Source organism: Tiliqua scincoides, chromosome 3 (assembly GCF_035046505.1).
Source record: "Tiliqua scincoides isolate rTilSci1 chromosome 3, rTilSci1.hap2, whole genome shotgun sequence".
Classification (NCBI taxonomy): domain Eukaryota; kingdom Metazoa; phylum Chordata; class Lepidosauria; order Squamata; family Scincidae; genus Tiliqua; species Tiliqua scincoides.
This window is the reverse complement of record NC_089823.1, coordinates 40,927,793-41,071,971: the sequence shown is the minus strand read 5'-3', so window position 1 is coordinate 41,071,971 and position 144,179 is coordinate 40,927,793. Positions and strand designations below refer to the sequence as shown.

The 144,179-nt window shown below is 44.6% G+C and overlaps 2 protein-coding genes and 1 pseudogene across 2 annotated transcripts; 1 reads left to right on the top strand and 2 right to left on the bottom strand.

Moving 5' to 3' along the window:
* Positions 1-53,270: 53,270 nt before the first annotated feature.
* On the bottom strand, positions 53,271-86,872 carry PLCXD2 (phosphatidylinositol specific phospholipase C X domain containing 2). Its single transcript, XM_066622090.1, has 4 exons — positions 86,785-86,872; positions 62,906-63,366; positions 59,851-60,092; positions 53,271-53,421 (listed from the first exon to the last, which is right to left on the bottom strand). The coding sequence occupies exons 1-4, from the start codon at positions 86,870-86,872 to the stop codon at positions 53,271-53,273; spliced, it is 942 nt and encodes a 313-aa protein (XP_066478187.1).
* A 22,543-nt stretch (positions 86,873-109,415) lies between these two features.
* Positions 109,416-143,246, bottom strand: CD96 (CD96 molecule). The gene is given in 14 exon segments (XM_066621272.1): positions 109,416-109,547; positions 110,622-110,742; positions 113,754-113,843; positions 116,632-116,697; positions 122,793-122,867; positions 123,242-123,316; positions 123,822-123,899; positions 125,620-125,802; positions 127,103-127,193; positions 130,674-130,714; positions 133,213-133,435; positions 137,521-137,630; positions 142,430-142,855; positions 143,150-143,246. Coding segments are annotated over 14 exon segments (1,785 nt in total). The 3' UTR covers positions 109,416-109,438.
* On the top strand, positions 128,670-128,788 carry LOC136646433 (5S ribosomal RNA; annotated as a pseudogene).
* Positions 143,247-144,179: the final 933 nt, after the last annotated feature.

Below are 144,179 nucleotides of genomic sequence, written 5' to 3'. Positions count from 1 at the left end.
AAGATTCAAACGGCAACCAGTAATAAAGATCTTCCATGTGACATATGACAAGGGGACTCTCTCAGGTTACCAGAACTGGGCTGCCTTCTGGCATGCTTGTTTACAGGAAATGGCGTTGGGGGGGGGGTAATGATACTGATATTATTCAGATACATGTTACTGGTTTTAGTGAGTCCCTCGATGGCAGAAAGCTTCTAGGTCAGATTCTGAGGAAGGAAGTCACTCATCACATTTCAGGAGCTGTGTGAATTCTGTGTCTTCAAATCCAAAGTTTCAGATTTCAAGGGGATGTGAAAAGCTTTCTGGGAAATAAGCATTCCAGCTTCACTCACAAAAAAGGCTTGGAAATATGACTAAAGGAAGGATGAAGACTCAAAGAAACAATGGAGTGTTGAGTGGGAACAATGAGGTGAGGCGACAAGGATTGAAATGTGAGAGGAGGGGGAAATAACACACACATCCCTACTCGTAAAATTGAAGTGTGGAAGGACCATCTCTTCTCAAGGGGGGAGAGACATGACCTGGCACCCAGCTCCTAGTACTTCCTCCTAGCCCTGATTCAGATATCCAATGATTTTATTTATTTATTTTATTTTGAGAAATTTGTATCCCGCTTTTCTTATGCTGGAGCAAATGCCCAAGGTGGCTTACAAAACTCCATAGTAGAGTACAAATGAGTTTTTACAATAATTGTTCTCTGGGCAGCTCCTAGAAGCCTTTTATCCAGATGGAATCCTTCATGGCATGGTCATCATATTCGGCATTTGGGTATGCCCTCCAAGCTTCCAGCAGGCACAGTTTCAGGTTGGCCAAGCTGCAAACAGCGACTCCTCCTGGCTCTGTTGTCTCATGACAGCTTATCAGCTTTCGGTCTCCCATCCAAAATTCAACCAGGACCATTCCTGTTTAGCATTCTTCAGGCAGCCTTCCACCACTGGACCACAGCTCCTGAAATAATTATAATTATAATTATAATAGATATTTGCAATAGTGTGTTTGCACTGTTTGGTTTACTGTTTTTTGCTGCTTACAATTATAAATTTTTATATTGCTATAGGTTAATGGGTGAGTTATGTATTTATGATGGACTGTGCTTCAGGTGTTTTTTTTTTATGAGCTACTATGGAATTTTATTGCTACTAGATATTAATTAATGTTTTAATAGTCTATTATTTGCTTATTTCTATTGTATTTATTGTGATATTACTGCCTTGGATGCCCTTTGGGGAGAAAGGCAGGGTAAAAATTGAATAAATAAATAAAATATTGTAATCCTGTGCACCACCTCTTCATAGGTAGATATTGTTGAAAGAAATAAAGCAGAAGTTACGACAGGATATAAACCAGAAAGAATCAATGAACACCAGTGGTAGAATATAAGTCATTGAGGACCCAATCTTATCCAACTTTCCACCTTTAATTGAGCTATAATGCAGCCCAATGCAGGATGCAGTTCAAGCCCCGTTGGCATGGCTTGGCATTGGAGCTGGAAAGTTGGATAGGCGTGATGAGCTGGGAGTTCTTGGGACATGGACAGTGGTCTTGCTAAGTCAAGGTCTCCTCAAGGGAAGGGGACTTTTGTTAACAGGAGACCACTGCACAACCAGAAGCTTCCTCTGTGAACAGAGGGAGCATTTTGCTTGTGGAAGGGGTCCTTGTGCCTGCACAGAAACCCTTTCTATGAGTGGAAAGCACTTTGAGACCATGAAGGAAGCCCTCATTTGTGCAATGAGCCCTCATTTGTGCAATAATTTGTGCAATTAGCGGAACTGCTAATCAGGAAGCCATCAATAATAATAATAATAATATTTATATGCTACATTTCAGCAGATGGAGGTTCAGAAAGGCAGCTTACTGCACATAGCAAAATATATAAATAAATAGAAAGGGCCCAAGGCACCTAATATTAATACAATATAATAAAGGAATAAATTGGGAATAATAGCCCAATCCTCGTGCTGGCATGAGGGGGCTGGCTGACCTGCCCCGTATCCAACGCAGGGTTGGAGCCAATTGGAGCTCAGCCCAGGGCAAGGTGAACCCCGTACCCTGAGTAATGCCACAATGCGGCTACTCAGATCAGCACCACTAAAGAGGTGGCACAGATTTGAGCAGCCCAGAGTTGCTCCGGGCTGCCTGGGACTGAGATTAGTGCCAGATTCTGGCCCCACCCCCTGCTCACCTGCAGCCCACCCATGGGCTCGCCTGCCCCCCACCCTCCTCCTGCTCCCAAACGCCACCTTCCTGCACTCTGCTCACCCTGGCAGACCCCTGTGCCAGCCAGATTTGGCCAGCGCAGCCTTACCAGCCCGCTGGCGCTTTGGCCATTGGGTCTGCCTCTTTTCTTGAGCAGTGGCATGAAAGCACTTTATGACACTTTTGTGTCACTGCTAGGTGGGCACAAGGGACTTGCGCCAGCCCAAAACAAGGTTGGGATTGTCCCCTAAGATTCAACAGATGAATTTAAATAAAATGAAATGATTGTTCCTTATTTGAAAGAGAAAAGATATTTCCTCATCCCAAACGGACTCACAGCCCAATCCTGAAAATGGCTGCTGCAGCATCCAAAGTATGCCAGGTAACTGCCGGCAGCTCCTCAAGGGAAGATAACTTTCATTCCTTTCCTCCGGGTAAGGGAAGTAGCCCTGCAATGGGGCTGGCTACTCAATTCTACAGCAGCTCTTTAGCCAGCGCAGAATCAAGGAGTCCTGTGTCAGGCCACATGGCCCAACGTGGAGTTCTGGATGTGGTGGAGCTGAGCTCCACTGGACCTGTGCCCTCTCACCCTGCTTCCTCCCTGCCACACCTTCCTCTGCCCTCTGCCCACCCCAGAATATCTCCTCCCCATTTCCCCCCACACATTCCCGGTCACCTCTCTGCTACCCAGAGGTCTGGGCAAGTGCCGGGCGGTAGAACATGGGCCCAGCGTGGGAGCTTGTCTAGCACAGGTTCACACTGGGCTAGCTCCAGCACTGTGTCCATGGTAAGGCTTGCAAACATGCCTTACAGCATGTTTGGGACAGTGCATGCCAGCAGTAAGCTGGTGCGCCGGGCTCAGGATTGGGTCCTCACAGTCTTAAAAAAAGAAAAAGACACAAGGGAAATATGAGCAAAGAGTCACTGAGAGGGATGCTATGATGAGATGAGAAGGAACAGTGCTTTTCCCGTGCTAAATGAGAGAATCATCACTTGTTGAAAGGTGCGTCTTAGCCCACCCTATAGCAAGCTGCTATTATTCACTTGTAAAAGACCTTCCTTGGAAGAGCTCCATGTGCATGTGGCCAGTACGCATGTGCGCAGGAGGAGGGATATATGGGAGAGAACATTCTATCATTTCATTTTCGTTCAATTGTCCTGATAGTTCAGGCGTACATAAATTCTGAGTTGCAAACTGCACAGCTGGTTGCGAGATCAGGGTCTGGTTTGATTTTTAGACAGCTCTTTATTTCAATAAGGTTCTCATTTCAGTAATAGCACTTATTCCTCTGGGAATGGGCTATTTGTAAAACAGATGAGAAAGGAAGGGGGGGGGGAAATCCGGTTCGTGCTGTAAAAGGAAACTTTATGTCTGACATCAGGACACAGGCTCCGTCTACAATTAAAGTTTTGAAAGTTTTAAGCACCTTCAGGAAATCACATTGCAAAAGATCACTCACCAAGAAGAATATGTTGTATCGCCATTAGGTTATTCAAATTGTTTTCCCTGTCTTCCAAGGGGTGCCACTGTGCAAATTAAGAAGAGAGAGGTGAGGGGGAGGGTTTTAATAAGATCCACAAAGCCCGACACCCCAATTCACCTCTGTTTTAGTTAAATCACCCTCCACAGTCTTCTAAAAATAGTACCCTAGGGGCATCACAAATGTAAGGGTGTCAAACTTCTATGATGCCCCCTGTAATCTGAGCACTGATGCATCTTTTGTCAACCATTTCTTACCAGCAGGCTTGGAAAACAAGAAATGAGAGCAATTCCTTTGGAATATTTGCCCAACATTTTAAATTAGAACTGCTATAATTAAGAGCCACCACTGAATACATACAAGAGGGCAACACAAACCCTTTCTCAGTACAGAGTCAATAAGCATTAAAAGAGAGAGGTTGCAAGTGACTATGTTTGAAGAGATTTATTCCTCCTCAGTTTAGTCAGTGGATATTTCAGCAGACATGTATACAGTCCATGAAATAGTACCTTTCCCTCTGTTCTTTTGGCAAATATTTGAAAATTTTCTTTGTGAAGAAAATCCCAAAATAATATAAGCACAGCTAGGAAGCGATAATTGAGCACAGAGATGGTCAGTGGGCTTATTTGTTTTTTTCAGCATATTTCTCTACTATGTCTCTCTCTATGTCTCTATGTCATTCTCTCTATGTCATGAGAATGGATGATGGCCGGATCCCAAAGGATCTCCTCTATGGAGAACTCGTGCAAGGAAAGCGCCCTACAGGTAGACCACAGCTGCGATACAAGGACATCTGCAAGAGGGATCTGAAGGCCTTAGGAGTGGACCTCAACAGGTGGGAAACCCTGGCCTCTGAGCGGCCCGCTTGGAGGCAGGCTGTGCAGCATGGCCTTTCCCAGTTTGAAGAGACACTTGGCCAACAGTCTGAGGCAAAGAGGCAAAGAAGGAAGGCCCCTAGCCAGGGAGACAGACCAGGGACAGACTGCACTTGCTCCCGGTGTGGAAGGGATTGTCACTCCCGAATTGGCCTTTTCAGCCACACTAGATGCTGTTCCAGAACCACCATTCAGAGCGCGATACCATAGTCTTTCTATGGTATCTGAAGGTTACCAACACACACTGAAGGTTGCCAACACACACATTTCTCTACTGTGATTCACTCCAATGGGCAGCAAACAACAACTAATGTCAAAAGATAACAAAATTGTCATCAAACAATAAAAAGAGCAATAAGTCGATATAAAAGCCAAATAGAACAGCTGAAGTATTGGCAGCAGGCAGGAAGTGTAGTCTGGAGGTTGAGCCGCTGCCTTCCCTTGAAGAAAATCAGCAGGATCAGACTTGGTCTCAGTTTGGATGGACAATTGAACTGCTGCTGACAGTGGATTGGGATGTTGCATAGAGCAGAGGTTCTCAAACTTTCAGCACCAGAACCCACTTTTTAGAATGAGAATCTGTCATGACCCACCGGAAGTGATGTCATGACCGGAAGTTACATCATCAAGCAGGAAAATTTTTGACAATCCTCGGCTACAGTTCTACCCACACTTATCCAGGAGTAAGTCTCATTGACTATCGTTGTTAAAAGCATATACATAGTAGCCTGTTAAAAGTACAGCTCTATAACAGTTCCTCAAATGCAGTCACATACCATGGTAGCATCAAGTCTAATAGATGAAAAATAAAAGATGGAAATGAATAGGGGTCCACCGGAATTTGGTTCGCGACCCCACTAGTGGTTCCTAACCCACAGTTTGAGAAATAGTCTACACCATAGATAGAGGCATTTACCACAGAGCTCCAACGGCATCCATTTTCTGAGCATTGCTTCAGGAGACATAACTCCATCACTGGACCCACCGCAGAAGGTAAAGTTGCAGTAGGGGAGGAAGGGGTGGGGAGGCTGAAGGAGGGGGTGGAGCCAGTAGTGATGGCACATACCAGATCTTATTTTCTTGCCTCCCTGCCCACTTTCTCTTCTCAGACTTGGCTAGCTAAAGAGCTAGCACAAACCCAAGGAGACCCACTGCGAAGTGCAAGGCTTAGAAATGGCTAGAGGGATGTAAATCTCCTTTCTCCTTCACAGCCTGCCAATGTCCCGTCCCCATCCCCCCCACTATATACTGCATGTTCTTTTTCGGCAAGGCTTCAGCAAAGGTGAGGGGAGGATTGGATAAACAAAACCGCTTTTTAACATTGTTTGGTTTTCCAGCATTCTTGATACTGATGAGCTCTTACCATAAACAAGGGGATATTTCCGCAGCCTGAACAGGAAGATGGCATCCTGCGTTTAGGAAGGTTATAAAAGGTACAAACTAAATGATTCATATTAATGCATGTTTAACTGATGATAAGTGGCCAGTGGCCATTATGACCCAGTGGGTAATAATACAGGTACCAATTTGAATAACCCTATAATTATTCTGGTTTAGAGGGTTGGGCATTTCCAGTACAACTCTGAGTGGGTTCACTTGCGACATTGTGCTGCTTAATTGGGTTTCGTCTGCTCCTTTCCTACTCTAAGCAGTTTAGAATTTGGAATAAGGTATAATACAGTCCTTCTTGCACTGGGTAGCCAAGCAGCTCCATATTAGCTATTTGCTAATTAAAAATACCAGAGATCGATTTGCTTTGAGTCAGCTGATCTCAAATATTGCAGGCATCCTAAGTTTCATAACAGTTTTTTTTTTTAATTTTGCCTCATGCCTGATATCTCTTTGGTTCAGTAGCCTGTAATTTACCTTGGTATTTCTGCCCAACATTATATATACACAACAGGGACCAAACGTGTACACCTGTGGGCTGGGCAAAAATGGGTTAAGCTTTTAAAGTTGTCTCCATCAGTCTCAGCATCCGCTGCTTTCTCGGTTTAATGGGCTGTGACCAAATCTTGAACTGGGGTGTCATTCTAACACCACATTGTTTCATGCTCCATGAAAACCTGGTTTACATACTCTTGAGCGCTTGACATCCCGTAAACCATGTTGCTTAAATCCATCAGTTTGTTTGAAGATCTTGGATGCCTAGCACTCGGTGCACTAGACCCACTGACCCTGCCCCCCTTATGCTGAGCTTCACTAGAGAAAGAGAAAGGCAGAAGCCACAATGCTTGCAAACAACATGCTATGCTGGGAATGATCATGTGAAAAATTTCTTCATGCAAACTTAACACTTCCTGGGTAACTTGAAGTCACTAAAGATGATCAACTCCAACCATGCAGCAAATTGTTCACAAATGTGATAGCTTCCTTAAGAAAGTCATTTAGAAATGCCTTTCAGCAGCAGGCACATGGGGGAACATAATTTTATGTTACATAGTTTTATTTTATTTGTCCATTTAAAAATGTAAGCAGGAAGAATAATTCATTTATCTCTTTTCTATCACACAATCCAGCACAAATTCCCCTGCGCTGATGCAGCAGGCACCAGCACAACTTGTGCTGCAACTTGCAGGGAAATTTTGCATGTTGGAGGTCTCCTCAAGGTAAGGGAACATTTGGCCCCTTGCCCCAGGGAAAGCCCCAGCCGGCGCAATGGGTCTACTCAGAACCACACCAGCAAAATCACTGGTGCAAGACAAGATTATTTGTGTCAGTGAATCGGACCCAGGAAGGGAGATAGGCTATGACATGTGCTGGTTTCACCAATTCTGTCCCCTCCCAGTCCCATCCACCCTCCACCACCCTTTTTGCTGCCCTCACCCCATTCTGCCCCTCTCTGCCCTTGCACACATTTCCCCTGCCTATGTGGCGCTGAGCAGGGAACTTACAGTACCTCATCTGGTAAATACTATTCCTTGCACTCGGCCTTCCCACCTAAATGATGCGCTGTTGCAACATGCTTTATGGCACTTTCGTGACAACACGCACCCATTCCTATGGGTCTTTTACACCAGCAGGACTAGTGTTCTGCTGGCATAAAAGGCCCTGCAAAGGTTCAATGATTGCAGTGCTGCTGGGGCATTTGATGCCTTTGCCATAAGGTGGTTGCACTAGCAGAACCCCACCACCATGGACACAAGATGGCATCAGGGGAGGCAGCCTGGTGTGGTGGTGGTTCATGGGCAGTGAAGGGAAGGACAAGGCAAGTAACAGGGCAGGGAGGGGGAGGAAACGCGGGATGTGTTGAGAATGAGAAGGGGTTGATCCGGCAGCAGAGGCTTTCGTCAGGTCCTGTCTCCTGTTTTACAACCTGATATGCTCCTGGATCACTTTGGACAAGTGAATGACTGGTGCAAGTCAAAAGAGGCCCACAGACAATTGGGCAGACTCCCAGGAAGTAAGATAAAATATACCACCTGCAGGTATCACCACCTGCAGCAAGTATCCAGAGGGCCAGAGGCTCACTGGAGACTAGGGGTTCCCCGTGGGCCGGATTGGGAGCCCCTGCAAGTGGCCAGAGTTTGGGCACCCCTGCTTTAATGTTATGGGGGATAGGATTGGGCTGTAAATGCATCTTCTAATCATAGCGTCTGTGGTATCAAATTACTACTGAATTCTGCAGCTTTTAACTTAGAAAGATTAGTCAGTCCAGAGAGGCCAAGCCTTTCCACAGAAATCTGTTGCTATAGTCTTCCAAGAGAGCAAAAAGAAAAAAAAATAGCTCATTTCTCCTTAATACAGGAATGTCTAATCTAAATCAGATTGGAAGGAATTGGCACTCGTTCCCTTTCCCCCAGTTTTTGGTATTCTTCAGTATCAGAAGCCAGTTACAGAAAAGGTCAAAAGACAGCTATGAACGGCCCAGATGTCTTGTGGTTTTAAATAACTATCACAAGATTTATAGATCCTCACTGGGCCACAAAATGTTTCTTATTTTACTCCCTTAGCTAGAGGATTCTTGATGCATCGTCAGTGGGGGTTACGCTTCAGAAAGATAAATATCCACTGACATGTGTGTCCTTCTTCCAAAAAAGAAGTAAAAAGCACACATAAACGTGAAGATGCAACCACAACAGTTTTAAAACTTTCAGAGCAAAGTGAAGGGATGTTGAACAAGGATCCTAACAGTTTTTCTTGGCAAGTGGTGTGTGGGGGGTGTGAGGAAGAGAGAGCCTTTGAACATCTTGAGATTTGGCAGGAGATATGACTTTGATCTGAGGATTTAATATTCCCTCAAAATTGGATTAAAACAATATTTTAAAACTTGGTCTTTTTTTCACATCGCCTGAGCTTCTTGACCCTCCTCTCCCTCTTCCTTTCCTCCCTCCCTTTGTCTGTCAACTGTTTTTCTTCTTCGAGCCTAGTTTAATCCGATCCCCAGACAATAAGTGGACTTTCTAATTTGTACCATAGATATTAAGCTGATTAAAATCCATAGGCTGCGGGGTCCGTGGAGTCCTTGTTGTCTGCTTCTGTAACTCTGCTTATCAGCATGAAGAAACTCAAGTAAATAGAAAGCAGAATGAATCATATTTCAACCAAATAATAGAACGGACTAGGCAGGCACACAGAGAAGTGAACTGTTTACCTGGAGGACTTGGCTTGGCTGGCTAAAGCCACAAGATGGCTTTCCTCCCTTGAAACACATGCACAAATGGCCCAATCCCATTTGGAAGCTATGCTTCAAGCACAACCACTATATTCTTAACCCACTGATGACACAGGGCACAATCTTATCCAATTTTCCAGTGCCGGTGCTACTGAGCCGATGGGATATGCACCCCTTCCTGTGTTAGGGATGCAGTCACAGAGGCCTCCTTAAGGTATGGGAACATTTGTTCCCTTGCCCTGGGGCTGCATTGCAATTGCATCGGTGCTGGAAAGTTGGATAGGATTGGGCTGACAGTCCTTCCAATAATTCCACTGCTATTCCATTAGTATTTACTTCACCATAGTTTCATGTAGGAAACTATGTCAGAAACCCCCATGCTAGCACAATCCAACTCCTGCACTAGAGGTGTCGAGTTGTTGCTTTCCCCTATTTTTGGCTGCATGTACCCCCGTTTCCTCTTTTTCCAGGTGGTGGTAGTTTGTGCTGCTGCCCCTCCTCTTCCTCCTTCAGTGCTCCACATGGGAGAGTCTGGGAGCAGGAGAGTAGTGGCAGCTTAGAAGATCTTCTGGGATGTGCTGTAGGCCAGCGGTTCCCAAACTGATAGGTTGTGACCCACCAGGGAACCAGAAACAGGCCATTCCCCTTAAGGGCACCATGGATATCCAGAGGATGTTTACCATGTCTAGGGATGTCCTGAAACCTCCTGGAGGGTCCTGGAAGCTTGAAGTCCCCTCTGTGCAGCTGCACTGATCTCCAATTTGCTATCGGAGCTCACTTCTGATTTGCGATCACACTTCAGAACACCCCCTGGTATGGTAAACTGCCCCTGGGTCCTGTGGCACTGCAATCACTGTGGAGCCATTGGGGCCATCCCTGCAATAACTCACAGCTGTCCCAACTCCCTTGGAGGAGTTTACGAACCACGGCTCTAGGCCATTACTCAACTGCGCTCTTCCACTCTCCAGGCTCCGTCATGGGAAACATTGAGGGATGAGGGGTGGGCTGGCATCAGGTCATCCAGGTAGATGAGTGGTGAGACTGCGGAGGCTGCAGGTGGGTGGACAGTGCTGGTTGCGGGGGACATAGCCAGGATACTCACTGCCACTTCACCCAGTCTCCGCTCAAAGCAACCATTTCCATGCTTATCAGTGAGTTGGGACTGACAAACCCTGGAAAATGCAGGAATCTTACATTTTTAAAATGCTTTAAATCTAAATGTCCAGAGGCCATCACAGCTACCATAGATACTTGTCTATAAGGTGAGAAATTTTGAACAAAAAAATCCAGTAGAGACCATTTCCTTGTCCTATCTGCGGGTCATTGGGGGGGGGGTCAAGGCAGTTCAGGGGTGTTGCAGCAGCCAGGAGAAGCCCAGTGGAGCAGCAGGCATGAGCTCACCCCATGTAATGTTGCTCATCTTGTGCAATGTTGCTCTGGCTGGCCATGCTTTACCTTTCCCAATGCAAAAAGCCAGCATGTGACTTGGCAGGCGGGCAGGCTGGCCGACTGCTGGTGGCTCTTAAATTCTGCCAGCTACAAACTCAGTACAACTGCAGATCTAGGGAAAAAATTCCTCTCGCTTCCTCTCTCATCCCTCCCTCCTGGCTGTTCTGTTACACAAAAGAGGGGGATGGCACACAGTACTGCATAAGCACTTTGTTAATGTCTTTAAAAAAATGGTGCAGCTCAGATTCTTTTCCCCTTTTCAATCAGGCTTCAGGGTAAGCTGCAGCTCTTCCCCACCATTCCCCAAGGTTTACCCTGACTTATCCAAGGGTCATGGAACATTCCATGATTTTTGGCTGAAAACCTTCCTTATCTGTGAGATCGCCTTATAGGCGAGTATATATGGTGAATGGACATTCTGCGCAAAATTATTTATTTATTTGTTTGTTTGTTTGTTCCCGCTCTCCCCATATGGGGACCCAAAGCAGCTTACCAAAAAATCAATAAAAGCAAAAAATACAAAAAGTCATAAAATCCCAGTTAAAGCATTTACAAAATACCCTAAAAAACTTACAAAACAAAACAACCCAAAAACAATTGCCATAAAACTCAACAGCAGACACCTTATAAAAAAAGGGAAGAACCTGTAAAATCTAGATGTTCTCGTTAAAAGGCTGAGAACTCAGAAGGGAGCAGTTCATAGATTCAGAAGAAGGGAGTTCCAAAAGGTTGGTGCCACTACTGAGAAGGCCCTACTTCTTGCTTCCAGTCCTCCCACCCTCATTGGGTAATGGCCCTTGTAAGAGTGCCTTCTGTGATGTCCTTTGACATCAACTCTAAACACCATCAACTATGGAAAAACAATGAGGAAGGGACATAGCCTTAATGTCCTGCCTGTGTACTTCCTAGTAGAATCTGCTCGGCCATTTTCCGGAACAATACTTGGGACACCTGGATGGGCATTTAATCCAGCAGACCTGTTCTTGTGCTAGTGTTTGACCGTCCCCTAACAGCTGTGCCTGGGTATCTAACTAAGAAGATTTTGTTAAAATACAAGCTTATCTAATTTCACCCATTGGGGTTGAATGAGATGGATGTGCTGAAGAAAAACCTTTTTTTCCCCCTTTCTTTTAGACAAGCTGAATTCTTCTGCTTAGGGGGCAGATTCCACCCACTGCTCACATCAGTACTACATTGTTTTTTCCTCCAAACACTCAATTAGGGTATTTAACATACATCGCTTAAGAGATATATTAAACGCAGTTGCCAGGTCCATTCTGTTTGAATAAGGCTTAGGTTGCTGCTTTCAATATACCAACCAAGCCAGGTTATAAATCAAAAGTAAAAGGTCCTTTGTTTGTTTGACTGAATGTAAGCATCCATTGGGAGGAGAAGTGAATGTCAGAGAAATCCAGCTGTTTCAGTCTGCTTTAAATGCACGACTTCAAACTGAAATAAAACATGTGTGCAGTGCAAGACTAAAAGTAGAGCCACAAATTTGGGGTTTGCCTGTGTACCTGAGAAAAGCTTTGAGTGGGCAGATGTAATAAGAAGAGTGGAAGTGGGGGGCGGGGTAATTGAGGTCAAGTAGGAGGTAACAGCCCTTCATTTGTGCAAATATGAGATAATTGGGACATGCTATTTATGAGCAACTTAAATAGCACCAGTCCCAGTCCCAGTCCTTGGGGGCCCTGCTGTTTACTTCCTTCCACAGCAAAACCTGCCTATTTAGTTCTACCTCCTGCGTCCTGTTTTCTTTGTTTGTTTTTAGTTATTAATCCATAAATGGCTCCATTATCTTCATGGTAAAGTGTGTTACATATAGAAGGAACATCCCCTTCAGTGTGCCTTTTCCATTTTTTATATTTTATCCAGCAGTGCAATCCTACACATGTCTCCTTCAAACTAAGTCTCAATGTATTCAGTGGGGCTTACTCCTCAGTAAGTGTGTATAGGGTTGCAACACAAGTAAATCAATGTTAAACAAAATTGCCTGTTTCAATCTTCTTGGTCTACTACATACTAACAGTTTGCTTGTGACATGATTCTTGCCCAGAAGTCCTATAAAGTCCTCAGTTGGCAGAGCTGCTGCCTTGTATGCCTGAAGATCTAAGGTTGCCAGTTCGAAACAACCGGAAGTACCCCAGAACTGACAACACACTGATATACTGATGAGCTGACCCTCGGTAGCAGAGAGGAGTTGCCGTCAAGTGGAGCGTGGGAGGCGAAGGGCCAGAGAGAGGCCAGACCAGGAAGGAATCCAGCTGGAAAGAGGAGTTCTATGAAAGACTAGAACTATTCAATTGTAAAAATCCCGGCAGGGGTTTAGAATAGCTTGCCTATGTAAACCGCCTTGGTTGGTGCAATTACAATTGTAATGGTACAATTAAAAGTCTGAGGAGAAATCTGATGAAATCAGAGGAGAAATCAAGATGATGAAGTAAAGATGAAATGGACAAGGATGTGCTCAAGTCACTGAGCCTAAGTTATGAGTTGTGTCCCAAGTCCATTCCCGTCAACCTGGGCCAGCCCCAGCCTGCTTGGATTTGCACCACCGATTTTGACCCTGTTACCTAGGCTAAGCAGAATTTTTTCTACTGCTGGCCTGCTTTCAGCCCCAAACTTGACCAGCGGCCTGCTTGTTCCAGTGCAAGTTAGGACTCCACTGCAAGTCATTAATGGGTGGCAGCCCAATCCTATCCAATTTTCCAGTGCCAGTGCTGCTGTACCAATGGGCATGCACTCCATCCTGTGGTGGAGGGGCAGACATAGAGACCTCCTCAAGGTAAGGGAACATTTGTTTCCTTACCTTGGGGCTGCATGATGGAAGCACCGATGCTGGAAAGTTGGATAGGGTTGGGCCCTAAGTCTACACTTACCTAAAACATATTCTATAAGGGCGCAACCCAAAGTCCCTTGGGCCAGCATAAGAGGGTCGCAAACGTACTGTAAAGCACATTTGCGCTTCCTCATGGGGAAGCCGGGCCGGCGCTCCAATAAGTGCCAGCCTGCAGAGGCTGGCATAAGCTGCCACCGCAGCTTCCCTGCAGCCGCTTGTATTGGCGTGCTAGCGCTGGCACAAGCGGCAAAGGTAGGCAAAAGTGGGGATTGCGGAGGAAGAGGGAGAGAGGCGTTCCTGGGCGGGGTGAGGTGATGGGTGGCCCCGGGGGCAGGTGAGCGGGGAGCCAGAGGCGGGGCTGGAACCCGGCAGTTATGCCAGATCCCAACCCCTGTCCCCGTGGAGAACGGAACAGCTTCAAGCTGCTCTGCTCTCCTCAAACTTGCGCTACCTCCAGAGGTGGCGCAGATTCAAGGAGACCCATTGGGTCCAGCAGCCCTTACCCAGGGGTAAGGGGAAGAGTTTCCCCTTGTCTCTGGCTGAGCCGCTGCTGCCTTCAAACCTGCCTTGGATGCAGTGCAAACCTCCTGGCTTGCCTACTCCAGCGCAGGTTTGGATTGCTCTCTATGTCAGCAGCAACTCCTTTTCTTTGTGTACCAACCGAAGTAATTACCTCTTCTACTTCATAAACTGAATCAGACTATTGGTTCACTTAGCTCAGTGTTATCTACACCAGTGTTTCTCAGTGTTTGTCCCCCTGCTATACCACTTTGCATGGTCCACCTATTGGAAGTACCGCTGGATATAACTGGCAATTATGTCATTACCAGTTACTTCTGGATTCAGAGGCCACATGCGATGCAACAAACAATGGTGAGAGGCTTAGGGTGGATGGGAGAGCTTTTTCAAGCATGCAAAAGCCACACACTGGAGCTCTGCCTGCCAAGCCAAGCCTCCTACCACTGCTTGCCGCGTTTCTGTTCTTGCTGCCAGGTGGTGGGGGTCTAGGGGGCTGTGCATACCACCAGACACCAAGTACCACAGATGGTACAAGTACCACTGCTTGAGAAATGTTGATCTACTCTGAATGTTGACCCCTGTTTTAGGCAGGGGTTTTTCTCAGTCCAAACTGGAGACACTGGGAAAGGAAACTAGGAGGAAGAAGCATTCTGGTCTACTGCTCTTCTGTGTTCAGGGTCTGTTTGTATGGATCAACATTCAATCATGTGAGCAGAGCTGTAGTCAGAAGTGGTATAGGGTAGCCCAGTCACATGGTTATTACTTCAGTGAAAACTAAGCCTATGATACTCCATAGTAATGATGGCACACGAGGTTTCATGGTATAATCACACACTATATGCCTAATAAAGGTTTGTTGTATGTATGTATAATCACACACCTTGGATCATGATCCTCAAAACCCTGTGAAAGAAAGAAAGAAAGAAAGAAAGAAAGAAAGAAAGAAAGAAAGAAAGAAAGAAAGAAAGAAAGAAAGAAAGAAAGAAAGAAAAAGCTGTGCACTGAGAGCTTGCAGGAGGAAGAGGCTTCCTAGCTTTCAGTACGTAGACTCTCACATACCACCTTGAGGAGTAATGCTCCATCTCCTCCCATGCTCAGCTGGGAAGGATGAGTCATTTGCCATAACCCCCCCCTCTCTCTCTCTCTCTCTCTGTGTGTGTGTGTGTGTGTGTGTGCAGATGATAGGTAGCTAACACCATGCTTGATAAAGATGGCATTGACTATACAGAGATGAAGAAATTTGGGAAGAGTTATTTGACATGGATTACTCCATGGTTCCTGAATATTTTGTTCACCTCTCTGTTGCAGACCCAATATCATGGAACGATGTTGCAAGAGGAATACAGATCGTCAGTGCTTTCAGCCTTCCAAAAGTGGTGACTTCTCTGTCTGACATTTCATGTTTTTCAGTTAGGTTATGGACAATTTTAGTTCCTTGTTAGCTATTATTTTTAGGTTTTTACATGTACTTTTATTGCAGTTGTGTCGTGGTCCTTTTTCATGTCAACTGCTTTGAGTTTAATGAGAAATGAGGTATATAAAAATTATCCAAGCAACTGGTGACTCACGTAATTAAATCCTCACTGGGGGTGTTTTTCAGGCATTTGAAACTGCCCTGATATCTATTCCTTATATTAATAGCCACCAATAATTCGAAGGTTGGACAGTCCAACACTAATCGTCCATCATTTGTTATACTGTGGTCCATTGGTAATCTACTAAAAGAAACCATTACTTAAGATGACGTGTAATTGCACATATCCATTCTCCTCCCATGAAATTTGAAAGGAAACCTAGATGTTAATTATGAACTGTTATATACAGATTATGGATCTATTTAAAGCATCCAAAATAGAATGCATTGGTGCAGAACAAGAAAGGCAACTGTTCTGCAGCCAAGGTTGATTGAGGTACAGTATATCTGAAGAAAGTGTTCAACAAATTAAGAGGCCAACAGGAGCGTCTTGTGTATATATTTATACAATATATATAAAATATAAATGCTTTGTATAAAATGTATAAAATACATAGTATTTTTATACAAAGTGTATAAAATATCAATGCTTTGAATACTTCCCTGACTCAGTGGCGTCGCTGGGGGAAGCAGGGGGTGCGGACCGCACTGGGTGATGCTCACAGGGAGGTGACGCGCACAGGGAGGGTAAAACGCTAAAATTGCAGTGGTTAGGAGTAATACCATCATGTTATACACCATTGGATGTGGAATTTCGAGAGGAATGCAATGCAAAAAACCAGAGTGAAATATCCTCTTTCTATCAAAAGTTATGGCCAAAAAAACAGAGAACAAAAATGCATGGATCCCTATGGAAAGTGAAAGTGAGTCGTATCGTGCGTTTACTCGTGAGTAGGTGAACATGCCTTAAACCATCGGAAAGGGCAGGCTGGGAGAAATCCAACGACACCAGAATGGACCTGATCCAAAGAATGCAGCCCCCAAAAACACCTGAGAAGGAAGTTCCTCCCTCCAAGCAGATGAACGTATTCAGTCCTATGGAAAGCGAAATTAAGCCTCATGGTTGAGTTTACTCGTGAGTAAGCAATCATGCCTTGGCTGGTGTGGATGATCAGGTGAAGGAGAATGCACGGCTACCAGAATGGTCCTGATCCTATGCACCTGGAACTAAACAAGTGCTCCAGAAGGCAGCCTCACACCCCACTAAAGAGGGTCAAAACAGAGGCTCCAGCTGATAAGGTGAACTTTTTTGAGACTTGCAAAGCTAGGTGGATCCTGACAGTGATCTGGTTTAAACAGAAGTTCTTCAATTGAACTGGGTACTGGGTAGGGCTGAAAACCTTACTAGTTTCGGAGCGGGGGTGTTATTGCAGGCAGGCTGCAGAGGAAATTCACTTGATGGCCCAGGGCTGGCTTCTGCTTATTTAATTATTTGTTTTACTTTAATTATTTATACTTATTTATTTTAATTTGCCTGATGATGTCACTTCCACCATGACATCACTTCTGGTGGGTTTTGGACAGATTGTCATCCTAAAAAGTGGGTCCCAGTGCTAAAAGTTTGGGAACTGCTGCAATAAGGTGTTAGTAAGTTGACACCCTTGGGGGGATGACACCACTAGTGACCAAAATCACTAAAATCATAACTTGGAAGAATAATACCATCACGTTATATATCAGTCAATGCGTAATTTCATGCAGAATGTGTTCTATCTTTGTTCTATCAAAAGGTACAGCCAAAAAGCAGTAGGGGTGGAGCGATGGTACATCACCACGCCCACCACCTGGGGTATTGCCCCGCCCACTGCATGGGGGTGACGTGCTGGCACCCCGCACTGGCTGATGTGAACCCTAGTGATGCCACTGCCCTGACTACAGAACATTGGTTCACTGACTTCCCCTTTACTAACTGGTAATGTTTCGTCGGACTTGCAGGCCTAATTCCTAAGATCCTTTGACCTGGAGATGCCAAGAATGAATCCTGAGAGTGGACGTCCTGTATGCAATTGCCTCAAGCAGCAGAGATGGGGGGCACCTATCTATCTACCCACTCACCTCCACTGCTCCTCTTCCCCCTCCACGATTGGTAAAGATGAGAGAGATGGAGTAGAAGAGAAAGTGTAGAGGAAAGGAGAGTCCACACCTCCACCTTCTTCCTCTCTGTCCTTCTTTTCTTTTTCTAATCTCCAGAATGGGAGGAGGAGAAGCTTGTACATCACCAGGTAAGGGGGGGAGCATCTGGCTCAGGTGGAGGAGATCTAGGACTTGCCCTGGCTTTGCCATTGACCTATGACCCCCTTCTTGCTGGAACAGAATGTCTAGGTAATAGGGACAATGTTCCAAACACATGAGTTGAGATCCTTCGATAGTTTTAGAGAGACTTTGAACATTTACAAAGTTTTAGAAAGAAAAATCAAAGAAATATAAAGTTTCAGGTAGCTGAAATGAATGAAGTATGCTTGAGAGATTAATTGTGTCCTTAGAAAAATCTCTTTTTGTATATGTATGTATTTTGCGTAGGTTACCAAGCACACTTAGGTAGTAATGCAAAGAATCAAGGTATGGTACATTGAATATTCAATATTTGTTCCCTGTGAAAAGCAGTTCAAGTTTACACAGCAATTTGCTTGCCAAAATCTCTTCCATCAACCATAACTCTTTGTCCTGATCATCCTCAGATGTTCTTGTGGAGATGTTGGTTAATATGCAAACAGAGAATGCTATTTTTCCTATTGGCTCTTCCTGTTCAAACCACAGCTGTCCTCTTGTACACAGTGTATTATTAAACCTTCTAGGAAGGTTGAAGCTAATAAGCAGTTTCTCTAAAGGAACATTTTTCTTTTCCTACAAAGTGATTTATTATCTGAAGTTACACAGACAGCCAACTTTGTAGCCATAAAATAAATAAGCCTGCTGTCATGTTAGACTACTGGGCCAAGCCTTTGGCAAATGTGATTGTGCATTAAATGAGAGAAGACTTCTCACTGAAGCCACTCCAGAGCTGTGCATATGTATCCTGAACAGTTTTGACTAGACGTGTCAAGGCCTGACCCAACCAGGCTCCTGTGATTTTTATTGCTACTTGACTTGGAGAAACTGGCAGATTCCATTTCAGATTCCACGATAGAAACAGAAGCCATAGAGACAAATCTTCCCCAGCCATTTAGGGATTAAAGCCACACAAATTCCTTCTCCACACCAAATGTCTGCCATTCTTATTCTCAAGTGCTATCCAAAAGCATTGGCCATGTTTACATGGTTGTGACTGAAAGTGGGGTTTTGTGGTGGAAATGAGTGCTGTGTCATACAAGTTTTTTATCACCCCAGAACACACAGTGTGCAACTGCACACCTCCACCACTGGGAAGGAAATTGCAGAGCAATTTGAAGGCTCAAGTGTTCAACTCAAAGCTGGCAATTTTATGATCTTCAAAAGACTGTGAATTTTTAACTTATGCATGAGGCTTGCAGAACTTGTGATCATCCAAGCCAAACACGACACATCCTCTATTCCCACCGGCAGCGCCAGCCCATCCATGAAATAGTCTGAGGCAGTCAGACAGCAGATTCTTGAGAGGTGCCTATTGCCTCTTCTGCTCCTGCTTCTCCTCCTCCTCTCACTCCTTGCATTGGAAAAGGAATTTTAACCTACCACTGTTCTCTCCTCTATCTTCCTCTTTTGCTCCAGCCAGGGGGCTGCACTTGGAGTCCAATCCTGAACTCTTACCACCAGTCTTCCACTAGTGCTGAGTGTTGCAAATGTGCCGTAAGGCACATCTGCAGCCCTCAGCACTGGTGCTAGCTCAGTGCCGCCTGGCACTGGGGTAGCAGCAGTGGACCACCGCTGCTCCACGGCTGCCCGAACCGCTGGGTGGTGGAGAGGTAGGTGGGGACATGGCGGAGGCGTGCCGGGACAAGGACTATGGTGGGAAGGAGGTGGGACTGGAGGAGCTCCGCTTCTCCACATCCAGAGCATCCACGTTGGGCCGTGGGCCTGACACAGAGGCTCTTGATTCAACGGCAGCCGAAGGGAGCTGCAGAATTGAGCAGTCCCATTGCGGGGCTACTTGCCTTACCCGGGAGAAAAGTCCCCTTCCCTCAAGGAGCCACTGGCAGCTGTCCTGTTGTGTGCAGGATGCTGCGGTAGCTGTTTCAGTGCCGCGGCAGTCCTGGCATAACGGGCAGCTCAGGAGCGGGCTGTTGGTTGACTGCTTTATGTACTAAGAGGTCTTGTGCTGATACTACCTTCCAGGGACTTGATAAACATCCTGTTTTATCTGCCTGCCTCGTATTTCAAAAGCAGGAAGATTGTCAAGCATCTGGTAGGCACCAATATATAGTTGGTGAATGAACCTGTATACACTTGAATGAACCTCACCCATAGCAGTATTACTGCATAGCCTTAATGGGCAGAACACTGAAGGCCATACATGTCTAATTCTTTTTTCACTAAGGTTTAAAAAGGCAGCAGGTGGATGCTTCAATATGATGATTAATTGATTCCCACAGTGTTCAACTTTTAGTGTCTAAGGAAAATAGTTACACTGAACAAATTATCCCAAGTATCTTAGTCATGGCATCCCGTGATGAGTGATTTTGTATTTTTTTTTTTTTGTGGTTGCTGGATTTTCCTTTCTGCTTGCTTTTATGATCTATTTTACTAATTGTATTTTACATCGTTAGTTTTTTTTTTGTTAGCCAACTTGGATGCTTCTTTTTAAAGGAGAAAATTGGAGTATAATTATGCTACATAAAAATAAATATAGAAATAAACCATTCATTGCCATTCATTTTGGCTCATTAATAGTAGCCATAGTATATCTACCCACAAAGTATCTCTTTGAAATATACTTTTAAAAACTCATGCTCTGGTCATCTCTTGCCATGACTACTGACTGCTCTTCTCTAGGGTCTGTTGTGTCCCCTCAACTTTCCCACTCAACATTCTGTTGCTAAAATTATTCACCTACCTTGTTGCTCTGATTGTGCCCCTTATCCTCTTTGACATCCTATCTCTTCCCAGATCCACATAAATTCCTGGTTCATTCTTTTAAAGCTTGCCATGGTCTTGCCCCTCCTTATTGCTCTGTTCTCCTATTCCTTGGCTGTCTGTGACCTTCACTCCTCCAGCTCCATCAGTCTTGGACATTCAAAGGTCTCTTGCGCAAATGACCCTACCCTTTCCCCCCTTGGTGTCTGTTATGTCAGGGTCGCCTATTGCTTTCTCTCTTTCTTCAAATCCTTCCTTAAAACTTAGTTTTTCCATGAAGGCTTTTGTTAGCTTCTTAGTACTATCTGACTGCAATGAAACCTAAGTATAAATAATAAATATACAGGTCCAACCTTGCTATACATGGATTTTTTATATACGGATTTGACTCAACACAAATGGCCACTGCAAATGAGAAGGAATGTGCTGATCCCTGGAGAAGGGGAAAAAAAATCAATCCCTTTAAAATCATAGTTTAAAAAAACTGCTGTTTAAAAAACTGTTGTGGAGAGACAGTCATGCAAGCGATTACAGGTATTATTTAATTATCCATGGATTTTTCACCTGTGGAAAAATCCATGGATTTTTCTCTCTCAACATGATGAGAAGGGCCCTTTAAATTAAAGGAAAACAGTCATTTAACAATAGCCTCATTAATGCGGGAGAAGGCAGCTGGATGACAATCCATCAATTATTGTCTCTCCAGGCACTTAGCTTCACTCCAAGGCAAACAACCTCTTTGTCCTTTGCCCTGGGTGAAGGGAGGGATTGCTGGGATTGCTGAAGGGAAGGAGTGAAGCCTTTCTAAGTGCCTGGAGAGAGACTGATTGATGGACTGTCTACTTAATGACTCTGTTTTAACATCACAAAGGTCAGCAAGGCTGTTTTAAAATCACTGAGTAAAGGGTCATTGTTTTTTAAATGGCTTTGCTTTAATCTGATTTTTGCCATCCACATGAGTTCTGGGAACAGAACCCTCACAAATAATGAGACTCAACCTGTATAATAATCATAATTGGATGTTGATACCAGAATATTTTGTTGTCATAATTCAGTAATAATCAATACGTCATATCCTATCAGCAACTAAGAGGATCATGTACCCTCTTCAGTGTTTGATGATGTGGCTATTTTGACTGGTTTAACTTTAGTTCAAGCATTTTGTCTGACAAGCAGTCACTGATTAACTCTGATGGTTGTGAACTTTGGCCCAGTCATAAGCACCAGTTTGACTTTGTCCATATAGAGTCTAGAATACCCATGGCAAATGCAGCTGATTGTGTTTGCTTGTTCTTCCTGAAAGAAATACAGTTTTGCATACTTGGAGTTTCATAGTGTAACATTATCTCGGATCTAGCATCGATTTGGAAATTAAGGGTCAAAGAAAAGAATTTGAGGGAGGCAAGTTGGTCGAATAGATATCCAAGTCCATGTTGGGGCAAATGTGAATGCAGTTCTATAAATGGTCTCAGAATGAAGGGTTTTATAATCTATAGCTGGACACAGGGAAACAGCATGAGGAAATTGTTTGCAGTTGTTTGTTTTCTAGTGGTGCCATGAGACTTGGCACTGCGGTCCAGTGACGCGCGGTGAGGTCCAGGCTCGGAAAGGGACAGCCATATGAATATACACACACTCCTCTCACGCATTCTCTTTCTCTCTCCCCCACCTCCAGAAATAAATTTTTAAAACTCAGCTCTTTTTCCCCATTCAGAGCTAGCTAGGGCTAGAGCTCCATAACAGGCCCCATGAGGCAGCTCTAGCAGCCTCCCCTGGTGCTTTAGAGAGCCAGGTTCCTTTGCACAGGTTCCCTGCTGTTTTCATGGCTTTCTTTGAACAGCATGGAGTCCACTCCACCTTCTGCCTGCCTAGTGATTGCTGATGTAGGTGCCCTGCCTGTTCTTCATTGGAAGCCAGCCACCCCTCCTTTTTTTTTTTAAGTGGAAGCAAGCCATGATTTGCAGCCTAACCAACTGAGGCAGTTCTGCCTGCTGCCTCCCAGTAATTGCTGACACAGGCACACTGCCTGTTTTTTTTTTAATTGGAAGCCAGCCATGATTGGAGCAAAATCGGCTGCTAGCTACCCCCCTCTATATTGGAGAGAGAGAGAGAGAGAGAGAGAGAGAGAGAGAGTACTGCTTAACTCACTGACTGCGGGAGAAGAAAGGAGCAGTTTGGAAAGACAAAGAACTTTTTTTTTTAACTTGTTGGGGCCCTTGGGTTTTTTTTTTAAAACTTGTTGGGTACAGTGAGGCCCTGCCTCCCCTGCCTGCATGTCCCTCCTGCGGTCACTCTCTTGCAGACATAAGTTCATGCATTTTCTTGGTCCTCCTATCAAGAAGGGAAGGAGGTGAAGTAATATGAAGGGTTGCATGTGGGTAGTTGAATGGCAGTATGGAACTTGGCAGGCGGACAAAAAACAAATGGTTGTAGCATATGGATAGGTGCCTGGCACTGTGTGGATTCCTGATCGTCTGGGGTGATGTGAGGAGAGGGGCATCCAATTCTGCCAAAGTGAACTGAGGTTACCCACAGAGTTGTTTGGCAGATCTCTGCTGCAGAAAGGGGCAGAGGAGATGAAAAGTCACTAATAGAACTTGGTCCACAAAACATCATAAAAGTGTTCTCTTTTGAACTGTTGCAAATTCTAAAAAACAAGACTCCAGATAAGATACTGGGGAGACTCTGAGCTGGCACATTGTGGTCATGTCTGTTTCTTATCTATTCCTGTTTACTGCAGCTTTCCTCACATTTTAGCCAAAGTTATAAAGCTTGCCCTCCACCCTTCAGTTCCAGCCCTGGATAACGGTAATCACATTTCGTGCTTCATGGTATAAGCAGATGACAGAGGAGTTAGAAAGGAAATGCCTTTGACTTCTCTGCATGTACAGTCCTGGAATGGACTCTCCTTTTCCTAAGAAAATGCTGATGTTAGCTGCTGTTGGAGACAGACTATTAGCGTACATTGACTAAAGCAGTGTTCTGAGTTTGGGAAACAGCCAAGTGAACTGATCTGATTGTTCACAAATGCAAAGTGTTACAGATGGGCGAATGCTAATGTCCCAGCCTTTCCCACTCAGTTAATGATGCAAATTTGTCAACAATGAACTCAAGAGTGGAAATGAATATCCTTATGCTTCCCAATCACCATCATTTCTGGGGTCAGAAGATCAGCAAGTATGCTAGATAGAAAAGAGGGAAGCAATGATTGTCGTACATTCAGCCCCTTGTGGATTCCAAGCTTGATGTCCGTTCCAGTGAGGAAATGCCTGGCTCAGCTAGAAGTCAGAAATCCAGCTTCCAATGTAGTTTGAGACCTCATTTGAGAATGAAAGACATGCGTGGGTTGTATTTTGAGCTGTGCACTTTTTCTGTACTGGATTGCATCTTTATATGCACTAGGAAACAGAGGTCTGACTGGTCTCATGGGACTCTGAGTAACAAGAACAAGTAACGAAGTGCTAAAATTGTTCAATTTAGATCTGGCCTTGTCTTAGAGCAGCCCTTTTCAACCACTGTGCCGTTTCACACTGGTGTGCCGCGAGTGGTCCACAGGTGTGCCAAAGGAATTTGGGGGAAGGTCATTTATTAATAGGGCCAATGGGAGATGTGAGCCCCCCACTGGCAGCATGGTGTGCCTTGTCAATTGTCAAAAACCTGGTGGTGTGCCTTGACCATTTTTAGTGCCTTGTCAGTATGCCATGAGATGAAAAAGGTTGAAAATCACTGTCTTAGAGCCATGTCTTAGTTTGGACACTCTGGAGCTACCTGCCATCTTTTCACCACTGCCCTTTGATGCTTCTGCCTGCCCAGCTATTGAACCAACCCTTCAATTTCTGTCTTGCTAACAAGTAGTACTATCTGTTGTAAACTTTGTGGGCTATGGACAGGGGCTTCAGCTGTCATCCTGAATAACCCCAGCTCTACCATAGCTACTTTTGCTGTGTGTCAGGTGAAGAATCCTCCCACAGTCTGCCCATGGGCAGGAGGTATGGTATGGAGATCAAACTGTTGCCCTGCCTGAAGAAGCTAAGAAGGATTTCCTGCCTTGGATGGGAGACTGACTGATGGAGGATGCTGATGTATCTCCACAGAGTAAGAGGAATGTGAAGGAATGCAGAGGAGTCAGCTGGCAAGAAATGGATAACCTCTCGAGAATGGATCTGAGGCTTGATTTGCTTGGAAGCACAAGGCTGGCAAACCAAGATGAGACTGCACTACAAATGGAAAACATCTGAAGGAATGGAGGATTCTATGAGTCTCTCTCATGGAACTTCTAGTGAAAACCCCATTGATCAGCCTGTCTATGTAACCCTGAATCTATAAGAAAGGTGGTATATAAATATAGTCTTCTGCTGCTGAGTAACTATTACTGAAATGCAGACATCTTACTTTCTGTCAGGATCCCCAATATATTCCTCCTTTTCAGTCCCTCCTGGTTTGCACTTAAATTGGGACTGAGCTTTGAGAGTAATTAATCAAGTCTTCACAGACAGGCAAAGTCCCTTTTCTCACCATCTTTTGTCTTGTTCCAAAGCAGTCATGGATCTCCACAAGACTAATGGATTTTATGGACACTCCATCCCATGCATTGCAAGTGGTTCATTTTTAACATGCTGATATTCTGGTGGGAGGGGAAACTAACAGGATAAGATGCATGACTAACTCACTTACTGCCCTGTGGTCCAATGAAAGGTTAAAGAATTGTTTCTCAAGACTCACCAGTGTGCCAACTGCTGTTTAAGATTGACTCCTCATGTGTTATGCCAGTCACATAAAAGCTGCTGGGAAAAAACATTTCCACAAGGCAAAAACTCCATGTGACCACACGAATGGCACACTCCTAGGCACATCTACTCAGAAGTAAGCCTCATTGTGTTCAATGGAGTTTATTCCCAGGACGGTGTATGGAAGCGCAACCTGAGTTGCTCACCACATGGATAAATTCTGTTAAATAAGTCTCCACAGCTGCTATCAGAAATCGGTACTATGTATTGTCGATGCTCCCTGTAAAAGCCTGCATCAATTTCTGTCATATGGGAGCATTTCTCAGTGGCCGATGCATGGCTGCTAGAACATATGAAACGGTCTTAGTGGAGACTGCCTGAGTATATCTGATATACGAAGAGTAATAGACAGGCCTTGCCAGCATTACCTTCTTGCAGCATCAGCTGCCACCCATTGGAGCATGTAAGCCAGAGGGAGAGAACGAAATTGGGCAGAGAGGGGGCGTAACACAGGCGGGGAGGCTGTGGGAAGGGTGGATCCATCAGCATGGTGCACACTGGATCCTATCCACCTTCCCCTTTCCTGCAACTTCCTTACCCCCTTTCTCTCTTTGGGCTTGTGAAATCGCTCAGGCACATCCAACAAGACCTGCTTCTACTGAAGCCTCCTGATCCCCTCCCCTGCTGGATACAGCCCACCTGTTTTTTGGTGCAGCTGCATTGGGGGAGGATAGAATTGGGCTGTAAGAAATTCTCAGAGTCCAGTGTTCATATGGCAAAGTCAGATATGCATTCTAGATATGATAGAAGTGGTATGAACACACATTCTGTGGTCTGAAAATTGTAGTGAATGTGTATGTTCAAACTCATCACACTTAGTATTCCATCTGTCATTGTCTTCCACTTCTACAGGAGAAATGAATGTAACTTTGTCTTTAAGCTAACTGGAGTAGCATTTTACCTTCTATTTCACATTGATAATGGGAAGAGATTGATACTGCCAAGATGAACAGTCTCCCTTCTTCTCTGTCTAATCCATCTTGGCATACCAGGAAAATGCAGATTAATTGTATTTGCATATTTGACAGGGAACAAGGTTTACAATGTTTCAACTGAAATCTAGAAGTACAGTAACATCATCACTTAATGTTCTGTGATTAGCCAAGGTCCTGAGTGCATCCATTTGCGAACTTGACCTCCTTTCAAGAGGGAATCTGAGACAATACGGTAGTGTCACGAGCAGTGGCGTCACTAGGGTTCATGTCACCCGGTGCGGGATGCCAGCGCATCACCCCCCAAGCAGTGGGCAGGGCAATACCCTGCATTTTTTGCATTGCATTCTGATGGAAATTCCGCGTCCAATGGTATATAACATGACGGTATTACTCCTAACCACCGCAATTTTAGCGTGTCACCCCCCTGTGCGCGTCACCCAGTGTGGCCCGCAACACCCGCACCCCTCTAGCAATGCCACTGGTCATGAGCCAGTGCTCTCTTGTGGGAACAAGTGTCTCTAATTTGCTTCCCCTTGGTACTATCACTATCGGTTAGGAATCCATAGAAAAGGTATTGAGAGTAAGACGGTTAATATTATAATGCCACTGTACAAATCAATGGTAAGGCCACACCTGGAGTATTGCGCCTGGTCGCCACATCTCAAAAAAGATATCATGGAAATGGAAAAGGTGCAGAAGAGAGCAACTGAAATGATTACTGGGCTGAGGCACCTCCCTTATGAGGAAAGGCTACAGCATTTGGGGCTCTTCAGTCTAGGGGGAAAAAAAGGCACCAGAGCAGGGGACACAATTGAGACAGACAAAATTATGCAGGGGATGGATAGAGTGGGTAGAGGGACGTCCTTTTCTCTCACAAAACGTCAGAACCAGTGGACATTCACTAAGATTGAATGTTGGGAGAATTAGAACAGACAATAGAAAGTAATTCTTTACTCAGTGTGTACTTAGTCCATGGGACTCCTTACCACAGGATGTGGTGGTTGCATCTGGCCTAGATGCCTTTAAAAGGGGAATAGACAAATTTCTGGAGGAAAAGTTCATCACAGGTTTCAAGCCATGATGGGTAAGTGCCACCTCCTGATTTTAGAAGTAGGCTACCTCAGAATAACATATGCAAAGGGCTGGTACCAGGATTCAGGTCTCTTGTTGTCTTGAGTGCTTCCTGAGGCATCTAGTGGGCCACTGTAAAATACGGGAAACTAGACTAGATGGGCGTATCAGTTGCTTTCAAGTTTGGAAACTGTGGAGTTTCCAAAGACATGTGCAGTATGTGGGCATGCAGTGGCTTCAGGGAAGTGGGAGGGGGGGGGGAAGAGGGAAGTGAGTTGCATATTATACTTTTCAGGAATCATAATCAGCCATAATCATCACTTTGACTTTTAAATCTTGGAACATTTTGATTAGCATATGACATGCACCAGCAGTCCAATTAAGTACATTCCTACCAGCTTTATTTCTATATTTCAGATTCTGCAAACTTTTTACAGTGAAACAAACCTGCTTTTTTGGTCAGTGTTTTGCCAGCAATAGGATATGAGTGAGAAGCTTCCAGCAACTGAACTGCTTCTCTGCTATTGTCTACGGCCTCCAAGCAGTCATTAGTTTCCGCGAAGGGGTCAATGGCCACAAAAGGATGGCCGTTTGTTCTTCAGAACAAACTTCAGATAAGACTTTAGAACCATTTCCATTCATATCAAGGTTCACAGTCCAGCCTTGCCTTGAAACAAAGTCTTCAATTGGACACAGTTCTAGGCAGCTGAAAGAGAAGCGGAGCATGTGAAACATGGAAGTTAAGCATGAAGGTGGCCAAGGCCTGGCTCAGATTCAAGTATTTCTACATAAAGCATGATTACACTGAGAAGGTTAATACTTTTGCTTCATTGAAAGAAATGCCCTTTCTCAGGCTCTCAGATTTTAATCCAGCCTCTGAGCCCACCCCAAAAAATTTATTTTGACTCCTGGAGAATTGTGGACTACTTCCAGAAAACAACATCAGGCCAGTTTTTCCAGCTCCTTACTGAATTGTTCCTGACATGCATTGCTTTTTTCCTCTTGCTATTTTGTCAGAAAGGTTCCATCAGGGTCTAAGAGTGGATAAGAGGGGATCATTTACACAACTTCCACAGGGACTTCTAGCCTGAGCCAGAAGTTCTTTATCATGAGGGAGGAAAGAAAAAGAAACAAAATTGTAGATAACACAAGAGTTTGCTTCTGCAGATGTATTTCTCTGAATCTGTACGGGGTGGGTAGATCTTGCAAGACCTTGTGAGATGTGCTGGAACTCACAAAGTGTTCCTTGTAAAGCAGTGACACAAAAGAAGCCACATTCTGAACAGTGGACTGCTGAATCAGGGAGAGAGAGAGAGAGAGAATTCTTGTCCAGTAAACACCTGTGCTCCAGCCTGGAGCTGGAAGTGCCAAATTTTCAACCTTCTAGGGGCGTTCTGAGGGCCAGCGAGACTTCTCAGGCCTCCGGAAGGCTCAAAATAGGCACTACCGGTTTTTGGTTGAAAAACGGAAGTGCCAATTTTCAGCCTTCCGGAGGCCTCAGAAGACCTCTTGAGGGTCAGGGAAGCCGAGCACAGCCTCTCTGGCCCTCAGAAGGGCCTCAGAACACGATTGGAGCATAGCTACTGTCATAATCAGAGGATAGGTGCCGCAATCCACGTATTACGTTATCTGCAAATTTTGGTATCTGTTGGGGGTCCAGGAATAGGTCCCCCATGGACATGGAGGCACCACCTGTACCATGAGACTGGGCTGGGTCATGCTTGCCTGATATGTACCCAACAGCATGTTTGTGCATAGACAAACATGTCAAGCAATAATTCATAGAAAAAAGGTGTCAGGCAACAACACATTTACTTTTGCTGCCTTTCTATGCAACACAATCTCTCAAAATTTACTAGCCCCAGAATTCTTTAGTTCCTGCTGGAATTCCCGCACACATGTAGGAGGACTCCAAAGCATCTGGTGGCAGGAGGGAGGGCAAGCAGTACCATAATCATCAGGGCTGTTGAGATTGCTAGTCTCCCCTGTTCAGAAGTTCTGCCCCCTCCCATGTGCAGGGCTGGTCTATCCCTGAGGTCAAGTGAGACAGTCATCTCTGGAAACAGATTGGTGGGGTGCACCCACCTCCTCCCACCCACTGTCCTCCACTGCTGTCACTCTTCCTCCCACTCCATTACTGGAAAAGAGGGTAATGGAGCAGTAGAGGAAGTGTGGAGGATAGGAGAGTCATTTCTCTCTTTTTCCAAGCCAGGGAGTGGGGGCAGCAGATGCTGGCATATCATCCGATAAAGGGGGAGCAGCTTTTGGCACATGGCCTCAGGCTCGTGCCAGTCTTGTTCATGCAGGGATGAAGTAATGAGTTGGGAGGTGGGGTTGTCATGTATCTACATGCTGCCCTTATCTATGGCTACTGTGGTCTTAACTAGCCCATTTCGTAAGGCCTCTGGTGTGCATAGTGTATATCTACATGCCCTCCTGTTGTAACTAGCTAGAACTAGAAATCAGTCAGAAATGTAACAAGCTTAAACACCAGTCAGTCCTCCCGTTTTTCAGAATAGAGAAAGGGGGAGGAGGAATAGTATCCATGTTACAAGCTTGTACTATACCCAGACAAATTAAGCTTGGGCACTGTGCCCACCACATCCCTGGACTAATACCAGTTATTGATCCCTTCCAGGGAGCAGTACCGAATCTATCACTCCTCTAACAAAGCCAAAAGACAACAGATTCCTTCCACTGGATTCTCTCCAACAGGAACCGCTGTCTCAAAGTGCTGAGCCTCAAGTCTGCAGGACACAGCACAGCGATGAATAAGGGCATTCTTCTTGGAAGACTGGCATGCCAGATCCAGTACTCTATTAATAAATATTTTAGAGCTGCTTCAGTGTTGTTATAAAGGAGCATTGAAACGGCTCCATATAAAGTCCTTCAGGCAATGCGTGGCTGTGCAACGGTAACCCCTGATCCAACAATGCTTCCAGTACAACTTTTTTTCATCACACAGTCAGAGGCTGAATGGAAAGTGCATTCCATCCCATAAATATTTTAGCCAGCAACAATTAGCTTCCATGCTTATCAGAGGGAGGGAACGGCCCTTTGGTCTACAAGTGCTCTCTCCAAACAAGCACGGAGTGGGAGTGGGCTGGATGGCATGCTTAAACATTCCAGATATGAAATTCGGCATTGTATCTCAGCATCTCAGTGTTGTGGGCATGGCAGAAGAACTCTGGTTAAGTGTCTCCCTCCAGGCACTAGGAATGCCAACAACACCACCCAAAAGATGGAACTGAGACTGTAAAGATCAGAAGGGAGAAAATAAGAACCCTATTCCACAGTCCGAACAAATGTTGGATTAATTATCTGGGTTTTTTTTTTGTATTTGTATAAAATGAATCTGTGTTGAGACCCCTATGCTGGGGAGAAAACCAATCACAAATTCTTTACAAAGGAACCCTAAATGTCCAAGAAAAGTTGAATTCTGAGATCTATATAACAAATGATTCAAATCTGCATCTACTGTGGACCCTCTACATCCATGGGTCCTGTATCCACCAATTTAACCATCCCTGGATACAAAGAATTCAACTTCTGGTTTGCTTCTGAAAACCTGTAGCTTCCAGAAGCTTCTGCAGGCCAATAGAGTGGGTTGCTGGTCGACCACAACCCAGGGGACGCCTGCATTGGCTCCAGGTAAGTAATTGCACAAGCTTCAGGGGTGGCCCCCCCCCTCTGCAGAGTTCCTTATTTGTTGGGGAGGGGGAGCAGAGTCTGGAACCAAAACCCTTCGGATAAGGAGGGCCCATTGTACTTGCTTATTTTGCATGATGTGTCATGCCAGCATAAGTGTATATACTCAAAAGTAAGTGCCATTGAATTCAGTGGCTCTCATTCCCTAGTAAGTGTCCTTAGGATTTCAGCCTTACTCTGCTTCTGTGTTGCTAGAATATTGCCAGTAGATTTCCTTTCAATGAGCCTCAAGATGAACATTATATACCTCACTTGTCTGGCATAAATTTAGCTCTCGCTTATCCGGTTGCGAACACATTCATCCTGCCACCTCCTGGCTTTGCTTCAGAGATGCTGGGAGAAATTTGCTCTGCTTTGCCAGCAAACTGATTCATTTGTTATTAATGCAAACCCTATTTAGCAATGTATCTACAGTATAAAAGGCATCTGCTTTCATCAGGACTCAACCCCCATACAGTTGAATCCCAAAGGACCACTGGATTCTATGTTACATGCCCAAATAAGGTAACCCCCCAAAATTTAAAAAATGCAAACCTAGTCTAAAATTCCCCAGAGTTATTTTAGGTTTAAAAAGGCTTTAGTTAGACGTCTGAGGATTTTGCTGCCCACTTCTGATTGTATTAGTCTGTCTGCACCTCTCCACCACCAAAACACATAAAACAGCATGTGAGTTTTAAACAAACATGAGGTTTAGGAGGAATAAAGGCTGTGATAAATAATGCTGCTAAAATCCTTATAGCAGCATGGTCTGATGATGATTACAGAGTTTCAAAACAAATGGCCATCCTTGGTGGTAACAACAAGAGAAATGTACAGAATATATGCCCATGTCGTGGCTGAAGACATTCTTGGTCCTGGGAAAACAGAAGTGCAGCTGAATGGTTTCCTATTAACAGCTTAATGCAAATTTGAACATTTTGCTGAAGCAGCTGTTCTGCTATTCTGCCAGAAGGTGCCTGTAGATTAGAACAGGGGTCTCCAAACTTTTCAGCTGAAGGGCCGCATCAAATATCTTGCATGGTGTCGAGGGCCGGAAAAAATTTAAATATAAAATTTAAATAAATACATTAGAGATGGAACTTAGATGAAAGACTGAAATGAATGAATGAATGAATGAATGAATGAATGAATGGGCTCAAATGTTCAGGATTTCTCTAAGCACCAACACAGCCCAAGAAATAAAGCACACACACTTAAATGGACCCCTATTCCCCCACCCCACAAGCACAACTCTGGTTGTGTTTGGTCAACTGGGCCAGAGGCTCTCAGAGGATCAAAGACTGGCCACGGGCCAGATAGAGGCTCTCTGCAGGCCGCATCTGGCCCTCGGGCCGGGGTTTGGAGACCCCTGGATTAGAAGATGGACCAGCACTAGCCTGATGAGGCAGAAGCAATACATGTGATGGTGATAGACTTTACACTGGAGTTTGATCAATTAATAGGTAAAGGAATTTGATGGGTAAAGGAATACATGGGCTGAATCCTCTGCCTGCTTCCTGCTCTTACTCTCATAATCCATCTCTCCACCTAGTCTCCACCTAGTTTTTCCTACCTAGTCTCCAAGTCTAAAAAATGTTTTTTGCTTCTGCCCTGCCAGAACTATTGCCATAAGCAGTCATTCCACCTGGTTGCCTTAGGAAGGGGAGACAGCAAATACCTCTTCACCTGCTCAGCATCAACCAATTGCTATTTGGCTGTTCCCCTTTCATAACTGTCTCCTACAGCAATTGACCTAGAGCTATTATACCCTTTGAATGGGCGTGCAAGACCTCATGGCATGGTGGACTCCATGTGGCTGGTCAGAGTTCATGGGGAAAGGTCTGCATGCTTGGAGGATCTGGAGGAGCAAGAGACAAAAGAGGTACAAAAGTCAGGTACATACACATGCTAACAGGTCAAAGGTCTGGCACAGGTGGCCCTCTGGGCTGTTCATTGCCTCCGGTGTCCTGTAGGTGGTATTATCTCCTATTTTCCAGTAACTAGGATGCACTTTGAGGAAGGCTGGAACAGCAGGCTATCCTCTTTCTTCTCCTTGCACTATATAACAATTCCAGGTTGCCTGACTCCCAACACAGTTTTTGAGGGACAGGACATATCAGAATTTAAAAATGGTATTGTGAGGAGAAGAAGACCGCCCACCTCTGCTGCTGTATTCCTGGAATTGCTCCGTAAATATCCCCATGGCCCTTGTCAACTGGCAGCAGAGGAGACCAATGTACCCTCACTGCCTCAGGGGTAGGCCAAAATGGGAGTGCGTATTGGTCTCTGCCCTCTGGCACAAGTTCCATCATGCCACACCTGCTGCGCAACCCTCAATGCTCAATGAAGAAAAGCCATTTACAAAAGTAGTCAATGAAAATAAACAAATGAATCCAGCAAGGTGGCTGTGGGGATGGTTGCTGGGGGAAGGGGATAGGTAGGCTGAATGGTCAGGACCCTCAAACATGCTTCCATTCTGCTCTTTAAATTACATTCAGTACACAAGTTTCTATATAAATGGGCTACTGGTGTTTAAAGACATGGACCATGCATAGTTTGAGAAGCTAACTTGAAAAACTTGTCTACACCAGTGGCCATGGTGTAGACTTGTACAATTTTCAGACAATATGGCACCCATGTTTTGTATATGGCAATCCTAACAGAACTTATATAAGTACAAGAAGAAGAAAAAAACATTCTTGGGTGAAGCAGCCCTTAAGAAGACTCACTAAAGGTGTCTGAAGAAGTTCATTTGGTGTTGATGAGACAAAGAAAGAAAAAAAACTAGAAAAACTAAAAAAAAACAAAGAAAAAAACTTGCACCGAAGCAATGATTTGGATGAGTATTTTTCTGTTACATGACTTGAAATTCATGTAACCCTTTTATGAGCCTAATGCCACACCTTCTACACTGCATATGCTTTTATGTCCATTTGGCACTGTTTCCTATTTTTAACCTCAGTCAGCCTGAGTGTTGCAAATCATGCCTACCAGGCAACACAGCTGAATAAACAACTTTTTTCTTTGTTAATGCAATCCAGAATGCAGAAACCTTTCATAGTGATGACATAAGCCTTCATTTAGATACAAAGATAAAGGGAAAGGGGCAATTGTGCGGCTAGTCTGTGTCCCATATGGTCTTATGTTGTTTCCAGACCCTGATAGATATTGCTTAAGGGTTCAAACAAACATGCTTAGAAGCAGGAGCAGGTTTTTCAGCAGCAGGGCAAACTCTGCTCTCCCACATTTTCAGTCCTTAGTTAATATATGTTCAGCCCATTGACAGAATGGTGATTGATTTGTCCTTCTTAGAAGACCAACTTAAGGCTTCCTACTTCCCCACTCCATATTCACTTCACAGTCAAAGGTTAGGGCCAATCATGGCATCTCATCACCTGCCCTCCTATTTTCACAAACTGGTCTTTTCATACCACTATAGGCCTTGTCTTGGCAGGACCAGGATAACTGAGACAATCCCCCAAGGCCAGCGGTTCCTAAACGTAACATTGTCACGGTGCATTTCTTTCATGGTGGGCTTTTCTTCCAGGCTTTCCTGGGTGCAGCCTTTGTGGATAATGCAAAATCTCACGTGATCCTTGATAGTGGTGTCTTAGAGAGCCAGGAAGGCCACCAGGGACATCCTGCCGCACCCCTGTGAGTTTGTCATAGTGCCTTCGGGTGCTACAGTACACAGTTTGGGAACCAAGACAGCCTCCACTGTGTCTCTTCTCCCCACTACTTGGATTCAAAAAGGAACAGGGTAGAAGAGGACATGTGGAGGAGAGTGGCACCAGGGCCCATGAGAGAGGTGTGCAGGGGATAAATTGCCTGGCACCAGGGTCCATGAGAGAGGTGTGCAAGGGATAAATTCTACCCAGACCCAGGATCAAAAGGGGGGCCCAGGAGCCAAAGGAGGGCCCCCCCAAATTTACTGGGATCTTAGATTTTCCTATCTCACAGGTCCCATGAGAGGGGGATGCAGGGGATACATTGTACCTGGGCCCAAGGTCAAAAAGGGGGCCTAAAAGCCAAAGGAGGGGAACCAGAAATTTTCTGGAATCTCAGAAAATGTTTGAAGATATTGTGTGAAGACTAGCACCCACATTTTGTGTAAGCCTACTTGGTTTTATATAGTGGTGTCTCGGCATCCTCAGGGATCTATTCCGGGACCCCCACAGATACCGAAATCCACAGATCCTCTGATCATGACTGGAGCTATGCTCCGGTTGCATTTTGAGGCCCTTCTGAGGGCTGGGGAGGCTGTGTGTAGCCTCCTTTCCCTCAGGAAGCCCTCTGAAAGCCAGAAGTGCCAATTTTCAGCCTTCCGGAGGCCTGAGAAAGCCTCCTGAGGGTGGAGGAGGCTGTTCACGGCCTCCCTGGCTGTCAGAAGGATCACCGAAAACGACTGGAACGCAGCTCCGGTCACGACTGGAGGGCAACAAGTGGGGCAGATGTGTGGGTTCAGGACCCACAGTGGGGTAAAATCGCAGGTCCTGAATCCACGGATAAAGAGTCTCCACCTGTAGTGTCATTTGCAGAAGTTCTTATCCAATGGTCATATGAAATTATGATCCAACAGAGAAAAGAAGGGATGCAAAAGAAACTTTGAACGCCCTGATAAAATTCCTCTCAGAGGCCCTGCACTTCCCCATCCCCAAGCAGGGCAGCCTTTTACAGGGTCTGTGGGGAAAGAGACCTGCAGACAAGTGGGAGGCAAGAAGCCTGCTCTGAGTCACTGGCAAACAAGGCCAATACCATCCTTTTCTTGTCCTCATGTGCCCACTGAGGTCTGCACCAGAGAGAAGGCCGGCAGCAGGCAGTGTGCCACAGCTGCAGGGCTTTGCTGCCAGCAGACTCCAGGGGAGCAGGGCTGTGCTGGGGCATCCACGCCCAGGAGGAAAGCCCAGTCAGGCAACCAGAGGGTGGGCAGATGCACAAATAACAGCTGCTGCTCTCCCAGTGCTCAGGAGGCCAGTACATGGGATGGGAGGGAGCCTTGCTCCTGGTCCCCCCCTTGCTGCACCTGGAAACCTCTAGCAAGACTTCGTAGGGGAAAACCAGGGCTGAATGGGACCAGGACTGACGAATGGCTTTCTTGAACAGGAGCTCTCCAGTCCCTCCTGAGAGAGCTGAGAGAGAGCGCTCCTGAGGCGTAGCTGGAAAGAGTCTTGTGCCTGCAGCAACTCCGAGACCCCTGCCAGAGGGAAGTGCTTTGACGCTGATGCTCTGAGCAAGGAGACTGGCGTCTTGCGCAGGATAGTGTTGCCCAGAACTACATTTCCCAGCAGGCCCTGCTGTGTTGTGGGACTCAGACCCTGAAAGGGAGAGACCTTGCTCGCAGCTTGGGAGGGGAGAGAGTTCGAAGGCCTGAGCCCAGTGAGAGAGGAGGCCTGGGGCAGGTGTGTGGAGGCCCAGCGAGGCCTGGAAGGTGCAGGTCCGTGACTGCGGGGAGAGAGGCAGAGATGGAGCTGTGGCTCTTGGTTGCACAGGTTGCACTGGGGGAGCCCAGAAAATGAGGCCTGCTGGGCTCTTCTCCTGCAGCTGGAAGGGAGGCTTGGTTGGCCTGGCAGCCACAGGCGCCTGGTCAGGACCTTCTGCAGCCCCTTCGGTTCTTAACCCCCAGGGACTGCCAGTCCCCTTCCTCGCCTGCCCTCTTGAACCGTCTGCTCTCATGAGCCAGATAGCGGGTGAGTGCTGGACCCCCATGTTAGTGCAGAGGGGCACAGCTCCTCCCCAGCCCTCCTCCCAGCCAAGACCTTGGCTGTCTTCGTTCCTCGGTTAGAACAACCAGAAGTGGCGTCACTTGCCTGCTTCTGTCGCGGTTCTGCTTGCACACAACAAAATGGTGTCCAGCCACGGAATGCATGGAGACCGCCAGCTCTTAGCATAATGCTTGGAGGCTGGCATTTTCCACCACTAGAACTAAAGGCTGCCATGTTTCAGGTCTTGAGCTTGAAAGAAAAACTGGCTTGGCCAGTGTGCTGGAAGATGGAAAAGGAACTCAACTCAAGCATTAGAAGGAGGAAAAACCAGCTCTCTGAAGCTTCTAGCTTGGAAGCATAAGAACATAAGAACAGCCCTACTGGATCAGGCCATAGGCCCATCTAGTCCAGCTTCCTGTATCTCACAGCGGCCCACCAAATGCCCCAGGGAGCACACCTGATAACAAGAGACCTGGATCCTGGTGCCCTCCCTTGCATCTGACATAGCCCATTTCTAAAATCAAGAGGTTGTACATACACATCATGGCTTGTAACCCGTAATGGATTTTTCCTCCAGAAACTTGTCCAATCCCCTTTTAAAGGCGTCCAGACCAGACGCCATCACCACATCCTGTGACAAGGAGTTCCACAGACCGACCACACGCTGAGTAAAGAAATATTTTCTTTTGTCTGTCCTAACCCGCCCAACACTCAATTTTAGTGGATGTCCCCTGGTTCTGGTGTTATGTGAGAGTGTAAAGAGCATCTCTCTATCCACTCTGTCCATCCCCTGCATAATTTTGTATGTCTCAATCATGTCCCCCCTAAGGCGCCTCTTTTCTAGGCTGAAGAGGCCCAAACGCTGTAGCCTTTCCTTGTAAGGAAGGTGCCCCAGCCCCGTAATCATCTTAGTCGCTCTCTTTTGCACCTTTTCCATTTCCACTATGTCTTTTTTGAGATGCGGCAACCAGAACTGGACACAATACTCCAGGTGTGGCCTTACCATCGATTTGTACAATGGCATAGAAAGTGAAACTGAGCCATACCGCGCACTTACTTGCAAATAGGCAAACTTGCCTTAGTGCGTCGGAAAGAGTAGGCTGAGAGGAATCCAACGACACCAGAATGGTTCTGATCCAATTAATGCAACCCCAAAAAAATACCCGAGAAGGCGCTCCCTCCCTTCAAGCTGGTGAATGTATTGAGTCCTATGGAAAGCACAACTAAGCCATACAGTCACATTTACTCGTGACTGTATGGGGGCTGGGGATAAGAATAGGCCCTCAGTTTGGCTGTACTTGTCGTAAGAGGCGACTAAACAGCCACCGGGTAGATGGGACTCGTCAGCCTGGGAAGGCAGCTCATCTGAGAGAAGGAAAACTCTGATCCCAAACCTCCACTGCCTTGTGGCTACATCCAGTTATGGAAAAGGCTTCAGGAGTCAACCTCGAGGCAAAATCAGGAGCCGGAGTCCCTGAGGCAGTTCATGGCTGAATGCAGTCACGTTCTGGCAACTCCTGCGACGCCGCTGGAACCAACCGTATTGGCCTCTGCCTTTCCATTGGACGATTTCAGCGACGTGGAGAGGGGGGATTTGCTGCATGGGTAACAACCTATCCTCCATACCTACTTTACCCAGGCTTCACGCACTGGAGAGATCACTCTGTTCCAGAACCACCATTCAGAGCGTGACACCATAGTCTTCCGAGACTGAAGGATGCCAACATGATGACTTGTGAAAAAGGAAACTTGGCTCGTGGTCAGGCCAGGCAACGGGGAATGTGTGGCCACCAGAATGGTCACAATCTAATGGAACTGGACCTTAAGAAATGCTCCAGAAGGCAGCCTTCCCCTCCCCCAACTAAAGAGGATAATAACAGAGGCTTCAGCTGGAAAGGTGAACTTTTTTCTTTTTGAGACTTGCAAAGCCAAGTGGATCCAGACAGTGAGGTGATTTTGGCATAAGAACTTAAATTGAACTGGGCACTGGATAGGCTGAAAATCTTACTGATTCTTTTTTTGCTTGAATTTCTAATATTCCCTTTAATAATTTTAGCCTGTATATGCGCATATGGCAAGCAGCACCGCTGAATTCAGGCCTGCCTGCTTATGCCAATGTTGCAATGCATTCTGGACCATTTGTGAGTTAATGGACACTGTTGGGTCTGAGATCGCAGTCTCAGGGCCCTTTGCTGCTACCTTGCAAGTCCAGAGAAAGAGGACAAAGCTATAAAACACCAGCTTGTGGGTGCAAGATGGTGGTGCCATCCAGTTGCCAGACCATCCTTTTCAGAGACATTGATTATGGATTTGGGAAAATGAACGCACAAAGAACATCCTTTACGCATCCCCAAATAATCAATCCCAATCTCCCAGCTTGCCTAGCCCTGATCAATACCTAAGCCTTCCCCCAGAGTCCAATAAATACTGGGGACCAGTCTCAATGTCTTTGTGACTCCTGGAATAAGGCAGAAACCCCCTTTGTCTTTGCTTCATTCTTGAGTCTCCAAAGCACCACATGGAACTGCACACCAAGGCTTGGCAAGCTGTCTTCATGGCAGTGGATACCATTGTGCTGTGGCCCTTCTTTTCTTGTATAATTTCCCTCTGTCAATCCCTCCTCCTCAGTAGAGGAAGGAGCTAAGAGCAGAGCAATCCAAGCCTTCCATCCCCCCAAATCATTCCCTTTTAATTCTTATCAGTGCACCAAATACAAGCACACACTCTCAGCACAATCTGGGACCACACACAACCACACCAATTAAGATAAGTTTTACGGCATTTTTCTTGAGCTGTTAGTGAAGCACCTTATTTTCGATGTTTGTTACAATAAATCCTATGGCCCAATCCTACTGAAGAGTTTAACATGTGTTCTGATGGCACAACACACTTTCTGATAGTCAGAAATGTGACTCTATGGAGAGCAAGGACTGGCCCTGCCAGAAGCGTTGAGTGGCCAGTTGGTCACCAGGTACTGGCTGCCTCATGTAGAATTACGCAGGTGGCTGGAGGGAGGTGGGGATAGAACAGAGGAGGGTGGGTTTCAGGGAGGCAATGGAGGCAGGGAGGAAGGCAGATCAGGTCCAGTAAGAGGACTGGCTCAGCCGCAGTATTGTCCACCAAATCTGGACTCCCTTCCTTGGCCCTATCTTGGTGGGTTCACATGGACTAGCCTCAGAAGTATCACTGGTGCAGCTGCAAGATGACACATCAGTAGAGGTGTTTTTCAAGTACCTCTGTTCATAGGTGATAAGTGAGGAGCACTGAAATTGTGTAATCAATTGTGTAATCAAACACCACATTTTGCATTTTAATTCAACATGTTTTTTAAACATAGCATTTTCAAACATCTCTACCCATTGGGCTGGCAGGGATATTGGTGCCACTGGGCTGTTAATTTCTTTGGAAGCTTCTCTCCCATTTTATTCTTTAAAGGGGATCTCTCTCTGCATTGACTGCAACCAGTTAAAGATTCCTTATCAGGGAGCTGTTTCATTGTGCCTTAATGATTCTTCTTTGGAAAGGCAGGACTGGCTATCCTGTATTGTATTCCAAGGAACATTTATTAAATAGACCCTCCAAGCAGCTCCCCATGTCACACTTTAGGACAGGGTTTCCCAAAGTGTGCGTTCTGAGCATAAGGCCACTTCCAGGCTGGTGACCCACTCTATCAGCCTCCACAGGCCTCAGAATGATCCACAGAGGTCTCCAGAAGTCATATCTGGTCAAACCATAAGTGACATGAAAACCAGAAGAGATTTCTGCAGGCCATTAGGAGGACCACAGAAACCAATGGAGTGAATCACTGGACCTGAAAGGCCTGCAGGGCCTTACAAGAAGGAGTGGCACATTGCGACCCACCAGGAAGTATGAGGTGGGTCACGGCACCAGAAGGTTTGGGAATCGTTGCTTTAGGACATTCACCCAACTCAAAGTCAATAATGACAATCCCCAGCTTTTTGCTGTCTGTGCCTCATGATAAACATGGGGAAGGGGGTATCAAATAAGATATGAACTGCAAGTACAGCCCAAAACTGCAAAGTCTTTGGGGCTCGCTCTGCAGTCCTTGCCCAAAGGGGCTACATCCAGCATTCCAAACTGTGAAGTTCTCTGGGATCAGTCATGTGTCCCCTTTAATCAGCTAACCTCAGGTTACTCACCAACTAAAGAATGCCCAGCCCAGGCATCAAAACCTGACTGACAACAAAATCCCAACTGGCATTGCAATGCAAAGACTGTGTTCCTCAGCCTGAGGTTAATCTTGCCAAGATGCAGCAAAAGGACATGTGCTGAATGGTGCCCATGCAGATATTCCCAAAACACTGGAGGCAACTGACCCCATTGCATACCAGGGAGCCCAACCCAGTTGACTTCAGTGAATTCTGCAGGTCAACTGCTGATCTCATTACTGGGGACCCTTTGCCAGGTTGTGGGGAGGTCCCTGAAATGCCCTGTTCCTGGTGTTCCCTGGCTGCTCCTTGATAGCTCTCTTTCTCCAAAAGTGGGAGTGTGCAGTTGTAGCAAAATGGCAACCCTATCTGTATGACTGGCATTCCCAGCACACAAAGGGGAATTGCTGCATAACTGAGCCTTCCTGAGGGGCAGAACCAGACCCATAGGCAAGCAGATGCCTATTGTCTGACCAATCCCCCTACAGAACTGCACCTGGTACTTCTACTCTGTCTTCAAGTGATCTTAGGCTACAACTAGTTTAGATTTCAATCAGGGTTCTACTACAAGTGATGAATTACAACTCAGACAAGAGTAGCGAAAACTGTGTTATTCACAACTTGTAATGACTCGAGTTACACCCAACTTGTGCCTTTTTCTTGGAGACAAGTCATAACTCGCTCGTGTTTCTTAACTGAAGTCTTTAGGCCTGCTCCGCTGTGTGTGTCTGTGTGCTTGCTTACTTTTTGGCTGCTTCTGTGGTGCCCTGAAAGACCTTTTGACGTGGTCTAAACAGGTCTAAGCAGCAGGCTTGGGAGGAGGAGGGTAGGTTCATAAACCTCCCAGCTGCTGTGGGTGACTCTCCCTCCCGCCCGCCTGCCTGCTCATCTGTCGCTTCTGTTCTCTCGCTTGTACTGCCCACCACCTCCTGCCTTGCCAAGCTCAGACACCTCCCTTCCAATAAGTTTGTCTGTGGCGGGCTGCTTGACACACCTCCATGTTTTCTGCAGAGCCACGCTTGAGTCACGGCTTGACTCACTTTTTGAAAAGACCAACTTGAGTCACAAAGGGCTCTGGACGAGTCGTGAAGGCATTATGACTTGTTTGCAACCCGGGTCATGGTGAGCAAAGACTCAGGACTTGACTTGAGACTCGAAGAAGTGACTCTGGCACTTCCCTGCCTGCTGCCCTGTCCCCCAAGCACTGAGCTATACCTTAGCTCTCTAACAAATACACAGTTGTTCAGTACTGTACTACAGACACAAGTTTGCATTAAGAAGACTTATATGATTTTGTCTTTTGGGCAAGATACGCAAATACTCCATTGTTGTAAATGTGGAGCCACAGAAATACTTACATCTTTGGAATGTCACAGTTCCCATTCAATTCTCTTAATAAAAATACTCCCATGTATTCCCAGCAGTTTCGGCTTACTGAGTACTGAGTCTCCTGTATCGCATGCAAACTAATCAGGAAACACACTGACTCGAGCTAAAATGTTGCCATGTTGTAATGTTTCAGACAAAGGACCTGTTGTTTAAGAAGGGCACCTTCTGCCACTAGAAGTCACATTTGTTTTTATGTGTTTACATTGAAACTGAGAAGCTCATTTAAGAGTTTCCTTCAAACAAGGAAGGGAAAGAATGCAGAGGATAAGAAAGTGTGACTGTCTCACTGCTAATTATTACAAATGTGATAGCCTTTAGCAGGCAAGAGATGCACTGCCTTGGGTTTTGTCATAGTAAGGTCTTAACACAGTGCTCAGTTGAAAAAGCTGGAACGAATGGAAAAACACTACTGTGTGCAAGATATCTGCTTCTCCCCTAGAGAATCAACCAACATCTGAACAATTTACTACCGGTTAACTATTTATTTTTGAAAATTAAGGGCCCAATCCTATTCAACTTTCCAGTGCTGATGCAGCTGTGCCAAGGGGGGAGGTATACTGCATATGTGGGGGGGGCAACATTCATGCAGGCCTCCTCAAGGTGGTAAGGCAGTGGTTCCCAAAATTTTTCATCTGGCAGTTTCCTTGACCTACTGCGTTGCAGCTCCCCAGTAGGGCTCCTATCCATTGTATAGGGCAGCAGGATTTTTGTGAGGATACCACTGCTCCCCTGGTTGGTTTCTGTGGCAGGGAGCAATGACTCACAACTTGGGAACCACTGGTTGTAAGGGAATGTTTGTTCCCTTACCTGGGAGCTGGACTGCAGCTGAGTTAGCATTGGAAAGTTGGATAGGACTGGGCTAAGTCTGCTCTGAAATGGGTTGAGGGGACAGTATTAGTCATTTGAAATGCTTTATCAAGTACTATAAGGTATGCTTTCAGGTAGGAATGTGGATCAGGTTGCCCTGGGTCCTGGTGCAAGAAAAAGATCTGGACCTCTACAGACACAGGCCTTCCTTATGATGCGACTCCTAAGCTTACCTGGACACTGGCAGAGCAAGCTGCTCCCCCTTTCATCCTTAAGAGGACAGCGGCTGTCAGCCTGGCTTGCTCCCAGAGGTCCCCTGTGACAGTGGAGGGGCTGATGCTTGATCACTTGGACACTTCCTCTTCTTCCTTCCTGGTCAATCAGGCTTGCTCTCCCGCAGCAGCCCTTGACTTATTGAATCTCCCTATTGTATCCCACAGCATCTCCCTGCAAGTTTAGATCTGTCCTTGTGTGAACCTTTATCTAGGAATGGGTCATTGGTCCCTACGCTGGAGATTTATTGGCATGTGGATTTTGTAAATGTATTTACAAATATACAAACAGAGCATGCTGGAAACAAATAGGCCCTTTCAGCCTAAATGTTCCCAAAAAGGAGCACCTATGCTCCACATAACTCCCACTTAAAGCTTCCACTTGTCATATAGGAGAAAAGGTGGGGTTATAACCTTTTACACAGTCAGACAGACAAACTTCTCTGTCTCAAGCTCTGAGGGCTATACCTTTCTAAAGGCACAATCCTCACCAAGTTTCAAGCACTGACTTAGCTGCAATGCAGCCCCAAGGTAAGGTAACAAACCTGCCCTTACCTTGAGGATGCCCCCTTGACTGCCCCCACTGTGGGATGCAGTGCATGGCACATTGACACAGCTATGTTAGTGCTAGAAAGTTGGTTAGGATTGTGCCCCAAGGTAGATTTCCAGTCAACAAAAATCACAGTTGTTATTAATAAGATGATCACTCAGTTTTTCAGGCAAAACCTAAGCAATAGGCCCATAAATGTTTTCAAGACAGCCAGGCTCATTAATATTTTATGCTTCAAATAATATTGCTATATTAAAACATCATTCTACACAAGGGAGAGTTGCACTTGCAAAAGTCTGCATGGCCTGCGCTGGAACACATGAATTATGCAGCTCAAGTCTTGTTCTTTTCAGACAGGGCAAAGCAAGAAAGAACTTACCAGCAACACAAGCTCCACTGGCACCTCTCTCTTCTCACACTCACTGTCTGATGGTGCACTGGGTGAAACCACTACTTCAGGAACTACCCTAGTTAGCTGTGCTCTCTGAGGCCGTAATCAGCCAGTGCCCGATTAGGCCAACCCTGGATGTCATCCCTGCCCACTGAGAGCCCAATCCTATCCAACTTTCCAATGCCGGTGTAGCCGCAATGCCACCCCGATGAAAGGGAACAAACATCCCCTTACCTGGAGGAGGCATCCGTGACTGCCCCCCCTACTATAGGATGCAGCATGTGCCCCGTTGGCACGGCTGCACAGTGTTGGAAAATTGGATAGGATTTGGCCCTGAGTTAGGTACCAGTGTTAGATTGAGGGCTGCAACTCTGCCCTTGAACAAGCAATGACATCAAAGCTCCTTGTTCAACAAGCAATGTAGTTATGCATCTGCTAACATAAGAAGAGCCCTGCTGGATCAGGCCAAAGGCCCATCTAGTTCAGCTTCCTGTATTGCACAATAGCCCACCAGATGCCTCAGAGCACTCAAGACAACAAGAGACCTGCATCCTGTTCTGAGGAAGCCTACTTCTAAAACCAGGAGATTGCATGTACCCATCAGCACATGTAACTTGTGAGGGACTTTTCCTCCAGAAATCTGTCTGTTTCCTTCTAAAGGCCTCTAGGCCAGGTGCCATCACCACATCCTGTGGCAAGGAGGTCCACAGATTCATTACCTGCTGGGTAAATAAACATTTTCTTTTGTTTGTTCTAACCCAACACTCAATTTTAGTGGATGGCTCCTAGTTCCAGTGTTGTGTAAGAGGGAAAAAGAACTATCCACTCTATCCATCCCCTGCATAATTTTGTACATACATCTCAATCATATTCCCCCTCGGGTGCCTTTTTTCCCTAAACTGAAGAGACCAAAACCCTGTAGGCCATATGGAGGTGCCCCAGCCCAGTAACCATTTTGGTTGCTCTCTTCTGCACTTTTTCCAGTTCCACTATGACCTTTTAGAGATGTGGTGACCAGAACTGGATGAAATATTCCCGATGTGGACTTGGCATCGATTTGTACAATAGCATAATATTGGGTATTTTATTCTCAAATCCTTTTTTTAAAAAAAAAAATTATCCCAAGCATGGAATTGGCCTTCTTCACCACTGCTGCACAGTGGGTCAACACTTTCATCGGCCTGTCCAATAGCACCCAAAGGTCTCTCTCCAGATCTGTCACAGACAGCTCAGAACCCATCAGTAGGGACCCAGAACTATCAGGAAGGGGACATTTCAAGCTAAAGTGGGTGTGTGTCTCTGGAAAAGATCCTCAGTGTACACTCTGCATGAAGGCAGAAGGTCCAAGTTTCAACCCCGAGCATCTGCAGGTGGACTGGGAAAGACCCCTGTCTGAAATCCTGAAAAAGTGGTACCATTCAGTAGTCAATATTCAGCTAGACAGACCAAGGGTCTGACTCTGTTTAAGGAGGCTTCATAACATTCACAGCAAACTCCCAAGGTCCGCTCTTGGATATATTCAAGATTACACTTTAAGAAATTGGGTTGGAAATCCCATTGATTCCAGTAGGAGAAAAGTAGTCCTAATTCATCTAGTGGAATGATGGGACTTAAAAGTGCTTAACTTTGGCTGAATCATACCACTGGATTTTAAGACCATTTGTTGAGGTTACTTTTTTATATCTAGAACAAACCACAAACACATATGTTCTTATTTCAGTTGTGTAAGCTGCTCGAGCACCTCCTTTTGAAACTGGAAAGAGAAGAGAAAAATTCTTATACAAAATAAATACGAAACTCCTGATTAATCAAGTTTTATTTCTTTCAGTCAGGTTCCCCTGCTTTTCATCTGCAACCAAGCACCAGGCCACTTGCAATGGACAAAACAAAATCAAAACACATTAAAACACAAACACAAGAAGTGCTAAATACAATAACAGCTGAACAAAAACCGCATAAAACAATTGTTTCATGGTGGGAGCGACATATGTGGTCGGAAACTCAGAGGGGGCAGCTGCTATCCTGCTCTGTCCAATCTCACAGGCAGCCTTATGTACCAGACTACAGCAACAAATAGGCGTGATGAAACTGGCTGTTGGTTATGTAAAACACTGCTACCAACCCGTGTTCAATTAATGAAGCCCCATTTGTTTCGATGGAGCTTACAGTACCCATGAATCACTGCCTCAAGGTATGTCAGACATCAGGGTGTGGAAGTCCCTGCATTGAGATCCTGGGGGCAACTAAGGCTCAAGATCTATGGGCAGAACTGCCAGGACTTGGTTAGAATGACTCAGTTCTGACTTGGCACCAAACTGCTTCTTCGTCTTCCATCCCCATACACTTCCTGTCTTGTCCAAAACAAAAGTACAGCCTAGCTGATAGCAGAGGATAAGTGTCTGACATGCAAATTTATCATACACTTTCCTTTCTTGGGTTTTACCCTCTGATTAAAGATGATATCAGTAATGCACCCTTAAGGTTTGTTTGTCCTTACTTTTTAAATGACTCTGTTACATTATTCTTATGTAAGATCAGAACAATGCTGTTTCACAATAAAAGGTTTTTTTTGTTTCTTTAACAATCATATTCCGTTTTTATGAGACTAGAATACACCAAAAGAAAATATCTAATCCACGTATATGTATGAGACATACTTCATTGGGCAAGGCTGACTGGAAAGAATGACACCTCCTTAGGATTATCTGCTTGACATGTACACATTTTAAGTGGTTTGCCCAGGGGAACATCCGAGAAGACTGTACTCAAATTTGGAAACAAGTCAGTGAAGCTCATGTGTTCAAAAGGATTTTTTCTTTTTAAAATAACAGAATATTAAACATTTGCATTTTTAAAAGTTGCTTTTTTTGGTCAAATTTTTATTCTGAAATCTGTACAAGTTGTAGAGTTCCTTGTACAGTATACACAACAATTGCCAGAACATTAAATTCTAAAGACATCAGTGCAACTCAGGCATTAATTTATTTTCCCTGTGGCTAATTCCCACACAGAAGGGAGAAACCATGAGGAGGGAGGCATATGGTATGGTTACTGGCCCAAATGGGTTAAATACTGTATATCATTTACGGTTGCCATCTCACGCACTGACCTGGAGGAAGCTCCGTTGAACGTAGTAGGATTTAGGATTATGCTGTAAATTTCTTTTTAGCCTTGCTTTGGATCTTGACTGGTAGATTAATCTGGTCCCACAGACACAACATGAACTAGTGGCTTGGAGTCTAAATGCAATATTGTGGCACACTTTCGGTACAAATACTTTGGATTACAGTCCAGTGAATATGGAGCTCCTCTCTCAGATGAATTTGAACTTGTTTAGTAATTGGAATGTAACATTAACTCAATTTGTTCTTTACCTTCAGGGTAAAATATATGCGGCAAGAACAGCTGGCAAACTCTCCACAGTCCCAGCTGGCTTTCCACAAGAGGCAACATTTTCCAAGGGCTCTGGATGCAATATATCTTAAGAGGAAGTACTCTGCCATGTGTCATGCAAGAATTAGGTTTATCCTTCTGCCAAAAGACCCAACCACAAGGTAAATTAACCTGCTGAAACACAAACCAATGTACTGTTGGCTGCTTGGTGACCAAGTTTGACATTTTTGTTAAGCATCTGTCTGTGAAAGCAAATTGCATTGGGCAATCTACATTTACAGAAAAAATGACACACATTATTTAGCTCAGGGGTGTCAAACTCATTTCACCCTGGGGGCCACATTGGATTTATGGCACCTGCTGAGGCCGAACTCCAAATGTGGCAGCCGGAAGTGACCTGAACATAGGAAGTGATGTCATTTGTGACATCACTTCCTATTTCTTAAAAAAGCTAAGGTTTCCCCCTCGTTAAGGTTCATTAATAGCATTCGTTAATAACCCCCTCATTATTAAAGTTCATTAACACTTGGGCTGCAATCCTAACCTAAAATAGGACTTACTTCTGAGTAGACCTGATTAGGATTGTGCCCTTAATCTAATTTATAATAATTTCAAATATAAACCATTAACATTTTGTAGCAGACTACAAAAAACAAACAAAATACTGAATAGAAAACCTGAATTTAAAAAAACGTATTAACCCATTTATGCTACAAGTTCTCTTCTCCACAACTAATAAATTGCACACACAAAAAATCCCAGCCTCCAGCTTGTAAGTATTGAAATAAGCTCAATATACCTGGCTTTCCTAATGTATTTCATGTATTTCAGTTACACATGTGCATGTATTTCAGATGAGTTACACAAAAGAAGAATGGAAAGGTATCAATTGCAGGAAAGAAAGTAGAGGAGACATTGCAGGTGCCCAGTAGAAACTGATTGCCCAAGACATGATGAGTCATTACTTCTCCAGGGGCAAATCTGATTCAGATTTCAAGCCAACCATTCTGAAATGGCATGGAAGAGAGTTTTGGTTTCTCTGTGCAAAAACCGAATCAAAATGCTTGGAGAAAAGTTGTAGAACTTAAAACAAGTTGGGCAATGCATTTTGAGAACTCCTTTTGTTCAGCTGGATTTTAACCATGTGAAATGCACCCTCCTTGCAAAAGAGCTGTTTCTCACAAATGGATTGCCACCAAGTGTTGACTTTACCATGTGGAAAAGGACCCAAACTCACAGGGCAATCCTATGCATGTCTACTTAGCAGTAAGTCCCACTGTGCTCAGTGTCCAGGAAGCCTGAGTATCTACTAAACAGTGGCACAAGATGCATTGAGTTTTAGTGGCCAGGCCAAGAAAGCAGGGAGTTCATTTTAGTTTACTACACAGATTTCATATATTTTATCTGTTTTTAAAAAATAGTTTTTTGCTCTGAATTTGCATGGAAGGTAAAATAGAAGAAATTTTAACAAAGTTGTAATAAATACCATAAACATCTAATCTTAAAAACAATTCACGTTCTTCCACTAATTTGTAGGCTACCTTTCAGATTTAACCTAAGTCTACACAGAGGCATCCAGATTTCTGCAGTCAAGAATCAGAGGATGTTATTAGCTGTTACACTCAATTTGATCTCTGTATACTTAGTTTGGGAATTCAAGGTATGTTTCAGTGAATCCCCTTGATTCATTCTCAAGCTTTCTGTGGAATGCAAGTTCCACCAATCACATATGACTACATAGCCCAAGACAAATGCCTCTGGGTTTGCCTCTTTTCAACATCAGATTAATTTCTTGAATGGTATAAACAAGTCAGAGGCTGGACTAAGTGTATGTGTTTATCCCAAGGTAACTTGTATGCTTGTGCAACCAGTTCCTCAGAATTAAAGCAACAGTCTACTCTCACATGGTCAGCCCATATAAGAGACAAAACAAAGAGGACACCTCAGGCAGTAGACTGATGGGAAGTGCCTACATCTCTGCCCACTTACCTCCACTGATCTACCTCTTATTCTTATTCCTTGATTGGAAAAAGCTGATATTCTGCCTACCACTCTCTTCTCCTCCACTTTTCCTCTATTTTTCTGTCCCCATGTTCCTTTCAATTCAGGAAGTGGGAGGAGATGAGGCTGGCAATAGGTAAGGGGGAAGAACTTGGCATACTGCTTCAGATGTCAGAAGGTCTTAGGCCCTACCTGTACTCTTACCTGATAAAGAGGATTTACTAGGAGTAGTTCTCAGTCTACACACTTCTTTTCCCTTTTCTAATAGCAAAAACCAAAAATATTTTACCCTTTTGTGCTTGTACTTCAGTTTCAAGGTAATGCCCTCTCACCTGCACCAGTTTTCATTGTCACAGTGAATAATCAACAAACAGAAATGATTAAAGCACGTTATGCTAGTGAAAGAAACCAGAAAACCATCTCATGCCAACACATACTATTCTGTTTAAATACATATACAGGAGAGATGGTGGGAAGGAGAATACAGTAATAAGCAGACAACCACTTTAATCTCCATCTGAAGAAGTCAAATCACTTCAAATTATTATTATTAACAGTATTTATATACCGCTTTTCAACAAAAAGTTCAGAGAAAATCAAATAACCAACAGCTCCCTGTCCCCAAAGGGCTCACAATCTAAAAAGTTGCAAAAGAACAGCAGCAGACAGCTGCTAGAAAAGACACTGCTGGGGTGAGGTGGGCCAGTTACTCTCCCCCAGCTAAATAAAAGAAGAGCACCACTATTTAAATTCAATGATTCTATCCTGAGGTAGGTTCATACAATAAAAAATTCCAGGCTCTGAGGAGACCTGTGTAAACCAGTCCTATAGCAAGTCATGCAAATATTGCCTCAGTCTTCTGCTCCTTGCTGTTTTATGGTTTTATTCTTGTTGTAAATCTTTATCATCTGCTCCTTATATTGTTGTTTATTGCTTTCATTATTATTGTTATTTTTATGTTTTGATACGTTAACTCAGATGTCACTACACCCCAGCCTGAGGGCCCTGGCCTCTTTCCCCTTAAGGGGCGGGGGCAGCCAGGAGGCAGAGAGGAGGCAGTGCAATCCCCAGGATTGCACCATTCAGGGCTGCAGGGGCTTGGCTGCATTTACCAGAGCCTCCTGCAGCCTCCTGGGGGTGCGGGAAGCCCTGCACGACTGTTTGCAGGGCCCCCTGAAGCTTTAGAAGTGAAAGTGGGGTAATCGCGCCCTGCCTCTGCAAAACCAGAAGGGGAGCATGATTGCTCCACTTTCACTTCTAATGGGGCTGCAGGGACTGGGATGCACTCACCAGTCCCTGCGGCAGCCTTCCCTGGGTGTGGGGAACCCTGCGCGAGCCTCTGCAGGGCTCCCCACACCCCAGGACAGCTGCTGCAGGCACTGGTGAGTGCATCCCAGTCCCTGCAGTCCCCCTGAGTGGTGCAATCCTGGGGATCGCGTCATTGCCTTCCTCCGCCCCCGCAAGGACTTATTGCGAGTTTCAAACTCCAGGAAGCATTACCTGTATCCAGCTGAGAGCTTTGGAAACATGGTTTATAAATCTTTTAAATACATAAATTTTCTGTTTAAACACATTCACGCAGGATGAAATAGGTCCTTATTAAAATCCATCATTTGTACCCATTGCAATCCTGAGCTGACATTATTTTCAGCCAATCAGGGTTTCTTCCCCCTCAAGTACCACTGAAATCCATTAGAACATGTGGATAAATGTGCTGTTTTAGAAGTGTCTTATATTTTTTATTGTAAGCAATGCAGGACTGCTCTGGCAAGAAAGCCAACACATAAATATTTTAGACTTAATAAAATAAATAAATAAATCATACTATTATGAATGAGGAACTTCCAAATAGGAAGTTGGCATAGCCGCCAACAAACACTTTTTTTGAAGGACTAAGACAGGAGATGAGATCATCTATCTTAACAAATGTAAACATATGCAAGTGAAGATCAAGCAAGCTGCTGCTAGATGCTGGGCACTGACCTTCCAAAGCAGAAGAATTAGCAGCAATGGTAACATTAGGGGTGAATGTTGTGGGGTCACGTTGGCTTCACCATCTGCCCTACAGAAACCCTGGTCTTTGATTTAGGTGCTCTACACCTCTTGCATTTTGCCATAGAACGAACACTAAAAAGAAGTAAATTTTTTGCAGAGAGTGAGTTTTGACATGAACAGTCTGCTGCCATGGAATGCCGACAGGTATGTGCATTAGGTTGGAATGCAAAGTACACCTGGATTCTGCAGGAAAGGCCCATTAGCAGGTGGCTAAGGGTCAATACCTGTTCTCTCCTACTGAGGCATTCAATGTTTCTCAAACTTCTGACAAAAAACTATTTTTAGAAGTACAACTGGATGCCCAGTTGTGCATCTTACACCTGAAATGGTTCATGTTCCATGAGCGAGTTTTGCCTGTGCTGAGAGAACCCAGCTCTTGCCTCTCATTTCTGCATGTGTCACTCATCTTGGCTTTCCTTCTTATTGGAAGGAAGCAAGTGCAAAGGAATGACTTGCGCAACAATGCAAAAGACCCATGCAAAATAGGCTGCATTCCTATGTTAGAATTAATTGAATTAGTCAATCACACTTGATATAAACATGCAACATGAAAGTAGCAACCCTAGTGGAGGCTGATGGGAGGAGGTGAGGCCAACAGGTGCATTGTACAGTGATATACAAGGTTTCAGGTTTCAATTCTATGGATGCATACCTAAGAAAAACCCCACTGAACATAGTGGTATTCATTTCTGAGTAAGCATCCATAGGATTGTGCTGTTTCTCATAGGAACTAATTCTCTCACCCGTTACTAGTTTGTTCTGGCATGACAACAAGTATTTTTTACAAAATCCACAAGCCATTTGCATTCTTGTGTGATTTTTTTTCACTATTCCAATATCTAAGACAAGCCCAACACTCTGTCAGCCTTGGCCCTTACTAATGCCGAGATAGCCTTCTGCTTCTCAGAAGTGTTTTCCCAAGATTTAAAAATATTAAATATTCCCACATCAAAATACCCATCTTTCTGCTTTATCAGGTTCAGTCACCAACTTCCAGTACAAATTTAAATATCTGTTAAGTTAAAAAAAAAATGAGGTGTTAAAAAAACAGATTTTATACCCCATAAGGAACTCTAAAACATCACACCAAATACTTACAAAAGGTCACATTAAAAAACAGGGATGCTGGTTCCTATAAAAAGTGACCGAGGTAGCATTATACAGTACAGTAGAAGAGAATAGCACACATCTGACCATTCGACCCATGTAGCCAAGAAACTGTTGGCTAGCTTGGTAAAACAGTGCTTAGAGATCAACAATTATCTTTAGATCCAGAGCCCTGGGTTTCATAACCTGCAGGATGCACACACTCAACAAGTCCACAGAGGGGCCTCGGCTAATTATTTACATCTGTTCCAGTGTCCAGCCTCCAGCATCACTTCCTGTATTTCAACAGTTGCAGGCAGAACAGTCATATGTGCTGCAGATTGAAAGACCAAGTCTGGCTGGAGCACTAGCCCCCCGACAGAGTTTTGTCGATCAGCTTGCGCCTTTTTCTGCCTCTTTTGTTGAGACTGAGAAAAAAAGAGCAAAACTGGTGGGAGGGAAAGAGGACTGATATGACTGGACAACTTTTCCACATTAAACTGGAGCAAAGTCAGCTCTAGATGAGAGAACAGAAGTTTCAAGATGTATTCTCTTCTAAAAGAAGGTTGTTTAACGCAATCACGGAGGCTGCAAAGTCAACCAGCTCCACAAAGTCTGATGTAATTATGTTAACGCCCATGACGCCTGGTTTCTGTGACTTCACCCAGTTCAGAATGAAAGGGAGATTCCTAAAGGGAAAAGAAAGGAACACGTAACACAGTCCTTCAGCATGTGCATGAGAGGCACACAGCATCTCACAACCATCAGCTTGTTGCTTCTGTACGTAAGACTTTATAAATGCAGCATCCCTGACATACTAAGACGACATTATAAGAATGCTGGTTGTGAACAGCTTCTTTTTGGAACAGGAGTGACAGCAGGTCACCAAACATAATATGCTGTACCACATGACTTTTTGCTCATAGATGAACATAAAGACAGATGTGTTGTTCTAACTAAATAAAATCAGATTTTGGAATGCATAAGGAAGAGCTCAATAAAAATGTGTCCAGGACAGGAGGAATGAGACAAGCAAATGTTTTTCAATCTGCATTATGTGTTTTTCATAAAGAAAGCTTTCAGAAGCATGCTGTAGATCAGCCATTTTCAACCACTGTGCAATGGCACACAGGGCCTCAGGACAGGACAAAGGTCCCCAGGTGCGCCACAGGAATTTGGGAGAGAGTCATTTATCAATAGGACCATTGGGGGATATGAGCCCCCCATTGACTGCACAGTGTGCCTTGTCAATTGCCAAAAAAAAAAAAAATGGTGTGCCATGACCATTTTAGTAGTATCTTGCCAGTGTACCATGAGACGACAAAGGTTGAAAATCACAGCTGTAGATAGTGGAGTAAATGCTAATATTCATGACTTTGTTTACAGACTATACTGAAAAGGACAGAGAATTGGAGAGGCACCAAGTTGTTCATCAGTTAGCTATTTTTTGTGTATCAATTTTAAATTCTTGCAAAATATTTACCAGTTTAATGCTTAAATACAGAAGGTTATATGCAAAGGAAGCATCACACTGAAAATGAAGCTTGCTCCCTACAGACACTCAAGCAGAGTCCAACCAGTGTGCATGGGAAGGGAGGGAGTGGTATCACACTCTGCCCTGACCTACATGTATTCATATGTATACCTGAAAAGAGCCTACATGCACACACCTGTGGGCACACAGGAGCCCATCTAGGGTTCCTATCTTTCTCCATGGTCATTCAAATGAATGGGCATAGATTGAGATGCCTGTCCATGCACATTCTTTGTATACACTCTGAATATCTATAAGGGGCAAATGTCAATGCCAATTGAAATGAGTAATTTGTGACCACACAAACAGTAAGATGGTTACAAAAGCCTTTTTTCTTTTAAAAATCCATTTTCCTAAAGATTGTGTGTTCTGGGTGAATAAGTTATTGTGCTTTAATGCCTGACAGCATCACGTGGCTTTTCAATGAATTTCTGCTGCCAAGTGCTAGGAAAGATGTATAATTTCAACTTAAAATATACAAGACTACAAAAAGCAGGAAGTAAGCAGTTGTAAATGTAACATAAAACAGCTTTGTTGATCTTTTTTGGGGGTAAAATTTTTGTATTGTTGCTTTTGAAAATATCTTAGTTAGGAATTGACAAAAAAGGTATTGATGTAAAAGTTCTATTAAAGCTGCTTTTAAAACCTCTCATTGTTTTATCATCAGTCTCTATGTTCTAGCTTTGCAAAATAAGGCTGCAAAAGTATGAACACTTTCCTAGGAGTAAATCCCACTGAACACAATGGGACTTACTTTTGAAGAAGCATGCATTGGAGAGTGCTCTAAGAGAGGCAGTTTTGAAAAACTTAGGAAAGTTATTTTCATTTTACTGAACTGTTGCTTCCAGAGACTACTATCACTAATGACTACAGTTGTTATGGACAGCTCTGGGGACAGCTGGAACCATTGAAATTGGCAGTGTCATAATACAACAAAGTCATATCTAAAAGCAAGCATTGCAACAGTGGACTACAAAGATCAAAGAACACATTTACCCCCCCTTCTTCTCGAAGCCTTTTCCCCTGTAAACTAAACATCACCTGAATGTTCAATTATAGTAACAATTTCAACCTGCAGTTTTTAGCAGTATGTAAGGACTCTGGAAGGGAGAAACTATGGAACAGAAAAGCCAAGCAACCACAATTATACTCAACTAGTTCACATTTTTGCCAGCTTTTGTAAGTAAATCTTTATACATTACATGTGATTTGGGGTATTAGCTGTAACAAAAATTTTGGAAATTATAGGTTGTGAGCCATTCAAGTAAGGGGGATAGATAGAAGCATGACTTCCTTTCTCATTTGTTCATGAGAAGAAAGCACTTTAGCGCTATCTAGTGTCTTATAACAGTAAAGCAGAACAACTTTGGATGGTGGCAGTACTAAGTTATATTTAGCAGCAAAAGAGATGAAGAAATGTCGCTTTGAACATCCTAAACCCATGCAAAGATGCGAGAGCAAGCATGCTAAAGTGGTTGGAGTGTTATACTTGGCTCAGGATGATCTGGATTCAAGTCATCCCGCAGCCAGCCATGAATCTCACCTTGGGCCAGCCATTATCTTACTCCAACCTACCTCACAGGCTGGAGGATTGTGAAGTGGAGTTGTGAGGGTAAGAGAAGGAGGAACTATGTACGCTGCTCTGAGCTCCTTGGAGGAATGGTTTTGGAGGAACGTATGATTATGCTATTATATCTAAGTGTTTTTCTAGCTGTAAAGGGATGCAAAGTAGTGCAATGACTTAGACCAAACATGCAAGAACTCACATGAAAATAGTCATTTCATGGATGTAGCATACATTTGGATGCAAAATCCATGTGGATTTCCTTATCTATTACTGTTTTTCCATGGACTAAGCTAAGTAGCTGTTTTACTTAATCCATGACTTTGGAATCTTCCACATGGATTTTGAATGCAAGGATGGAAACTCACATGGTTATCAGGTATCCCTGGGTTTTAAGTCTTTGGAGGAGCAAGACAACATCCTACATTGTCCCCCAGGACAACCTGCAGGACTAGAAAGTTAACTGCTTCGGAAGGGAGAAGCCTCGAGGGGAAACTCCCACTCCTTTTGAGAGGCAAGTGCTGTTGGAATATATGCAGACACAGGAAACCAGCTGAAGGATGATTGACAGTGCAGGAAGAGGGGCTAACATGGCTTTTCCCACAGATAAGCCCATGGACTGGAGTGAATGTGTGGTTGCAATTCTTATGCGGATTGACAATCATAGATGTGACTTCCCATGATGTACTGCATGTTTGCTGGGTGCAAGAGTCTGAGGGTTGAATTGAAGGGGTTACAAGCAAATACATATGAAACACTTTGCATGCTCAAAAAGTGCTATTCAAATGTTACTAAGCATGAGATAAAATGGAAGCTATCACTATAGAATACTGGTTTTCAAACTTTTTAAAACCCTTTATTGGGACCCACCTAGCTTTACCAGACAAAAAAGAAGTTTCACTTTACCAGCAACTCAAGTCTCTATTTTTATTCTTTTTACTATTGGGGTGTATGTGGCTTCTGCAGCATTTGTTGATCCCCACATTAATTGGATCATGACCATTCTGGTCACATTACATTCCCTTTGCCTTGCCTTCAGTAAGAGCTGAGGCATGGTCACCTACTCATGAACAAACACATAGCTGAGGCTCCATTTTGGTTTTCATTGGGCTCAATACATTTTCCTTGTCAGCTTCACGACCCACCAAAAATTGGGTTGAGATTCAGTTTGAGAACTGCCGCTATAGAACATTAGTATTACCTAATAATTATAGCATTGTATATTGAAGCGGCAAAGCAGGGAAGATTTTGTTATCACTTATTTCTGCTGTTGCAAATTGGCAGTGTGTTTATCTTTAACAATACATTTAAGTTTTGCACACAGTGTTTTCAGATTACCCTGAATTTATGGTCATTTGACCTCAGTATTTACTTTTTTCTTTTTCTCTCTAAATAAGAAGTAGGTTCATAGGCAGACTAGAAAAATGCAGAGGGTTCTAGAAACAAAGTCATTTGAGAAATGGTCAAAAGAGCTTGGTATGTTTACCCTGGAGAAGTCTAAGGGGATATATGATAGCCATTTTCAAATACCTGAAGAGCCACCATGCAGAAGGAGAGGACTTCCTCTTTGTGATTCTTGAAGGCAGGACTAGAACCAATTGGTTGAAACTACAGCTGAATACTTAGGCTAGCCATGATGAAGAATTTCCCAATTATAAGAGTTGCCTGACACTGGAACAGTGGCGTTGCTGGAGGGGGGTGCAAGTCGCACAGGGTGAGGCACGGGGGGATGACGCGCCCGGGGGGTGACATGCTAAAATCACGGCTTTAGGAGCTACCCCATCATGCCATAAACTGCTGGATGCGGAATGTCCAGCGAAGTACAATGCAAAAAACAGAATTGAAATAGCTAATTTCCTTCAAAAGGTATGGCCAAAAAACCGGAAAGAAAAATGCATGAATCCCTATGGAAAGTGAAAGTGAGCCGTATTTCGCGTTTACTTGTGAATAGGCGTACTTGCCATAGTCCGTTGGAAAGGGCAGGCTGAGAGGAATCCAACAACACCTTAATGGTCCCAATCTAATGAATGCAGCCCCCCCAAAATACCCAAGTAGTTCCCTCCCTCCCAGCTGCGAGTCTGAGCCCGAAACGAAGCCACTTGGCCGCGTTTACTCATGAGTAGGTGAACTTGCCTTAGTCCATCGGAAAGGGCAGGCAGAGAGGACTCCAACAACGTCAGAATGGTCCTGATTCGATGCAGCCCCCAAAAGCACCCGAGAAGGAGGTCCCCCCTCCTAGCTGCGAGTCTTTTGAGCCCTATGGAAAGCAAAGCAGCCTCATGGTCACGTTTACTGGTGAGTAGGCAGATGTGCATTGGCTGGTGGTCAGGCCAGGCAAAGGGGAATGTGAGGACACCAGAATGACCCCAATCCGATGGAACTGGAGCACAACAAATGCTCCAGAAGGCAGCCCCCCCCCCTAAAAAGAACAAAAAAGAGGCTTCAGCTGGTAAGGAGAATGTTTTCTATTTTGCACTTGGAAAGTCAGGTGGGTCTTTGCATTGATATGCCTGAAATAGAAGAACTTTAAACTGGGCACTGGGGAGGGCTAGAAATCTCACTGATTCTTTTTGGGGGGTTGTTATTGCAGGCAGACTACAGAGTAAGCTCCACTGACCACTATGGGACTTGCTTCAGAGTAGACATGCATAGGATTGGGCTCACAGGCTGCAATCCTACCCACACTTTCCTGAGTGTAAGCCCCATTGACCACTATGGGATTTACTTCAGAGTAGATTCATTTGGTGGAACAGGACTGGCTCCCCCTTATTTAATCATTTCTTTATTTTAATTTAATTATTTATAATTTATTTTAATTTGCTTGATGATGTCACTTCTGGCCATGACATCACTTCCAATGGGTCCTGGACAGATCACCATTCTAAAAAGTGGGTTCCAGTGCTAAAAGTTTGAGAACTGCTGCAATAAGGTGTTAGTAAGTTGACACGGGTGTGTGTGTGACTCTACAAGTTTTCAAAATCACTAAAATCAGAATTTGATTGATATATAACATGATGGTATTATGCCTCCAATGTGTAATTTCATGCAGAATGCAATGAAACAAACCACATTGAAATTTCTGTGTTCTTACAAAAGGTACAGCCAAAAAACCAGTGGGGGCAGGGCAATGGTACATAACCACACCCACCGCCTGGGGCGTTGCCACGCCCACTGCATGGAGTGACATGCAGGCCTCCTGCACCGGGTGACGCAAATTCTTGTGACACCACTGCACTGGAACCGTCTGCCTTGTGCAGCTATGGGTTCTACCTCCTTGGAGGTTTAAGCAGAAGCTTGGTAGTCACTTATCAAGGATGCTATAGTAGCCTGCATTTAGCAGGAGATTGGATTACCTCCAATGCCCCTTCCAAGGGAGAGGGAGGGACAGAAACACGTGTGTACGCGCGTACACGCACGCACGCATACACACACACACCTCTGCTAAGGATAACATTTCTTGCACCTGATGAAGTAGACTATAGTCCATGAAAGATGATGCTATAATAAATATATTAATCCCTAAGAGGCAACAAGTTTTAAGCATTATTGTCATTTTACTCATCCTGTTTAATGTCTTTAGGGAAAAGCTCTTGCCATTTCTTATTTTGGTCTGTAGATGGCAGCAACTTGCTACAGTAGAAGCATCTGTCTAATCAGTGCAACTTATCCAGTTAAGCTCACCTATTTCAGTAAAATTAAGCAAGGTTGCTGGGGACAGAATTGCAGCTGACCTTGGTATATCTTGACCGATTATAGCTGTGACTGCAAAACAGTGTGATAAGGTTCAAACTCCAAACATTAAATTGGAGCAAAATGGTTTTATTTTATTAGGGCATTGCACTAAATTCTGATACTGGGGAAGACAAAGAATGGAGCAAGGGGGAAAAGGAAGGGATACTCAGAGATAAAAACAATCAAATGCTGTCACTTTAATTTGTTGTTGGAAACTAAGGATGGAAAATGTTCTATAGATTACATAAAGTAAAATAAAGTCATACCAGAAGTTGAAAAGTCACTTACCTGTGAACAAGTGTGTTTTTTAGACCACGGACAAGGTTCCGTGCAATTGTTTTGACCCGTGGCGTGAGAATAGCTTGAGACACATGAAATGTTCCGTGCTTTTCCCGCTCACCAAGGGTGGTCTCCAAAAACTGTAACAGTTTATGTACGTTGGTTGTGTTTGCCCATGGTGCTGGCATTGTATGTCCTGGCCACAGGAAGGGGTATTCTTCATAGAGAGGATGATGGTAGAAAATAAGAACCTGAAAAATGGAGAAACGGAAAATTTGTGAAACCTCAGGAGCACATTCCCAAATCACTTTCTGCTTTTAGTCTTATTCATAAGAACATAAGAACAGCCTCACTGGCCATAGGCCCATCTAGTTCAGCTTCCTGTATCTCACAGCAACCCACCAAATGCCCACCAAATCCACACGATAATGTCTGTATCATGAAAAAGGAAATGATAGGATGACACGGCCAGTTGCCTTGGTATCAGTGCATATAAAAACCAGATTACTACAGCTGGAAGATCTTCACAGGGCCAAGGAGTCAGGCAGCAGCTGCGAGTGGCGGAGAAGCAGCCACTTGGAGCCTCGTGCAGCAGCAGGAGAAAAAGGAGCAGCCCATGAAGGGGCTTCAAAGCTCCTGTTGTTGTTAGTGCCTGCCCTGCGCACTGATTGGGCAGGCAGTGAAGTCTGGAAGAGCTCCTGGCTGTGGAAGCATGGAAGGAGTGAGAGACCAGCGAGCCAGAAGGTGGAAGCAGGTACAGAGCCAGAAACAGCTGGCTAGAAAAGGGTCCTTAAGAGACCCTTTTCCTTACCTGTAATGCCCTAAAGTGACCCTCCCTGCATTGCCTCCACTGGCAAGGCTTTGGCTTTGACAGTAAGGGTGCTGGACCACAATCCTATCCACACTTACCTAGGAGAAAACCCCATTGACTATAATGGGGCTTACTTCTGAGTAGATGTACAGAGGCCTGGGCTCTTGGTCACACTCTTTCTTGAATGCATGAGCAGGCAATTGACACTTTTCTTCTCCCCCACCCCACCTCCTGCACACACATTCCCCCACCATAATTGCAGTTAACCTCTCTCTTCCTACCCCTCCCCTCCCTCTTCCCCACCTTCCAAAGTCCAGAATCAGGTGCATTCTCTCTCTTCCCCCCACCCTAGTGAATCCTGCACTTGTTTCAGTCACATCTCCTCACTGCCCCTCACCTCACATTTCTCCAGTATTTCTCACCTCTCTTTGCCAACACTTCCTGGCATATCAGTTGATAACAGTTTGATCACCTACTTCAAAACACTGTTCCTCCTTTCCAGAAACCACATATACTTCCCTCTCCAAGCTTCTAGGGAATTTCTTTAATTGTCATGTAATGATCTAAGGCTGCAATCCTAACCACACTTTCCTGAGAGTAAGCCCCATTGAACAAAACAGGACTTCTAAGTAGACCTGGTTAGGATTGTGCCCTTAGTTATATTAAATTAATTGTAACATAATAATGTAATTAAAAACTAGTAGCATGCCTTAACAACTTTAGTGCCTTGTCAGTGTGCCATGAGCTGAAAAAGGTTGAAAATGGCTGATATACACAGTAGCCTGTTCAAAGTACAGATCTGTCACATTTTCCCAAATGCAGACACTGTTAGAGATAATGGGCAAAACACAGAGATAGCAGAAGCGCAAACCTGCAGCTGCAGCGTATGGTGCTCAGAGCACAGGGAAGAACGCCAAAAAAAGGAGGCAAGACCCAGGGAAGTCCCAGCACCAGAGTCTATTTACAGGCAGTATTTACAAGTAGAAGGCAGTTCCAGAAATCGGCAAGCAGAGGCAGTCCAGCAAACAGTCCAATTAGTCAGCAAATCAGGTGAACATCCAGCAGAGATTCCTGCAGCAACTCACTGCTACAACCCACACAGTGGAGTGTGCTAGTTGGACATTTATATTCCTGTCAGCCAATGGGAAAACACCATGACCTCATCCCTGAGGAATGTCATTGCATCACCCTGGGCAGGGATTGCATCAGCTTTTCCCATCTCTCCTTATTCTGTGCAATGACTCCGCACTTTGCCCTGATTGGCCCTTGCCCCATTGCCTGACAGGTATGCTACCATTTAGCACAAATCAGCAGTCTGGTAGGCCTGCCTTATCCAGCCACCAAATTTCCTTACTGTATGGGGCACATACTGTAACAGACACATACCATGGGAGCATCAAATATTAAAAATAAAATTAAAAATTAATATTGAATTAAAATAAATATTTTAATTTATTAAAAATTATTAAAAATAAAATATTGAAATGAATGGGGACCCACCTGAAATTGGCTGTTATCTCTGGAAGTCCCTTCCTGTTGTTTAATAAGTGGTAAAGGAGAAGACTTTTGTTTCCTTGCATGATTGAACCTGTCTTATCCTCAGCCACAGAACACTGACCTACCGCTTTGGGATGAAGGGGAAAGGTGGGGACCCGCCACAAGCAATATGCATCTGAATACCAGTTCTTAGGAAGCAATGGTGGGAGAGGGCTAATTGTCTACAATATGTTCTGCTTATGCTCTTCCTAAAGGCATTTGTCTGCCACGACAGGAAACAGGATGCTGGAATAGAGACCTCTGGACTGTTGAGGAATGCCTGCACATCTCCATTTACTATAAACTGTGGTATCAAATGGGTGACAGGCCATTTGAAAAGGCCAACTTCAATGGCAAAAGTGGTGAAAAGCAAGATTTTTCAGGATTAAATACTACACAGCATAGTACACCGTTAGAAGAGAAATGAAGGCGTTATGGTCATGTGTTTATTGATGACTAACATTCAGAGCTCGATACCATAGTCTTTCGAGACTGAAGGTTGCCAACAAACAACATTTAAAATTGAAGCCAAGAATCCTTACTCCCAAAACAGACCCCTCCCACTATGAGAAACATCTGCCTCTCAATAAGCTGTCAGTTGTAGTTCTTTTTCCAAATGTGAAGGTAGTATGCTACAAATGTCCAATTATGTATTCTGGGGACCTAACTTCAATTCCAATTACACAGATGTGACCCAACACCCCTCCATTTACCCACCTGCTGCTGCTTTTCCCAGAGATTGTGTAATGTCACATTTTCAACACAGTCCTTTGTACAGAGTCTTGAGTCAAACACCTCTTGGATCCTCTTGATCAGGTACTCATGATGGTTGTTATCCATAGCATAGAAATGGTTGAAATCCAGGAAAATGACTTCTTTAGGATGATGTGTAAGAAAGTTATTTATCTCCATCAGCCCATCCCATACTTTGATTCCAAACAAGCCATGTATGAAGTAGATTTCCTGCCCTGCTTCACCAGGTTTGGAGGACACACGAAGATCAAAGTAACGGATTCCACCTTCCAGCTGCTCCTTGAATGTTAGATTTTGTGTCACTGACCATTTCTTCATCAGCTTCTTCACCAAAGAAATTTTAGCCAACCGCTTAATCGCTGTGGCTTGGTCTGGTCCCACAGGAGATTTCTCATCAACCCAGTAGCTGAAAGAGTCATGTGAGCCTACAGAAAAGAAAAGCAGTATTGCTTTCATCTGACAACTTTAAGGTATTTTTATACCACTATCAACTAAAAAAATTCTTAAAGTGATGTACTGAAATAAAATTGGTTAGTTATTATTCAAACAACCAATGATTAAAACAAGCTTTTCTGATTACAGTGATTACTTTAGATCAGTCAAAAGTCCACCAACAACTTCATCTGCCCAAAAGGTGTCAGGCAGCCCAATGCTAACCAGCTTTGGAACAGGCAGGCCAGGTGGCCTGCGCTGTATCCAGCACAGGGAAGGAAGAGGCTGCTGCGCAACCCAAGTAAAGGTATTCTTACCTGGTATCACATGGCAGCCACCCCAATGCAGCTACTCGGACTAGCAAAGTCGCTGGCACAAATCTGAGCAGCCCAATATAATGCTGGGCTACTCGGGAGGGGAGGGTAGGATTTGGCTTAAGTGTCAGAGGCCAGTCCCGCCTACCCCCAGGCACAGCCTGCCCAGTGCCCACCCTCTTCCAAAACACCCCCATTCTGTCCTCCACCCTCCGTCCCCAACCCCTAATCTGGCATCCCTCAGCCGCCGTGAACTCACTGTATCTAGGGATGAATCTGGCATGGGGAGGCCAGAGCGCATCTTCATGCTAGCCAGCCCAACTTCCAAGGTGGCACGAATGTGCTTTACAGCATGTTTGTGACACCAAGAATTTAGCACAAGTCCTTTGAGCTGGTTTAAGTGCCGGCTAGGATTGGGACTCAGATTTGGCACCAGGTTAGCTGATAAAGGAAGCAGATTCCAGACTGAACCACTATCAAAATGGCCCTCTCCCTGGTTCACACTTTACCTTAGAAGAGGGACCAGTCAGAGTGGGTTTCTAACTATCGCATTAACCCATTTCTGCTCAACTCACAGGTGTACACATTTGACTCCTGTTGCGTATATGCAATGTTGGGCAGAAATTGCTCAAGATCAGCATGTGGCATCAATTTATTTATTAATGGAAGTACGTATTTATATGCTACCTTTCTCTTCTGCCAGGGAGATTCAAGGCAGCTCACCCAACAAATAATAAAACTAAATTAACAACATGCAACCAAAAAAACTGCACCAGAAGCCAGCAGCTATCTTAAACCAAACCTGCAGGGCACACATAGTTTACCCCAAACACATGGTGGAACAGCAATGTTTTCATGTTCAGGAGAAAAATTATCTTCTGATTACTGCTTCCTTAATAAATCTCTTGCTGAAGGGATATCGCATACTAAGCATAAGAATGCACATGTTGCTGTAAAAATACTTCTAATCCAATATGCATGTTTCTCTCTCCTGCAATTTTGTTCCTTATTTTTGCTTTTTGTTTGTTTGTTTGTTTTGAGCTGAAACCAGAAAAACCTACACTGGGCAATTACATTTAAAAGAGGCTTTTTTTTGGTATCCACCTCATGTGTGCTCACGTGCATACCTTCCAAAAACACGTTTTCTGCCAAGCAAAGTTTGAGCTGCAAACAAGATTAAGCTCTTAAATGGATTGTCTTGTTAGGAGTTCTGAATCCACCTGGAAACCCATGCTCTGTACAAATCAAGCACCAATGAGCATCCTGAGAATGCTAGAAATAACCAGTGAGAGTTTAAACTTCTTTGTCTAGGGCATTTTTTCTTTTTACTATGAATTTTAAAAATTTGCTTCTTGGCTTTACAAATTGAATTCTTATTTTTAGCCTAATTTAAAGCCTCAGCAATGGAACAATTCGAGAAAGATAAATACTGCTGATTGCTGAGAGTTTCTTTAGCCTGAAGCCAAGGCAGTGAAGCAAACAACATTTTCTCCACTACTAACATTGAATATAAATGGCAGTGAGCTGGCAGGAGACCATATGAAAAGAGAATTACTTAGGGCTGATTACCCAGGTGAACCAAACCACCTTCAGCTCACAAGCAGTTCAAGAAAGTGAACTAAAATCTAGAAAGGCATTATTGCACATGTATGCTAGGAACACAACACTGTAGGGGTAAGTACTGGGCCACACTGAGTATTTCATTTCACATAGTTACCTTATTGTACAAATTACTATTATGCTAGAGAAAAGAACTTGACAGATTATCTAATACTACAGGATTTGTCTACAGCCTTTAAATTTTCAAAGTACTTCATAAGATCATTATAACAATCTATTCTTATCCCCAGCCCCCAGGGGATAAGTACAGCCCCTCAGTTTGGCTGTACTTGTCGTAAGAGGCGACTAAACAGCCACCGGGTAGATGGGGCTCGTCAGCCTGGGAAGGCAACTCATCTGAGAGAAGGAAAACTCTGATCCCAAACCTCCACTGCCTTGTGGCTACATCCAGTTAAGGCTTCAGGAGTCAACCTCGAGGCAAAATCAGGAGCCGGAGTCCCTGAGGCAGTTCATGGCTGAACACAGTCATGTTCTGGCAACTCCTGCGACGCCGCTGGAACCAACCGTATTGGCTTCTGCCTTTCCATTGGACCATTTCAGTGACGTGGAGAGGGGGGATTTGCTGCATGGGTAACAGCCTATCCTCCATACCTACTTTACCCAGGCTTCGCGTACTGGAGAGGACACTGTTCCAGAACCACCATTCAGAGCGCGATACCATAGTCTTCCGAGACTAAAGGATGCCAACAAGAATATAACAATCATGTAAGGTAAGTAAATGACTATTTACTTGTTCCAGATCAGGATTAAAACTGAGATGAACTGGCTTACCTATCCTCTGGTGAGCCTATGACAGTGGTAATTTGAACTGGGAAGTTCCTGATTCATAGTTCAGTCTCTTAGCAAGTACACTACACCAGCTGCCTAGTGAATATGCTGACCCTTAAGTGGAACTCCTTGTACCTAACATATCTTTGGCAGATGCCCATGTAGCCTATCCTTCAAAGCTTTCAGCAAAAGACCAATTGTTACCTTCTTCTGTTAATTACCACCCATGATTTCAATCTGCTCTGCACATAAAATAGTGCCATAGCACCATTTTCCAAATTACTCTTTTGAGAGCCCTATGGCAGTGGTTCTAACACATTTAGCACCAGGACCCACTTTTTAGAATGAGAATCTGTCAGGGCCCACCAGAAGTGATGTCATGATCAGAAGTGATCAAGCAGGAAAATTTTTAACAATCCTAGGTTGCAATCCTATCCACACTTACCCAGGCATAAGTCCCATTTACTATCATTGTTAAAAGAATATATATAGTAGCTTATTAAATGTACAGATCTGTAAAATTTTCCCAAATGCAGTCACATACCATGGTAGCATCAAGTCATATTTAAAAAAAATATATTGAAATGAATGGGGAACCACCTGAAATTGGCTCGTTGTGGGTCTTGACCCACAATTTGAGAAACACTGCCCTATGGTATTGAATCAGAAGTCTTAGTAAAGCATCATAAACATAAAATTTGTTCTAAAACTTTTCAGAGATAGGAGTCAACTTTTAGAAGGTAATTTCTTGAGTGTTCCATTAATTATCTTATTATTATATATAATTATTGTAATTATTCCTGACAATCGCTTTGCTAATAAGGTGAATCTTTAATACTAAACTCTAGGTTCATTTTGACTGGCATTATTGAACAGTTTATTTTACAAGATGCTGAGTATAATTACATGGTAAAGTCCATGAATTGTCACAGGAAGAGTTTAATTTTGCCCTTCAGTGTCCTCAGTAGCATATTACATTTTAATTAAATCAAAATGATTTATTAATTTATATAGCACCATCAATGCACAAGGTGTTTTACACAGATTGAAAGGTCCCTGCCCCAATTACTTACAATTGAGACACCAAAACAAGGGAGAAAACAGAGGAGAAAATACTGAGGCAGGAGAAGCATATGCTATTGTTCAATTGCACTTATAGGTTCAGGTGGGGCCCTAATCTGCAGGGTTGGAACCTGCAGATGATTAAATCTGCAGGTACTGAACCTTCAGGTAATGCGGGCCCACCTGAACCTAAACTTAGCTATGATACAGAATGCAGACATATAGCCCAATCCTGACTGCTGCACAGCTGGGTGTGGTAGCATCAAAAGGGCTACTATGGCATTCTGTGGCCATGCAGAGGCTGCTGGAGGTCTCCTCAGGGGAAGGGGACATTCGTCCCCTTTGCAAGTCTATAGTTATACACATAAATTCAGACTCATTGTAACATATCTGAAATCAGTAGAGTTACATCAACGTTATCAGAAGAGGTGCTGTCCGAATGTCTTCCTTGTAAGAAACTCAGAGTGATACAGTGAAATAGTATTAGCTACCAGATAAGAGCACGGATTTAAGTGCCATGATTTCTAGGTCCCTGTCATGACTCTAATTACCTCCAGTGTGAAGTGAGGCTAATCCTCAATATGTGTATTGGTTTTTCCATGTGCAATCTACCTAATTCATTGCACTGAAAAAGATGAACATTCTAAATCCACGGAAGCATTTCAGAGCCAGCAAATTCCAGTGAATTACACAGTCTGTCAGACAAACAATAACATGTAGCCGCTCAAATACATTACTAAAAACTCCAGTTCAGTCACTGAGCTGTGGATTTCTCCCAGACATGCAGCTCACCAAAGATCATACTTCTAATTTGTATATGCTAACAGTTTCGCTGACAGAGCATTGAAAGTCCAGGAAAAACTCCCAAACACAAATCAAACCAAACTTTCTACCAGGTCATTGGAAATCAGGCATTTATTAACCCAGATTACATTTCATTTTTGCAGAGAAGGGAGTGGTGTAGGGACTCTCACTTCAACAAAAGGTGGGTTGCACTGAAGGAACCTTGTTATGCACAAGAGAAAGTGAACCAGGCTCTTAACCAGATTTAATTATAGATGAATCTCTTAATAACCCCAAAGTTGCCTTATCGCATCACCCCTTGAAAGATTAAAACATCATAGTCGCTCTAAGTGCAGCAAGCTTTTGAGGCCATGGGACTTCTGTGAAATGAGGCTAAGAGAAGGAATTTGTATCTACGCATTCTGAGGTAGTCTCGGCATATGACATGTTGAGGAATGTAGCTCTAGGGGTCAAAAATCACTCATGAAGGAAACAGGGAAGATAACATGTTTGGGTGGCGGTGGCTTGGGCTGTGTAAACGGGCTATAAAATCCCCTGAACAAAACCAAGAGACTAGAAACAGATTTGTTGGAGTTTTTGACTACACAAATTTTCAGTCAAGTATGGATCTCAGTTGGACTGATTTCTTCCATGGCGAGGAATTCACAGTCCTTTGTTTTACATCAGTATCTCAAACATTCACAGTCTGAACTGCTCATGCACCATACTCATGTGACATACTGCATTGCCACTCTGTATGGTGCAACTAGACACATCCAGAGACCACCCAGTCAAACTCACAACATTACATGACACCAGATTTGAAATTTTTTTAAAAAAAATTAGGAGGCATTTCATACCAACTGAGACAAGGTGACCTTTGACCCTAGACTGTAAAATCCACTGGATAGCCCAGTATAAGCATAGCAACACATAAGATAGTGAAAACGCTGCTTGGTGTTTAGAAAGAATCATTTTAGTCTGACCAAAAGAAGCTGGCTGAAACTTCAGCTCAGGGGGTTTACACTTTGTAGCTCAAGAGATAGCTGGTGCTAGACAACTACTGAAGAGGAATAAGGTCACTCTTTAGCAAGAAATAAAGGCAAAAGTTAAAAAGCTTTCATACTTTATGCTTTTAGGGCAAAAGATATATGGAAACCAAGTGATCCCTTAATAGCAATATACTCAAGGTAACTGGTCACAATAGTTAGATAGAATTATAGAAGTTTTAGTAGTTATACAGAAGTTTTAGTAAAGCTTTTGAAAACCCCTCTTAATAAAAGGAACCAAAAGCTACTTTGCTGTGTTATGTTAAGCAACAGGTGTAAAAGGTAAGAGGACTGTATCACTAACGAGATGGGCATGCCAAGAAACAGGTCTGAAGTTCTGCCAAAGATGAAGTCTTCACACCTGTGTTTAAGTATTTTTGTACCCTCTTTTAATGAGGTTGGTAAGAGGACATGTCAAAAATACTTTTAATTGAAATGATGGATGTGAATAAGGTTCAAAATTGAGTAAATAGTAATATAGTGTACTCTGCTGGTTTTCGAAAACTTTTTGAAATAGTGTAATGTTTAGTTTTAAGGTGAAACCCCACCTGTATGTAAATCAGAGCCAATCAGTGGTTTTGCCCACTTATTGCCCACCTATTTTCCATCTTTAATGCAAATGGTATCTTATCTATATTCTATTAGGAATTAGCCCCATCTATGATGTCAAATTTTAGCCAATAGGAAATCTAAATTTTCAAACAGAGAGCTGAGAAATCTATAAGAGTTCTGGACATCATCAAACTGTGTCCATGCTTTGGACATTAGTCCCATGGACCAACTGCAATGCAATTCAAATAAAATCCTGTGAACCTTCACTCCTGAAGTACCAAGTTGTTTTTGAGTCTTGAGTTGCTCTATCAACCTTGCAACACTAACCCCTGTACAATAGTTCCCTAGCTATAGAGAAGGTAACCCGTGATAAAAGTTTAATCTGAAATACAACGCACAATTTCCAAAGAAAATCATACATTTTCAAAACATGAGTAAGGAATAAAAAGACTATTTGGAATGTTTCCCCACGGCCAGCCCAATCCTATCTAACACCTCCCTGCCAATGCAGGCATGTCAGTGGAGTGCATGCTGCACCCCAGATTGTGTGGGGGGCTATTGCAGAGGTCTTCTGAAGGTAACTTTTGTCCCCTTACCTTGGGGAACAGCTCTGCTTTCTCTATGGGTCTCCTTGGTCCTGAGCCAGCTATTTTGCTGGTGTAGAACAGAGGAAATTAATGTGGCAAAGAGGGAGAGAATCCGGCCACAGGTGAGTACTGCTGATCCCACCCTTTATTCCCATGTTCTGTTCCTCTCCCAGAAAATCCCTCCCACTGCCTGCTCCTAATACACATCCCCATTGCCACTCATTTCACACCAGTGGATTGAGTATTCTCTGCCGACTGTAGAGAAGGATAGGATTGGGCTGTGAATCTTTAACAGCATTGTGTATATTCCATTGTAAACCAACACTAAAAGCTACCTTTCCAGATCACTTAAAAGTATGCAGTTCTTCAATTTCCTGAGAACCACACTTGTACTGTGCTAAGTCTAAATTGAAAACAAACCTAGAAGAACCTCATAAAGCTTAGATACTTAAAACATTAATAGGGAAAGTTACCTAATCTAAGAAACAGAAGTTTTCAAATGCAAGCAAACTGGCCTACTCATTTAGATTGCTTGTTAGAAGGCTGACTGAGACTGTAATTGTCATGCTGTCAAATTAAACCAAATGAATGATACAGCTGAACTATCTGGACAAGCATGCTAATTTCATGGTGTTCTACTAAACACTTTAGCAGACTAAATACCAAATAATGCCAGTAATAGCTTCATTCTTGGGGCCAAACAGTATGTTACATTCAGTTGTGCTTTCCCCCCAACAATCTGGTTTTTTTAATTGAAAAGTAATCTTGGAGCCTACAGTTGAGAAAAAAATGATGGTAGGGGAAAGGTTGCTTAACTCCTTTCCTTCCAGTCATTTGTGCACTCCAACTTAACTTTCAAATGCTTTTCCATTTGGAAAATGTGCAGAGTATTTTCCCTGTAACAAACTGCCCTCATAATTCATAGCATATAAATGTCCAGGAACATTTCTGAATATTCTCAGGCCCTGGTCTCCTGGATATGTCTGCCACGGGAAGAAACTCAGTCATGTTGACTCTCAGTCACACCCAGTGAATACCAGGCCAGTTGCTTGCCATTTCTAACCCATACTAATAAGGTCTGCAGAATTGTTTCAGGTGCTGAACTCAGCATGCTGCAGGTAAAACATGTGGGTGGCTCGAGAGTTCACACGCTTCTTCCTGGAAGTTAAACTTGCACTGAAGTGATAATGAGAATAGATTTCCAATTGTTTCAAAATCCTGATTTAAATACAGTTCAGGCTGAAGGTTTGCACAAATACCAGTTGGGTGGTCTGTGGTAGGATTCACATAACCATTTGTGTGAGGAATGGATAAGTTAAATGTCCCTCCTTGATTTACATTTGACAGGTAGGTGTTGTGAAACCACTGAGACACAGTAAAGTCACAAGCAACACAATCCTTGCACTGAAATAGTGAGGCTGGCACATGTGCTCCATATCCAGTGTGAGTTTGGGGCTGAAAGTTACTCAGTCCAGGGAAATCACTCCCCTTACCCTGGGGAGAGCTGCTGCAGCCCCAATGGGGCTACTCAAATCTGCGCCACCTAAAGAGGTGGTGCAAATTTGAGCAGCTTGGAGCTGCCCCGGGCTGCCTGGGACTGGGGATAGGATTGGCATAAGTGCAGGATCCTGGCCCTGCCCTCACTCTCCTGCCCACGGGCCCACCCACCACACCCTCTCCAAAAGCCTTCTCCCTGTCTGCCCCACGCCGGCTGAGCTTGGCCGGCATGGACTTACCCCATTCTGTCCCTGTGGAGGTTGGATCTGCACTGACCTGGCTGACTTCAGAGGAGGTGTAAACATGCTTTATGGCACGTTTGCAACCCTCTTGGGCCAGCACAAAGAACTTGTGCCAGCCGAGAACAATCTCAGGATTGCGCACAATCTCAGGATTGCGCTCAAGATGTCACAAAATGATAGAAAACTAACAGTGTTCAGGTAATTACAGCTGGTGATTTTACTCTGTGTGTGTGTGTGTGTGTGTGTGTGTGTGTGTGTGTGTGTGTGTGTGAGAGAGAGAGAGAGAGAGAGAGAGAGAGAGAGAGAGAGAGAGAGAGAATTCTCACAAAATCATCTTGTAGTGACTGTTCTATCTCAGTCTCAGGGTAGGAGAGAGATGATTTTAGTATAATTTGTTTTTAAATTCTATCTGCTTTGACACATTAGATCTGAAGTGTGATCTGGGAACACAACCAATATCAACTCTTTGGAGAAAAAAACAGCAACTCCTATAATAGGCAATTATGGACTGACCCAACCACTGTAGGATATTTTTAGGAAACTCAATTTGCTGGCATCCAGTTTTTCATGAAATGTTTCTTTCTGACCTATGAGGCAGGGCAATGTCCTGGGGACACATAACCATACTGACACAAGGATTAAAGAAATCAGTTTTCAGGGGTCTTTTTCTCTAGTGTCGCATCTCCACATTTACTCATAGCCGTGACCTCTAAGAAAAACAGATGGCCAGCTTAGCTGCTTTTGCGCTAATTCTAATGAATCCTTTCAGCAGCCTATTTCAGATTGGCTTCCATGGATGTTTAATGGTACTGGAAAACTGCTCCTTCCCCTCCCCCCAGGCATCAACAGGAGGCAAATAATCTACTTTTGAGCTGGTTTTTGCCATGGGGTAGAACAGGAATGAACAGAGGCTTGCAGTATAGAAAATGATTTCGCAGTGGGAAACGTTTAACAGCCCAATCCTAAATTGTGCTGGAACAGTCAGGCCTGTGCTGTATCTAGTGCAAGATAGGTTCCAGCTGGAGGGCAACTCAGAGCAAAGGGATATTTTCCCTGTATCCTAATACCCCAGCCACCCTATGGCACTACTTGGATCTGCACCAGCAAAATTGCTGGTGCAAATCTGAGGAGCCCTTGTAAGGATGATTGGGCCAGGAATTGGAGTTAGGATTCGTCCTGCACTGCTGCAGCTGATCCCATCCCCCTGGCCTGATCTGCCTCCTGGACCACCCTTCTCCACCCAAAATGTACCTTTCTGCCCCTGTTAAGCCCTACACCACCCACTCTCTGAGCCTGGGCTGGCACAAACTTACCCCAATTGGATCTGGTAGACCAGCACATGTTCTATTGTGCTAGCAGATTTTCTTTTTGTCTCCACTACTTTTACACTGGTCTTTGTTAACAAACATTATTCTGTCAAAAGTGGCAGCAAATGTACATTAATTTCAGTTGATTTCAATAACAGGAACAGGGCACTTTGTCACTAAAGAAGTTACATTATCTACTCCTAAAGTCTTCTACTCCCAAATGATCTAGCTGGAAAGCATACAGGTGCTTAAAGGAATATGAGGTGGGTCTAAACTACTGTAGTTAGTGTGGTGCAGTTGTCAGAGTGTTGATCTTAGACCTAGGCCAGCAGGAATACCAAGATTCAAATCCCTGCTAGGCTATAAAGATCACTGGATGAACTTGGGTTAGTTACTATCCTCCATATCACCTACCTTACAGGGTTGTTCTGATAAAAACAAGGACGTGGAGTCATTTATACCACCTGTGATCCTTAAAGGTAGTATATAAAGGTGGAAAAAAAATCCCACTTACCTTAATAAAAAGGTGCCTTTCAGGAAGTGTCTGCAGAATCCTAGCTAATTACCAGCCTAAATCCTATCATGCATACGCAGGCAGATCTTGTGGTCCACCAGCGTATCATATGGGCCACCATCGCCACAGCCAATCTGATGGTTTGCAGCTTGCTATTGGTAAGCCCCATGCTGGCAATGGCAGGCTGCAGACCAGCCATCAACCCAGGGAAGATGGTGGCAGGGGGAGATCAGGGTGGGGATCAGACCAGGCCAGGTTGGGGGCAGATCTTAGCTCCGTAAGTGTCCGTGAGATCCTATGTCTAGGCCCAACATAACCCCCATGGCCTAATATGCCAGCAAACTAGCTAGTGCAGATCTGAGTAGGCCCACTGGAGACCAGGGAGCAATGGAGGAGTAAACGTTTGTTTACTTGCCTCTCCTAGCTGGCCTAGTCCCCAGCCAGCCCATGGGATGCAGCAGAGACTGTGTCAGCATCCTGGTATCACATAGGCCAGCACTGCATAAGATTGGGCTATTACTTTTACTATATTTTCAGCACTATGGAACATAACAAGCAAATCCTGGGAGTAAAAAAAAATGCAAATCAGGCAACATCTTTGCTCATCACAGTGATCTAGACAGAAAACCGCTGTAAAATGCTTGGCTGCCAAATCTCCCAGTCACCATCTGCTAGTTTCTTTCTTTGGAACTGAAGATGTAAGGAGAGTATAATCATGATTTTACAAAGTGCTTAGGAACTAGATAGGAGGGTTGAAGAGCATGCCGAGAAGGGAAACAACTGAGCCTGTCACATAGAAAGAAGCATGTTAAAACCAGGTGAAACTATTATCCCACAGAGAAAGTGTCAGTTCAACAGATGCCACAAAGTTTAAAGGCTGCAGCCAGCAGCACATTAGATCATTGGGAGTTACACCAAAGAAATACACTGTGTTGTTTTTTTTTCTAAATAATGGCTGAGTGTCCTTACCTTGATCATAAAACAAGCCATGAGTTTTTGGAAGACTAAAGAATTGTGACAATAAAATACAGTACTGAAGAAACAGTTTAGGGGGAAAAAGATGTGACATTTGGATCATAAGACTCAAACAATGCCCTTTCTACTAATTCCTAGCTTAGTCAGTAAACATGGAAGTACGTACATTTTAGAAAGGCTTCCAAAGTATGTGTTATTTATTGAACTGGAGCAGTAACAGTTCAGTTAATGTGTGCAACATAGTTTGTAGAATTTAAACTAGCTTACAGTAATATGCTAGTTCAGTGCTTCTCAATCAGTGGTACGAGTGTACTTGAGGTGGTGTCTGGTGCTACTTGCAGAACCCTTGAACACCTGCCACCTGGCAGTGAGACCAGACACACAACACAGCAATCAGTGGTAGGAGGATTCAAAGCTTGCTTTTCCATGCTTAAAAAAAGTTCTCTCATCCACAATGAGCCTCTTACTGGTGTTTGTTGTGTCACATCTGGCTTTCCAACCCAGAAGTAACTGACAGTGATGTCATCACCAGTTAGTTCTGGTGGTATTTCAAATAGGTGGAGAAGTGGTATGGCAGAGGACAAATGTTGGGAAGCACTGCACTAGTTTATATTGGCTTAAATCTATTGTGAGGAAATTGTATGGAAGGTGATGCTTCCATAAATATGTATGCCTTACTGAACATAAGAACAGCCCCACTAGATCAGGCCATAGGCCCATCTAGTCCAGCTTCCTTTATCTCACAGCGGCCCACCAAATGCCCCAGGGAGCACACCAGATAACAAGAGACCTGCATTATGGTGCCCTCCCTTGCATCTGACATAGCCCATTTCTAAAATCAGGAGGCCGCACATACACATCATGGCTTGTAACCCGTAATGGATTTTTCTTCCAGAAACTTGTCCAATCCCCTTTAAAAAGCATCTAGGCCAGATGCCATCACCACATCCTGCAGCAAGGAGTTCCACAGACCAGCCACAGGCTGAGTAAAGAAATATTTTCTTTTGTCTGTCCTAACCCTTCCAACACTCAGTTTTAGTGAATGTCCCCTGGTTCTGGTGTTATGTGAGAGAGTAAAGAGCATTTCTCAATCCACTTTATCCTTCCCATGCATAATTTTGTATGTCTCAATCATGTCCCCCCTCAGGCGTCTCTTTTCTAGGCTGAAGAGGCCCAAACGCCATAGCCTTTCCTCATAAGGAAGGTGCCCCAGCCCAGTAATCATCTTAGTCACTCTCTTTTGCACCTTTTCCATTTTCACTATATCCTCTTTGAGATGTGGTGACCAGAACTGGACACAATACTCCAGGTGTGGCCTTACCATCAATTTGTACAACGGCATTATAATATTAGCAGCTTTGTTAGAGCCATTTAGTTATTTGATTTTTCTCTGTAAACCGCTTTGTGAACTTTTAGTTGAAAAGTGGTATACAAATACTGTTAATTAATAATAACAATTTGTTCTCAATACCTTTTCTAATGACCCCAAGCATAGAATTGGCCTTCTTCACTGCTGCCGCACATTGGGTCAACACTTTCATCGACCTGTCCACCACCATCCCAAGATCTCTCTCCTGATCTGTCACAGACAGCTCAGAACCCATTAGCCTATATGTGAAGTTTTGATTTTTTTGCCCCAATGTGTATGACTTTACACTTACTGACATTGAAGCGCATCGGCCATTTTGCTGCCCATTCTGCCAGTTTGGAGAAATCCTTCCAGAGCTCCTCACAATCACTTCTGGTCTTCACCACTCGAAAAAGTTTGGTGTCGTCTGCAAACTTAGCCACTTCACTGCTCAACCCTGTCTCCAGGTCATTTATGAAGAGGTTGAAAAGCACCGGTCCCAGGACAGATCCTTGGGGCACACCGCTTTTCACCTCTCTCCATTGTGGAAATTGCCCATTGACACCCACTCTCTGTTTCCTGGTCTTCAACCAGTTCTCAATCCATGAGAGGACCTGCCCTCTAATTCCCTGACTATGGACTACTGATGTTCCCCCTCTCTCTCACTCACACACTCACCCATTTTTGTCACAGCTGTACCAGCAGGTGGGGAGGGAAGGCTAGGATTGGGCCTTTAGGCTATTCCAAAGTATAAACTAAACTTTTTGAACATTTCTATACAGGAATGGCTAAGAGAACATCATATTTCGGTCACCTGGGTGCCAAGAAATTTGGCATAGAAACTACAGACATATAGTACTAATGACTATGAAATTAAATATGCAGGGCTGATGTCCACTGGGTTGTCCACCACCACACTGGGTTCAAGAAATCAAAAATATTTTTGCTACCCAGTCTGAGTCAATTAGAAGAAGTTATAACATCTTAAGAATCTAATATAGGTGCTCATCCCATCAATAGCTTGCTAACATTTCCCAGCACCTACCATGACTTGCCTGTTAGGAACCCAAAGTTTATCTGCCATCATGCAGTCACATTTGCCTTGCTGATGCCTTTATAAGCATCATATAAGAACAAATGAAACAAATGAATGCCTTGATTGCAGAGTGCTGAGCACCTGGGTGCTTGTTAAGTCACATCTGGACACTCATTTGTTTAATTTGTACTTATAGCACCGACTGTACCATACTAAGCTATAGGAGTCAGCAAGGCACATGTGACTGCTTGACAGCAAATAAACTTTTGCTCCTGAGAAATTAGGAAGATGTTGGAAATTTATGGCAAGCTATAGGTGAAATGTGCACCTATATTAGATTCTTAAGGCAGCCTAACCTTCTTTCACTTGGTACAAACAGGGATAGAAAAAATATTTTTTATTTCTAGAACTCAGTGTGGTATTGTTAGGGATCAGAACTACACACTCAATTTCATAGCACAGAGTTTCTCAGCACAGTTATCAATACTGTATATTGTGGGTATCACAAAAAAATGATGCTTGAAAGAATACCTAATGAACTGGATAGCTGAGAAACTAAAGGTTCAATGTTCACTGTGACTCATGGTTCATGCCAGTGTCAGAGTACATCACCTCACAAAGGGTGCTTGGATAATCACTCAAATATGCCAAGAAGATTTGCACATGACAGCTGGTAGGTTGAAAATAAATTTGAGAACTGACAGTTTTCATTTTTCCTTGTCTACCTAGCAATCAATATTCTATGTTTAATGGACACAAGGAAATTTATTGCCACAATTCTTCCACCTTCCAAAAGTTCATGGCTTGTTTTATGAATATGAATATGAATATATTTGGCTTACACCTAACACTTAATGGAAGGTACTGTGCATCTGGAGACCATTAATTATGTAAAGCACATTGGGTACAAAACTATCTTTGTGTTGCATCATAAACCAGATACATTGCGCCATGTGCATTAAGCAATTTAAAACAACTTTTTAATAGCTGGATGCTAACACACAGCTTCACAGAATTACTTAGCAATGCTGCCTATGGGAGCGAGGGGAGGGAAAAGACCAGAGTTTCTTCGCATTATCCTGTCAATCTTTTATTTCCTTTTGTTTCAAGGCATATAGAAAAGAACAAGACGAGTTGCCCAATATTTGGTTGCCAAGACTAGAGATATTTTCAAATTATTATAAACACAGTTAGAAATGATAAACAGGCCAAACTGACAGTACTGTCCCTGAAATCAATACTCTTTATCCTGTCCATTAAAACACAATTCATCTGACATTTACTATGCCTTTAAGGTCTGCTTCTGATGGTTCTGGTTTAGTCACATGGCTTTTTAAAAGTCCAAAGGAGGCTTATGCCTGTCACACTGGAATAAATTAAAAGCCTGTCAGTGTCTTTGAGGTTCATCTGCATGAGATCTTCAATGCTGACACCCTATAGATCTTATGCAATCTTGTATTAAGGCACATAACTAGCAATAGTGCTGTATAAGTGATTCACTTATAATCACTATAAGAGTGATTTTGAGCATTACACATTATCAACACTGCTTCACGTGACCAAGTATAAATAAAGTGTTAATAATGAAAAGCAAGCCACACCTGTTTCAGCTGTGCCAAACAGTCTCAGAAATGTCTTCAGAAAGGAAATGTGAGGAATTTAGCTTCACCAGGTCTTGACTATCTTAAAATATTTTTGTTGTCACCCAATTTTATTTCATTAATACTTTTTTAAAGATAATTTTTAGTTTTAATGATAAAGTTGCTATTATCCATCAATATACAGAACTCCCATTTACTATTTATCAAGCATTTAAAGGGATGATTTAATAGAAGTACTGTAACTATCATGCTTGCATTTGTGGAAAGGCTTGTTTTAATTGGACTGTCCTACATTGGTAGGTACAAATTGTAACTGTGCACAATGTCCACAGTTACAGGGTGTGTGGGAGTCTGCTGGCAAGTTCTGGTGCTGATGTGTTCCATCATCCTGTCCCCACCCAAACACATTTACAGACCTTTTCTGCACAGACAAATGCTGGACTTTGAGAAAAAACTTCTCTGTGAGAAGTTTTCTTCTTTTAAATGCAGTAAGCTTGATGACAGGTTGGGGCTACAAAGTGAGTCAGCACCAGAACTTAACAGCCTGCTCCAGTTCCTCTTGTAACTAAAGATGCTGTCCATGGTTACACAATGTGTTTCTCATCATTCTATCCCAGGGGTGCCCAAACCCTGGCACTGGGGCCACTTGCGGCCCTTGAGGACTCCCAATGTGGCCCTCAGGGAGCCCCCAGTCTCCAATGAGCCTCTGGCCCTCCAGAGTCTTGCTGGAGCCTGCACAGGTCTGACGCAACTGCTTTCAGCATGAGGGCAACTGTTTGACCTCTCATGTGAGCTGTGGGATGAGGGCTCCCTCCACTGCTTGCTGTTTCATGTCTGTGATGCAGTAGCAGCAGCAAAGGAAAGGCCAGCCTTGCTTTGTGCAAGGCCTTTTATAGGCCTTGAGCTATTGCATGACCTTCATTCATTCATATAAGTTCATATTTAATATATTCATTTATGTAAACTTATGTAAATTTATTCAAATTTTAAATGTAGATTCTCCCCACCCAGCTCCTTTGGACACCCCTGTTCTGTCCTAATAAACAGTATATACAGGTTCTCCCCAAGAGAACTTTGCTTGGTTTTCCTTTACAGTTAAGGAAAAAACTGCCAATTGTGTTTTTTAAAACACATTAAAAACTGCCAATTGTGATCAACATATCCACTATTTCAGGAATGCAAATATTGATTTTATAGTGATGCATCCTGGAAAATGCACCAGCAGAATGGAAATCTGGAGCAAGTTGTCTTCAATTAGTTAGACTGGTCTGTGAATTCAAAGCAAAATTTCATCTCTCTTCACTTGCAATACAATAAGGGAAAAAGTAAATGTAAAGATTGTTTTAATAAAGATACACATCTCCATTCATCGAGCAGCATCAGTGGCAAGAAATCATGATCACACGTTTACTGAAACATAGTTGTACTAGACATAAACATAAAATTTCATTTGTTTAAACACATTTTTAGGAGCAAGGATAAAGCAGTGGTTCTCCTTAACAGCCACACTCCCCATAAATTCAGTATACAGCAAATGAAATGACCAGACAAGTGCCAGCTCATGCCAGGTAGTGGATTTGCCAGTTCTGGACAATGACCAGACACAAACACTTCTAGAGTAGAATGAGTCATCTAGTCTGGTATCCTGTCTAGTAGGCACCAATTATGGATGTTTCTGAGAAAAGATCACCCCCTCCTCAATAACTGACCTCTATTTGCAATAATACACCGTCAGCATGGGCTGTAGTGGGGAATGCTGTTTGGCCTCAGCTAGAGATCAGCTTACACCCAAAGCCAGTTAGGTTTAAGTTACATCCTAAAGCTGGAGATAGTACTGAACATTTTATCGTGGTTAACCAGGTTCATGTACAGTAATGCTCAACTATCTTTCTATTTATTTCAAGAAATGGAAAAGTAACATTTTACCACATCTACAACAGCGACTATGAAATAAGAATGAGATATCACTGCACAGTGGAATTCATCATATAGTGATCCCTTGCCACCTGTGGTCTTGGCATCCATGGATTTTACCATCCATGGATGGCAGTGGGACAGTTTCTGACTTCCAGGTCATCCCAGATGCTTTAAAAAGCATTCCCTTTAAAAATGTTTTAAAAAGAAAAAAGTGTTTACAGAAGCATTCCTGATCTTAACACAAAAAATCACACCAGCTGCAGGGAAGTCTCCAGCTTTCCTGGAAGCCACTTCTAGATCACGCCAAGGTTCATGAACCCCTCCATGATACATTCTGAGGCAAGCCAGGGCCAAGGGAGGGGGTCGCAGGAGTCGGCACATCCTGAATTCCAGTACTGCCCTTGCAGACTGCCCTGCAGTAAGTGTAGTTTGCAGTGCTAAGGTAAAGAACACTTTTTAAAACCTTTTTAAACATTTCTAATACGGACAGTATGCACAGAAATCAGTATTTGCAGGAGGTCTGGGAAAGGATCCCCTGTGGATACCAAGGGACTACCATATTCATCACATGTAATTGAATATGCATGTAAATCTTGCACCCAAACACATGTTGGACACATCTGTAGTATTTTAATTTAGTTCAATAACAAAATATTAATCACAGGCAAACACATTTTTGGTTTAGGAATAACTTGAGCTTCTAGCTTTTAGATAAGATTTTGGCAGTTCCAAGAATATGTTTCTTCTGTGCATACACCTAAATAAAGGTTGCGCTCTTGCAATTCATAGTCATTTGACTCTAATTATTAACCGCTTTTCAACTAAACGTTTATATATATACCGCTTTTCAACTAAACGTTCACAAAGCGGTTTACAGAGAAAAATCAAATAACTAAATGTTGACTCTACTGTCAACATTTGGGATATGGACACACCCCTAGTTGCCAGTTGAGGAGAACATTTCATGTATGTGATGATGTGGGTCTGCACCATTTTTTTTGGTCTTTAAAGTGTCACAAAACCATTCGTTTCTGTTGAAACAGACAATACAACTGCCCATCTAGAAACTGAACTTATGAGTCTATCTTCTCATCAAATTCTCTACAGAAGGTCCCAAATTTTAAACTTTCTCTGGAATTTAGCACAGGAACTATTTAGTAGAAACTTAGGAAAACACATTTATACCGCATGCAGTTTCCCTGCAAACAGCTTCCATGTGTATCATTCAGAATTGCTATCTACTCTGAGCGTTGCTCAGGAAACTGCTTAAGGATTCAAGTATCATGTCTCACAAACTGTTCCAGTTATGTCACATTTTATTTGGTTGTTCAATGGCTACATTTGCTCATTTATTGTATCTTCAAAACTGATGGCCCAATTCTATTCAACAGCAGGGCCGGAGGAATGTGCATTCTCTTAGCACAAGCAGCCATAAAACTCTGCTGCCAGAACCTTCCTATGCATGTCAGTGGATGTCAGGAGGCCTGCTGGAACAGGTAATCCCAGTGCAGGGGGTAGAATGGGGTGGGGGAGGGAAGAACAGAATGGGGGAAAGAGATGGGGCAGGGGGGGCAGATCAGGTCCAGGACAGGGTGGGTTTGGCAGTGACAACACACACTGAATCCAGACTTCCTTCCCTGGCCTGATGGAGCAATGAAGAGCAAGATAATCTAGAGGAAGAAAATTTCCAATTTCAAGGAAGTAAAACATCTAATTCCAAGTTTAGTGTTAGTTATCAATCCTTGGAAAGTTATAAATCAAACACTAAATCACTAATTTCCAAATTTTTAATGGGACAACAGAAACTTTTGATTGTATACTACTGCCCACTTAGGAAATATGTATTCATGCTACCTTCCAGATTTCTAGATGCTGTGGGGGTATTAAGAAGAACTCCTATCAACACCTCACTGGAAGCAAATCCCATTAGAATCAATGGGACTTCTGGGTAGACATGCATACGCTTGCAGCGTTAGATACCTCAGAATTCCCTCAGTGTGCCTTCATTCTTTCTCTCCACTAAGTTTTGTAAGACACCATAATGGAGATCAGTCATCTAATTTCTAAAACAGTGCAATCAAAAGTACAGAATGCATTGTCTTATTTTATATACAAATTCATAACAAACATAATATATACTGAGGCTGCAATCCTATCCATGCTTACCTGGGAGTAAGCCCCACTGAAAATAATGGGATTTACTTCTAAGTAGATAAGCATAGACTTGGGATCTATGCTCTGGCACATCTAACTCCGAATTATATTCTCTGATGGCAATGGCTATTCAAAACCTCAAGCTCAAGGTTTTCTCCTGCCTGGCTACTTGTGATCTTTTAGTTTAAACTGCCAGGGATTGAACCTGGGTCCTTATTCATGCAAAGTGTGTGCTATCCCCCTGTGTTGTGTTCCTTCCAACCTATATAGACATGTAAATGTGATACATCTGTATAAATAGCAGATATTCTATTACAACAAATCTTCAACCTATCTGAAGTACAGGCAACCATGTAAGGTTTACAACATCTTTCCCAAATGTAATTGATATCAGTGCAAAGAATGCTACTTTACAGCTAATTTCCTCACCTTTTTCAGTTAAGCAGAAATTGAACAAAAGTTGAACAAAAATAATTGGCCATAACACTTGTCTTTTTTCAGGATGGGGCATGAGGCAAAAATGGAAAATGTTACATAGGCTAATCCATCATTCAAGATTTTTACAGCCCAATCCTATCTTTTTCTGTCTGTCAATGCAGTGGTGCCAAAATGGCAACCGCTGCATCCTTTGGGATGGGAGCAATTGCAGAGGTCTCCTCTGAGTAAGCAAACAGTTCAGGGGTATCTACTTGAACCTGCACTAGCAAAATTGCTGGTGCAGGTCCGCATTGAACTGTAAAATGGGATTAGGCCCGGGAAGGGAATCAGGATTCAGTAGCTGCCACTGCCACCAGCAAACCCATCCCCTTCCCAATCCATCCCCCTACCCACTATCACCTTGTTCCACTCTCCCCCACCCTGACCTGCCTTACTTCTTTGGATGGCTTCTTCCAGTTGCTCCAGAGCATGGAGGAAGGCTCTGGCCTTCCCACTGGTGCTCCAGCAGTGTACAAACTCATGAGCTGAAAGAGTGCCGTTTATGGCTAGTACTGGTTGCTTTTTGGTGGAGTACACATTCTGTTGCTGCCCTGCCCACGCAGGATTGGGCCGTAAGTGTATCAATCATTCCATAACATGAGAGGTACTGTTGAGAGTCTAACAATGAAGACAGCACACTAACTGCTGATTTGCAAATTAGTTTAGTACCTCTTTAGTCACAAGGATGCTTAAAATTGTAGAAGTTGAAACAACTTAGTTGTTGACACTTCTGCCAAAGCGGATTGCCAAGAAAGAATCAAAACTTTTGAGTTGCAATCAGTTCAGTTTCCACAGGCCCCCTGCTGTTTTGGATATGCCTTCGACTTAGAGCAGGGGTGCTCAATAGGTGAATCGTGATCTACCGGTAGATTGCGAGGCAAAATGAGTAGATCGCGGAGTGCCGGACCCCCCCCCCCCCTTTCAGGTGCCTCTGGGAGGAAACGCCGGGAGTAAGGCCCATTGTACTCAATGGGGCTTACTCCCAGGTAAGTGTGGCTAGGATTGCAGCTTCACAGCCTAATCCTAGGCATGTCTACTCAGGAATAAGTCCTGTTATACTCAGTGGGGCTCAAGGTACACCAACATACATTGTACACATAAATGTTATATGTTATGATGGCGCGAACATTGTAAAAAAACTCTGGTAGATCTCCGGGCCTTGCTGGGTTTCAAAGTAGCTCTCGAGCCAAAAAAGTGTGAGCACCCCTGACTTAGAGAAACCACACTGATCAACACCTGCTTGGTATAAGTAGTTGGGGCTAGTGAAACCGTTTGAGTGTGGAACTGTCAGCTGCTATTGCAGAGCAACTGAGAAGGGGTTGAGAATTCTTAGCCTTATTTGTCACCATTGGAAGGTTCCACTGAAAACATGGGTTTCCTGTTTCCACTGTCACTGTGCAAGTCAGCTCTGCGTATGTCCACAGCCCGTGCTAGGTGTGACTACTCTGGTCAGCAATGACACACTTGCACAGTGCTGTCAAGATGTCTCTTTATCACTTCCTTCCAGCAGTTACATGGAAAGGCTGGAATTCTTATCTTCCTTGATGGTCTTGTAACAGCAGCTAGCAGGTGCTAACAGAAAACTGCTTCACCCGACAAACCATACAACCATACATTTTCAAAGAGGCTATCATTACATCAGCAGATTTTTTTAAATCACTTACCAACAGACATGATAAAATGACTTGCCCTGGGTGGCAGATTTGATGGTACAATTAAAGAACAGCAAATTGTCAGGGGTTTTTTTTTAGTATTATTATATTAGGGAGGGCGATGTTTGGATTTTTGAATCACTAAAATGTATTGAGCCATTTCAGACTGTAACCTAGTCACTTAAACAAATGTGTTAATTTGGAAAAAAATCTGTCCTAGAGAAAGATGGCACAGTGGGAGGAACATACAACAGAGATATTAAAAACTTATTTTCAGTGAAGGTACCCAAAGCCTCTTCAAAAGATTTTTCGAAGGAGCTTACAAAAAAGTTAACAAAAATGATTACATTCAATGAAGCATATTATGGTCTCATGCATGGGTCTAAAGTTTCATCAGAATATAAGCATGTTACATTTAATGTACTGAATGTAATCCATATCTCATCATCAATTACTGGATTTTAATTGGGATATCAAGCATGTTGTTCAGGTCTATGTGTGTATGCCTCAATTAAATGTTAGGGCCACACATGTGCATCCAGGTAGATACGGAAAGGGGACAGGTGTGCCAAGTGAGTGGAAAGACAAGACCTTGGTCTACAATCACTCACAGAAAAGCAGCTGAAATGGCATTCAAACTGGGCTAACCTGTTTCTAAAGATTTCATCCAGAGTCAATCACTGCATCTCTCATCAATGCAAACAATGACAAAAATGAAGATTCACAGTGGTACCTGCTTGTTCCACTGTCCCCTAAGCATGAAGCCACTGGTCAGAAGATTTATTCTACTCTTTGATATCTTAATGCAATTCCACATGAATCTTACTTTGCTTCTTTGAAGATTTGCGTAAACTTTTCGTGTACTTGTGCTTTTAAATTCAGAAGTACCCCATTTTTTTAAAATGCAAAGATTATGCCATATGTATGCGTAAATATTTTACTTTACTCCAACATTACCATATTGGCGAAAATCATCACAAACAGTAGCTTCACCAAATTTAGGATGAGGGTAAGTGATTACACCATTTGAAGAAAAATCCAAGAATGAACTTTCACAGAAGACATTCTGATCCCTCCTTACCAAAAGATCAAAGAAAAGACACTAGAAAGTGCAACAGCATCCTGAACCTATTTATTTACAAAACATATAGACAGCTTTTCAGTGGTTGTTTCCAAGGTGGGTTGCAATATAAAATCTCTCTGCAGCATAACCTTTGCATTTCCAAAAACTGGGACAGCCCCCTGCTTAACAATCCCCCCCCCCAAGAAAAAATTACTCGAAGGAGAGAAGCAAGATACAACTGGGACTATGACAAGATACAAAACAGGAAGTAGGGGAAATAAAATCCTAACACCAATTAGTATTAAACAAACATTAGAAGCAATAAACCCATCTCATGATACATTATCAATAAATACATGATCAGGACCAGCTTAAGTTCTCCTGATGTGGCCTGCCAAATGCTGCCCCCTCAATGATATGCCAGCCTCTGCTCTTCCCACTCCCCAATGTTCTAGCTAGGCATGCCAGTCCCCGCCACATTGCCTCTTCCTCTCTGCCCCCCGCCCCCCCCCCACCCGTTCCTTTTCCAGTTCAGGGAATAGAAAGAGAGGAAGCAGCAGTGGAGGAAAGAGGTGGACAGAGAAGGGCACCCCCATCAATCTGCTTCCTAAGGCAACTTTTTTCAGTTGGTCTCATGGATGGGCCAGCCCTGTATGGGAAAGTTCAACCTGAGGGGATGCTCCACATAGGCAGCGTTGGGGGTGTGTGGGGCACTCCTGAGATAGGTGATGCCAGTGTCACTCCACTAACAGACCATCTTCAGATGACTGACCCCCGGAAAAGACATAAACCCTCAGAAACCTCCAGCATCAGGCTTTAGGAAGAAGCCAGCAGCCATCCAGGAGGCTGGAGAAGAAGATCCAGGTCAAGGAGGGTGGTGGTGACTTCCTTACCTGGGATGGCCAGGTTGGCCAGAGGCAGGGCACCGAGGGCAGGCGCCAGGGAGCCCATCCAGTCCGCGCTGCCGCCTTCCCCTGCCATCCTCTCAGGCTGCTCCGACACTGGTGGCTGCTGCTGCTGCTGCCGCCGCCGCCGCCTGTCTGGCTCTCCAAGCAGCTCCTCTGCCTGCTCCAGTCAGGGGCGAGCAGACCTGCAGCTCGCTGGGACGCCCTCCGTGGCGGCGGCTGCTGCTGCCGCCGCCCACAGCTGCCTCTGTGCCATGCTCCAGCAAGCCAGCCTGCCCCAGGGAGGTTTCAGTCGTCACCTCGGTGGGACGCTAATCCCGCAGCCCCGCCTGGGCTAACCTCCTTAGGACTCCTGGAGCGGGAGCCGCAGGAGGGCGCCCGCCCGCAGAGACCGCTGCTGCCGCTCCCCTCCTGCTTATGTAACAAGGACTGGGTCTTCGCGCGCACCTGGCAGGCACAGCGCGCGCCCCGCCCCGCCCCGCCCCCGCGCCCCGAGCCCGGGGACATCTCTGCTGGGGGCAACGCGCCAGGCGCGGGGGAGAACAGCGCGCGCCACCCCCAGCCCCGGCGCTGCTGATTGGCTGGTGGAGATGCAGGCAGGGCAGCCATCCCAGCAGCATCCCTCTCCAGGCAGCCGGACGGCCGCCCACTGGACAAGCGCCGGCCGAGGTCCCTCTAATCCAGTGGTTCGCAAACTTTGAGCACCGGGACCCACTTTTTAGAAGGAGCATCTGTCAGGACCCACCGGAAGTGACATCATCAAGCAGGGAAATTCTTTACAATCCTACCCACACTTACCCAGGAGTAAGCCCCATTGACTATCATTGTTCAAAGAATATACGTACATAGTGGCCCGTTCATAGCCCAGATCTGTAGCGTGTCCCCAAATCAGTCACATACCATGGGAGCATCAAGTCTGATATATTAAAAATTAAATATTGAAATGAATGGGGACCCACCTGAAATTGGCTCACGACCCACCTAGTGGGTCCCAACCCACAGTTTGAGAAACACTAATAGGTTCTAATAGGTCCCTTTTCCTCAAACTCCCAACTTTCTCAGGAGAGGAGCTGGATTGTGCGCTGACAGGTGGAGCTGGGCAGGGATAGAGGAAGGGAACCACTGCAGGGACCTCAGGCAATGCTGGGTTTCTAGGTGGAAATGTAAAAGAAAAGAGGTGGAAGGCACCATGAAGCAGAAGGGTACATAAAGGGGTACCTTACAGCCCAAGCCTATGCAGGTCTACTCAGAAGTAAGCCCAATAATAGTCAAAGGGGCTTACTCCCAGGTAAGTATGGATAGGATTGCAGCCTTATTCCCAGCACTGTGAAGCTAGGATTCAAGCTTAGGAGTTTCATAAGAGTATGATGCTCTAATAACCAGACAACTTTAGCATTGAGGAAAGAACAATCTCAGGGTGCAATCCTAACCAACTTTCTATCAGTGAGGTAAGGGCAATGCAGCTCCTGAGGTAAGAGGACAAACTTTTCCTTACCACCCAGCTGTAGGATTCAGCACATGCCCCATTGGCAGAGCTGTGTCAGTGCTGGAAAGTTGGTGAGGATTTGGGCCTCAATCACATACGTAAGAGGTACACTTTCACATTGGAATGCTTGTTTTTTTAGTTTATTTTGCAAATTAGGGAGAAAAAAAGATGAAGAAAAATGCAAAGGTGTGTGTGTGTAAAAGCATCCAATGCAGTGCACTCTAGTCCAGGAAAGCTTGTGCTATGTATGTATGCATGTATGCAGTGCTTTTTTTGTAAATAAAAAGGTGCAGGAACTCACAACTTGTTAATCTTTTATTTATTTATTTATAAACCATTTTTTATTGGAGAAATAAAATATTTTTTATGTGCTTCCCCCCTAAAGATGAACTGAGTAGACAGGCATAGGATTCGGCTGTCAATCTCCACATCCCCTTCCTTTTTCTACACATGGGAAAATTTTTTTCCATCCAGCTAATGCCTCTGTTTTGCTCCCCCCCTCCTTCAATGCCTCCAGAGGGGAGGGGCCCCTGCAAAAAGGTGCCGGAACTCCGTCCCCCGCGTTCCATTAGAAAAAAAGCCCTGTATGTATGTATATCTTTAAGGTTCCACAAGTTGTATACAAACATACAATCTTCATAACGATTACCTAAAGTTACTGTTTTATACAATCTCTCCTGTTCTTGCATGTTTCAGAAAAAAAATGTTCTTGGCATTTCAGGTTTCATTGCAGATATTTGTTTCCACAGAAAAGTTCAAGAATCTCCACAATATTACGAGCCACACAAGTTTATCCCTACCTACCTGTCTACTTGAGAACAAAGTCCAGTGGTGTGGAGTTTACTTCCTTGTTAGTGCAGGAGTAGCTAAATATGTCCATTGTCATGACCATTTATAAAAAAAATAAATATTGAGGGTGTCTTTCCTTGGCAATATAATGCTCTTGTCTAACCTTTGTGTTTATTTATGCTGTAGAGATGCTTCATTTTTAAAGGGGCAAAAAATCATTGGCAAAAACAATTTCGTTGAAGGAACATCCATTGTGCTGAGGTGTGTAACTGTAAAAAACAAAGTCTGCACAACCACAGAGCTTTCTCTTTCTGACCTTTAATAATCTCATTTCAGCTGCCCCAGTTATTTGCAAAGCTCTAATAACATGCATCTTTCTACCCAAGCACCCCCACCTCACAAAGTTGCTCAGACTAGAGCAGATAAAGGAAGCCACATTCTAAATGTAAGTCCTTTGAAATGTTCTTAACTGTCACTGCAAGTCTGCTTTGAAGCAAATACTGAACAGCTATGTCCTATTGCGTTTTCCTTTAGCTATGCTGCTGCACATAATAAAACCAAATAGCAAAACTATTCTGAACAGCTGTATACTGTTGCCTCTTCCTCCAGCTAAATTTGGAGACAGGACAGTATTACAGTACTACTGCTGCAACAAATGTATTTTCACACATGAATATCACATAAGGTAGTGTTACCTACGGCTGCCAGATACACAAACCTGTCTACCCACTAAACAACAAAGACCTGGTGATCTCAGATCTAAGTATACTGCTTCTCTTGTCCCAGGACTGGTAAAAACAGAATAAGGTTGAAATCCTATGCAGACTTTCCTGGGAGTAAGCCCCAGTGAACACACTGGGATTTACTTTTGAGTAGACATGCATAGGATTGTGCTGAGAATAAATTTAAAGTGTAAAGATCCAGAAAAAATACAAAAATAAGGGAAATCAAGCATATTTGCAAAATGTATACAATCTGCGGAATCTAGATTCTCTTATAACAGGATTTACTGTGGCAAAGAATGCTGATTTATTTTTGTTCTTAGCAGCTGTGACAGCATATCTGCTTTGAAATGAATCCTGAACAACTAGTCCTAGGAAGCAGAAAGAAATGACATATTTAGAGCTGGGACCAGCAAGCCTTTGTTTGACAAATACAAACTGTTTTGATTAAGGGCCAAACTATGCATTACATTGCAACATCTGTGATACACATCCTGTTTAAGAAGTAAATAAGGAACTATCAGCACAATCCTATGGAAGCCTCCTGAAGGACTTTCAGGTAAGCATGTATAGGATTGCAGCTTAAGAGCCCAACCCTATGCCTGTCTACTCAGAAGTAACTCTCATTATAGTCAGTAAGGCTCACTCCAAGGTAAGTGTGGATAGGGGCTCTAAGATTGCAATCCAAAATACGTTTATCTGAGTGTAAGTCCCGTTGAACCCAGCTTTTCTGAGTAAATGTGACTCAGGACTTTTCTGAGTAAATGTGTATATTCTGCTGTTATAAATGTGTATTGTATTGTTAATCTAATTGCCACTTCCTGGTTGGTTTCAGTAGAACTTTCTGCCCAATCCTAACTAACCTCCTCCCTCCCACTGCGCATATGCATCTGCCCTGAGAGTGTGCTGCATCCTATGGGGGTGCAGTCATGGAGGTTTCCTCAAGATAAGACAGCATTTTGTTCCCTTTCCCTGGGGTAAGCCTCTTCTGCCCCAAGCCTCTTCATATCTGTACAAACCATTTTGCTGGCGCAAAACCAAGGACAGTAAAGGAGATGAAAGAAGGAGAGGGAATGAGAAGAGGATCCTGGTGTGCTATGGTTCCTTCAGAATCTACCTCCCCTCTCCTGCTTGCCCCCTCCCTGCCCAGACACTCCCATCCCCACCCCATCCTTCCCACTGTCAACTTACTGGCACCGCTGGTGGGAGGCCTCTCCAAGGGCCCATATGCACCCAGGTGCAGAACACTTAGTTAAGACTGGGCCCTTAATTGTGAATAATGTTAACTGCATTAGGGCCTAAATTTTTAAACATTTTTATTCATTATAAATGTAGCTTTATAAAGTATATATGAGCACGTAGAAGTGATCTTTCTCTTTAAGATGTTTTCTTCCTGGTATCATAAAATCACAGGCAAATTCTGCTGATGGGACCAATGTTCTGTCATTGGGAAGACTCCTCTACTGATGTTGCAGACACAGTGATAATGTGCAAATGGGATCAGGGTGAATGGCTGGCAACTGTGTGCACACACCACCATAGGAGGTTCATTTGTGGCAGGGATGACCAGTGGGCGGGGAGGGGTGAGTAAAGAAGTGTTTCAGGGAGGTACTGCGGCATCAGAGGAGGGAGGATTCAGTGGCAATTTCACACTGAATTCTGTCCCCCATTTTTGGGCCCACTGCACTCCCTGGCTCTCCTCAAACATATGCTAGTTATATATGTTAACATTAGATGTTGTAGGATCCCAGGTTTGTCCCAATGTGAGCAGGTTGCAAGAAACAGCATATACAGCAGAGTACTTTCAAGCAGCAGTTACATTTTGAGCAAGGGATATCACAAGCAGAGTAGTCAATAAACAGTCCTGGTCAGCACAAAGATCAGTCAGTCCAATGATAACAAATCCCAATCAGCTTCCCACAATACAAAGTCAAGGTCCAGTCCACAGTCAGTAATCACACATATACATACAAATATCCAGCCTCCACAGTCACTAGCAGTAGTTTCTCAATTATCCCCTACTACTGCACTGGAGAGTCAGCATACTAACCCTTAAATAGTTAGATCAGCCAATCATTGCAGGCTTGGTAACACCCAGGGTGTGTCTGTCACAGGTGCTTGTTGATTTTGCTAACTCAGCAGCCTGCACCTGCTCCTGGACCAATTCCTTAGCTGTGTTTCTGTTTCACTCAGAACCCAGAGCTAACAATATAGCTGGCATAGATCTGAGGAGACCCATAGGTCATCAGGGGGCCTACAAAGGAGTAAGGGAAAAATATTTTTCCCTCCATGGTGCGCCTGTATGCTATGGTGTGGTGGGGGTTAGGATTGGGTGGTGAAACAAATAATGCCTAATGTGCTGCGCATTCCCTAGTTTGAAAGTGCTGGATTTGAATAATAATGTCAAGCTTGGAGTCGTGAACATGAGGTTGTGCTGTGACCTGGAGCAAACCTCTTCATTAAATGTCTTGTGATATTTGCCTGGCCATTGTAACGAAGCCATTGCTTCATTGACCTTACAGAAGCGCTCAGAAAATGCAAAGCTTTTTATGTATGATCTGTATTACACTCAGAGACGCCTGGTGAATTCTCTCAGTGGCTTTAAACTTATGCTCATAACCTTTGAAATATTTTGTCATCATCGGATATACTAGGTGGTTGCAGAGTCACTTCCAGAAAAACCAAATTTGGTAACCTGATCACAGAGGGTCATATTTTAACAATTGAGAGACAGGATGATTTGGAAAGGATCCCATGCTGTACAGACTGAAAGCGATGTGTGAAAACATCTGAGGATTTTATCTTCACAGAAGCATGTATGACTGCTATGTCCACAGCATGGCTGGATTAAGAATGGATTGACATGACCAATTCTGACACCACCCTGCAGGATCGATTTGAGACATATCACCCACATACAGTGGTGCCAAGCAGTCTTCATATTAACATAAAGCACAATTCTTTTTGCATCCCATGACTTCTTGTTAGAAAACATGCACATGCAGTAATAAAAATGCCTGGAGTGACTCTATATTGCTTCACATATAATGAAAGCTGCTTTAAAAACAGGCTAAGAAGCATTCTTGGCCTGTAACAATGGCCACACATATAGAAGACATTATAGAAAAGAAGTTGCTGACATGCTGTACAAAGGTAGTGACTCATCTTCCCCTACAATGTGTAGAACAGCCTATTGAGGGTACATTTAGTGAGCTGTACTAGATTTTCTCCAGTTTTTGTTTTTTCCTGAAAAACATTGTGCAAATATACTTCTTTTCCAATCTTGCTCAGTGCCTCTGGCTACTGCTATTTTTCTCCTCTCCCCTTACTGCCTCCTGCCTAGATTAATCATGTTTGGTTATGCCAAATCAGGGACTGCACAGAGAATGGGTTGGTGACACAATGCTATACAGCCAATCAGAATTAGCTCTGTGATGACATCACAATGGAAGAGGGCAATGAAAATATTAAGCAAATATATTTGCTTAAGAAGGCTCATGAAAAACTGAATAATTTTGGCTCAGCTCTAGCAAAAATTCTGAAAGCAATAGGGCTAAATCCTAAAGCTGTCTGCAGAAAAACAGTCCAACAAGCAATGAGAAAAAAGATTGTGATGTGAAATAAAGTTAGTTTGAAATATGAGTTTGTTATACCTCTGAGAGAAGGCCTCTCAGAAGGCATAAGAAAGCCCATGTTTTCTCCTTTCTGTGGGAATGTTGCATACTGGTAAGGGAACAATGTATGTATGTGAGTGCTTTGAATGAACATTGTTTGTGTCTGTGTGTGTTGTGCATACGCACATGCAAGGGCAGACAGTCACTCAGTAGGATGCCATCTGTTGTCCAGATCAAATCTCACCCATCAGGAATCTCACTCTACTTCTAACGGCATGCTATTTAAGTTCTATTGAGTCAGCCCATTTATGTTCCCCGCTTCCACTCAACTTCCTCCTTCAGTACTAGCTGCTGGGACATCAGTGGAATTATAAGACTGTGTTGTCAAGGATATAGAGAGAAATGGCTCTGACTATAAAGAAATGAGTTTGATTCAGCTATGACTTTTGATTCAACTCCTGCTCTTTGGGCTCTGATTCACCTTTTCACTGGAAGATTTTCTCCTAAATTGTAAATTCACTGACGGCGCAGTTCTACTGAAGGCACGCACTAGCAGAGCATGTGTTCCGCCAGCATAGGCTGCTGTAAAAGCACCATAAAGATCTTTGTGGCAGTGCAGGAAGCAAGCCAGTGAGGAAATGGTGGGTGTGAAAGGGTTAAACGTTGGTTCATCCAGCCAATTCTGTGCTCCCAATTGCCTATACTGGGAGAGGCTTTTTCAAGTTCTGAAAGGATTACCAAGCTATCATTACATATGTGCATTTAATTTGCATTTGGGGCCTTCATCATACCTTACTTTAGCGGGACTGGAACTTTTAGGGCCCAATCCTATCCAACTTTCCAGCACTGATGCAACTATGTCAATTGGGTGTGAGCTGTCCCCTGCAGTAGGAGGGGGATCCAGAGGTCCCTGCAAGATAAGGGAATGTTTGTTTCCTTACCTCAGGGCTCCACTGAAGCTTCATCTGTGCTAGAAAGTTGGATAGCATTGCCCCCTATTCTGGAAATATTCTTAGCAACCATCCCTATGCAATCTATGGGTTCTTGCTTCAAGGAATAACTGTTTTCCCATTAAACACACACACACACACCCCTCTCAAATGTTCCATATCACAAAATGCAAGTCTCACATGTGGATCACTGGAGTCAAAGGAGTGTGTGCCAGCCCCATCTCTAGACTGTGTGGCTGCACTTTGCTTTTAGTTCCACTGAGTTCAATCTGCGGGCAGTTCAGATGCCTGCAGCAGGAGCAGGTGCCAGCCTCCATTAACCGGCAGCAAATCCATAACACTGCAGTTCTGAAAATCAGTACTTCCATACAGCCAGCATTGCAGGACCCAAAGTGTTTCGGCTGCAGAAGAAATGGTGACAAGGGATGGCCAAGCTTATTGCCAACAAGCAAAGGTAAGCCAAAAGCTTCCACATTGTGATCACTTCCCACAGCCCATATACATCATGCCATTAAATAACATGAATTGTCTTATGGTTGAGTGTTTTATTTATCTGAACACATATATCCTGCTGTCCTGAAATACCCATACATTCAGGGGACAGGTTACGATATTGTCAATGTCCCTTCAATTGCTGCAGGAGCTTGTGATTGGGGACCCTTCAAAAGCCATAAAACAATGGAGATGGTCAGAGGTGCATGAGCTCAAAGCATTCAAGCTCCATTGACTAGGGTTACCAGATACAAAGGGGGCCAGAGTGCCTATACCTTTCACCATTGTATAGAAGAGGGAATTTTGGCAGGTGCAGCTCAACATGGAAGGGTTTAAAAAGCGGCATCTGCCAAAAAGCTGCACCCTTCCATCAACCAAACTGGCTCCATCTGATCCCTGGTCAGAAAACAGCCACTTTCCAGCTCCTTCCTCCACAAAAAAAGGAGGCAGAATGAAAGAGGCAAAAAGGCAGGGAAAGCCATGGGCAGGCCTGTCCCATTGCCTCTTGCCTAAAGGACCCCCCTCCCCCCAAGGATGGAAGAGAGGAGAAGCAAGCTGCCAGCAAGGCCAACCCAGGTAGACACCACCTCTTTCTGCCTTCCTCCCAGGAAAGTGTGTATAGGATGGCAGCCTAGTTAGAAAGAGGCCACAGCAGGCACCTGTTTTCACTGTTTTCCAAGACAGAGGTTTTTTTTTCACAAGGGCTAGTCTTCCCCTTACTTTGGGCTTTAAAGGGCAGCTGTCTTCCATCATGCTGAGTGGCATGTGAGCCATGTCTACTCAAAATTTAGTCCCATTGTGTTCAATGGGACATACGCCCAGGAAAGTGTGTACATAAGGCAACCCAAGTTGCATAACCAGTGGGCCAATTGTAGGTTAAGAGGCACAAATGAAAGCGACACTGTGGAGCTAATCCATATGTCCCTCCAGCACCTAACAGAATCAATTCATCAATTCTGGCAACATTAAATAATTTTTTTCTCCTGATTTAACTTCTCTCTATGTGCTTTTCTCAGCATGGGTGTGAAACAGTGTGAGGCAGATGTAGTGCATGTGTGCTGGCTTACATAGTAAACAAAAAGCACACAAATCCTGCTGTGGCAACCTAACCCAACATGTGCTTTCAAGAGCAGGAAGTTTATTGCCCTCATAAAGGCAAACCTCCGGAGAAAAGTCCCATCCCTTTCAGCCTGCAAATGTGGCTGGGATACATGCAGATATAGGAAGTTGGCTAAAGGATGATTGACAGTGCTGGAGGAGGGACTCTTGCAGCTTTCTCTGCAAAAAAACCCATGGATTGGATTGAATGTGTGATTGCAAATCCCACATGGGGTGAAACTTGTGGACATGATTCATGGATGCATTTTGTCACATAATAACTGCACATCTAGTGGAGGCCTAAGTCGGAATATATTTTTACATGATTCAGCCAAGAGCATCAATTCGCAGAGCTTATTAGCAAACCTCTTGATTCACTGCCAACAAACCTCCTGGGAACCATGCAAAGGGAACAGCAAATTGCTTTGCATTCATCAGGGAAAATACTTCAGACAAAGCTCAATCTGGTATTTTAATTCCATGCGTCTCTCTCTAGGGAGTTTCTACCATGATTGGATTGCAAATATTTGGTTGTAGCAACAAATTATTTCCAATCCAGTTAAAACCCTCCAACCGTCTTGTTTAGCTTTGATCGTTTTAAACTTTATATATGCAGGTGAAATGATCATTCACGCATTTTTTTAATGGTGGTGAAGTAGGCAATGTATGGTGAATTTATTTTTTGGGTGCAGTGATTTTCTGTGGCTCAACATGTACCAAGGTCACAACTCACCACCTACTGTTTTCCATGCTGAAGAAGCTTGGTAGGCAACCATCAGATGCCAAAAACAAGTCTGGCCGGAGGCACAAGGCATTCTTGGGCCGTTTAACATTTTGTTTTTGAGAAACCCACATTGCAAATAATAAAAAAAAACTAATCAGAACAAGGCAAAATCAGGAAACAATTTTTCAAAGTGGAAGGGGAATGAACCTTTAGCAGTAATCCTCAGACTGTGGGTCAGGACCCACTAGGTGGGTTGAGAGCCAATTTCAGGTGGCTTCTCATTCATTTCAATATTTTATTTTTAATATATTAGACTTGATGCTACCATGTTTTATGTCTGTATTTGGGGAAATGTTACAGACTGTGGCAGACCTTCCCAGACCCATGCCCAGCACAAAGGTCCATGATGGTGCCCCCTGTGGGCTGTCACCATCCCCCCCCCCCCCGTGTGCAAATCCACCTTCCCCACTCACCTGAGGCTCACGAGGCCTCGCATGACTTGAGCCCACATGGGGGAAGCCTCTCTGAGTTTCCCTGACAGCTTTAAACTGTGCTTCTGAGAAATCGGAAGCACAGTTTCCAACTCTGTCAGGAGCCTCAGAGAGGCTTCTGTGCTATCCTAGAGTCTTGCGCCTAAGGCATTTGCACCTGGGGCATTTGGGGCATAGACGTCTATGGTAGGTTCGCAACTGGTTAGAGAGCTGTATTTTTTATAGGCTACTGTGTGTATGCTTTTAACAATGATAGTCAATGGAATTTACTCCAGGGTAAGTTTGGATAGGATTGCAGGCTTGGATTGTCAACACTTTTCCTGCTTAATGATGTCACTTCTGGCCATGACATCACTTCCAGATTAAAGACATCACTTCTGGTAGGTCCCAACAGATTTTCATTCTAAAAAGTGGGTCATGGTGCTAAAAAGGTTGAAAACCACTGCTTTACAGGATAGGTATCTCTAACTAAAAAATATCTACCCCTTCAGTACTATGTGGTCCAAACTAGATGTTCTTTTAAATGTATCTTTAAAATACACTCTTCAACCCTGAAGCTCCTTCTATTTTAGATAAAGCATCCATAGAGGACTGGAGGTCATTGGTGTATGCCCACAGCTGTCAGCTGATTGCACTGATGACCACAGCCTGTGGCTCACTGAAGAAGCTGCTGCATCAGTAGTCCAGGCCTTGTTCTGATGGAACATGAATTCTGTCAGAGCACAGCCTGGATAGAATTGGGCCACTAGGCTCAGTCCAGCATGCACGTACTTGGGAGTAAGTCCTATTGAACTTAGTGGGGCAAACTGCTGAATAGACATGCATAGGATTACACTGTTACTTATTTTTTTAATTGTATACAGTATTAGTAAATTTAGTTGTTTATACTGTGGATTCTGCTGGTACAATTTATGACTTGTTTCTCAGCATGAATAAATGTAAAACTATAGTGCCACCTTCTGGCTTGAAATAGAAACAACACCATTATAAGAATTCTTTATTTATTTGCAGTATTTCCAGTCTTTCAAAATGTTCATAAGGTGGATTACAACTCACCACCTACTGTTTTCCATGCTGAAGAAGCTTGGTAGGCAACCATCAGATGCCAAAAACAAGTCTGGCCGGAGGCACAAGGCATTCCTGCTGCTGTCCTCGGAGGCGCTGGGGCGCGCGCGGCGGGCGCTGCTGCTGGCCACCGCGGCACGTACGGCGCGCTGCTGGTGCCCAGCGAGCTGCCCGGCGCGGCGCTGGGCGCGCTCTTCGTGCACGGCCAGGGCGCCAGCGCCATGTGCGGCCACGGCGCGCTCTGCCTGGCGCGCCTCGCGCTCGACCTGCGGCTCTGCGCGCCGCCCGCCCAGCCCGGCCCCGCCGCCGTCCTGCTGCACTGCTCCTGCGGGCCCGTCCGCGCCACCGCCGCCTGGGGCGGCCTCCGCAGCGCGCCCGCCACCGGTACTCGCCCGGGCCAGTCCCGTAGGCGGGGGCTCCCGAGGCGCCAGGCCTCTGCGTCTGCTCGGGGCAGGCCCGTTGTAGTCAGTGGGGCTTGTTCTGGTAGGCCTGGGCAGGGTGGCCCCCTTTGAGCCGGCCCAGGTGTGTCTACTCAGGAGTAAGTCCCCTTAAGGTCAGTGGGCTTACTCTCTGGTAGGCCTGGGCAGGATGGCCTCCAAAGAGCCCACACCTGTGTGTCTACTCAGAAGTAAGACCCACTGCAGTCAGTGCAGCTTACTCTCTGGTAAGCACAGATGGGATTGCAGCCTAAGAACACAAACCTGTGTGTCTACTTAGAAGTAGGGAGGCTTACTCCCAGGTCAGAGCGGAAGGGATGGCAGCCTCAGAGCAAGACCCTCTGCACGTCTACTGAGAAGTCAGTCCCAGGAGAGCCAATGGGAGGAAGTCCCATTGATTAACATGGGACTTACTTCGGAGTAGACCTACATAGGCAGGGGCAGCCCAAGGGTGGCAAAAATCCCGGTCGCCCGGTCCGCGGCACTCCTCACCCTCGGGAGTGGGCCCCGAGCCGCCGGGGCCCCCGCACCCTCCAAGCCAGAGGAGGGGGCTGCCAGGGTCTAGCTGGGCTCGAGCGCGCAACCTCGGAATCCAACCCTCTGGATCCGGGCGAACGCTCAGGGTGGCCAGCCCTCAGAGCCAGCAACTCCTGGCCGACGGCAGAGCTTCTGCGAACGCCCTTTTAAGGCGGAGGCGCTGCGCAGCGGCCTCAAGGCAGTGGCGTAGCCAGAGGGGGGCGAAGCAGTAAAGTGTGAGGGTCTGGAAATTGCAGTCTGCAAATTTGAAAAAAGGACCTAAGAAGGATTATCAATAGCTGATCATTAGGAACTCCCCCCAATTTTTTTTTTTTGGGGGGGGAGGGATAGATGAGAGGGATGTGTGAGTGAAACGGAAGGTGGGGGAAGGGCATTGTGGGTACCTGGAAATTGGAAAGAGGGATGTGTGAGTGAAACGGAAGGTGGGGGAAGGGCATTGTGGGTACCTGGAAATTGGAAAGAGGGATGTGTGAGTGAAACGGAAGGTGGGGGAAGGGCATTGTGGGTACCTGGAAATTGGAAAGAGGGATGTGTGAGTGAAACGGAAGGTGGGGGAAGGGCATTGTGGGTACCTGGAAATTGGAAAGAGGGATGTGTGAGTGAAACGGAAGGTGGGGGGAAGGGCATTGTGGGTACCTGGAAATTGGAAAGAGGGATGTGTGAGTGAAACGGAAGGTGGGGGAAGGGCATTGTGGGTACCTGGAAATTGGAAAGAGGGATGTGTGAGTGAAACGGAAGGTGGGGGAAGGGCATTGTGGGTACCTGGAAATTGGAAAGAGGGATGTGTGAGTGAAACGGAAGGTGGGGGGAAGGGCATTGTGGGTACCTGGAAATTGGAAAGAGGGATGTGTGAGTGAAACGGAAGGTGGGGGGAAGGGCATTGTGGGTACCTGGAAATTGGAAAGAGGGATGTGTGAGTGAAACGGAAGGTGGGGGGAAGGGCATTGTGGGTACCTGGAAATAGGAAAGAGGGATGTGTGAGTGAAACGGAAGGTGGGGGGAAGGGCATTGTGGGTACCTGGAAATTGGAAAGAGGGATGTGTGAGTGAAACGGAAGGTGGGGGAAGGGCATTGTGGGTACCTGGAAATTGGAAAGAGGGATGTGTGAGTGAAACGGAAGGTGGGGGAAGGGCATTGTGGGTACCTGGAAATTGGAAAGAGGGATGTGTGAGTGAAACGGAAGGTGGGGGAAGGGCATTGTGGGTACCTGGAAATTGGAAAGAGGGATGTGTGAGTGAAACGGAAGGTGGGGGGAAGGGCATTGTGGGTACCTGGAAATTGGAAAGAGGGATGTGTGAGTGAAACGGAAGGTGGGGAAGGGCATTGTGGGTACCTGGAAATTGGAAAGAGGGATGTGTGAGTGAAACGGAAGGTGGGGGGGAAGGGCATTGTGGGTACCTGGAAATTGGAAAGAGGGATGTGTGAGTGAAACGGAAGGTGGGGGGAAGGGCATTGTGGGTACCTGGAAATTGGAAAGAGGGATGTGTGAGTGAAACGGAAGGTGGGGGGAAGGGCATTGTGGGTACCTGGAAATTGGAAAGAGGGATGTGTGAGTGAAACGGAAGGTGGGGGGGAAGGGCATTGTGGGTACCTGGAAATTGGAAAGAGGGATGTGTGAGTGAAACGGAAGGTGGGGGGAAGGGCATTGTGGGTACCTGGAAATTGGAAAGAGGGATGTGTGAGTGAAACGGAAGGTGGGGGGAAGGGCATTGTGGGTACCTGGAAATTGGAAAGAGGGATGTGTGAGTGAAACGGAAGGTGGGGGGAAGGGCATTGTGGGTACCTGGAAATTGGAAAGAGGGATGTGTGAGTGAAACGGAAGGTGGGGGAAGGGCATTGTGGGTACCTGGAAATTGGAAAGAGGGATGTGTGAGTGAAACGGAAGGTGGGGGGAAGGGCATTGTGGGTACCTGGAAATTGGAAAGAGGGATGTGTGAGTGAAACGGAAGGTGGGGGGAAGGGCATTGTGGGTACCTGGAAATTGGAAAGAGGGATGTGTGAGTGAAACGGAAGGTGGGGGAAGGGCATTGTGGGTACCTGGAAATTGGAAAGAGGGATGTGTGAGTGAAACGGAAGGTGGGGGGAAGGGCATTGTGGGTACCTGGAAATTGGAAAGAGGGATGTGTGAGTGAAACGGAAGGTGGGGGGAAGGGCATTGTGGGTACCTGGAAATAGGAAAGAGGGATGTGTGAGTGAAACGGAAGGTGGGGGGAAGGGCATTGTGGGTACCTGGAAATTGGAAAGAGGGATGTGTGAGTGAAACGGAAGGTGGGGGGAAGGGCATTGTGGGTACCTGGAAATTGGAAAGAGGGATGTGTGAGTGAAACGGAAGGTGGGGGAAGGGCATTGTGGGTACCTGGAAATTGGAAAGAGGGATGTGTGAGTGAAACGGAAGGTGGGGGGAAGGGCATTGTGGGTACCTGGAAATTGGAAAGAGGGATGTGTGAGTGAAACGGAAGGTGGGGGGAAGGGCATTGTGGGTACCTGGAAATTGGAAAGAGGGATGTGTGAGTGAAACGGAAGGTGCAGGGGGAAGGGCATTGTGGGTACCTGGAAATTGGAAAGAGGGATGTGTGAGTGAAACGGAAGGTGCAGGGGGGAAGGGCATTGTGGGTACCTGGAAATTGGAAAGAGGGATGTGTGAGTGAAACGGAAGGTGCAGGGGGAAGGGCATTGTGTGTACCTGGAAATTGGAAAGAGGGATGTGTGAGTGAAACGGAAGGTGCAGGGGGGAAGGGCATTGTGGGTACCTGGAAATTGGAAAGAGGGATGTGTGAGTGAAACGGAAGGTGCTGGGGGGAAGGGCATTGTGGGTACCTGGAAATTGGAAAGAGGGATGTGTGAGTGAAACGGAAGGTGCGGGGGGGAAGGGCATTGTGGGTACCTGGAAATTGGAAAGAGGCATGTGTGAGTGAAACGGAAGGTGGGGGGAAGGGCATTGTGGGTACCTGGAAATTGGAAAGAGGGATGTGTGAGTGAAACGGAAGGTGGGGGGAAGGGCATTGTGGGTACCTGGAAATTGGAAAGAGGGATGTGTGAGTGAAACGGAAGGTGGGGGGAAGGGCATTGTGGGTACCTGGAAATTGGAAAGAGGGATGTGTGAGTGAAACGGAAGGTGGGGGGAAGGGCATTGTGGGTACCTGGAAATTGGAAAGAGGGATGTGTGAGTGAAACGGAAGGTGGGGGGAAGGGCATTGTGGGTACCTGGAAATTGGAAAGAGGGATGTGTGAGTGAAACGGAAGGTGGGGGAAGGGCATTGTGGGTACCTGGAAATAGGAAAGAGGGATGTGTGAGTGAAACGGAAGGTGGGGGGAAGGGCATTGTGGGTACCTGGAAATTGGAAAGAGGGATGTGTGAGTGAAACGGAAGGTGGGGGGAAGGGCATTGTGGGTACCTGGAAATTGGAAAGAGGGATGTGTGAGTGAAACGGAAGGTGGGGGAAGGGCATTGTGGGTACCTGGAAATAGGAAAGAGGGATGTGTGAGTGAAACGGAAGGTGGGGGGAAGGGCATTGTGGGTACCTGGAAATTGGAAAGAGGGATGTGTGAGTGAAACGGAAGGTGGGGGGAAGGGCATTGTGGGTACCTGGAAATAGGAAAGAGGGATGTGTGAGTGAAACGGAAGGTGGGGGGAAGGGCATTGTGGGTACCTGGAAATTGGAAAGAGGGATGTGTGAGTGAAACGGAAGGTGGGGGAAGGGCATTGTGGGTACCTGGAAATTGGAAAGAGGGATGTGTGAGTGAAACGGAAGGTGGGGGGAAGGGCATTGTGGGTACCTGGAAATTGGAAAGAGGGATGTGTGAGTGAAACGGAAGGTGGGGGGAAGGGCATTGTGTGTACCTGGAAATTGGAAAGAGGGATGTGTGAGTGAAAGGGAAGGTGCTGGGGGGAAGGGTATTGTTGGTACCTGGAAATTGGAAAGAGGGATGTGTGAGTGAAATGGAAGGTGCTGAGGGGAAGGGCATTGTGGGTACCTGGAAATTGGAAAGAGGGATGTGTGAGTGAAATGGAAGGTGCTGAGGGGAAGGGCATTGTGTGTACCTGGAAATTGGAAAGAGGGATGTGTGAGTGAAATGGAAGGTGCTGAGGGGAAGGGCATTGTGGGTACCTGGAAATTGGAAAGAGGGATGTGTGAGTGAAACGGAAGGTGCTGGGGGGAAGGGCATTGTGGGTACCTGGAAATTGGAAAGAGGGATGTGTGAGTGAAATGGAAGGTGCTGAGGGGAAGGGCATTGTGGGTACCTGGAAATTGGAAAGAGGGATGTGTGAGTGAAACGGAAGGTGCGGGGGGAAGGGCATTGTGGCTACCTGGAAATTGGAAAGAGGGATGTGTGAGTGAAACGGAAGGTGCGGGGGGGGGAAGGCCATTGTGTGTACCTGGAAATTGGAAAGAGGGATGTGTGAGTGAAATGGACGGTGCTGGGGGGAAGGGCATTGTGGTTACCTGTAAATTGGAAATAGAGATTTGTGAGTGAAATGGAGGATCCGGGGTGTGAGGGGGGGAAGGTAGCTCATCTAGGAGAAGGAAAACTCTGATCCCAAACCTCCACTGCCTTGTGGCTATATCCAGTTGTGGAAAAAGCTTCAGGAGTCAACCTCGAGGCAAAATCAGGAGCCGGAGTCCCTGAGGCAGTTCATGGCTGAACACAGTCACGTTCTGGCAACTCCTGCGACGCCGCTGGAACCAACCGTATTCGCTTCTGCCTTTCCATTGGACCATTCCAGCGACGTGGAGAGGGGGGATTTGCTGCATGGGTAACAGCCTATCCTCCATACCTTCTTTTCCCAGGCTTCGCGCACTGGAGAGGACACTCCAACTTCGCCATCTGGCGTCGGCACAACACGGGAAGCAGCAGTTTACTGGTTATAAGTCTTTGCTCGATTGGCGTAGAGCGTGACACCAGGGGCTGCTTCCGACGGTGGGAGAGATCATTGCATCTCATTGGGCAGCTACCGCCCGCTTAAGCTGGGCAGTCCCCAGTCAGTAAGGTGCTGCCTCGCCACGGTCCATTAACCTCATGGGGTGCGTGGGGTTTAGGGTGAAAACCGACAAGCGGATCAACAACTCTGCACCATGCAAAAGAAAACAGAAAACTCCTGCCCTAAAGCTGGGCACCTGGAACGTTAGGACAATGACACCTGGCTTCTCTGATGACCTGCAAGAAATAGACGATGCACGCAAAACAGCTGTCATCGACATGAAGCTGAGCAGACTGCAGATGGACATCGTTGCCCTTCAAGAGACGAGGCTTCCAGATTCCGGATCTGTCAAGGAGAGAAATTTCTCATTTTTCTGGCAGGGAAAACCACCAAACGAAACCAGGGAACATGGTGTTGGCTTTGCAGTCAGAAATTTCCTGCTGAAGTCCATCATCCCACCTACTGTGGGAAGTGAAAGAATTTTGTCCTTGCAGCTTCAGTCATCAGCAGGACCTGTCACTCTCATCAGTGCTTATGCACCGACTTTGTCATCTCCAGCAGAAGCCAAAGACAAATTCTATGTTGACCTGGCCACCACTATCAAGAAGATCCCCGTAAAAGAGCCATTGTTCATCCTCGACGATTTCAATGCTAGAGTTGGTGCTGATAACAGTTCGTGGCCCACTTGCTTAGGTCAGTTCGGCATTGGGAAGATGAACGAGAATGGCCAATGCCTGCTAGAGTTTTGCTGTCATCATGGTCTCTGTGTCAGCAATACGTTCTTCAACACAAAGCCCCAACATAGAGTCTCTTGGAAACACCCAAGATCAAAGCACTGGCACCAGCTCAACCTGATTCTCACCAGATGCTCCAGCCTTCCCAGCACCAAGATCACATGCAGCTATCAGAGTGCTGCCTGTGACACTGACCACTCCCTGGTGTGCAGCAGAGTGAAACTGCAAACAAAGCGACTGTATCACACAAAAAAGAAAGGAAGACCTCACACTGAAACCAGCAAGTCCCGGGATCAGAGAAAAGTGGAGGAATTTGCATGAGTGCTTGAGGAATCTCTTCCAGGCCCGGTCGATGCAAACGCATCCAACAGATGGGAAAATTTCAAGACTGCCGTTTACAACACCGCCTTGTCCATATTTGGCAAGAAGACCAACAAGACGGCAGACTGGTTTGAAGCTCACTCTGAGGAGTTGACACCAGTCATTGAGGAAAAGAGGAGAGCTCAAGCAGCACACAAGGCCTGTCCCAGTGAGCGCAACCAGCAGGTCCTCCAAGCTGCTCGCAGCAAAGTCCAGCAGACTGCCAGGAGATGTGCTAACGACTACTGGCTTCAGCTCTGCTCCCAGATACAGGTAGCAGCTGACACAGGCAACATCAAGGGGATGTATGACGGTATCAAGCAGGCCCTAGGACCAACACAGAAGAAAATTGCCCCTCTGAAGTCTGCCACAGGCGAGGTCATCCAGGATTGGGCGCAGCAGATGGAATGCTGGGTGCAGCACTACTCTGAGCTATATTCCAGAGAAAATGTAGTCACCGAAGAAGCGCTGAACAACATTGAGTGCCTGCCTTTGCTGGAGGAGCTTGACAGTGAATCAACCCTAGAAGAACTTCACGTGGCCCTGGACTCCCTTGCCTTTTGCAAGGCACCTGGAAAAGACAGCATCCCTGCTGTCCTAAAGTGCTGCAAAGAGATCATCACTACTGAGCTGCATGAAATCCTCTGTCTCTGCTGGAGAGAAGGTGAAGTATCTCAAGACATGAGGGATGCAAACATCATCACGTTGTACAAGAACAAAGGTGACAGGGGTGACTGCAACAACTACCCTGGCATCTCTCTCCTTAGCATTGTAGGAAAGTTGTTTGCCCGAGTTGCACTAAAGAGGCTCCAGGTACTTGCAGAGACCGTTTATCCAGAATCACAGTGTGGATTCCGAGCCAGCAGGTCCACCACTGATATGGTATTCTCCCTTAGACAACTGCAAGAGAAATGCAGGGAACGACAGCCACTCTTTATAGCCTTCATAGATCTCACGAAGGCTTTCGACCTGGTCAGCAGGGACGGCTTCTTCAAGATTCTCCCCAAGATCGGACGTCCACCCAGGCTCCTCAGCATCATCAGATCCTTCCACAAGGGCATGAAGGGCACTGTTGTCTTCGATGGCTCCACATCAGAGCCCTTTGACATCCGAAGCGGTGTGAAGCAGGGCTGTGTTCTTGCACCAACCTTGTTTGGGATTTTCTTCGCTGTCCTGCTGAAGCAGGCCTTTGGAACTGCAACAGAAGGCATCTATCTCTGGACCAGATCAGATGGAAAGCTCTTCAACCTCTCCAGACTGAGAGCAACGTCCAAAGTCCAGCTGAAATGTCTTCGTGACTTCCTCTTTGCCGACGATGCAGCTGTCACTACCCACTCTGCCAAAGATCTCCAGCAGCTCATGGATCATTTTAGCAAGGCCTGCCAAGATTTTGGACTGGCGATCAGCCTAAAGAAAACACAGGTCATGGTTCAGGATGTGGACTCACCTCCCTGCATTACAATCTCTGCGCATGAACTGGAGGTTGTCCATGACTTTGTGTACCTTGGCTCAACGATCTCCGACACTCTTTCTCTCGATACTGAGCTAAACAAACGCATCGGTAAAGCAGCTACCACGTTTTCCAGACTCACAAAGAGAGTCTGGTCCAACAAGAAGCTGACGGAACATACCAAGATCCAGGTCTACAGAGCTTGTGTCCTGAGTACGCTTCTGTACTGCAGCGAGTCATGGACTCTCCGCTCACAACAGGAGAGGAAACTGAACGCTTTCCACATGCGCTGCCTCCGGTGCATTCTCGGCATCACCTGGCAGGACAAAGTTCCTAACAACACAGTCCTGGAACGTGCTGGAATCCCTAGCGTGTATGCACTGCTGAAACAGAGACGCCTGCATTGGCTCGGTCATGTCGTGAGAATGGATGGCTGGATCCCAAAGGATCTCCTCTATGGAGAACTGGTGCAAGGAAAGCGCCCTACAGGTAGACCACAGCTGCGATACAAGGACATCTGCAAGAGGGATCTGAAGGCCTTAGGGATGGACCTCAACAAGTGGGAAACCCTGGCCTCTGAGCGGCCCGCTCGGAAGCAGGCTGTGCAGCATGGCCTTTCCCAGTTTGAAGAGACACTTTGCCAGCAGTCTGAGGCAAAGAGGCAAAGAAGGAAGGCCCATAGCCAGGGAGACAGACCAGGGACAGACTGCACTTGCTCCCGGTATGGAAGGGATTGTCACTCCCGGATTGGCCTTTTCAGCCACACTAGACGCTGTGCCAGAACCACCTTTCAGAGCGCGATACCATAGACTTTCGAGACTGAAGGTTGGCAAACAAGTATAAAATCAATTCACTTAAAAACACAAAAGAATATTAATTTAAAATCTGCATAAAACAGTAAAACATAAAACAGTAAAAATATCCAGCTAGTACCCTAATGCCTGGAGTAATGGGTAACTCCAATCATGGAATGCCCCCCCCCCACCACCAAAATGGATGTCAGTTATAAATGGATGGTGCATGGTGAGGGGCAGTGAGATGTGGGAGGTAGCAGATTGGGGAGGATATACTGCCCTCACTCCAGCGTGCAGCCGACCTGGTTGCTTCACATTGCACTCCAATTACCTTCTCACTTGCTACAAGCAAGCGAAAAGAGGATTGGAGAAGCAGTGACTTAGCTCTGTCTCCGGTGCCAGCAAGCAATTGCAGCAGTGGGGCTGGAGAAGTAGACTGGGGGCTGCTGGGACCCTGGTTCAGTCAGAGTAGGATTGTGCTGCAGACACTTCCAGGCAGGACCTGGCCTTCTTTTTCAGCCAGCCCAGTCCAACTGTGAAGGGTGTGTATGTGTGTGAAAGAGAGACAGGCAGAGAGTATGTTTTAATGATCAACAGTTCCATATTGGTCATGCAATTCAGGCTGAACACCTCTAACTTGTAAGATCTATGGATTCACAGCCTGAATAAGCTGCACAGAATAAAGTGCACTGGATAAGTGTATTTAGGAATATTGTTCCTTTGGCATTAATGCAGTATTGAGGCTCTAATCCTATTCTCCACCACGTGTACAGGTCCAACCTTGTTATACACAGATTTTTTACACACAAATTTGACTCAACATGAATGGCCACTGCAAATGGGAAGGAATGTGCTGATCCCTGGAGAAGGGGAAAATGCATCCCTTTAAAAACTGCTTTTCTTACTGTTGTAGAGAGACAGTCGTGCAAGTGATTACAGGTATAACCTAATTATCCATGGATTTTTCACTATCTCAATGAGAAGGGCTCTTTAAATTAAAGGAAAACAGTTGTTTAAAAATAGCCTCATTAATGCTAGAGAGGGCAGCCTAATAATCCATCAGTCTCTCTCCTGGCTTGCCTCTGAGCTAACGACCTCTCCCTTCCTCCTGAGTACATGAAAGAAAGTTCATCATTTTGCATTGGTGAAGGGAGGGGTTGGAGTGAGGCCTTTTTAAGCCTTTCTAAGCACCTGGAGAGAGACTGATAGATGGATTGTCATCTTAATTACTCTGTCTTACTTCAGAAAGGTCAGCAAGGCTGTTTTTAAATTGCCCAGCAAAGGGACATTATTTTTTAAATGGATTTGCTTTAATGCATTTTTGCTATCCACATGAGTTCTGGGAATGGAACCCTATAAATAATGAGACTCAACCTGTATTACAGTATTTGAAGGCACCAACAGAGTGCACACTGCATCCAATGGTAGAGGAGGGCAACCAGATGGGCTGGGAAAGGTAAGCAAAAATATTTTGGTAGGTTGCCTAGCCACCAATGAGTCTCTGTGGATCTACACCAGCTACTTAGCTGGCATAAATCTGAGGAGCTTTAGGGGGCAGGTCTGGGCATGGAAAGGGGGAAAAGATCCTGGTGTGCACTGCTGCTGCCAAGGCCCTCCCCCTGCCTCCTCCATTTCAGCCTGTTCCTTGTCCCAATTCTGCCTGAGCCTTCCCTCCCCCAGCCACCTCATTTGCACAGTGACGAGGAACTACTGCATATGTGCAGGGCCTCTTGGCCATTTGAGCCTATGGCTCTGAAGTGCATGACAGCATCACGGCTTCTGCACCACTGCCGCAGCACTTACGGCGTCGGATTGGACGATCCACCACCATAAGCAGTCATTAGGATTCAGGTGCTCATTGCCTAAATTGGAATATGGGTCAACACCAGTAATAAATTTCCAAAGTTGATTACTGCAATCAGTTTCCAAAGTTGTAAAACAAAATATTTCATCATTCTTCTGGCATGCTTAGGGACCATTACAGATTTTCCAGTGCATGGCAGGATGGGTAAATTCCATCAGTGTCATGTATAGGTGTATACTTAATTGGAGGCGGTGGCGGCTTGAAAGATGGAGGTCTGTTCATTCTAAAATGAAAACAGTGTCTTTTTAAAATATGCACTAAGCACAGCACATGTTAAAACAGTAGGGAAGGCAGGCAAAGTTCAGAAGACAAGTAACCATTCTGTAAAGTTAATAGCTCTGTGCAAATATTATTCCCCTCCCTGCATTAGGCAGAAACAACAGCACACCAGCATGTAAAGTTGCTTCATTCTCACCATGTACAATAATTATGACATTCATGTGAACACTGAGAAAATTAGACTGGGGGTTTAAACAGTATGACTATTTTTGTTTTTCAGTTTTTTCATTGTGATGTAGTTCTGGCACACACGAACTGATATGTATACAACTTACGTCCTGATCCTACTGCCAGGCAGTGATGGTCTCCTGCATGCTCCCTGGCAATGGCTGTTGCAGATGTGCCATGTTGCAAGGGCCAGGAGAGGAACAGTGCCAGCAGGGAGGCCATCACTAGTCAGTGCTGGGCCTCCACATTGGTCGGGTGACTTCTGGGAGCTACCAGAGGTGAGTATCCCACCAAGCAGTGGGGTGGCATTCCGGGGTGGTGGAAAGGCAGGGGGGAGAGGGCGAAACTGGGAAGTGGAGGGTGGCCTGGGGCAGTTCAGGGCCAGGAGGGGGGCAAGAATGGCAGCAGAGGCTGCCACTGGATCTTATCTTTCCTCCCAGGTCTCAGAGCCCTACATGGGTCTCCTCAGTTCTGTGTCAGCTACATAGCTGGTACAGATCCAGGTAGATCCATAGGGTCTTCTGGGGCCTGACATGGGGTAAAAGAACTGATGTTCTCTTATCCCGAGGAGATCTCTGGCTGCCTCCTTGGCCCCCGTGGGATACAGCGGTGGCTGTTTTGGCACCGATGAACTGCAGGACAGCTGCCACCAAAGGAAAGGGCTGTTAAGCAACTTGAGTCCCATTTAAGTCAATGGAACTCAGAAACAGTGATTTCCAGAATGCTGAATTATTCCTTTCTCAAAGAGAATTACTCATAAGTGAATCCCATAGATTTCAAGGGAACATCCTTCTCAATAATATGTTTAGCTTTAGTGTGCAAAATACTACGTGAGCCCCATTATACTTACATTTCCTTTTGATAGCGACACCATTTTCGGATACCCACAATGATTAAGACTGTGCAGATGAGAAGCAAAGATGATACAACTGCTGGCCAGGAGAATTTAGTATGCCCTAGATTTGTGTTACCTATGAAAATCACAGAAAAACTCAGATAATAAATTAGTTATTCTTTAAATAGTTACCTTTTCCACATTTATAAATCTGAAATGGATTCAGATAATGTTGCGGAATGTCCTTTCCGAGACACTCTCCTGGCATCAGCTTCAATATGGTTCCAACGTCAAGCAAAGCATTTTTTATTGGTTTGGACGTTCCAGCATCTTTGTTTTAATTTTGGTTTATGGGGCATTCCATAATCACTGCCACAAATGGTGGTAGTCTTGGAAGCCCAGTGCCACTGCTGGCTACTGGTGGGCAGTGGGAGAAACAAGGTAGGAGGGGCAGGAAAGGGGCAGTGCCTGGGTGAGGGTCTGTAGGAGGTGGAATGGGAGGAGGGGGTGGATCCCAGCAGCACTGGTGTGCACCAGGATCCTATCCTTGTTCCTCTTTCCTTCCTTCAACCTTACTCTCCTTGGTTCTGTGCCAGCAAAATGGCCGACAGATCTAAAGTGACACATTGGGGCAGCGGAGGCTTGCCCTGAGTTAAGGGAATAAATATTTCCTTACCTCAAGGAGTCCTTCAGGACTGCCTCCCTGCAGGATGCAGCACATTTGTGTGGGGTGAGGGTTAGTTAGGATTGGGCTGTGATACTGCCATCTCTCCATGTCTTTATTTTTTTGTTATGGTATTTTATTGTATTGTTTTATTATTTTAACTGTATGCAATTTTGGAAGCTTATGCTGAACAGCATTGTAGAAATGCACCAAATGAATGAATGAAAGCACATGAACTGTCTCAGGTAGTTTATCCCAAGATAAACTAATTGCATGAAGCAGTTATCACAGAGAAGGCATCACAGAGAAGGCATCACAGCAGTTGGAATCAGTGTCACTGTGATCATGGAAATGGCAGCCTGGCATCTCTGGGCTTGGCTTCAAAGTTTTCGCCAGAAGAAAGATTTGGGAGTGCTTGTCTGTGTAATGATTATGCGACATGATTGCACATCAATCTGCGTGTCAATCCAGGCAGCTTTGGAAAAGATATCCAGAAGTGCCAGTTAGCTTTCTAAAAGAAAGGGAGTGCAATAAAGGCCCTCTTGAAGGATTGCAGAGACTGTAATGGGATGGAGGTGAGCAATCTGTCTCTAAGTATATGTGCTCCAAGTTGAAATAGTGTGTACCTCAGTAGGTCAAAGCTAGCATCTTGCAGTGTGCCCAGTAGACTGCAATTGTGACCTCCCACTGCATTTAGGATATAGGCAGCCCAATCTTGTACAATTGCAGCCTTTAATGGCAATTGAGCATAGAGCACATTTTGAAGTTAGTAGTAGCATTTGGAGGTTGCTATTTGAACTCTGCTGTTCGCCAATTTCTGCCCACGCAGGAATCTTCAGATTGTACTGTGTATTCCCCTGGGATAAAAGAGAAAGACCAAAATAGCTACTATTTTAGGCAAGCATAATTACTTTCCTGTAATTTCCTGTGACTGCTCAGGTATTTATAAAAGGTTACGTTGAACAAATGTACACAAAAGCAAATAAATGGTAATCAAGAGGTAGTAGAAGGAAAGAGATGCACTTCTCGGAAGGGCATATTACGGTCACTGATCACATTTAACTTGAGTCAAAATATTTTTTTTAATGTAGAAAAGTCAACTGAAATGTATGCATTATATAGCATCGGCATGCATGATGTTATTTGAAAAAAGATGATGTGATTGGCCAGGAGAACATGTACCCCTCACTCAGAATGAGAAAAAGAGGATTATGTGCAAAGTACTGCAGATGGAGAAACTTTTAACCAGCGCCCATGAAAAGCATACGATTAAGTTTTTTATAGATATAAAAGATTTTTATATCTTTTAGTATTTTTACAGGCCTGATTCCTCTATGATTTGCTGCGTTTTGCTCTTTTTATCTGACTACTGTTTTTATGGTATCTGTTAATGTGTTTTAATATGTTTTTATTTGCTGTTAAATTATGTTTTTAATCTGTTTTTAACTTGTTGTAAGCCGCCCTGGGTCCCTTTTGGGGAGAAGGGCGGGATATAAATAAAGTTTATTATTATTATTATTATTATTATTATTATTATTATTATTATTAACGCTTTCTCACCTGTTGCTTGAGAAGCCTTTTTATTTCTTTTATTTTGGGTGTGCTAAAGTATGTGATGCTGGGCACCTTCCAGTAAAGCATAACCCAGGTCAGATGTATTCCAGTGGCAGTACCAATGGCAAGAGGCCTCCATTTCACAAGCCGAAAAGAAGGCCACACCTTTGAAAGTCTGTGCAATACCTGTTCCCCACACTATATCAGGCTGGCTTGAATGGAACCTTGCCTGCTCATTGGGAAATCCCATGGACTACCACATCTTGCTTACACAGTACACTTGACCTTGTGAATAAAAGCCACACCTGCTAGCCAAGCTTCCTAACTTGGGAAAAAGCAAGTTATTAGCAATGCAAAAGAAGGATCCCCAACCCTAGCTGACCATACCAGCCCCATCACCAAATTCAAGCAAGGAGCCATGCTAATGGAGCAGTGGACTTCCTGAGATACCACATACAGCAGGAGATTTGCCTGGTCTGATACGTGCGGTCAAACCAAAAACATGTTTAGTGTTTCTATCATTTTCTTTCTATGTGCAAGTTCTCGTGGAGTGAGCATTTATTGCAGTCTACTTGCGATATTTTGATTCCTCTTCCTTATCATTAAAAGTTTTCTGCCTCCTTCACCCTTGCTTCTCTCTTCCCCTCTGAACCACTGAGCAGTGCCATTGGCCACTACACAGCATCACAGCACACAAGATAGTTTCCCCTGTGTGCTCATGTTAAAAAAAAAAAAAAAAAAAAAAAAGACACCCATAACACAACAGAGAACATTGATAAAAGATGGTTTCGCTGCATTCCCTTTGCTCAACCCTTGCAGCACTCAAGAGATCAGTTAGCAGCATGACCCATCTTTTCAGATACATCTAAATCAGAGTCAAATTGAAATGGTTGTATGAGGATAAATTTAAAAGAGAAACAATGACTTACCACTAAGATTAACCAAGCCCTTTATAGTGGATGAATTACCATGACTAGTCAATGTGATGAGCTCAGTCACTCTTCTGGTGTGTGGATTGCCTAAAGAAATATGACCACTGGATATATCACCATGGCTTGTTTTTTTTAGTATTTTGAACTGTAAAAAATGCTATTGCCAGTGTATTGGGTTGTATTCAAGAATCAACACATTTTCAGTTTTACAGAAGACACTTACTTGCTTACTCAAACATGGATAAAGTGAGCTAAAGTACTCATCTTAGCTTCTGAACCATGTAAGTACCATATGTCTTAGATATTATGTTATCTTACAACTTAACCTCATTGCACTGGCATATTCTCTTGGTCTTTCAGCCCTAATCTGCATAAAAGCCATCTACTTAACTGCACACCTGCTCCTATAACTATATATTTTTGGAGACTGCCCAATACTGAGCTGCTCAGGGCTCCCAGGCTCAGCAGCTCCATGCAGGGCTCCCGCCAGATCCTGCGCCTCCCGTGCTACTGCAGGAGGCACCTTGATAGAAGGGGACATTTGTCCCCTTCCCCCAAGTAAGGGAAGCAGCCCCGCAAGGGGCTACTCTCTTTAGCGCCCACCAAAAGGTCGGTGCTAAAGTAAAGGCGCTCGTGTAGGGCGCGCAGCCCTGCACGTGTGCCTGGGATCCTGCGGAGCTCAGCTCCGCAGATCTGCCTCTCTCCCTCCCCCCTGACATGCCTCCCGCCCACCCCCTGGCATGCCTCCTGCCGGTCTCCCCCCTCCCCGGAATGCCTCACCTATGCCCCTGGCCACACCCCCGCCTTCTGTTCTGCAGCCTGGCAGTCCAGGTGACCACTGAGCCACGGAACCCAGGCCACCGCTGCACGCTAGCCTAGCTCTAGCCGGTGCTGGGCTAGCTCCGGCAGGAGCCCAGTGGTGAGCCCCGCAAACTTGCCTTACGGCACGTTTGCGACTGTGGTCCGTGGCGCAGAAACGTGCCGCAGACCTCAGGATTGGGCTCTGAAGGCATATTGGTCATAGGTGGGGAACATTCCCAGCCCTACCTGTCAGTGTCAGGGGTTGAACATGGGACCTTTGTCATCATGCAAAGATGACATTTTACCCCTGTGCAACAGCTCCCCAAAGCGGTAACTACCAAAGTAGAATTTGTGTTTTTCTGCCTGCAGTGAGATGACGGGCTACAATCCTATACACCAGTGTTTCTCAAACTGTGGGTCGGGATCCACTAGGTGGTTGCTAACCAAATTCAGGCGGGTCCCCATTCATTTCAATATTTTATTTTTAATATATTAGACTTGATACTGTCATGGCATGTGACTACATTTGGGGAAATGTTACGGTTTTGTACTTCTAACAGGCTACTCTGTAGACTCGTATGCTTTTAACAATGATAGTCAATGGGGCTTACTCCTGGGTATGTGTTGGTAGGATTGCAGCCTAGGATTGTTAAAAATTTTCCTACTTGCTGATGTCACTTCCAGTCATGACATCACTTCTGGTGGGTCCTGACAGATTCTTATTCTAAAAAGTGGGTCCCAATGCTAAAAGTGTGAGAACCACTGCTACACACACTTACATGGAAGTAAGACCCATTGAACTAAGTGGGGCTTACTTCAGGGCAGACTTCCCTAGGCTTGTGCTCTGATTCTTTTCTGAATCTGAAGTCCATGCATCTGACTACAGGGCAGAACCCTGCAATTCTTTTTCACCAATCTGCTGAAGCCACTACGTGGGTGAGGAAAACTGAAACAGTATTCTTGTCAGGAAAAAACAACAACACTCTGTGCTTCATGCACCACTTCTAACAGTGTGCCAGAAACAGTTTGGGAATGAGCAATCAATATTAGTTTGTTTGATCCTAATTTTGTGTGTGATGTGTGTGAAGCATTACAAACAGAGTGCCGTGCCACAGGGAAATGGCTTGTTCATAGCTTGTAAGTCAAGCGAGCATCCGCAACCTTAAAGAGCAACAGCTAGCTAAATGTGTTAGACATAGGAAATGATTAGTTAAGAGGATGAGGATTGTGAATAGAAAACATTAACCCTTAGGTCACAGCTTAGATGCCTCCCAGAGTAACGACTGAGGATTCTCTTTTCAGGCTACAGAAGGAATAACATTTCCTTCTAAGCACCCTGATACTTCTAGCAAAGCACACTGAAAGCCCCTATAGCGAGTCTCTGTAGAATAGACCAGTGTTTCTCAAACTGTGGGTCCGGACCCACTAGGTGGGTCGTAAGCCAATTTCAGGTGGGTCCCCATTCATTTCAATATTTTATTTTTAATATATTAGACTTGATGCTACCATGGTCTGTGACTGCACTGGGTGAAATGCCCTTTTAAAAAAAATTGTAAACATGAAATAGTAACTTTTGGGAAGTTGTCAAAATGACTAGGGTAATGGCAGGGGGGAATTGCCCATCACCAGTAAAATCAAATATGTGATACTGTGATACTTATACAAGCCCAGTTCAAGAAACAAACTTCAATGGATTAATCTGCATTTTCCTAATACAAGTTAGAAAATACAAATTAGTTAGAAAATACAATTCCTTCATAATGGAAGTCCCTTCAACAACTTTGCAAGCACTTCTATGTTCCCTACACAACAATCACATATTATTCAGAAACATCCTAAAAATATGCAACACCTGATGACCTGGGCATGGCCTGGAAGAATGGAACAAACCATATCTTGGAGAACGGCTGTACTCAGATTGACAACTTCCTTCTTTGATAGTACAAGCCAAGGAATATTTTCTGTTTGTTTTTTTCTACTTGACAGCATTTCTGTCTCATCATCTTTCATCAACTTTAGAACCTTTCAATGTCTTGCAAAAATTATAGCAAATTTTAAAGCATTTGTCACTTACTTTGTGGCACAGTGGAGGGTGGGGTGCTGACTTCATCTGACAAGTTTTTAGGAGAATGCGAGGGTTCTGTGGATGACAAAAAGTCATTCCTTGTCAAAAGTGTCACAGCAATGTTTTACTGAAGGACTATGAGCAAGAGACACAAAACCAATGACCAGGCTTCATTTGGGCATTTACAATGCTGCAATAATGTAAGGCAAAGAAGGAAAGGCAGCAGTGCAGCTGGAGTAGCACTACCTGGGATGGTAATGCCATGATGTCACAAGACATTGTGTCATTACATGACACCATGATATCACTTCTGTGTTTTGGAGGAGGGCAGTAGCAGCTTTGCAATGTGGCTGCCCTCCCCATTCCTTCTCCAGTAGCTTCCAAGCCCACCTTTCTGCCAAACTGTTGCAAGTCCCTGAGCACAGTGCTGTGCTTGGAAGTCTGCAGTGGATTGGTGGAAGCTGTGAGTTGGCAAGGGAGCTACTACTCAGTGGCGCCCCTTTCAAGTGGCACCTAGGGCACATGCCCTACCCACCATATCTTAGATATGCCACTGAGGAAAGATATTTGAATAAATCAGTCAATCTAAAAACCAGGAGCAAAACACCTGAAGTAAGCCATTGTCTTTTTACCCCAAAGCCAGTGTCCGCAGGAGGGACTGTGGCTGCAATTCCTAACTTATTCCTGCTATTCCTAACTTATCTTATTTGTTTCCACCCAACTTTTCTCCACCATGGCCCCCTACTCTCTTAAGACTGTTCCATCGCTTTCTAGAGTCTTCCTTTGGTCTACATTTATGTATAAAAAAGCATTGACACCCAGTGCTGGGCTTTGTTTTTATCTTCTTATAAGCAGTCCTGCTGGGTGTCTCTCTTTGTATAGGCCAGTCTCAGAAGGTGGGCCTCACCACATGTGTTTTTTCTTAGGAGGGAGCTCAGGGGAAGGGAAGGGTGCCACTATCAAGAGAGTGACGGGCCAGGGGAGATATGGCGGTGGGGGTCAGATAGGCCGTTACAGGAGAAGGAGAGTTTATCACAGGCAGATCATCACCCCTTCTGGTCCTTCCCCCAATTCTCGGATGCCTGGTGGTCTTGTCAGTGAGTCCCTGGATCTGAAGCTGCTGCTTTTGAATGCCAGGTCGGTGAATAACAAGACCTGTATCATCCGGGATTTAATCCTGGATGAGAAAGCCGACCTGGTATGCATTACAGAGATCTGGTTGGACATGGAGGGAGGTGTGAGTCTCTCTGAACTTTGTCCACCAGGCTTCCAGGTGTTGCAGCAGCCAAGATTGCAGGGACGGGGAGGGGGAGTTGCAATGGTCTATTGTGAGTCCATCTCCCTTACCAGGTGCCCTGTCCAGCAGTTTGCTGGGTTCGAGTGCCTGCATGTTGTCTTGAGAGGGCCGGACAGGATTGGGATTCTGTTGGTGTACCGCCCGCTCTGCTGCCCAACAGTCTCCCTGCCTGAGCTGACCGGGGTGATCTCAGGGGTGGCATTGAAGGCCCCCCGCCTGTTAGTGCTGGGGGACTTCAATGTCCATGCCGAGGCCCCTGCAGCAGGTGCAGCTCAGGATTTCATGGCCGCCATGACAACCATGGGCCTGTCCCAGAAGATCTGGGCCCCGACACATACTACAGGACAAGTGTTGGACCTGGTGTTCACAGCTGGGCACGGGGGTAGTGATCTGGATGTGGAGGAGATCAAGATCACTCCATTGTCATGGACAGATCACTTCCTGGTAAGGTTTAGGCTTGTTACAACTTCCTACCTCCACAGAGGCGGGGGACCGTTTTCTATGGTCTGCCCCCGGAGGCTAATGGATCCTGAAGGTTTCCTGAGGCCTCTGGGGGATTTTCCCACTGCCAAGACTGGCATCTCATCTGAGGCCCTGGTTGACCTCTGGAATGGGGAAATGACCAGGGCAGTGGATGAGATTGCTCCGGAGCGACCTCTGCCACGTCGCAGACTCGGAGCGGCTCCTTGGTTCACTGAGGAGCTGCGAATGATGAAGCAGCAGGGCAGGCATCTAGAGCGACGGTGGCAGAAAACCCGCGATGAATCCGATCGGACACGGAGTAGAGCTCATTATAGAGCCTACTCCGTGGCGGTGGTAGCAGCGAAGAGATCGTTCTTCTCTGCTACCATTGCGTCTGCTGACAGCTGTCCGGCAGAACTGTTCCGTGTGGTGCGGGGCCTCCTTCATCAGGCCCCTCCGGTAGATTGGGAGGAATACACGGTCAACCGCTGTGACGTGTTTGCGCAACATTTTGCAGATAAAATCAATTGTATTTGTCGCGACTTGAATGCCACATTGACAATGTCTGACGATGTCCCCTTGGCAACTGCTTGTCCAGTGTTGTGGGATTCTTTTCAGCTTGTACAGCCTGAGGATGTGGACGGACTCCTTTGGAGTGTGAGGCCATCTGCCTGCCTGTTTGACCCTTGCCCAGCTTGGCTGATAAGAGCTGCCTGGGGTGGACTGGCTGAGTGAACGGGGAGGGTGGTCAACTCTTCCTTGATGGAGGGGACGTTGCCACTCACTTTGAAACGGGCGGTGGTTCGCCCCCTCCTGAAGAAGCCCTCCCTGGATTCCACTGTGTTGGATAACTACCAGCCAGTCTCCAACACCCCATTTCTGGGCAAAGTAATTGAGCAGGTGGTGGCGGCCCAACTCCAGATGGTCTTGGATGAAGCGGATTATCTGGATTCTTTTCAATCTGGTTTCAGGCCGGGCTTTGGGATGGAAACTGTCTTGGTCGCCTTGGTGGATGACCTATGCCGGGGAGAATGGCTCCCTCTCTTGAGACTTTTCAGCGAGGCCTGAAGACCTTGTTTAAACAAGCCTTCTGAGTTCATGGCCTTTTTAACATCCTTTTTACATCTTTTAGTATTTTTTACAGGCCTGAGTCCTCTATGATCTGCTGCTTTATGCTCTTTTTATCTGACTACTGTTTTTATGGTATCTGTTAATGTGTTTTAATATGTTTTTATCTGTTGTTAAATTATGTTTTAATATGTTGTAAGCCACCCTGGGTCCCTTTGGGGAGAAGGGCGGGGTATAAATAAAGTTTATTATTATTATTTATTATTTTTATTTATTATTATTTATACTTTTATTATTATTATTATTATTATTATTATTATTTTTATTTTTATTTTTATTATTGATTTTCAGCAGAAGTTTACAAAGAGCTAATAAAGCAATACAATAAAAAATTTGGAAACCAACAACTTAGCATCAAAATGCGTTAAAAGATACTCTACATTTTAAAAATGTGGGGGGAGGAAGGAAGAAGAACAGAGACAAAATTTATCAAATAAAAAACATATGTTTTTAGGAGAATAAGATTACTTTGACCTAGCATAGAATGGTCAGGTCAATGTTAACCAAGCATTTCTAGGGAAAGCATTTCACACCTGAGATGCCACCACTGCAAAGGCCCTACTGCTGGTGACCCATCTCTTTCCTGAAGGCAGGGGCAGCTGGAACAGGATCTTTGATGCAGATTTATTGAATGGGCATTTGTCCCATCCAAATATTCCAGCTCCCTTCGCCTGCTTTTTGGTTAATTAACACTCTCCTTTTCCAAGAACAACAGCTGCAGTGTGCAAAGCAATGAATACAGAACTCCTTATCTGTTGAGCAATTAACAAGAATTTATTGCTACAAACACGTACACTCCCTGCAAGTCCTCTTATCTCTCCCCAAAACTCCACTTAACTCAGTGGGTAAAGGTCTGAAGCCTCCAGTTCAAGTCCAATCCAGTCTCCAAAGCACAGTCCAGTCTTCTGCAGCAGAGTCTCTCCTCCCCAGCAGTGTCCTCTCCAGCAGAGGCTCTCCTCCAGCTGGGTCCTGGCAGTCCTCTCTTCTGTGTCCTCCAGCAGAGTCCTGGCAGTCCCCTTCTCCCATGTGTCTGACCTGTAGGTCTGGAGTCAGGTTCTCTCTGGGTGAGGTAGCATCTCCCTGTGGGTCAGGGTCCCCTTTGGTCTGGTGGCTTTGCTCCTTCTGAAGCTGCCTTTTATCCTGCAGCCCCTTGTTAAGTCCAAATGCAGCTCAGCTGTGAGCTACCTCCTTAGCTCATTCAAAGTCCCATCAATGTCAAATGAAGCTCAGGTGTCCATCCAGGTTGCCATTGGCCTTGATTGATTACAGCTGTGGAGCCAGCCCTTCCCTTCCCCAGAGCTGTCAAACAGCTGTCAAAACATGAAATCGCTGTCAACACCACATCATCCACCTGATGATCTTCTGATCTTCCATTACAGCATGCTAATAGAAAAGCCTCTCTACTATGTCTTGCTTCTCTTCTAAATACCTTGTCTTTCTTCTTGCTTGCTTCCTTTTTTTCCCCTCTCGTCTCTCCCTTCAGCTTGTCTTTCCTTGGCTTTGGCTTTTTCAATACTTTCCAGCCCAGATTTACTGAGCTGATGTTTTGAAGGATCAAGATGACATGTTTCCATTATGAAATGTTTCCGATTCTTCACTTACTTAAAAGTTTGAAATGAACGGCACCAAAATGTCAAATATTTCCAAATTGCAGCCAGATCTTTGTTAGATGTTCAGGCTTGGATAAATTAAATTTTAAAAACAACAACCTCAGTTTTTTTTATTGATTTAAACACTTGTTTCAGATAGTCTATGAAAACAGGTCAATCATTCTTGACATTTATCTGGATTTTGGAAGAAAAGAACTCACTCATCTGCTATAAGCTCATCTGCTACTCATTCCATAAGCTTGAGAAAAAGAGACATACAGAGATAAAGGCTCAGCATCAAAGTGTCTCAGTGTTATGCACAAAGGAGATTCTGGAGGAAGTTAGCACTGAACAGCTGTGTATTGCATTATCACCAAGTACAAGGAAATAGAAACATTTCACAGCAAAAGTAAAAAAGCAAAAGGAAAATATTGTTTCATTAATTCAGGCAAGGGTTTGTTAGACATCAAGAAGAACCAAATCATTGTGCAGTCAATATGACGATAATGTCTGGCTGAGATCCCGAGCTCCATGGGTGCTCTACCACAGAGCAAGTGGAGTGGCCCATTCTGTGCAATAATGCAGGCATTCTGCGCACACAATGAAGATATTAATGTTGCACCAGTGTTTCAAGTGAATATGGAAGGCTTTGCAACTGTTTTCTTCGCGTGCATTTCACATATTTATTTATGTATCATGTTCCACCTTTCCTGTAAAATACAGCCCAGGATGGATATCACATCCAGAGATAAATCAAGTTCATATCAATCAACTTCATAATAGATATTACTTGAAATAAGCAGGGTCAGGCCTGGTTAGTACTTGGATGGGATACCGCCTGGGAATACCCAGTGCTGTAGGCTTATACCATAGTCTTTCGAGACTCAAGGTTGCCAACCATACCAGTTTGGATTCATTTTTAAATGCATATTAAAAAATAAAGACATGCATATGCACAGCCTTTTGGGATCTCTCTAGTGCTCCAGTTTCTGATAAACTTTAATGAAGGAGTCTTAGATATTATATGAACATTAGCTTGGGAACCACACATGAAGCTAAATACAGCAGGAAGAAGCAAGCCATTTAACTAGCTGAAGTTAAATGAAAAAAAAAAAAAAACAACAGGAAAGAAAAGAAAGACCAGACTGGTCTCCTTTGTCAGGTATATCAAATCCCATCATTATGATATGTTGTGTCTGTCCTACAGGGAAATCTGAGCCAGCTCAAGACAAATGTTCAGCAAACAGCTGACTCTACTCCATCTGGAGCACTACGGCTCCTAACATAATTTCGCATGTGCACAAAGAGTCCCAAGAGAGATGGATTTAGGGAATATTTTAAGCATTGTCTCAAATTGCATTCCCTTTTTGGCTGCAATGCTGTGCCAGGACAAACGCCCTGCAGTGTCAATGTCCTCCTGCATTTTGCCTGTTTATTTTACTCTGTGGTGTGAAAAAAGTGTGTGTACTGCAGATTTGGCAAAACCTTGCTGCAAAGAAACAGAAGGGGAGCTAGCTTTTGTGATTGTCAGCTTGATGGAAAGGAAAATAAACTAAGCTTTGTTTTGTATAGAATAAGACTTAAAATGCAATTGGATCTTTCTTTCTTTCTTTCTTTCTTTCTTTCTTTCTTTCTTTCTTTCTTTTGAAAAGGAGCAATATTTCATAGGATGAAATAAAAAATAAACAACTTACTTTCTGTGGTGAAATCTGACACTGGAGTAACTTGAGTACTGATTTCTAAGGACGTTGAAGATATCTTCTGAAACCCTGTTGAGAGAGATCACTGCATGAAATGTAGCCAGTAGTAATAGATTAAGGACTACACAGTATGCCAGCACATGCTTTTCTGCTTCCTCTGACAAAGATATCAGAAATATATTGGGAGTCAGTAATTAAATTACTGTTAAATTGATGCATTTTTTTCTTGCTTTGGGTGTAATTACAGTATGGAGTGTATTAAGAACCTTCTAGCAACTTTCTGCTTTTTTATTCAGGGAAGAAAATAACATATGGCAATAGGAATTGGCAGAATGATCTATTGTCACCAAATTCTCTCTCAGCATTGCCATTTTCCATTGCCAACCTAGTTTTTGAGAAAAGCACAGGAAATCTTTCATATAAATATGTAAGTAGAAACTTACTTTCTGTAGGGGAATCTGAAACGGGAGCAACTTGGCTAATGAATTCTAAGGATGGAGAAGACGTAACCTGGAACTCTGTTAAAAATAACATTTTTTGTAATAGTAGCTTATGGACAACATAGCAGTAACAGACAGACTGATCTGAGTGTTGATTTCTCTATTAGTTTGCATCAGTATTTTTAATGATATCCTTGTTCATGTGTGTGTGTAGACAAACACGCACGTTTTTGAGAAAAGCAAAAAAAATATTCCCTACAGATAAGTAAGCCAAAACTTAATTTCTGGATTATGAAGACAGTGAAGATGTACCCTGGAACTCTTAGGAAGATAATTGCATGAAACATAGTTAGTAATAATAGCTCAAGGACAGCATTGCATTAACAGACAAACAGATCTGATGTAGATATGCCAACAATGAATTTGCACAATATTTTAACTATATGGTTGCTCACACATGTTACACATGTGTGTATATATGTACACATGCACATGTATACACACACATATATATATACAAAGAAAGTGTTTGTTAAATACAGAAAATATTACAAAGAAATAGGCAAGCAGAAAGTTAACTTACGTTCTGTGGGGGAACTGGAAACTGGAACGACTTGACTAATTACGTCTAAGAATGGTGAAGATGTAGTCTGAAACCCTGCTGAAAATAACAATTACATGCAAAGGCAAGGATGTCCTCTTCAGTAATAACTTAAGAAGAGACTGATCCAATTCCTGGTGTCCCAAGAATCATATCATAAAACTACTGCATCAGCATTGTAGTGATGTTATGGTGGCATGATAGGCTAATGTGATCAACCAGTTACAATAGGAACCATGTCAAAGCACTCCGGCATTATACAAAGATATGGTGAAGTATCGTATCTGCCCTAAAGAATTCTAGTATATACATCCCAATCCTATTGGGCTTTAACTTTGGTGGAATTAGCATTCTGCCAGCATTAACTGCCTTAGGGGCAGTTGCAAGAACTACTCCAAACAGTATGCGTAGGTGTGTTCTGCTGGAGAACCAGCAGGAAGGCCAGAGCCTTCTGCATGCCAGAAGATCATTGTGGATCAGTCTACACAGGTAAGATGGTAGGGGAGACAGGATGGGGGCTGGGGAGGATGGGATGAGGCGGTGATGGTGGAAGGCTGAGGGTGGTACAGGATGGGGATGGGGTAGGGATTTATATATATATTTAAAATCCATATATTATGCATTACAGAACATTCAGGGAGCAGGATAAGTCACATGAACCAAATGGAAAGGTACTACAACATAAAATTTTTGTAATATATAATTATAATAAAATTATTGTAAAAAGACTATCCAAAGGGTTTTCTCTAGACTAAGTATGTAGTTAGGTTCCAGTCAGTAAGGCACAACTGAAAACTGATAAAGCCATTACTCTATAGCTCTAAAGTCATTATTCTAAAGCAGGGGTCTCCAAACTTTTTGGCCAGTGGGCCACATGAAATATCTGGTGCATTGCTGAGGACCAGAAAAAAATTTAAATATAAAATTTAAATAAATAAATTAGAGATGGAACTTAGATGAATGAATAAATGAATGAGTGGGCTCATTCACTCAGCCTCTCCGGCCCTCAGAACACCCGCCAGATGCAATCAGAGCACAGCTCTGGTCATGTTCAGTCAAGTGGGCCAGAGGCTTTCAGGGCACAAGAAGCTAACTGCAGGCTGGATAGAGGCTAGCTGTGGGCCACATCTGGCCCCCGGACCAGGTTTTGGAGACCCCTGCTCTAAAGTCTCTACTCAGTGCCCCCAAACTGTGGGTCCGGGACTTACCAGTGGGTTGTGATCCAATGTTTGTTGGATCATGAAACTGGCAGGGCAGATTAGGCTATAAGCATCAAGAGTTAAACAAGCTGCTGCTTGGGAAGGAGCATTGCTGCCCAATCACCATTACAGCCACACCCCTTGGCGTTTATAAATCAGGCAGCAGCCTGTAGGGCCTCTAAAAAGTTTGGGGAACCACTGCTGTATTGCATATTGACCACTTCTCAGGGTCTTATGGACCACCAGTGATTCACAGACCACAGGCTGGGAACCAGTAATCTCGACTCTTGAATCAAAAGAGGAAATGTGAAGCACACCTAGAGCTCTCTACATTTTCTCCTTTGTTTAGAGAGCTTGCATGGAAGAAAGAGTGACATTATGCCTTCCTCCACTGGGCTCCTTTAACATGTCAATAAAACATTATGAAGTGTTTTTGGTTTGCGTCTGTAGGCTTCATAATGTCCGTAGACAACACTACTTTTAACACGATCTGTAGATTTGATGTTGTCAAATGGTATTCAGTTCATGTGCATGATGCAGCCTTTGGATTTCAGATGGCTCATCACTTAACACGGACTTACCAAAAGGAAGAACAATTTCTTCAGTTGAAACATTCCGTGTTTCATTTCCAGGGAAAGGGTATAGAGACATACACTTGAAAGTTTGAGGAATAGATGATGGAGTTGGGCTCCCTCTTGTCAATCGCGATCTCAACTCGTAAAAGCCATCTGCATCCTTTGTGTCTTCATTTTCCACAAATATACCTTTGAAAAGATATTAAAAATATCAGTCTTCCTTCTAGATCAGTGTTTCCCAAACTGTGCGTCAGGACCCACCAGTGGGTTGCAACCTGATTGCTGGTGGGTTGTGAAACTGAAAATGAATGGAAACTGACAAGCAAATAGCTGACAAGGAAAACGTATTAAGCCCCATGGAAATTGAAACTGAGCTGCACAGGCGTGTTTATTCCTGAGCAGGCAAGGCTGCCTCAGTTCATTTCAAAGGGTAGGCAAGAGGAATACAGTGCCACCAGAATGGTCCCAATGCAATGAACACAGTCTGCAAATATAGTCTATAATTTCGTTTAAGAACATCTGTGCAAAAAGGCTGTCCTGAAAAATGAATGTGTCTTCACCTTCTTACACAAGAGGGAATTCTAAAGGGAGGTGGTCTCTTGCTGACATAGATCTGTTATGCAGAAGGAGGCGTGCCAAGCCAGAGTTGGGAATATAGGATTTGGTGGCTACCTGGACTGCCAAGATCTGCCCCCACCCCGCCCCATCCCAACCGCTGGCCCAATTTTCCCCCACTGTCAGCAAAACCATGGTGGCTGCTAGTCTGCCAGGTGCTGCTAGATCTTCTAGGTCTTAGACCAGAGGCAGTGCTCTGCAGACCAGCAGAGAGGCTACTGCAATGGTGCACCATCATACTGCATGGATAGGACTGGGCCATTAGTCCCCTAACCTGGTTGCAAGCTGGATTGGAATGGATTAGTCTCATCCAGGAATCTCTAGAGTTGAAATGCCCTCACATGCCAAAGGCCTTGTCAAAAAATAGGAAACTGGCCAGTAATTCCCTAATTTGGTTGGGTCTAGGGAGGGGTTTCTTCATGTCTGCTCAGCGCCACCATTTTAAGACAACACGGCCTTCCATGAAGGATGAATACATTGTCCTTGAAGTCCATTCAGTTAGTCTTCCTCTAGCAGAGTTTATAAGTTAAAATATGCAAGATCAAGAACACGGGCAGACAATCTCACACTTCCAAGGAACCTATCTACATCCTCAGGGTACACAAGCTGAGAAGAATTCAAAAGCACAGCAGATGTTGGAAGCACCTCAGCTGGAACTGCCAATGTGGACTCCAAGTTAAATGCAAGCTATTTTATTTACAAAGTGCTTTCGAAACTGGTCACAGTGAGCCTCTGAGCCTCATCTGGCCACATGTGCGAGATCTAAACTATGAGTGAGAGCTGACATTAAAACACGTCAATGTTTGTCACGACAGCCATGAAATCCTGAGTCATACCAGAGGCAGGGGCCTTAGCAGGCCATAAAAAGTGTTACCTTCAGATCTGTTGGTCAGAATCATTCCATCCACATACCACAGAAGGTCTGGCTTGGGAAATGCCTTCCTTATTACACAGGTAAGGCTACCCTATTAGAAAATGAAAGGAAACTACATCAAAAGCGGATTAATAATCTAATAACCCCATTCTAACCAACTTTCCAGCATCAATGCAGCTGCAATGCAGTGTGTAATGTTGAAAGGTTCTGAATGAAAAGTCGAAGAGCTGCAGCATTTGGAGAATTCTCTTTCCAGTTCATGCCTCAGACCTTCAGCCAAGGAGTAGTGAAGAATGGAGTGGATGGGAGATGGACAGAATCCATCAGTATCAGTGTCATTGCATTTAGTAGAATGCAGTGAAACATGCTTTCTGGCAGGTGGTCAATTTTGCTTGTTTATCCTTCTACCTATCTTCCACTAAATGCAATGACACTGATACTGACCATCATTCTTAAAATAGTATCCATAATGCAATTCAATGTGTCAGAACACTTACTAGCTGAGAGCAGGAAACAGAAAGCATAATCAAAAAATGATTCTTGTATCACATAAAGGCTGATGTCTACACTACTGGCCCTAGTTATGCTGATCAATGAACAGAAGAAAAATATATCCCACTGTGTTTTAATGCTATTTCCATGAGTTTTATAGCTTGTGAACTGCAGCCTAACAATATCAGAATTCATCCTGCCATTGACCTCAGGCCTGGGCATACAAAAACCTCCCATGATTTATACAACTATAGTCACAACTGAATCCAGACCAAACTATAAATTTCCAGAATAATGCAACACAAAAGAATAGTTGGAATAGCTCAAAGTACTGAAGTAGAGTCTTTCAAAACATTCCCATTTTGATCTCCTGCCCATAATCAGCCTATAGATTTTCAACAAAGTCATGAATATAACAAAGGCACTGAAACATCAGTTCATAAGATGAAGGAAAAGATGATCATAGCTGTGGCTGTGTCTGACATGTGGTTTCTCTGAAAGCAGGGAGGATGTGGTTTGGTCTGCTGTTGACAGCCCTTAATATGCAAACACATCAGGAAATCAGAAATGCTGCATTCTTGGTGCATACCAAGCAAAGCATCTGCCTAAGCTGCCTAGACAGAAAATGAGCTATTCAGGAAGTTGTCAGTTTAATAGACCTGTTTATTCCAGTGAAATGTTTTGTTACACTGACAGCATAATCCTAACTTGCGCTGGAAACGGGCAAGCCATGAGGCCTGCGCAGTATCCAGTGCAATATTGGGGCCAGAAGCGGCTGAGTTGGAGGCACTTGCCCTACCCCCGGGTAAGCCACCACAGCTTCAATGGCTCTCGTCAGACCTGCATCACCTCAGGAGATGACGTAAGTCCGAGGAGAACGGAGCGGCTTAGAGCTGCTCTGTGCTGCTCAGGGAACAGGGTTGGAATCTGGCAAAACTACCAGGTCCCAGCCTTGTCTCCTGCTTCCTGCCCGCTCACCCCTGGGATCACCCGCCACCCACCCTCCCCCCGCCTTGAAATGCCTCCTCCCCACCCTCTCCAGATCCATAAGCCAGCCGAGCTCAACCTGTGTGAACTCATCATCCCTGTTACCTTGCACATGCCCAATCTCGTCTGATCTCGGAAGCTAAGCAGGGTCAGACCTGGTTAGTACTTGGATGGGAGACCGCTTGGGAATACCGGGTGCTGTAGGCTTCTACCATAGTCTTTTGAGACTGAAGGTTGCCAATCATCATCTGGGGCCCGCGACAGCACAGTTAGGCTGGCGCTGGCCTAACTGCCTCCAGGGTGGCATGAAAGTGCTTCATTCTTAGTTAGGATTGTGCCCTGAAGGTTTCAACTTAATATAGTCTGAGAGAACAAGAAATTGATATGGCCTTATAATTTTAAGCGATCTTGTATAATATCTTGTATAAAATCTTGAACTATGATTTTTAAGGCCTCCTGTTGATTATATCAATAACATATTTCACTTTTCTCTCTGGGCAGAAAATATAGTCCTTAATATGCAAATACATCAGGAACAAATGTAGGCAATGAAGAGACTGAAAGACAGAGATATGCAGCAGCACACCTGGTTCTTATGCAGCCCAGGGGCCGTGACATCAAATGCTGCCCCCCACCAGACCTGGAAGTAATTGCAGTGATGTGATGACACCACTGCCAATTACTTCCAGATTTATGGCTCACTTGGAGCGGTTGCAAGCCACTCTCAGCAAGCCTTGTTGTTGTTGGGTTTTTTTGCTTATTTTTCTGAGCAAAAAAGAGAGGAAAGCCATTGGCTGCTCACCTGTTTTCAGCGAAAAAAGGGAAAAAAGCTATTGGCTGCTCAGAGGCTCGCAACTAAGCAGCTGAGACGAGGTGGAGAATGTACTGTGGTGGCAAGGAGGCCCTCTCACTGCCACAGTAGCTTCTCCAGCTGTCACCCCCTCCCCTTGCAGGCACTTGGTTGTGAAAGCTAGTCACATGGAGTGGTGGCACAGGATCACAGCAGGGGAAGGAGAAGGGGCGCCCCCCCAAAACTTGCTACCCAGGGACACAGAACCCCCATGCCCCCCCCTCATGTACACTAGTGGAGATATGAACAACAATATATGTGATGACTTCTCCTAGGCCTGGTATTTAAAATAGGGATGTTTTCAAGCACAGCTAGTTACAAACGCATAACATATTTGATACCTCTGGTGAGAAGTTGGCCAAATGCATAAGGACTATTCTTTTTAATATGGGCAGCGTATGAAGAAAGAACAAGTGATAGGTAGAGAACAGCTCTAAAGAAAGAACCAGGAGTTCTGGTTCTGGTTTTGTCAGGACAAGCCCAGGTTTACACAGTGGTTCTTTCAGGGAACTTTTTCTTCAATAGCATCCTAAAACTTTCTTGGTCAGAATTCCAAAATTCTCCCTTAGACTTGTGCATTGCTTCATTATCATCATACAAATGATTATATACTGTATTTTGCTCAGAAAATGAGGAAAAATTGCGGCATACACTGGTAAAACAAAAGTATGGTATCTAGTAAAAGTAAATCTACATATGAGCTTAGGGATGCAAAAGAACTTACTTCTGAGTAAACACGTATAGGACTGTGCTATAGGGCACACTGGCAGCTATGCTCAGAGTTTTTTTGGAAGTAAGTTCCATGGAACATCACTTATTTCAGAGTCAACATGTATAGGATTGTGCTATAGAGCACACTGGCAGGTGTGATCAAAGTTTCTTGATGGTAAACTCTGGTGATGTAGGTGATGCATGCGATATCTCCATTACGTGGTGTTCTTTTATTTTTCTACACTGAAGATACCACAGAAGTCATACTTAAACGATAATAGATCTTGAGGTTTCTGGTTTCCTCTCTTGCAAGAATCAGACTAATAGCTGAAGGTTTCATGATTATCAGGGGAACATTGGCTCTGTGTGATTCCTACTGTTTAAAAAAAAGAACACAAAAATCCAGAATACACTCAATTAACTTGCACTGGGTCTTTTCCATGCCCATATATTTATTTGTTGTATCTCGTCAGATTGGATGACCGGAAAGATACCACAAAGCCAAACGATGGTATGGATAAATTCACTCACCTTTCCTGAGGAACTTGGGTAGATGGCAATTTCTGGTTTGACTTGAACACAGAAACAAAACAGTTTAATTGATTAGACAGCAAATAGTTCAGTCTTAGAAGTTCTTGCACAAGACTCAGTTGACTGTTTTGTAAGCTAAACCTGCATTATACGGATAACTTACAGGTGAAGTTCAGATAAAGTCTCAGGTGCAGTATTTTATCATTCCCAGATGCTTTTAATAGCCCACTAGCAAACACCCAACATATTTCAGTGTTCAGTCATGCCTATGGTCACGGGGAACCATTGCCTTGTGCTATCTGTTGAGACTGCCAGCCCAGCCCAGACTGGACATGAAGATGACAAGTTGATCTTATGAGCATTTCTTCATAAACCAATGCATTGGAACTGCTAAAACAATGCATATCTCATAGAGCTGCAAGAAAGAATGGGAAGAAGTTCTGGAATCTGGGATGTGTGGACCTCATCAGAGCCTCTGCAGGACTTACAGTCCTACTGAATGCTTCCAGAATTGCAAGACTGTAATGCAGAGCCAAGAGAAAGTACTATATTTTGGAGGCTTTAAAAGGCTGGCTGTACATTCGCTCATGCTGTCATCTTGATTTCATTCCCTAACCCGCCCCCCCCCGGTAGAAAATCGATTGATAGAATTAGGACACAGCAGACTGCAGTGCAGTCCCTTCATTTTAATCTATTGAGAGGAGAGCTAAGGCAGGAGCCTTTGTCAATATGTAAACTCACAAGCCAGTTCCGAGATAGACAAACAAAGAAGTCTCTGCCAGTCTACTTCTGTTTTTCAGCCTAATCCAACCCCTCAGGGATTCTCTTCTCAGTCCTGCAAAACGGGTGGCAATAAGTAATTGGCTCCAAGAAGTGGAAGTTGTGTAATGGAAATTCTCTGCTTGATACTCACTTTAACAGCCGGGCAGCCCAATCTTAAGCTGCCCAGCACAAGCACTTGCTCGCAGCGCTGGTGCTGGCTGCTAAAAACACCCAGAGCCAGCAGAGAGGCCAGTGCCACTTGGCTCTGGGCCTCTGTGCCAGTAGGACACCTAGAAGAACTGCTGGAGAGTGAGCATCCCTGCCAAGTGATAGGGAGGCTTTTTGAGACACAGGAGAGTAGGGGGAAGGGGAGAGAGGGGGTGGAACCGGGCTGGAAGGAAGGAGAACCAGAGAGTAGATCTGGCCTGGGGGGCGGGGACTGTGTCAGAACATGCCAGCAAATCCTATCCCCCTTCTGAGCCTTGGTGCCCAACACAAGTCTCCTCGGTTCTGCACCAGCTAAATATCTGGCACAGCTCAAAGTAGACCCACTGAGGCTGTCTGTGCTCCACACAGGGTAAGGAAACCAATGTTCCCTTAAGATATCTCTGGCTGCTTCCCTGGCCCCACAGGATATAGTGGTGACCATTTTGGTGCTCCTGTACTGCTGGGCGCTGGGGAAGCTTAGGTTTGGGCTGCTAAACAGTCTCTCCTCCCTCAATTGCAGTCAAGAAGATGTATTTTAAAGTCTGTTGGAGTATTACTTTCAAAGGAGTCCAACTTTTTTTTCATGAATCACAGTTTTGAATATGCCTCTTTATTGTTAGGAGACAAGTCAATAACAGAGACTCATGTAGAAATGCATTAAAACATTAAAAATGTGAATACTTTAAGGTAACACCCTGTCTGAAGAATCTCTCTCCCAAACAGATCTGTGAGGAACCAGCATTAGTATCCTTTGGGTATCAGATCAAGACCTGTTTCTGCTCTTTACAGCCTGATCTTATGCAGGGCCCACAGCAGCACATCTCACAATCCATTAAGGTAAGTTCTCTTATAGCACCACAAAAGGTGTGCCACTGTTATAAGCAGTGGGACCACTGGTCCAAATGCCCAGTGGCCCTATGCATGCACCAATGGTCCACCCAGGCTGCACTGGAGTAAGTAAGATGCTGACAGGACAGGTCATGGGCGGTTTTGGGGATGATCAGAATGGGGAGCAGTCTCGGCAGCAGAGGGTGGATCTCAGCAACAGCAGTAATCTCTGGGGTCCTACTGCCCTTTCCTGGCCTAGACCCAGCCCCTGAGGCTCTTCCGACGTACATCAGCTAAATAGCTGGCAGTTACACCCATTGGCAGTTATGCCGCCTGCTGGGAGGTAAGTAAAAAAAATATTTTTATTTACCTCTCCTGAGCCATCAGATCATTCCAGCTCCACCACCACAGTATGCAGTATGTGCTGTGACAGCACAGCTTTATAGCATAAACTGGTGGGAGGTAGGCAGGGGGCCATGAGATTTCTGAGTGAGGGATTGGTTTTTGTAGCTTTTTTATACCTTTTCCTTTGTTTTTCATTGCGTTGGCTGTCCCTGCTGCCATGATTTGTTTTAATCTTTGCATGTTTACTGCACAAAGGGAATAGTTTGCTTTTGCAAGCTGTTTTGGATTAAACTGAAAAATGGAATATGACTATTTTAAATAAAAGAAAATAATGCCTTATAATAATAATAAAAAAACTACCCCCATAACTATTCATACTACGTTGCCCCCTTCTCACCAAATACTTTCAGTTCGGTGATGCTCTTTATGGTTCTTCCAAGGTGTTCAGTAACAGAACAGATAAACTTCTTGCCATTATCAGCAAGTAATACAGGTGAAATCTTTAAAGTGTTCTCTGGATCCATCTGGATTCGTTCCTTATTACTTGTGGTGTTGGTGATATATGACGGCTGGTAATTGTACTGTTTGGTTATAAGAATCTCTTCTTTTCCATCTTCTTTCTGTTGGAAATAGGAGTTATATCAGTGACCAGTTCCCACCTGTTAGCCCTATGAACCTTCTCTTGTACTTTTGGAATTGATGCCTCAAAAACAAAACCATGCATTCAATAATTAATAGTGGTAAGAGCCAACGCAGGCGTCTCTGTTTCAGCAGTGCATACATGCTAGGGATTCCAGCATGTTCCAGGACTGTGTTGTTAGGAACTTTGTCCTGCCAGGTGATGCTGAGAATGCGCCGGAGGCAGCGCATGTGGAAAGCGTTCAGTTTCCTCTCCTGTTGTGAGCGGAGAGTCCATGACTCGCTGCAGTACAGAAGTGTACTCAGGACGCAAGCTCTGTAGACCTGGATCTTGGTATGTTCCGTCAGCTTCTTGTTGGACCAGTCTGCTGAAACAGAGATGCCTGCGTTGGCTCGGTCATGTCGTGAGAATGGATGATGGCCGGATCCCAAAGGATCTCCTCTATGGAGAACTCGTGCAAGGAAAGCGCCCTACAGGTAGACCACAGCTGCGATACAAGGACATCTGCAAGAGGGATCTGAAGGCCTTAGGAGTGGACCTCAACAAGTGGGAAACCCTGGCCTCTGAGCGGCCCGCTTGGAGGCAGGCTGTGCAGCATGGCCTTTCCCAGTTTGAAGAGACACTTGGCCAACAGTCTGAGGCAAAGAGGCAAAGAAGGAAGGCCCATAGCCAGGGAGACAGACCAGGGACAGACTGCACTTGCTCCCGGTGTGGAAGGGATTGTCACTCCCAAATTGGCCTTTTCAGCCACAATAGACGCTGTGCCAGAACCACCTTTCAGAGCGTGATACCATAGTCTTTCGAGACTGAAGGCTGCCAATACAAAGTGGTAAGAAGCATTTACAGAACTTGTGTGGATGAACATCAGTTACTGAGCTTGCTTGACTACCTTCTTGCTCATTGACCAGCTGGCCTGCCCATGGCTAGGGAAATGTGATGTGAAATAGCCTTCCCCATTTGCCTGCCACTGACGCCCAGATTTTCTTTTCGTATTAGGTTCTGGCTTGAGACCTGTGCCCAGATTTGGAATCTTGGGCTTATAGGAAGTCTTACAAAGCCAGAAGGAGCAAAGTAGAACTTTGTTTATTGCTTGGGACCTCATAACCCAGGGAACCTTCAGACCTGCAGCCCAAGTCTGCATCGTTTCACTTTACCATATCACGCAGGGGGACAGTTGTTCTGAACTACTCCTCCCATGGTATTTAAATATATAGGTATGTGCTGCATATCAACACTCCAGCCAATGACAGACTGCATATATAACTGTGGTCCCAAAAGATTATAAAAGAGTTTTGTACAGGTTTATAGCCTAGGAGCACTAATACGTATATACCAGATTGACCCATTAGATGGCGATGTGCACTAAGAATGCTCACACAAGGATTAAACTGCCTAATGAACTGTTTCTCAGAAAATATCCCCGTTGTTAAGTGATGTGTACCTCCACACAACTAAATAAAATGGAACTGCACATCGGGGAGGGGGTGCAGGACATATACGCTCATGTCCCTTGTGGGAGGACTGGTTGGAGATATCACCTGTCCTCTGAAGCAGTTGTTTCCAAGACAGGGAATATATGTTCTTCAACCACTTTGACTACTCTTAAAAAGTCTGTCGGTCTTTTTCCTGCAATCCTGCAGGGGACTGCTTGCAATATGCTTCTGAATACTTATTTATACAACTACATAAGGCATTATGTGTTCTGATGAACACAGTGCTGCTGTGCATTCCATTACTGATATTTCCCAGTATTTATATTTTCATACCACATCAGCACCCTACAACAGCGGCTTGCAGGGTCTCCTTGGAAAAATCACAGACTTTTCAAGTAGAAGAATCAAAACAGCCAAGATAACTGGAACCTTTGAAAAAATGTTAAGCTATGCTGCTTTTTGAAGGCCCGTTAGGAAGTATCCATTTCACTAACAGGGGCCAGGAGACGTGAGCCCCAGAGAACAGCAAAGATTAGATAGCAGTGAAAGTAACACTCAAGACACCAAGAGTTGTGTGTAGGCCTGTTCATGTCTGAAAGCAAGTGACAGCACTGAGCTGAAGTGGAACTGAAGGGCTGTCTATACCGTAGCCTAAATCACAGGACTTCCTGCATTGTCTGTGGAACTTTTGCTCCTGAGTTCAGGCTTCACATAAGCATTAGTGATTAATTAGTAATTAACTTAGGCTGCAATCCTAACCACACTTTCCTGAGAGTAAGCCCATTGAATAAAATAAGACTTACTACTGAGTAGACCTGGTTGGGATTGTGCCCTGAATTATGTACAGGATCATAATCAGCTCCTTGCAGAGCTCTACGACGGTAGTTCTCTAACACTAGGACCCACTTTTTAGCATGACAATCCATCAGGACCTACCCAAAGTGATGTCATTAACCTGGAAGTGATGTTATGGCTGGAAGTGACATCGTTAAGCAGGAAAATTTTTAACACCACATACAACAAAATCAAATTGAGTAAGTTTACAGTAAGTATAAGTTTAAACATTTATTTCAAATAAAAAAGAATCCTCCTTACCCTCCCAAACAGTTGCTGATCCTTTAAAAAAAAAAAAATTCTACAAACATGATTGAGACATACAAAATTATGCAGGGGATAGACAGAGTGAATAGAGAGATGCTCTTTACCCTCTCACACAACACCAGAACAAGGGAACATCCACTAAAATTGAGTGTTGGGAGAGTTAGGACAGACAAAAGAAAATATTTCTTTACTCAGCGTGTGGTTGGTCTGTGGAACTCCTTGCCACAGGATGTGGTGATGGCATCTGGCCTGGATGCCTTTAAAAGGGAATTGGACAAGTTTCTGGAGGAAAAATCCATTATGGGTTACAAGCCATGATGTGTACGTTCAACCTCCTGATTTTAGAAATGGGCTATGTCAGAATGCCAGATGCAAGGGAGGGCACCAGGATGAGGTTTCTTGTTATCTGGTGTGCTCCCTGGGGCATTTGGTGGGCCGCTGTGAGATACAAGAAGCTGGACTAGATGGGCCTATGGCCTGATCCAGTGAGGCTGTTCTTATGTTCTTAACATCGCAAAGGTTGCAATTCTACTCACACTTCCCCAAGAGTAAGCCCCATTGACTCTCATTGTTAAAAGCATATATGTAGTAGCCTGTTAAAAGTACAGATATGTCACATTTCCCCAAATGCAGTCGCATGCCATGCTAGCATCAAGTCTAATGTTTTAAAAATAAAATACACATTGAAATGAATGGGGATCCACCTGAAATTGGCCTGAGACCTGCCAAGTGGGTCCCGACCCACAGTTTGAGAAACGCTGCTCTAGGGGTTTCACTTAGTCTAGGGATGAGGAAGACAGGAGACTGGGCTGTGCTTGAAATAGTGTGTAGCAAATTCTCATTTATGAGAATTTAGCACACTACACATGAATGTAGCACACTTCCTGTTCTTGTTCAGGGTTACCACAGACATCTGCTGGCTCTTGACTGTATGGAAACGCATGTTGAAATTTATGGGGCTGATAGGTTAAGGAGCAACACTTTATTCTGGGCCATTGCTTTGGCATCATTCTTGGGGGAATCACTGGTGGTGCAGGTAGATGTGCAGACAGAAGTCAACACACATGGAGAGAAAGTAAGAGACAGCGAGTAAAAGCAATGCGATGAGAAGTTTTGCTTTTAGGAGAGTGATCGTTGTATTGCCATGGTGGGACTAGATTGCAGGGTGCCCTGGAGCCCAGTCCTGCAGTGGGCCTCCCATGGCACCCTCTGCGTGCCCCTTGATGGTGCTCTGGGAACTCACACTGCCATCAGAACTGAGCGTTTGGGGCTTAACCTAACCAGATGAACTCTGATGGCAAGAACCATTGGCCAGAGACTGATATGGCCAATCTGGGATGTCATCCCTGTTGTAATGCACATAAGAACAGCCCCACTGGATCAGGCCATAGGCCCATCTAGTCCAGCCTGGCCAGGAGGGTGGGTGGGCATGGCCCTTAGAGTGCCCAATCTGACCGACCTCCAACACCACCCTTGGTCAGAGCAGATAGAGTTTCCTTTTCGTATTAGTATCTGAAAAAACGTTACTTACCATTAACCATGTTAAAAGAGCTTTTTCCAGGTTTGTAGAAGGCTTGTCCTTGAAGCACGGGATTTCCAAGGTCTGGGTTAATAATATTTCTACCACAGAAGTTTTTTCATCTTGCATGATGTAAAGGCAGCAAAATAAAAATAAAAATAAAAATAACATTAAGATTAGAACCACAGTGTATGGCAGGTTTAAATCAGGACTTCTACGTTCTGGCTTATAAAAAGCGCTGATTTGAGTCTAGGGGTTCTTTTTGTCTGGAACGTTCATGGAAATGCAAAATAGAATAGGAAAACTGGAATGCATAAAAGAATATCGCTATAACGTGATGGAGAATAATCAAGGACTATAAAGGGCTACCTGTGTTACTTGCTTTACTGAATCACAACCGGAAATTTCAGCATCAAAAAATCTTAATCTAGTGACACTTAAAAGTTTCATAATATGATTAGCTTTCATGCCAGGAAATCAAGTTCCCTTGCAAAACAAGGTAAAGCTCCAAAGGGAATTCATTGGTGTTCCCTTCTGCTATACCCTGGTCCCCACAACAAGAGCAGCATCCTTGTACCTCTTGTGGCCAAACTGCACATTGTGACAAATGCATCACATGATTCAGAATTGGGGTGAGTATGGCTGCAATCCTAACCACACTTTCCTGAGAGTAAGCCCCAATGAACAAAATAGGACTTACTTCTGAGTAGACCTGGTTAGGACTGTGTCCTTAGTTTTGTAAAAAGCATGCTGGAGCGAGGTGGGAGGGAAAAATGGGGCAAACCCATGGTGAGAGTAGGGGCAGTGTGGCCCATGTATGGCTTCAGTTCCAATCGTGCCCCCACTGTGCACTGTTTTTACTGAGGAGTTCCCCATCAAAAGCTATAATGGTGAGCTGCTGAGGATTTACAGCCTTTGAGTCATGCTGCTACCATGTGTTCCATGGATCACGTGTTCCATGTGTGTGTTCCATGTGTGTGATCACGTGTGTTCCATGGATCCATAGATGTTACACCACTAAAGGAAGATGGCTAGTCACATGAGCAGTTATTTGGGGTTACTACAGCTACTATCACACTTTAGTTGAGTTGTGTGGAGGCAACAGTGCAAACTGGGCATAGTAGGAGTTCCAGTACTGGTCCATAGAACCAACTGCTCCGGTTGGTAAAGTATCAGTACTTTAATCCACTCAATGGCTAATAGCAGCCACCAGAGCAGTAGCTGTCCTCCATCCAGTCTTTCTGGACAATAAATTTACACCGCACAATAAGACAAAGGAAGCAGGCAGGAGGCCTTGCTTTGTATCAGAGTAGTCCTGTCTCCCTGATACTGGGATGGTATTGCACCACAGTGTTTGCTTGAGGAAACCCAGGCCCATGATCAAATAAAGGAGCCCAGTCTCCACTGACAAATGCAGAGGAATGCAAATCAAGTGGTTCAAATTAAGGTCAGGAAGATGTTGGTTAAGCAACTGTATACTTTCCAGCTCTCTAGGCTGCGCTCTGCATCTGCTCAGAATGCTGCACCAACCACTTTGTTTTGCCTTTGATCCCATTCTACAGTCCTTCTCTTTGCTTTGGTCCTTCGTGCTTTGCCAGTTATCAGTCTCCAGTGATTTGGGGATGGATTTGTTCCTTCCAGCTGGGTTTGTTTTACTTTGATGCGAAGTCATGCTTTCTTCATGACTAATATCCCACATCCTTTGGCTCGCTGTGTCTGAGTGTGCCCCACCAGAGCTGATTGAAAAGACAAATTGCAAAGCGGTTCTTGCTAACTTATTCTTATTTTTTTCCCCAGGAATGTTCTAGCAAGCAGTGCTGCAGAGATCAAGGGTGAGTGCTCTCATGGCAGAGAGGAAGAGTAAAATTAAATGGATTGTGAACAATCGCTATCTGATTTTTGTTCTATTTCAGGGATAGGGATAATGTTGGGCAGATTATTGGCACTGACGGTCACACTTCAGCAAGAACTGAAGAACAAGGCTAGAAAGAGATAAACTCAGCTTAAAGATCTCTTTCAAACTATCCATCAGTTTCATTAGAAAATCCACCCACCCGACCAGCACCATGGTTATGTTCCGGGATTTGTTCTAAGTTATCAAGTTGTCACTGGCTGACAAAATCTTAGGAAATCTTAAATGAATAACAATCCGTGTAAATATTACAAAAGAAATTCTATTTATCTGGATGGTGAGGGAGGGAAAGGGGAGATAAAAAGGAGACTTAGAGATGGCAGAGAAATTAAATGAGTTCTTTGCATCTGTCTTCACGGCAGAAGACCTCGGGCAGATACCGCTGCCCGAACGGCCCCTCCTGACCGAGGAGTAAAGTCAAATAGACGTTAAAAGAGAAGATATTTCAGACCTCATTGATAAATTAAAGATCAATAAGTCACCGGGCCCTGATGGCATCCAACCAAGGGTTATTAAGGAATTGAAGAATGAAGTTGTTGATCTCTTTACTAAGATATGCAACTTGTCCCTCAAAACGGCCACGGTGTCAGAAGATTGGAGGATAGCAAATGTCACGCCTATCTTTAAAAAGGGAAAGAGGGGGGACCTGGGAAACTATAGGCCGGTCAGCCTAACATCTATACCGGGTAAGATGGTGGAATGCCTCATCAAAGATAGGATCTCAAAACACATGGATGAACAGGCCTTGCTGAGGGAGAATCAGCATGGCTTCTGTAAGGGTAAGTCTTGCCTCACGAACCTTATAGAATTCTTTGAAAGGTCAACAGGCATGTGGATGCAGGAGAACCCATGGACATTATATATCTGGACTTTCAGAAGGTGTTCGACATGGAATAAAACGGCTAATATTATAATGCCATTGTACAAATCGATGGTAAGGTCACACCTGGAGTATTGTGTCCAGTTCTGGTCGCCGCATCTCAAAAAAGACTTAGTGGAAATGGAAAAGATGCAAAAGAGAGCGACTAAGATGATTACTGGGCTGGGGCACCTTCCTTATGAGGAAAGGCTACGGCATTTGGGCCTCTTCAGCCTAGAAAAGAGACGCCTGAGGGGGGACATGATTGAGACATACAAAATTATGCAGGGGATGGACAGATTGGATAGGGAGATGCTCTTAACAATCTCACATAACACAAGAACCAGGGGACAACCACCAAAATTGAGCGTTGGGAGAGTTAGGACAGACAAAAGAAAATATTTCCTTATTCAGCGTGTGGTTGGTCTGTGGAACTCCTTGCCACAGGATGTGGTAATGGCATCTGGCCTGGACGCCTTTGAAAGGGGATTGGACAAGTTTCTGGAGGAAAAATCCATTACGGATTACAAGCTATGATGTGTATGCCCAATCTCCTGATTTTAGAAATGGGCTATGTCAGATGCAAGGGAGGGCACAAGGATGCAGGTCTCTTGTTATCAGGTGTACTCCCTGGGGCATTTGGTGGGCCGCTGTGAGATACAGGAAGCTGGATTAGATGGGCCTATGGCCTGATCCAGTGGGGCTGTTCTTATGTTCTTATGTTCTATCCGCTTTTGCCTTTATGTCTAGAGCTGTGGCTGCACTGGGGTGGAGTCACAACCAGCCAACACAATTTGCCTTGCATTGAAGGTCACAGTGCTCATATGATTCACAATCTTAATGAGCTGCAGCACACATGGATAACATCACAGAGTTGAGGGAGTCAAAGACCCAGTTCTTACATTCTTGGGCTGGAGTAATGTTGTATTTATAATGCTGTATTCACAGGAGAGGGAACAGTGGCATGGTGTCCTCCCGCTCTCAAAGGGATCAAATGCAGAAGTAGGAAATGATTATGTCATTTACTCTATGATACAGTAACGTTACTGAAGTGGGGTAAGAAGTGACAACAATCAATAACGGGTAGGAGCACTTTCATGTGGTGATGCTTTTGCTGTGGCAGTTGTGAAATGCCTTTGAAATGCTGTCACTGCTGCCGAACTCACCCCCTTCCTAGACCTGATCTGTCCATCCCCCAACCAGTTGCCACCCAAATCCGCCCTCCCCCACCCCATTACCAGCCTGCTCTCCCTGCTCTGTCCCACCTCCCCTTGCACACCTTGCTGGGTGGGTGGCAATCCCCCAACACATGTGGAAAGACTCCAGCTTTCCCTTCAGTGCTCCGGCAGTGTGCTGTTTTGCACACAGCCAGAAGTGCTTTTACAGTGGCTGAAAAGCAGGTAGCACTGGCAGGCTCCCCCCCCCCCCCAGTGCTACAAGCCCATAGAATTGGGCTGTGTGACTCTCATCAAATGTAGCAGATTGGGAATGGGGGTTGCTTTCCCCCCATCTGCCCACCTACCTCTATCTCTCCTCCTTTCACATCCTGGTTGCCAGATGCAAAGGAGGGCACCAGGGTGCAGGTCTCTTGTTGTCTTGTGTGCTCTCTGAGGCATCTGGTGGGCCCCTGTGATATACAGGAAGCTGGACTAGATGGGCCTTTGACCTGATCCAGCGGGGTTCTAATGGATTTGTAAAAGGAAGAGGAGAATGGAGCAGAAAAAAAAATGTGGAGGATTGGTGGGTAGACACCACTCCTCTGCTCCCACACTTCCTCTTCCATCAATTTCTTTTTTGAACCTAGGGAGCGGGAGAAGGTGTAATAGGGCAGGAGGGTGGTGCATTGCTGGGAAAGGGGAGGATGGCATTTGAAATACTGCATCAGGCACCAGGAGATCTTGAGCTACTTCACATTCTCTGTTATTCTTGCTCAGAATTAGTAACTTTAGCAATATGAAACTGAAGCAGACCACCTGCCGCTGAAAACAGTTGCAACAGAAACATAACTGGCAGTGTAGGTCGTAATTGTGAAGTTAATCGTAACATCACAATGTAAGTGTACTTCTGGAGTCACAGTGAATAAGGTGGTTGCTATATATTCATCCATCGCTTAAAAAAAAACAAACACTATTGCGCCCCCTATTACTTACCATCCTTCTTAATAATAAGATGGATTTCTCAACTTTTTATTCCTGCTGGAAATGTAGCAAAGTTGCATTCATAGACACCAGCCCGTTCTAGACTCACGTTCCTCAGCTGTAGTATCCACTGGTTGCACTCTGCATTAGAATCTCTCCAACTATGTGTCCTGCTGGAGTCTGATCCATCACAGTGGACAGAATTCTTGAAGCTTACAGAATAGTGCTCAGCTATTTCCAAAGAATTGAAGTATGTGGTACCGTACTGAGGGTTGTAGACAGCACGCTTTTCAGTTGTGCCATTCACAATCTTTGACCACTGAGTTTGTGTTATATAGACTCCTTTCTCTTTCAAGATGGTGCACGTAAGATTCACATCACGGCCAAGTGAGGTATAGATTATTTGCTTCTCATCCTTGAGGGTGACTTCAGACTGAGCTGAAAACCAAAGCAAACAAACACATTTCATGTTCACATATTACGATTATTTCTTGCCCTGTTCCCTCATTGTTATTTTTTCCTAATGTAACACAGATATGTTCTAATTTGAAACAGGCAAACAGATAGAAAAAGTCCATAATTTGGCCAGAAATTCAGAAAAAGTTGGTTGTTGTGCTTAAACCCGATGCATTCTAGGGTGAAACTGGGAGAAGTCAGGAACCTCCATGTGACCCAAAAGTGGGTCTTTCAAGCCTAAAGATAGTGCTGGAGGCTGGGAAATGGATGGTTTACCATGCAGAGGTACGCTTTTTGTTTTTAAAATGCTTTTAAAGTGGACCTTGTTATCCACGGGGTTCTCCAGGTTGCTGGGAGCCAGGTTTTCAACCATTCTATAAAATTTCAAACCACAAATGGTAGAATAATAGAGAAAATAAAACAAAGTCCATATTTGCATAAGCAGTTAGTTCCGCTTAAAAATCTTTTAACAGAGTTTATTTTTTGCTCTCACTGAGGGTCCATTCTCATGACAGCTAATGTTAGAGCATGTGGATCCAATATGAATCCTATTCTTGTCTACTTAGAAGTAAGTCCCATTATAGTCAATGGGACTTACTCCCAGATAAGTGTGGCTAGGATTGTAACCTTGGACTGATTTTTCCTCTGCCTCACCTTGAGTGCAAGAAGTCATGTAAAAGACACCTGCTCTTGCCAGGTGCAATCCATCAACTATTTACACTGATTTATTTTACTCAAGTATTCTCATGCAGCTGCTTGGAGTATTTTCAGCTGAAAACAAATACCAAATATAGATTGAGGTCTTTGCATGGCGGATCATGTTTTTCAAGAACTTTAAGACTTCCGGTCACCTACAAACTGCTTGGATAGCCCCCCCCAACAGAGCTATCCCCCCCACAATAGGTTTGCAGGAATGAACCTCAGGAAAAGATTTAAAGTGAGACTTGGGAATGCAGATCCTTCTTTAAAGAACCACCTAAAAAGCCTGGGGACCTAGGGCTTTACTTAGTTCAGCATACTGCATTCAAGAAACCGTCTCACTTTTGAGAGAATTCTACACAAGTTATTCTTCCTGAGAATAATTCTTAACAGCAGGCATGAAGATCAAAGACAAAATCAACAGGGAATTAGGAATAAATATTTTAATACTTAAACTTCTATTAAAAGCCCTTTTATCTCCATACATGTTATGACTATAAGTGTCTGTGTCTGTCAAGTTGCCATGAGAGATCTATTATCAGGCCAAAGATTTTAAGCTCGGCTGTCTAAAGTTTGACTGTTTGCTCTCTATTTAGGCTTATAATCC

What these genes read in the sequence shown, in the direction of transcription:
- PLCXD2 (XM_066622090.1), bottom strand. Translation starts at nt 86,872, where the DNA reads ATGGCAGGGGAAGGCGGCAGCGCGGACTGGATGGGCTCCCTGGCGCCT. An exon ending in TCTGGGAAAAGCAGCAGCAG is followed by an intron (nt 60,093 to 62,905) that starts GTGGGTAAATGG and finishes TCCATTTTTCAG; the next exon opens with GTTCTTATTTTCTACCATCA. An exon ending in AAAAACACACTTGTTCACAG is followed by an intron (nt 53,422 to 59,850) that starts GTAAGTGACTTT and finishes TTTTCCCTTTAG; the next exon opens with GAATCTCCCTTTCATTCTGA.